This window comes from Triturus cristatus, chromosome 5_1 (assembly GCF_964204655.1).
Source record: "Triturus cristatus chromosome 5_1, aTriCri1.1, whole genome shotgun sequence".
NCBI lineage: Eukaryota > Metazoa > Chordata > Amphibia > Caudata > Salamandridae > Triturus > Triturus cristatus.
The window spans coordinates 714,928,888-715,073,066 of record NC_140587.1 but is presented as its reverse complement, the minus strand read 5'-3'; positions in this window follow the sequence as shown (position 1 = coordinate 715,073,066).

The window sequence follows — 144,179 nt, the reverse complement described above, 5'->3', positions numbered from 1 at the left end:
GACTGGAACGTACTGGGGTGTAGGTACACGGGGGTATGACACGTACTGGGGTGGGGGTGGGGCTCGAACGTACTGGGGTGTACATTGACGGTGGTACGACACGTACAGGGGTGGGGGGGTGTACATTGACGGTGTTACGACACGTACTGGGGTGGGGGTACGACTGGAACGTACTGGGGTGTAGGTACACGGGGGGTACGACACGTACTGGGGTGGGGGTATGACTGGAACGTACTGGGGTGTAGGTACACGGGGTGTATGACACGTACTGGGGTGGGGGTGGGGCTCGAACGTACTGGGGTGTAGGTTCACGGTGGTACGACACGTACTGGGGTGGGGGTACGACTTGAACGTACTGGGGTGTACCTAGACGGGTGGGGGTATACATACACGGGGGGTACGTGTCGGACGTACGGGGGCTGGGCGGAGTGTTGGGCGCGTATGCGGGCACATGTCTCCATGGTTGCTATAGGAGTTCGGTGCGGACGGTGTTTTTTCCATACGGTTGTACGCTCGGACGCACGGGTTGGATCGTGATTCCTCGGTCGGACTTGGCTTTTCACGTTTGTAAGGTAAATCGTCCGAGGACATGTCGGACACATTTTCCGACCCGAGGACGTGTGGGGAATGATTCCCAGTGCGGTTCGTATGGACTTTTTACCATGCGAATCGTGATTGCCAGTTCGTACGGCACTTGTACGATTCGTACGGTAATAAGACCCGATACGAGTCGCACGGGGGAATTTTTTACCGGATCGTGATCGGCACCTGAACTTAATAAATGTACTATTCCCACTCCAGTCTATATTTAATTAAGATAACTGCTGGACACTGAACTTAATTATTTACTATTCTCACTCCAACCTATATTAAATTAGGGTAGGTGCTGGACACTGAACTAAATTAATTTACTATTCCCACTCCAGTCTATATTAAATTAAGATAAGTGCTGGACACTGAACTTAATAAATTTACTATTCTCACTCCAACCTATATTTAATTATAGTATGTGCTGGACACTGAACTGAATTAATTTACTATTCCCACTCCAGTCTATATTTAATTAAGATAAGTGCTGGACACTGAACTTAATTAATTAACTATTCTCACTCCAACCTATATTAAATTACAGTAGGTGCTGGACAATGAACTTAATTAATTTACTATTCCCACTCCAGTCTATATTTAATTAAGATAAGTGCTGGACACTGAACTTAATTAATTTACTATTCTCACTCAAATCTATATTTACTTATGGTAGGTGCAAAACACTAAACTCCATTAATTTAGTATTCCCACTCATAAATATATTTAATTACACTAGATCATGTATACTGATCTTAATTAATTTTATATTCCCACTCCAATATGTATTTAATTACAGTAATTGCAATACCAATATATAAATATAAATATATAAAAAAATATATGTTTTAATCATTTTTAAAAATTTTACATAAAACAATACCCACACTTATCCTCTACAAATCCAACTCCCCAATCTAAAATGTATCCCAAAATATTATATTATAATATATTTTTTTTAATATAAATTACTAAATATTAGTAATTTAAAATAAATTTTTAAAACACTCCCCACCCTTATCCCCTATAAGCCAACATCCCAATCCCCAAATAAATTTTTAATTGTACAATCAAAATCAAAATTTATACATACTTTTTATACAATATTACCAACATTTTACACATTTTTATCAAACTCCACACCCTTATCCCCATAACACAACATCCCACTCCTAAATTTAAATATAACATTCGAAAATTTATTCTAATTTTCTAAATTTTGTATACAAATTATTCCTACATAAATCAAAATTTTTTAAACACTCCCCACCCTCATCCCCTATAACCCAACATCCCACTCCTAAATGATAATATAAAAAATATATTTTTATTCCAAATTTCAAATTAAATTTATTAAATATTCCAAATTAAAATCTTTTTTTTACAACACTTCCCACCCTTATCCCCTGTAACTCAACATCCCACTCCGAAAATTTTAAATTAAATTCTAAATTACATTTAAAATTATAAAAATTTTTTAAAAAACATTCAAAAATATATAAACATTTGTAAAACACTTCCCACCCTTATCCCCTATAACCCAACATCCCACTTCTAAAATGAATTTTAAATTTCTAAATTAAATTTTAAATTTCTACATTAATTTTTTTAAACATTCTAAAATATATAAACATTTTTAAAACACTTCCCACCCTTATCCCCTATAACTCAACATCCCGCTCCTACAATTATTTGTAAAATTCTACATTATATTTAAATTTTCTAAATAATTTGTTTTTTTAAATTCAAAAATATATTAACATTTTTAAAACACTTCCCACCCTTATCCCCTATAACCCAACATCCCGCTCCTAAAATTATTTGTAAAATTCGAAATTTAATTTAACATTTTTAAATAATTTTTTTTAAAAATTCAAAAATATATAAACATTTTTAAAACACTTCCCACCCTTATCCCCTATAAACCAACATCCCGCTCCTAAAATTAATTTTAAAATTCTAAATTTAATTTAAAACTTCTAAATAATTTTTTTTTTAAATTCTAAAATATATAAACATTTTTAAAACACTTCCCACCCGTATCCCCTATAACCCAACATCCCGCTCCTAAAAATAATTTTAAAATTCTAAATTTATTTTAAAATTTCTAAATAAATTTTTGTAAAAATTCAAAAAATATATAAACATTTTTAAAACACTTCCCACCCTTATCCCCTGTAACCCAACATCCCGCTCCTAAAATTAAATATACATTTCAAATTTGAAATAAAATTTACTAATTACATTTTACAATATATTAAAAAAAAAAATAACTTTTTTAAAACACTCCCCACCCTTATCCCCTATAACCCAACATCCCGCCCCTAAAACAATATAAATATTTCTCATATCATATACATTTTAACTATTTATACAAACAACTTCAAAATATTTACTAAACATACAATAACGATATTTTAACATGTCGATATTATTACTAACGATATTACTTACATCGACATATAATTTAAAAAAAAAACGATATTTTTTACATCGATATTATCTATTTCGATATTTTGTACCTTCGATATTTTTGACTCGATATTTATGTCCCTCGATATTAAAAAGTCGATATATAGACTGCTCACCGCGCTCTCTACCATATTGGGGCCGGGCATGGCGGAACCCCCGGAGGTTCTGGAACTCACTTATGTAATAAAGACCGCGGCGTCTGCCAAGCTGGTCACGACGCTCAAAAAGCTGGGGGACCAGTGTATGCCACACCGGTGCGAAGCGGTGAGAACTGCATGGCAGACGGACCTGGACATGGAGATCACAGACGATATGTGGAAGTACTGCTGCGCCAGCACTAAGGTGCCAATTCCGATCCGGTAAAAAAATTCCCCGTCCGACTCGTATCCGGATTTTTTTCCGTCCGAATCGTCAAAGTAGCGTACAAACTGCCAAGTACGATTCGAACGGAAAAAAGTCCATACGAATCGCATTGGGAAGATTTCCCCACACGTCCTCGGGTCGGGAAAAGTCACCGACACGTCCCCGGTCGAAAAACCCACCGTGCGGAAAAATAAAGTCCGACAGCGCAAGTACGATCCCTCCCGTCCTCCCCATTTCACAACCGTACGCAAAAAACACCGTCCGAACCGAACTCCCATAGCAACCATGGAGACATGTGCCCGCATACGCGCCGAACACCCCACCACCCCCCCGCCCGCGTATGTACGCACCGAACCCCCCCCAGCCGTGTATGTACGCACCGAACCCCCACCCGTGTATGTACGCACCGAACCCCCACCCCAGCAGTGTATGTACGCCCCGAACCCCCACCCGTGTATGTACGCACCGAATCCCCACCCGTGTATGTACGCACCAAACCCCCACCCGTGTATGTACGCATCGAACCCCCACCCCAGCATTGTATGTACGCCCCGAACCCCCACCCGTGTATGTACGCACCAAACCCCCACCCGTGTATGTACGCATCGAACCCCCACCCCAGCAGTGTATGTACGCCCCGAACCCCCACCCGTGTATGTACGCACCAAACCCCCACCCGTGTATGTACGCACCGAACCCCCACCCCAGCAGTGTATGTACGCCCCGAACCCCCACCCGTGTATGTACGCACCGAATCCCCACCCCAGCAGTGCATGTACGCCCCGAACCCCCACCCGTGTATGTACGCACCGAACCCCCACCCCAGCAGTGTATGTACGGACCGAATCCCCACCCGTGTATGTACGCACCAAACCCCCACCCGTGTATGTACGCATCGAACCCCCACCCCAGCAGTGTGTGTACGCCCCGAACCCCCACCCGTGTATGTACGCACCAAACCCCCACCCGTGTATGTACGCATCGAACCCCCACCCCAGCAGTGTATGTACGCCCCGAACCCCCACCCGTGTATGTACACCAAACCCCCACCCCAGCACTGTATGTACGCACCAAACCACCACCCGTGTATGTACGCACCGAACCCCCACCCCAGCAGTGTATGTACGCACAGAACACCCCCCCCAGCCGTGTATGTACGCATCAAACCACCACCCGTGTATGTACGGCCGTACCCACACCCCACCAGGGAATGTACGGACCGTACTGACGCCAAAAACACACGTACTGAACCAGGACAAACCATATTTACACAAGGAGAGTCAATTAGAGTTTCCCCACACCACCAAACATGCCCAACAACCCCACAAACATCACATACACTGACCTGCAACTGCCAAACTGCCAAACAGAGGCCCAAAACTCAATCACTCCTCATAACACACCCACACAAATTTCAAACACAGCCACACCCACAAATGGACCAATAAAAATGGACCACACACACAAACCATGAGCCTTTGCAACAGACCCACTGCTGCCAGAGCCCACAGACGACCCACACCACCATACTTGAACCTCACACTTGCATACCTTCACACAACCACCTACACAAACACCCCCTCATCACATTCACACACACACCTCCACTACCACACCCACACACCCACAGCCATCCACACCCACACCCCCACAACCATCCACACCCACACCCCACGCCATGTCCACCACCAAGAATCCAAAGTTCACAAAGGAGGAGCTGGAGATCCTTGTCGACGAAATCCTCAGAGTCGAGCCACAGCTCTTTGGGACATTGGTCAGACAGACCAGCATATCCGAAAAAACGGCCATGTGGCAGAGGATTGTCGATTCTGTGAATGCTGTTGGGACCACCAGAAGGACCAGGCACGAGTGCCAATCCAGGTGGTACGATCTGCGGAGGACGGTCAAGAGGAAGATGACTGACAATCACAACCAGGGGAACATCACTGGAGGAGGGCCGCCCCCCAGACCGGTACAATACCATCCCTGGGAGGAGAAGGTGATGTCCACGCTGGCGGTGGAGGGACTACACGGACTGCCAGGACTCCCAGACCCTGGTGAGTACACAAACAACTCACCTCACATGGGGGGGATGCCATACACAATCAATCATGCATGCCACCCCCCCCAAGCCACCACCGGACACAACAACACTCCACAAACACACACATGCCACTAGCGCCTCCATGCCCCATGCATCAATCAGGGCCATGCCAAGTCACAGGCCACACAAAACACCAACACAACACAGGATGTGGTCGATGCTGGGAGTGGGGGCATCAAAACTAACATTGAGCAACTCACAAGCACACAACAATGCCCTCAGCCCATATGGCCCAGGGCACAGCCATACAAACTGTGTGTACCCACACAGTACTGTCTTGCCTGCAAATGGTGGCTGCCATGCAGGATGACATGGGTCTGAAGGCACAATTTGCACATAACAGCAGACAATGAAGATGCATCGCTCTGATAGAGTCTCAGCACACACCGCCACAGCAGCAGCCTACACTCAGACACACTGCCCAATGGGTGCCCGGAGAACAGGAACTAACTCACATGAACAAGCCAATGGCCATTCAAAGACCGGCTAACTGTGTGTGCCCAGGAAGCTGGCCTGAGGTGACAGAGGGTGACAAATAGAGGGAGGGAGAGGGGGAATGAGAGGGAAGGAGACAGAGGGGGACACAGGGAGACAGACAGAGGGAGGGAGTAGGGTGACAGAGGGAGACCGACAGAGGGAGGAGGGTGACAGAGGGAGGGAGGAAGGGAGACACAGGGAGACTAAATCACCCTTGGGTGGTGTGGCCATGTCCACTCGTCAGCCGGTGGACTGTGTGCATGCAGACAAGGTCTGGCAGTGCCTCAAACTCCCCCTACCGTAGATGAAGACCGGTCCATGTGTCAATCTGTGCACGAGTCCATCCGTGCTGCAGGCACAGACCTAACCACACACCCAGTATACCCACCCACTGTGTCGGTAAGAACCCTGTCACAAATGCTTCAGTCACCTACCTGCAACATAAAATTGCCTTGGCAAAACACCATTTGGCCACGTACAGTGCAACACGTAAGGCGCCTCTGCATGGCTCGCTATGCCCGCACACCACACTGCTGACTGTGTACCCAAATAGATGCATCAACTAAGATTGTGTCACACATGCGTAAAGCCCTGACAGCTGTGGCCAAGGGACATACCCATGCACAAGTGCACTGTGAGAGGAATGCAAGACAGATCCAACTACCCAGAGGAAGAGTGCCAAATCAGAAATGCATGAAACATGGATGCCACATGTAACACTGTTAACATTGTCTCTCTCACACACAGGTCAACGTCGACGAACACCCCCCAACACTGGGGGGGAAGTCTCACAGGACCAGGCTCCACGGGATGAGGACCCCACCGCCAGCGATGACTCTCACCACTCCGTGGATGACCCAGACCAACCTGGCCCCTCTGGTGTCCAACCACCTGCAGCACCTGCGTCAGGTACAACTGTGCCAACCACCACCCCCATTCCTGCCACATCCCAGGAGACGTCCAGGAGCCCTGCCCGCACACGACCACCCAGCCAGTCTGCCCAGGAGGGACACGGTCCTCCGGGCACCCAGGAGGAGGCAGGCGGCAACGCAGATGCCATCCCTCAGGGGTCCCGGAGACCCGATGCGCCCACAACGGCAGGCCAGGTGCACGTGGGCAGGGGTGGCGGGAGTGGAGGACGGCGGAGGCGCGAACCTGACCAGGCAGCTCAGGACCCGGTAGTGTCCCAGGTCAGCAACATCCTGGATACATACCGGCGTGACACCAGGGGCATGGACCAGATTGCGTCCACCCTCAATGACATCAAGGGGACCCTCCAGGAGATGAAGACCCTGCAGGCCCAGCAACATGCCTGTCAACTGCAACACCAAGGAAGGATGGAGGATAGACAGGCTGAGCTCGTGGCGGTGCAAACCCAAATGACCGGTGTACTCCGTCGGATTGCCGACAACATGGGCAACCCTCCCTGTGGCACCAGGCGAAGGCCATTACCAGACACAGGGAGGGATCAGGAGGAGGAGGATTCATCCGACGGAGCATCACAGACATCGTCACGGCCTGCTTCCGAGGGTCCCCGCAGGAAGGTGGGTCGTCCACGAAAAAGACTGTGAGAGTCAGCAGAACATCACCATCTCCCAGGTCACCTGGCCTGGCACCTGGCCCTCTGGCCCAATAGCAGCACATGACATTCTCTGCCACATGGACTTGCTGGTCACTGTCTGACCTATGTTGACGAAGACTGTGGCATGGACTCTGACATTTTGCTACGGCAAGGATACCAACTCCCCCAGTGAACTTTGGATTCTACACTCCCGCTGTGCACCTCTTGTCATCCCCACAAACCCGTACCCCACCACAAATAAATTAATCACACTTACAAGATGATGCCGTGATTCTGCATTATTACAATACATGTGTGTGTCGTAAAGTCAAAGCATGCCTGATCTCAGAATTAACTCCAACCATCCAAACCGTGGGGTCGCAGTCTTGCCCAGGACACACATGGGTCCCAATGTATCATCTGATACAGACATGGAGTACCATACTCACCTGTGCTGGGCCCAACCAGCTGAGTGGTTCCCGCACAACTGTGGCTACAGACACATTCAGGGGAGCAACAGTCATGCGCAGAGGTCAGGGATCATGTGGAGTGACCTGGCTTGCCGCTCCCAGGTATGTCTAGACATGTGTCCCTACCATGTCCTGCATGCTTGCGTCAGGCGGATGTTGAGAATGGTGGCTAGGCCAAGGTTGGATGCATGGAGATGCCAGAATGGAGTTTTGGATCACAGTGCCACATGGTTGTGTTGGGGTTGTGGGCTGCATCATGAGTGTGGGCGTGGATCGAGAAGGTCATCCTGCAGCTGGCTGTGAATCATTCCCCCCATCCCATTTGGACGTTGATGTGGCCTGTTGCCCGATGCAGTAGCAGAGCTGTGCAGATGCACTCCGGATATGGACAAGTATCATGGGAGTCGTAAGGCACATGTCCGTAGACTGCAGGGTAGGATTCGACACGGATGTTGTAGTTGCCCTGGGGGATGGTCTCTCTTGCCTTGAGGTGGATGGAACTGTGCATCTTGTGCATAATACAGTTCCCACTCCCTGACAAACCGCTAGCATCTTGTCACTCTACACATAGACACATATGCACCACCTCTGAAAACTATGCCAGACATGCCGCACGCACAGTGGCAACAGGCCACCATTGACAGGGAAGAGGCACCTTGGAGACAGAGGGACAAATTTATTAGTCATGTGTGTTGGAATGACAATGATACTCTGTCAACACATACACAGGTCATGTGTATGAACATGTGGGAGCAACACTGGCACCCCCCATTGCAACACAGATGCTGGTATTCCATTGAACTGGCACACAAGTGACGGATAACAGCTAAACACCCCCTGCTGCCACGGAGAGGCTGCTATACACCATTGAGGCCCTGATGGGGCAATCACACACCATGTCAACCCGGTGCAACCTGTATGTTTCCGAGGTCAGTGTTACACACATTGATGGCCTCATCACAATCCCCAATCCCCTGACACATGACAGTCACCAAGTCTGACCATGGCTCCAGGTGAAGCCTGCCCCATGTCATGTTCCCCATGTAGGATCCACATGTATGCAAATTGACCACACATGAACCGGAGAAGTGCACACAGACTACAAACAATTCACACACCCAAAACGCCGTGAGGCATCCCTTACCCTAAGGAGATTTCCAAACTTGCCCGTGCATGTGACGCAGAATCAGCACATGTTGCTGTGTTCATGAGGAGTAGCAGGAGCACAACAATGCCACCAGCAGACAGCATGCCCATGGACCTGTGGAAGAGAGACACACAAGGAGTCAGCCCAAAGGAGCACATCCGCAAGCATGTACTCAACACGTATCATGTTGTCAACATGACAGGTGACAATGATGACCCTCGGACAACATCCTTCCATTGCGCCATCACTCGAGTGACACTTCAATACACACCACTGACTCACTTGGCAGACATGCAGATGGACACACACATTGCAACACATGCCACACACGGCCCAATGCGTGCACACTCAGACACTGGAACTCACCACTAAGCAAAGAAGTTGCGTATGAGCCGACTCCGCATGTCCTCCACAGCCTCCTCCTCCTCCACATCACTTGCCCCGTCACCAAGGCCTTCATCCTCCACGGGTGGATGGTCCTGGTCATCTTGATCCAGTATGAGTGGAACAGCTTCCTCCACTGCCATGTTGTGCAGCATGCAGCAGACGATGATGATCTTGCACACCTTCACCGGGGCATATGGGAGTGCTCCGCCGGTCTTGTGGAGGCACCGGAATCGGCTCTTCAGAAGTCCAAACGTCCTCTCAATGACTCTCCTGGTCCGCCCATGGGCGTTGTTGTAGCGGTGCTCGGCAGCCGTGCTGGGGTTGCGGACAGGCGTCATCAGCCATGGCATGTTGGGATAGCCAGCGTCCCCTACAAGGAAACATCATGGACAGAAGTGTGTCAGCACAGGCAGTGAGATTGGAAGATGACGCCAAACACTGAACTGCCAGAGTCTACCCACCAACAATACATGCTCGCTCGTTCCGCAGCTGCAGCATCATTTCAGGCAGCCTGCTACGCCTCATGATGAAGGCATCGTGTGCTGATCCTGGAAAGCGAACACAGACATGTGAAATCACCATGTTGGACAGACACACCACAAGGGCATTAATGGAGTGATAATGTTTGCGATTCCTATACACCACCTCCTGTGCCTGTGGTGGTACCAACGCAACATGTGTCCCATCTATGGACCCAATGACATGGGGCATCCCTCCCAGGGCATAGAACTCACGCTTGACATCTGTCAACTGCTCACGAATTGGGAATTTAATGTACTCATCCAGGTGAACCAACATGGCCTCTAAGAAATCATGCAGAACACGGCTGAACATCGTCTGGGACATGCCCCCGACATCAGCAATGGTATGTTGGAACGTACCCGTGGCAAGGAAATGTAGGGCTGCCATCACCTTCAACTTGGGTGTCAGTGCACTGGGATACCTGTGGCGCGGGAGGAGTTGTGCTTCCAGCCGGCCAGTCAACTCATCAATCAACCGTTGGCTGAATCTGTAGCGGCGTATACAGTCCCGTTCATGCAGGGCAGCCATGTCTGGCATACGTCGAGGGAGAGGCGGAGCCCTGCAGTGAAATGGAAGGAACACCGAAGAGTGAGCACTCTACAACGACATTGTCAATGCACTGAGCACATGTTACACAGCCAATACACATATGCCACATTCTGAGTCAGGTCTGTGCCACATTTCCTGGACACGTACGCCAGTCAGGTGACACTCCTACCAAGGGACAGCCACTAACGGAGTGGGGCAAGCTCACGATGACATGGCATGAGACTAGCTGTGGGCCAGTGTAAGTGAACATGCACACGCATCACAGGATTCACAGACATCCACACATGTGCAGAAGTAGTATGCGTATGGTACAGACAGGTTGGTGGATGCGATATGCACTGGTCACATGTCATAGGAATAGGACAGGCCACACACATTGCCTTGGAGGAGTACATGTCGAGACAGAACATACATAGAGAGCATGTGGATATGTACTTGTGTTGATACTCCGTGTAGTTGCATACATACACACCTCATGGCAGATCACATATGTGGGCTGGTGTGCGGAACAGTGTGCCATGGCCATCTACACACAGACACATGTTGGCAGCAGCAACTGCTGATGCATTGGACCACACACCTACAGCAAAATCATGGAAACACATGCCACACACATGACATGGTTGCAGCGTGCAACGCAGCCATACACATGTCATGTGTAATATTCCGTGTACCTGGCATCAGGGGACAGGTGCGGGTGTCCGTGACTGGGACATGCAAGTGACTCATGGCTCCACTAGTGTGTACGACATGCACACATGTCAAAGGAGTGCAGGGGATGTGTGGTACAATGCGCACCATCACACACGACATGTGTACACAGCTCATCGTACATGTGCTTTGCCCACACCTCAGGGGTAAAGTGCCACATCACATCCTGACACACCTGTGTCACACACATGTGGTATTGCACAGACAATGCATTGGTGTCCACCCTTGGCAAAATCTGACCGCTCCATTCCTGTCTGTGTGCCGCCTGTCACCACTGACAGGTGTGAAACGCACCGTACATACGCTCTGAGTGCGTGTATAGGGTCCCTGGGCCAATATGGCCGCTGGCGTATGCGTACGCCACAGTAGTACGAACTGTACACGCGCTTGTACGGTCCGGATCACAATATGGGCGCTGGCGTATGCGTACGCAACAGTAGTCCGGACCGTACAAGCGCTTGTACAGTCCGTACTACTGTGGCGTACGCATACGCCCGCACCCATATTGTGATCCGGACCGTACAAGCGCTTGTACAGTCCGTACTACTGTGGCGTACGCATACGCCCGCACCCATATTGTGATCCGGACCGTACAAGCGCGTGTACAGTCCGTACTACTGTGGCGTACGCATACGCCAGCGCCCATATTGTGATCCGGACCGTACAAGCGCGTGTACGGTCCGTATCACTGCTTGTGGGGTGCCCTAGGGCGTGGAACGCACCGTACCTGTGTGTAAATGTATGAAAACACATAGGGGACACATGAGGGACAAGTATAAGGGCCTAAATGCATGATGGTTGCCATGGAGACTGAGTTAGATTTTTGAATTTGAGCACCAGGTGCCCAGCAGAAGTCAGTTTGAAAGAATCTACATTGTTGCAATGTGGATGTTGACTTGACATCATCATCAAAACTGAAACCATGCAAAGCCACACACTGGGGTAGGTTTGAAGGGATTGGATGAAACGTAGGATGCAAATGTGACTGACCAATCAATCTGTACTCCTATACATGAACAGGCCAGCCAGGCATATATAAGGCAGCCAGGTCCCATGAGAGAGCACTTGCCTGCACATCCATTCATCCATGACCACTGCTGCTGATAGTGATTCCTCTGGCACCATGTCCAGGACTGTGGAGAGGTCACAGCCATTCACCCAGGAGGAGAACGTTGCCCTGATAGATGTGATCCTCCCACAGTTCCAGAGCCTGTATGGTCGACCAGGGGTTCAGGTGAGTGCAGACTCCACTAGCTTAGACTGTGCCCCTTTTGTGTGCCAGTGACTTCTGGCATTGTGTCCATGTGTGACAGACATGCACTGTTGTTTGGAGTGGGTCCCAGGGTGTGGAAGGCCTCATGTCACCCATGCAGAGCATGCTGTGTTTCCTGTGTGCACTCCTCACTTGCATAGTGCCTACTGTGACAATGAATGCAAGGTGCATGCCACATTCTGCCTGCATACTCCTCCTGGGGATGTTGTTTCCACAGTCCTGATGTGATCCTGTGTTCCCCCCAGTGTGACAGGTGTCAGTACCCATGGATGTGTGTTTGTTCAGTGTACCTGTGCTGTGAGTGTCCAAAGGCCGTGTTCGTCCCCTGCACATTGGTGTGTGTGTAAGTCCCCTGTCATGTGGGTGAGTGCATATGGGGAGTGTTGCACACAAGCAGCATGAGGGATGGATATAGCCTGGCCATCCGATGTGAGCAGGGAGCAGTGCTGTGTGCATGCCGTGCTGAGCCAGCCCCACACCTGTGACACCCCCGTCTACTGGCACATGGGCAGAGTGAGGTGTGTACCCGCAGTTGGCAATGCCATGGGATTGTCCTGTACCTGTGTGTGTCTGTGTACTCTGCTGAGGTAGCATCAGTGTGCTGGGGCAGGTGACTGCTGTGAGGTGCTGTACATAATCCTGGTGTAGCCTGTGAGGCACAGTGTGATCCCTGGTCAGTGAGTGTGTGGTACCCCTCATGCCACCCGTGTACTTTCAATGGCACGTAGTGCATTTGGCCTTCCACCGTGGATAATGTCCCTATGACAAAGGTGCAATTAGTTGCATGCATACCATGGCCTGTTCATAAAGAGGATTGTTCTATATGTGTGTCTCTGTGTCTTTGCTCATGTGGATTAATGTATTCTCACTTTTGCATCCTCACAGGTAGGCGCCATTGCCAAGGGGGAGATCTGGAGGGAAGCCGTCAGTGCCGTGAGGGGTACAGAGGGTCGGAGGCGGAGACTGTCTCAGGTGAGGAAACGCTGGCAGGACATCCGGTGCTGGACGAGGAGGATTGCATGGGTCCTGCTGGGGGACTCACCTGTGAGCCGTAAGAACCGTGGGCGCCGTCGTCTGACCCACATCCAGAAGCGTGTGCTGGCGGTGGTCTTCCCCGATATGGACAGGCGCCTACAGGAGAAGCAGCAGCAGGAAGGGGGTAGGTACATGTGTGTCAGTTGTGTGTCCCCAGCCAATGTAAGTGTGCAGTTGCATGGATACACTGCCAGGGTTTGATTGTGCAGTGCGTCAACTTCTCCCCAAAGTAGCACAGTGCTGTTCTCACTCCCTCCCTTCCCCTCCTTGCCATGTGTTCCCTGGTCTGTCTGTAGCCACTCTTGCACAAGGTTATTTAGGCAGGCAGTTCATGCAGGTGCCCAATGCTAGCAGCATCATGTGTGGGGGTGATGTGCCACAGGTATGGGGACCTTGCGTGTGCCCTGGCCAATTTCAGTCATTGTGGTGTCCATGTCACTTGGCACTGATTGTGAATCACGACATAGGGGTGTGTCTCCAAAATGTACAGCCTTCCAGCATGCATGTCCAATTGTGTGCCCTCTGACATGATGTGCCTGAGTGGGAGGCCTGCTAAGTGCAGGGACGGTTGCTTAATTTGCAGTCATGTCCATCCTGGACCATGGAGTGCAGGTGCTGTGCACATTTGTCCCCAGAGGCTGGCTCCTCTGTAAAATGTTAGGTGCAGTGATTTGCTGTTGTGTCATGCTCTCCATTGTGTCTCAGTGGCATGGTGGGTCGACAAACTGTGTGTTCCATGGCCTACATGTGTACATTGTTTTGTAGGTGTTACTCCTGTTGCTTTTCAGGCTATGCAATGTGACCTATGTATATTTGACTCATGTGACATATGTGTACAGGTGTCTGATTATCTCCTGTCTCTTCACCTTGCCCACAGCATCGCCGGGGGACACGGAAGGAGACACTAGCACGGACCGGGAGGAGGGATTGAGCACCAGTGCCAGCAGTGCTGTCCTGTCTGGCACATGGAGTGGCACGGAGGCCGAAGGGAGTGAGGCAGAGGACCTGTCGACTGCCAACACAGACTATGACGCAGACAGGTCCGAGGCTGAGCTCCAAGAGGTGGCGGAGTCTGCCCCCCCAGCTGATGGCAGCCCTCCACATCCCCCCGCCACCTCAGTTTCCATCACCGGCCTCCCACCTGCTCGTGGCCCTTCCCTCCGTGCTCGGTCCCCACATGTCTCCTTCCTGCCAGGCACCGCACCCCCTGCCCCTGTCACCACTGCTGCGGTGAGTGCGGAGTCTGTGGACATCCTGAGGTAGTTGCAGGTTGGTCAGACTGCGATGCTAAATGTCCTCCATGCCCACACCCAGGTGCTGACCCAGATGGAGGCATACATGGAGGGCATGTCGGCTGCGCAGTCTGACCAACGGCAGTTGCTGAGGTCCATAGACTCCACACTGACTGCAGCACTGGATCTCCTGCAGCGCTGCCTACCCCCCCTACCCCTGCACCATCCACAATTCCCACTCCCGTGCCTGTCCCACGCACATCCAGACGTCAGCGTGCACGCACCCCAACAGACACAGGCACCACACCACCAGGGAAGTCGAAGCGCACACCTCCTGTCACGCACACACAGGGTGAGGAAGGCACACCCACTGGGTCGGGGGGGAAACGTAGAACACGCAGCCACAGTGGGAGTCCGCAGTCCACACAACCCACTCCCTCCAAATCCACTCCCCTTAGCTCTCCTGGCCAACAGTCGGTGACAGCATCATCCACTGCAAGTGTGCCCCCCAGCCCCAGGATGACACCACCCCGCAAGCGGTGGAGGCGGGACCCGGCCAGGGGAGTTGAGTCCCCCACCCTGTCCACACCCTCCCCCAGTGGCGCTGCGACCCATCCCTCTGCCCCCCCCCCCCTTGGGGCCTGTGGTTCGATTGGGTGCGGGGGAGTCGCTGGGGGAACTTGCCGACGTGTGCAGCGCCATTCTGTCCTCCACCTTTGGCGCTGGCACCCCCCCTGTGGCAGAATCATCCCTCCCTGCACCCACAACACCTACCCTTGGCCCTCCTGTCCCTGCGGTGCCTGTTTCCACCCTCCCCCCTGATGCCCCCTCTTCTGTGGATGAAATGGACATGTGAACTGTGCAGGCAAGCTAGGGGACACACGTCCCGATGTGTACCCCCCCCCCGGACTTTGCTGCTGGCCTGGCCCATGGCCCTTGTACATAGTGGACATTTTCTCAGAGATATTTTCCTGCTGAATAAAGCATTTTCTTTTGGTTTTGCACACTGATGCTTTCCTGGACTTGCTGTTGGTGCTGGTGCTCCCTGAGTTGGGGTGGTGATAATGTGTTAGGGGTCTGTGAAATGTTGGAGTGTGCTGCTCATGGGGTGTACCCTGCCATCTGCGTGCCATCACAAAGGTCTCTGCCAATGGTATTTGGTCATGTTTGCTCTCACTGTATGGTGACATTGTCCCAAGGTGTGTTCCATCCTCTGTGGAGCAGGCCATTTTCCCTGCAGGGTGTCTCCCAAATGCTGTGCTGTGCTGTGTCTACATTTCCTGGATGTGTGAGGGTTGCCTTTCAATATAGCCATGCTGGCTCAGCGATGGCTCCACCTGCATCTGGGGTATCACCCTTGTTGGTCACTGAACTTGTTGATGGGGTATATTGTCCTATGTCTGGGCACTGCTGGGAGGACTCTGCACCCACCCCTCCTGTGTCTGGGCACTGCTGGGAGGACTCTGCACACACCCCTCCTGCGTCTGGCCACTGCTGGGAGGACTCTACACACACCCCTCCTGTCTCTGGGCACTGCTGGGAGGACTCTGCACCCACCCCTCCTATGTCTGGGCACTGCTGGGGGTGTTTGGCACACACCATTCTTATTGCAGGTTAGGTGCGTACATACACGGGTGGGGGTTCGGTGCGTACATACACGGGTGGTGGTTCGGTGCGTACATACACGGGTGGGGGTTCGGGGCGTACATACACTGCTGGGGTGGGGGTTCGGGGCGTACATACACGGGTGGGGGTTCGGGGCATACATACACTGCTGGGGTGGGGGTTCGGTGCGTACATACACGGGTTGGGGGTCGGGGCGTACATACACTGCTGGGGTGGGGGTTCGGTGCGTACATACACGGGTTGGGGGTCGGGGCATACATACACTGCTGGGGTGGGGGTTCGGGGCGTACATACACGGGTGGGGGTTCGGGGCGTACATACACTGCTGGGGTGGGGGTTCGGGGCGTACATACACGGGTGGTGGTTCGGTGCGTACATACACGGGTGGGGGTTCGGTGCGTACATACACGGGTGGGGGTTCGGGGCGTACATACACTGCTGGGGTGGGGGTTCGGGGCGTACATACACGGGTGGGGGTTCGGGGCGTACATACACGGGTGGGGGTTCGGGGCGTACATACACGGGTGGGGGTTCGGGGCGTACATACACTGCTGGGGTGGGGATTCGGGGCGTACATACACGGGTGGGGGTTCGGGGCGTACATACACTGCTGGGGTGGGGGTTCGGGGCGTACATACACGGGTGGGGGTTCGGGGCGTACATACACTGCTGGGGTGGGGGTTCGGGGCGTACATACACGGGTGGGGGTTCGGGGCGTACATACACTGCTGGGGTGGGGGTTTGGTGCGTACATACACGGGTTGGGGGTCGGGGCGTACATACACTGCTGGGGTGGGGGTTCGGTGCGTACATACACGGGTTGGGGGTCGGGGCGCACATACACTGCTGGGGTGGGGGTTCGGGGCGTACATACACGGGTGGGGGTTCGGGGCGTACATACACTGCTGGGGTGGGGGTTCGGGGCGTACATACACGGGTGGTGGTTCGGTGCGTACATACACGGGTGGGGGTTCGGTGCGTACATACACGGGTGGGGGTTCGGTGCGTACATACACGGGTGGGGGTTCGGGGCGTACATACACTGCTGGGGTGGGGGTTCGGGGCGTACATACACGGGTGGGGGTTCGGGGCGTACATACACTGCTGGGGTGGGGGTTCGGGGCGTACATACACGGGTGGGGGTTCGGGGCGTACATACACGGGTGGGGGTTCGGTGCGTACATACACGGGTGGGGGTTCGGGGCGTACATACACTGCTGGGGTGGGGGTTCGGTGCGTACATACACGGGTGGGGGTTCGGGGCGTACATACACTGCTGGGGTGGGGGTTCGGTGCGTACATACACGGGTGGGGGTACGGGCCGTACTTCCACGGGTGGGGGTACGGTCCGTACATACCCCTACCCACGCTCTGCGTGCCTGGGTACGGGCCGTACCCATGCCTTTGGTGGGTGGGTACGGTGCGTCCCCCCATTGTTGCGGTGCCGTGGGGTCCGCACCGTACACAGGCCTTGGGGGCGTGGCTACGGGTCGTACCACGCGTACCCCTACATGACCCCAGCAATGCTGGTACGAGCCGTACCAAGGCCTTTCTGACGTGGGTACGGGCCGTACCGCCATTGTTGGAGTGACGTAGGGGGACGCGTGGTACGTTCCGTACCCACGCTCTTGCGGCCTGGGTAGGGTACGTACCGGTTCGCGTGACCATCCACTTCCGTTGTGGCGGACGCTTGCGTTGCTGGCCTCGCCCCCACCCCCTGGAAGTGACCAGGCCCTGATGGTCAGGTATGTCCAGGCCATGTGTGATTTGGTACCATGTGTTGGTGTTGTGTGTCCTGCCCCTGCCCCCCCCTTTGCCCCTGGTTGTTGTGCTGACCTTCTGCGGCGTCTGCGTCGGTTCCTGTACGCCAGGTGGACTGCTAGGAGGGCAGGGATGGCACGTAGGTTCGGGTCCATGTCTGTTCGTCGCGTCCAGCTGCTCCTTGCGTGTGTCGTCCTGATTTCCCGGCAGTTTTTGGCAGCCGGTAAATATTTTCCGTGCGGGATGACGTCGGTTCGATTCGTACTTCCTGGTTCGTGAAACGTAGGCTGGATGCGTACCGACGTCAGGTCGGCGCCTTTCAGGATCGGAATTGTGTTTAGTTTCTGTTCGGTCGGTGTTTTGTTCGATTCGTACGGAAATGGTGTTTCCGTGCGAATCGTACTTGCATTTTCGGATGGATTTAGCACCGGGTACGAGTCGGACGGAGATAGGGCTCCGTCCGACGGTTCGTACCCGGTTTTTACCGGATCGGAATTGGCACCTTGATGTCCGGAAATGAACAGGGGTTATATCAACTATGATTGACAGTGGAAACTTTCTCAGTCTTTTAGGTTGCCCATAGACAGTTAAATGTAATTCTATCGGGTCAAAACAACTCGACTTTTTATACAACAGGGAGAATGATAGAATTTAATTTAACTATCTATGCACAACCTAAAGGACTGAGACAGGCGCCCTTGTCAATCATCAGTTGCTACAACCCCCGTTCATCGCGGGAAGTTAAGAGTCCCAAAAAAAGTGAAAACTGAAACATTTGACTCTTTTATCTGTGCTCATGAAACGTTTAAGACTGGTTTAGATGTTAACACTATTTTTGGGAAAGTGTTGTGATATGTGTTGTTTATTTTAATGTAAATAAGGGAAACACTTAATTTTGAATATTTGTAGACATTGTAAAAAATATTTTGTATTCAGTTTTAATTTGATCAAGGGCCCGATGGTTCATGAAACCTTTGGTATATGTTATCCAATGTGTATGATATAAGGAATGTTTATAACATAATTGATAGAGTTTGATAAATACAATCCTTAATGAATAAAATTGTTGTTAATAATTCCAGCCAAAGCAAAAAAAGTTGTTCTCATTATAGATGTGGTCTAGCTTTACGTTGAGTTATAGACCCAACCCCTGCAGTTTGAAAGGCGTTTTTAGAAATTTGACATTTTCTTGTCCTTACTATTTGTTGCCTGCACCATGTTCCTGGGTCACATAACTAGGCGTAGCTGGCACTTGGTCTTTGTCTATTGCTCCCAGACAGTGAGACAAAGGGAGGCTAGGTGTCGGCAGAGTGGGCCACTCTGAGTTAACAGGGGGAAGAGCTGTCACCTACCACATTTGCACATCACAAAGGCTGTGCCTGAGCACTCTCACAAAGAGTTTGTCACTAGGCTTTTGTGACCCCACACACACTGGATCCAGGACAGGCAGTGAGGGGATGTCTAAAACCTCAGTGGGGTTGAAACCTCTAGAAGATTCCTCCACTTCAAAGTGGGCACCAGGTATAAATATTAGACCATTAGTCCCAACTCTTCAGTACACTTCTGTACTTGTGGGCTCAGCAAGGAAGAAGGACTGCCTTGCTACTGAAAGAATTGCCACTCTGCTGGACTGCTGTTCTGAAGGACTGCTGACCTGCTGTATTGCCCTGTTTCCCTGTGGCACTCTTGATTGGGTGCGAAGGACTAGACATGTATTTCTAAACCCAGGAACCCAGGGTGACTCCAAGGGCTAATTGTCGGGCCTCCTGATTAGAAGCATCAGGGACATAACAGGCTTCCAACAACCTTGAATACAACACCTGGACCCTGCCATCTGTGAGTCCTACACTGCCAAGTGGGCCACCTCATTCCTGGACCCTTGGAAGTGGGCTTAAAGGTGCTATGCCCACCCATTTGTGGATCCAGCACCTCTGTGTGCGGCGCAACCCCAAGCTAAACCGCCACATTGCCTCTGCTGCGTGGACTTTTGTGGTGCAAGGACTTTGCATCACAACCTGCAGCCCCATTGGGACTGCCGATGTTCAATACATCCCGAACACAGGCCCTCACATTGCAAGCCTCGCATCGACGGCAGACCCCGCAGCGCCTTTAGAACCAGCCGTGCACAATTCATCCTCGATGCAGGATTTGGAGCTGCAAGTCCTCACGTTGACAGTCTCTTCGACAATGATGTTAGACTTTGCATTGCAGCCTCGCAGCTCTTCAGAACTGACACTGCCTGATGCACCTCCGGCCAGGGCCTTGCATCTCCTCGACTGTCCTGCATATTCTTGACATGGTACTCCGCAACTCTTCACAACCAGGATACAAGAGACTCTTGTTTAGCATGCCTAAATTGACGCCTGAAGCCGGCCCACTTTCCATTGTAGTCTGCTTCAACTTGTGACTTTGTCCCGGTCTAGCGCTACCAGATATCCACAGTTGACACTTTATGCGTTTTGGCACTATTTTTACTTAAAACTTGCATATCTCTGATTCAACTGATTTTATTTTTGTTCTTTTGGTCTCAAATAATCTTTTAACTTTTATTATATATTTCTAAATTGGTGTGAGATTTTTCAGGCCTAGTGTTTTCACTTTATTACTGTTTGAAGTGCTGCATAAATACTTTACACGCCGCCTCTAAGTTAGACTTTGACTGCTTTTTGGGTCAAGTTAACAGAGGGTTAAGCATAGGTTAATTTGGGAGTTAGTTGTGTTTTACCCAGACAGAGCTTGTGGTTGCACCTTAAGCAGGGTTTCACCCCCATCAACCAGTAACCCAATTTCTGACAAGAGAGATTTAATAGAATTAGAGACTCCCTTATCCAAAGACTCCACTTCCTGAAGAGAAAATTCAGCTGTTGTGAAGAATTCCATTGTTGGGCAAGATCAAGCAAGAAACTCTCTTGTTGATGGCAGAAGTATCTGCTTTTCTCTTTCTTATATTTATTTTGGCATTTATAGGAATAAAGTACAAAACTGCCAAATGCAATGACACAAAGAATGCTACAACTCTATGGATCAAAACTTTTACCAATTAAATGCACTTCAACTGAGTAATTAATAGTGTTAATAAGAATCAACAATACAAAGGCAAGATAAGTGGTATGGGTCACAGTACCTTGTACATCACAAAGGACACAAAAGAAAGAGACTTTGACTAGCCCCTATCTCCAGGCTTCAATGGGTGTGGATGACCTGCCCTGTCCCAGAGCAAGGCCGCAGTGTGCTCTGCGTGGATTCCAGATGACTTTTGCCAATGGAGGCCCTTCTTCTGGATGGATATAGGGAAAGCGACCAGGCTCTATTGCCACTTGTAGCCTGGAAACTTCTGGGGCTTTGAGTGTGGAAACACTGGTGCCTCAGCCCACACTGCACAGGGGCCTGAACTTTCTAGGTGACAACAGAAGTACGCAGGAGACAAGCTGGGGATGCTTGCTGGTCCCATGGCCATCAGAACTGGGGTGGGGGTCTGCAGAATAGAAATGAAGGGTGCAAGTGTTTCACAATTCGCAGATGGGTTTTGCAGATGGTGACCCATTACCTATCCAGATACGTCGTGGCGAACAGCCCCTGTCGGCATACATAGCCTGAAGACTTCTGGGATATTTAGTCCAGAAGTATTGGTGTCTCTCTACCCATACAATACAGCACCCACGCTCTCCGGATGGTGCCAATAGAGCTACACAAGAGGGTAGCTCGAGGAGAGGATGCTCCCTCAACCTGTGGGTTTTAGAGCTAATGGGTGGGCTGGTGGGTCATAGCCCTTGCATGGTATGCCAAACAAAACAGACTCTAAACAGGGGTATGTGGGCAGAGATTCATCACACAAGAAGTTTTGAAGTGAATGTTTCTCTGCTACTTCCCCCCACAAATGGTAAAAAAAGGTATACGTTTTACAGGGCAATTCAAATAATCTATATATGCAATGGTCAATGGATTTTAAACATGCATATAACGGACCTGATACTCAAAGGACCTTAGAAATCTGCAACCTTAGGTCTCTGCTGTCACATGCATCCACTTTTGGATTTCACAAATGTTTTCCAAGTTATGCCTGGCAACTTGTGACTACTGCAGGAATCCAGATGCATCTCTCAAAAACGTTTTTGAATTTCAAATTATTTTTTTTGAAAGACTACGTCAGCATCGTAAATGCAAATGCACGTGTTGCCGTTCTTTCCACGAGCAAAAATACTTTTTCCTGTGGGGAAACCTCTTACCTTATTTCCCATCAATTTTGCAATATTGAGGGTGTTTACTTCCCACACTGAAAAAGGATTTTATTCCTGCCCTTGATAGACGTATCTCTATTAACTTTTCTATATGCCATATTTCTGCATATCCACAAATGTAGGTGTTCAACAACTTGCAAGGAATTTTCATCCTGTATCTACTACTTCCCATCTATCTCATGTCTCTGCTCATATATTTACTCACACACAAAAGCTTTGTGAGAGTGAATCATTTTCCCAAGTACAAAGCTACATTTTGGCAATAACAAAAGAAAGTTGCTATACAAGCGTAAAACGCCTATATGCCTGTGTAAGTGGTGGTTGCCAGCATACCAGGGGCATTGTTTAACCAACGATATCCACTACTATTTCTATGCTCACCACCACTGTGCCAGGCATAGCAAACATGATGAAAAGAATACCTGCAAATAATAGTGATTACCATGATGCCCAGTGAGACACACAGTTTCCAAGATACCCAATCTATGCCATGGCCATCATTATACCAAGTGTGGCAGCATTATGCCTGCGACAGCTTTCAAACTATCAAGGGTGTGCTACAATATGCATGGGATAGATAATATGACAATAACACCATTATGATGGGGTGACCACTATTGATCAGTGTGCCAAGGGTGGCCACCATTATACCAATATTGCATTGCTGACATAAGGCCATGGTTTGGAACAATAATGCCCTCGATTATGCAAAAGTGGGCCTCTCTAAAGCAAAGATGACCACAATATTCTAAGAGTGCTCCCAATATTCCAGTGCTACCATGATGCAAGGTTTGGTTATCATTGTGCAAGAGATAGCCAGAACACACCAGGGTCACCATTATGCCACTGAGAGGCATGTGAGCATACCCCAATCACCCACTGACAGACATAAATACTCCAACACATACAGACAACACTCACACAATTCAGGAAGGCAGTAAAAGGTGATACTTCCCCACATTCTCAGTTGATGACGAAGGGCTCCACCAGTCAGTCAAAAGGAAAGGAGGGCAAGGACACCACATAATATTTACCCTCGAACTGGAACCACATCCCCATCCAGGATGGTCAGTACAAGCAGAGGTGTAGTTATCTCTCACTTAGAACTGATCAACTCTTCTGACACACCTAACTACATGTTCACAGTGACATAGCATTAACAGCCCTGCCAACTTGCTATAGGTTTGTCTGTAGTCAGTGAACCTCAATGTTACCATCCCTATGACAAGATTGGACAGGGTGAAGGCAAAGGCAGGGCAGAGACTGTGATCCCTCCTATTACCTCATAAAGGACTGTACAGTCATCCACATGAACTGGCTGGGAAATTCTCAGCCCTAACCATGCACCGCTTCAGTGAGATTATTGTTTCTACATTTGTAGCAAGGCCCATATAAATACAGCGCAGAGATTCGGACAAGCTGCTTGTATGCATGGCTGTAGTGTTTAGTAGAAGGAACAAATGATGGAAGGAATGTTGAACAATGCAAACATTCACCCCCAGTCACAAAGATCTGAGTTTAATCCATCGTTCTTTTGCTCACCATGCCATCCCAGATTGGAACCAGCCATATGCAAATCAGTCTTGACCCTGCTTCTCATGGGAACAGTCCAGCCCCAACTGTCAGTCCAGGTCGTCCCTGGACCAGAAGCAAGCATCCTGAGATCGGTTGCTGGACATCACCCCTCATCAACCAGGCAAATTTGAATCCAGTGGTGCAGTGAGTCTGGGTATACCCTGACAACCTAGGGCGCCAAAAGCAAAAGGAACAAATGATGGACGGAATGATGAACAATGCAAAGTAGTGTTTATTAAACCAATACTCTGTGATAAAGGAATTCCCGCTAGGTCAAGGACAGTTAAATCAATACAGGTGTTCTCTAAAAGAAAAAGTGAAATCTGAAGTGATAGGCCACATCCCAATTAACCAATAAAAACAGCCCAATGCATGGTTTTACCTAGTAGTGCTTTATCAGTGAGGTACGGCTTGAGTCCCTATGACATGTGGGTGAAGGCTGATTTGCATATTGTTTGTTACTGTCTGTAAAAGTGAACACAAGTCTGGCTTGGTTGCCTCTTGAGTAATTACCAGTGTTCTAGTTTAAACAAAGCATGCCTTCAATCACCTTTTGTTTTTAACCGGGACGCACAATTAAGTACATTTTTATTAAGCATTCAAAATGTTCTTCATTTTAAAATGCTCAGGACTCTTCAGTTGTTTACTTAGATGGAAAAATAACACCTCAAACTAAATGCTGTTTACTATCTCAGCCATTTTAGATGTTGCTTTAACTGATGTAAATCTCCTAATACTGAACAGATCTTCAGCCTTGCTCAAAATAAATCTTATTTCTGTAACGCGAGCATATGGCCAGTGTAGGACTTGGCCCTTTTTGGCTAAAGTCCCTAAACTTTTTGCTTTCCCCCTAGACCTTTTTTCTGACATGGTGTTGCCTACTTAGATGCTTTGGACACTTTGCCACTGCTAAAAAGTGTCAAAGTGTAACTGTTCCCTGTATAAAGTAATGGTAATTGGTTGTCCATGATTGGTATGTTTGCCTTACTAAGTGAAGTCCCTAGTAAAGTGCACTATGTGTGCCAGGGCTGGTAATGCAACTGCTACTAGTGGGCCTACAGCACTATTTGTGCCACCCACACAAGTAGCCTTAAAAAGGGAACTCAGGCCTGCCATTGCAGGGCCTGCGCTTAGTTTGTTAAACTTCCATGTTGTTCTGTCAAGTACATTTACTTGCCAGACCTTACCCTTCCCTTTCTGTGTACATCAGACACCCCTATGGTAGGTCGAGGGTACCCCCTGGAGAGGGTGCAGTGCATGTGAAAGGTAGGACATATACTAAGGTGTGTGTCATGTCCTGACAGTGAAATAATCTCCATTTCGTTTTTCACTGTTAAGAGGCCGGCCATCTTGTCCATATGATAGAATGGGAAGGCTGTGTAATATGTTTTCCAGCCTATCTTCCCAAAGGCTTAAGATGGAAAGGTGAAGTTTAGTATGCCTGGTCTCACAATGTAATAACACATCTTTTTATGAAGGTGGTTTTTGCATTGTGTGTCCGGAAGCCACTGTTTTAGAAGTGGCTGTGTTTTTGTGCTCTAACATTTCTGGGTGTCTCTGCCTAGCTGTGGATTGACTGTCTGGATTTGAAAGCGATAGGATCTGGGGAATGTCTTGACCCAGGGGAGGAGGTGAGACAGCAACAGGCTGACCTGCATCTGGAGAGTAGGGGGAGGAGAAGCCCTTAGAGGTGAAGAGGCCTGGGTTGCTGCTATAAAACAATTGGCACATCTCCTGCTGAGTGATTGAGAATCCAGACCCCCATTAATCAAAGGAAGAAAGGTGTCACTGGCAGGGAGGCACCCAGAACTGTTTTGAATAGGGGTCAGTGCCCCCTAAAACACAAAGACTTCAAAGCCATTGAGGGGTATAACTATGACAGCTGAAGCCCCTGTACTTTGGAGAATGGCTTGATCAAGTGTGAACAAGACTGGAGCTACTTCGTAGTCAAGAGGACCTTTGCCAAGGAAGAAACAACTGAATAGACTGAAGGAGAGGACTGACCCTTGCTGTGTGATCTGGGGCTGGCCTGCAGTTTGCTATTTCAACCAAGAAAAGACTAAAGGGACTTTGCTGTGTGCTGTGTCCCCCTGCTTGAAGGACTTTGCTGTGTGCTGTGTCCTGAAGTAACTTATCCCCAAGGGCCTGAGGTGAGCTGGCTCCCTGTTTGGAAACACAGGAACACAAAAGTTTCTAGGAGAGTCTCAGCTGCGCTGTGTGAGCGTGCTTGTTGCAGTCTGAGACTCTCGTAAGAACTGCCCTGTGATCATGGGCGCCTGGTGTCCAAGTGAGTCTCAGTGACGCTGTGTGGTTGTGCTTTGTACAGCCTGAGACCTTCTGGAGGATCGGCCTGTAATCGGGGGCACCTGGAATCCAAGCATGGATCAGCGATGCTGCGTGCGTGTGCTTTGTGCAACCTGAACCCCGTTGTGAGGATTGTCCAGTGATCGTGTGCACCGGAATCCAAGTGAATCTCATCGACACTGCGAGCGTGTGCGTTGTGCACTGTGAGACCTTAGTGAGGATTTGCCTTGTTATGGTGTGCACCGGCATCCAAGTGAGTCTCATCACCGCTGTGTGTGGGTGCATTGTGCACCGAGAGACTTTCGTGAGGATTTGCCGTGTGGTCATGTGCACCAGAGGAAAGTGAGTCTCATCGACGCTTTGCATGTGATCTTCGTGCAGCCTGGGACCTGTGTGTGGAGTGCCCAGTAATCGTGCACCCGGAGTGAAGGAAGACTTACCGACGCTGTTTGCGTGTGCTTTGTGGCAGCCTGAGATCTTCGTAAGTGAAGCGGCCCGGACCGGCAGTCCCGGAGGAGCTGAATAGCCAGCCTGAGCCGACGTTGCCATTTCACCAAGCTGCATTGGAGGCCCAGCTGCTGGACGAGGAGAGGAGAGGAGAATGGGTTTGCGCCCCCCAGGTAACATGTGTTGACTCCAGGGGCGGGGTGCAGGCTCGGTGGGAGACGGTCTCGGCCTCTCTCTCGTGTTGGCAGCGCGAGCCTCTGCTTCGGCTCATATCGCTGCCCGTATTTCCAAGGGAGTGGCGGTACAGGGGCCGGAGTGCGAAGCTGCACGTTGGAATTACATTGTACTGTGTTGTGGGCAACTGTGAGTGACTGACAGAAAGTCAGGAGAGGCGGAAAGACTGCCTGAGGCCCGGTGATCGGGGCCTGAGTGTATTGCGTAGTATACCATTTCTGCAGAACTGAGTACCTGACTGACGTATTACACCTTGCATCATTTCTGTATAACGAACTAACTGATTGTTGTATGACGCATTGCCTTGTTTCTGCATAACAAACTACCTGATTAGTGTATTGCACATTGCATTGTTCCTGCATAACGAATGACCTGATTAGTGTATACACATTGCCTTATTTTCGCAGAACGACATATCTGGGGGTTGTATTGCGCATTGCATTATTTAACCTTGCAAAGTGCCTGATTGTTGCATTACGCATTGCATTCTTTTCATTGCAGAGTATCTGGTTCCTACGTTACACATAACAGTATTTTTACATTACAAAAGTGCCTGATTCTAGCATTACGAACTGTATGATATGATATTAGGAGTACAGGAGAATGTTTAGAAGTGCTCATTGATATTGCCATAACTTACAGGGGCTGGCTGGCCTAACAACCGGCCAGGAGAAATATTACACAACCTCATATGTTGGCTTTATATTGTGTGGTCTTATCGTATATCTTTTTACATAAAGTTTATACTTGTTTTTTAAAACTCGTATGGAGTCTATTTGTGGTGTCATCATTGGGTTATTGTGAGCGTGGTTGCAAATACTTTACACATTTGTCTTGAAGATAAGCCTGGCTGCTCGTGCCAAGCTACCGAGGGGGTGAGCGGGGCTATCTAAGAAGGTGACCTTCTTTTCCCTGACGTTGGAACGCGGGTCCCTGCTTGGCCTAGGGTACCTACCTCAGCCAACCAGGGATCAGCAAAACAGCAGTTCAGTAGAGAGGCAGTCCTTTCAACAGCACAGCAGTACTTCTTTCTGGCAGAGTCTTCACAGGTCCAGAAGTGTACTGAAGTGGTGGTGTCAGAGGGACAGTATTTATACACATTTAAGCCTTTGAGACTTTAAAGACAGGCCTTTGAATTGCACAGAGGTCCTTCCCTTCCTGCCCTGGCTCTAGACTCACTTCAGGGGGGTATGCAGCCCTTTTTGTGTGGACAGGACACAGCCTATTCAGGTGTAAGTGTGGCTGGGTCTGACTCCTCCCTACCATCCTGCCAGGATGGCCCATCACGTCACACCCAAGCTCTCATTGTATGGGTCTATCTAGAAGGAATACACACTGTTCAGCTGTAACCCACCCTAGACCTGTGATCAGAGACAGGCAGCAGGCACAAACAATGGCTAAAGTAAAAAAATGGCAACTTTCTAAAAGTGGCATTTTTAGAATTGTAAATCAAAATTCAACTTCATCATAAATTAGGATTTTAAAATAGGAGTCCAGAAACACTAAACGTGACCCAGTCATATCTTCTCATTTGGAAATCACATTTATAAAATGTATTAAGGTAATCCCAATGTTATCCTATGGGAGATAAAGGCCTTGCAATAATGAAAAATGACTTGGGGAGTTTTTCACTACCAGGGTATGCAAAACTTAAAAGTACATGTCCTGCCATTTAAATACAGTGCACCTTGCCCTCTGAATTGTCCAACCCCTAACTTAGGTGTGACTTATTTGTATCAAAAGGGAATGTTTGGGCCTATCAAAATGTTTATTTTTCTCAACAATCACAAGTAAATTCTCTTGGAGACCTAAAATCATACACCTCATTTATACAGAAGATTCTTCAATTGTCACACATTCGCATACCCAGTCTTGAAAGAGCTAGAGGGACTACGTTCTATTATCAAATTTAATGTCAATAAAATTCATCCAGAGAGCACACATCAATCTAACAGCATACAAAACAGTTTTATCATAAGTACACAAATAAAAGGAGAGACAACATGTATGACAAACACATTAGTCATAAAGATGTGTTAATTTGTTGGAATACATAGAGATAACACGTTGTGAAAAACTTCTTCAACGTGCAAAAACCACGTTCCTCAAATTTAACAACACTAAAAAAAGGTTTCTTTTGCCAGATTGACATGGCAGTGTAAACTGCACACACAGGCTCTGCAGTGGCAGGCCTGAGACAAGGTTAAAGGGCTACTTAAGTAAGTAGCACAATCAGTACTTCAGTCCCACTAGTAGTATTTAATTTACAGGTCCTGGATTCACTTTACTAGGGATTTAAAAGTAAATGCAATATGCCAATTGGGGATGAACCGATGTTGCCATGTTTAGGGGACAGAGCATAAGCGCTTTAGCACTGGTTAGTAGTAGTAAAGTGCAAAGAGTCCTAATACCAGTTACAATGAGGTCAGAAAAGTGGAGGAGGTAGGCAAAAAGTTAGGAGGCAGGCCACCCTAAGGCTGTCAGGTCTAATAATTTAGATCGGGGAATGTCACTAGTCCCTTTCACATGTACCACTCACAGCGTTTCAGTGGCCTTGTGGAACCTGCAACATGTATTTGTAACCACACAATCGGTGACTCTGTGGTCCACTCTAAGATCCTTCCTTTTGATGATATTCTATTAAGGGGAAGAATTAAAAATCTGAACATATTTACCCACACTCAACTTTATAGCAAGTCAGCTGGCTACGGGGGTTTCACCCACTGAAGTCAGCACTACTATGCCAATTTCTACCATTCTCTTTTTTTCACACTGAAGAACATTTCCTCTGTGTTCTGACCATCATGTGAGGTCTTGTTTTACTTGTTTTTTAGGGTGAGCCTACAGTGCTCATGCGTTCTCTATAAGACCTGCAGTAATCAATAAAAGGACTGTATTCCCGCCTCCTACTTACCATTGGTGCACTCCAGCAGTGCTCTTCTTTACTGCCTCCTGTCTCGTTCCGAGTACAAAACAATATCCACAAGGAACTCACTCATAATCATAATACACAGTTTGTGACTAAATATGTCACTCTAATTTAATCACAGCCTAATATGGCTTTTCTTTTTTAGAAAGCCTATCAAATCAATTTTACATCCACTTTCATAATAAGCCCACACCAAGACCTATTTCTTTATTTGTAAAACCTAACCTCAGCCGAGGTAGGTGTTATTTTATTCAAAAGTTCATTAGTTTCATAAAGATTATATCAAGAATACATTTCTAAAGTTGAACATATATACACAATTCAATGTTTACAGTGATGTGTGACCCCAAGTGAAAGAACCATAACCTATTACATTACATGTGTATAAACAAAGAAAAAGGAAGGGAATTAAAAGGTTATTGGTAATTTATATAAGGACAGATTTTGTAATTTGCAAATGATTCAACCCGAAACTGTCTCTATTATATGTGTTGTCGACGGCGTTTCGACCCACTCTAGATACCGGGTCTCTTCAGGACTGTATTTCTGGGGACAAAATGTGTACACTCGTGTCCAATGGATCCAGTATGCAGCGGTAAAGGAAGAATACTCTCAACTTCAATTCACTGTCTCACTTAGTGACGGCCAAGACACAGGTCATAATATTCCAGTGTGTTTCCATCGAGAATATAACCTATCAATCGGTAATTTTTAGTTTCTTTAATTTCGCATAAAGAGAATGTCGCCGGTGTGATGGACTACTCCCGTAGCGACTAAGGCGTCTATCAATTAATGAAGACGACAGCCAGAAAAAACGATGTAGCCATGCGGGACGTCACTAAGTGAGACAGTGAATTGAAGTTGAGAGTATTCTTCCTTTACCGCTGCATACTGCATCCATTGGACACGAGTGTACACATTTTGTCCCCAGAAATACAGTCCTGAAGAGACCCGGTATCTAGAGTGGGTCGAAACGCCGTCGACAACACATATAATAGAGACAGTTTTGGGTTGAATCATTTGCAAATTACAAAATCTGTCCTTATATAAATTACCAATAACCTTTTAATTCCCTTCCTTTTTCTTTGTTTATACACATGTAATGTAATAGGTTATGGTTCTTTCACTTGGGGTCACACATCACTGTAAATATTGAATTGTGTATATATGTTCAACTTTAGAAATGTATTTTTGATATAATCTTTATGAAACTAATGAACTTTTGAATAAAATAACACCTACCTCGGCTGAGGTTAGGTTTTACAAATAAAGAAATAGGCCTTGGTGTGGGCTTATTATGAAAGTGGATGTAAAATTGATTTGATAGGCTTTCTAAAAAAGAAAAGCCATATTAGGCTGTGATTAAATTAGAGTGACATATTTAGTCACAAACTGTGTATTATGATTATGAGTGAGTTCCTTGTGGATATTGTTTTGTACTCAGTACCTACCCGGTTCACAAGGACATAAGGGTTGCTCTTGTTGTTTTTGAATCCTGTCTAGTTCCTGCAGCCGATACCTCACTTCCTTTCAAGGCTGAGGAGCACAGGTAAAGTACAGTGTACATATACTTGTTTAATTCATGTTCCTTCCGGCACACTTTTTTTTTTTTGCTTTCTCTCACTTCATATGTCAGCAGGGCACCCATTTCTCCGACGCTACTTCCTATGTTTTGAAGAGCATGGTGCTAACAATGCTTGTTTGTTGTTGCGCCGCGCTTAACGCTATTCCGTGTTTAGCTGATGCCATTTTTTTTTCTAAAGCGCCCCGCTTAAAACAATTCTGTGTTTAGCTGACAGCATTTTTTATTTTTTTTTCTGCTGTTAATCGTAGCGCTACAAAGCGAGTGACAGCAGCAAATCGCCAGAGAGGATCGGCGTTGCATGAGAGTATGCCACAGTGCAGCAGCCCTGTCCCTGGGGCCGCCGCCTGCGATGGTATCTGTAGTGCTATGGGTTGTGTTGGTGCTTCCGGCGGCCTCGACTCTGCTCCTGGCCACATCCAGGGGTTGAGCTGGAGAGTCCAGCAACAAACACATGTTTTACTATTTACTATACCTTAGACTGTCGCTCTGCATGGTTATAGGAAACCCCAGTGCTGAAATTGTACATTGAACTGCAGTAGTCATATCGAGGCTAACAAGATAGTTCAGAGCAATTGAGATGAGAGGACAGCTGTTCACGTCTTCAGTATAAAAACATGATTACAAAAGCAACTGTGCTGAGGCGCATAGAAACAATTCTTTATCTGGCAAGGCGCGGTACAGATCATACTAACTTTCACCTTCGACCAAAACAATTTAAAATAGACAGACATAGCCTGGCCCAACTTGGTAACACGTAGATTGGGCGTTCAGTGAAGCCTAGGCTTTCAGCCTAAATGTTTTAAATACAATAGAAAAAGAAAAACATATGATAGTAGTCTGTGCTTTTCCCTCCCGCTTTCACATTCCTGCTTATTCAGATACAACGCTGCCATGGATGACATTTGCATGAGTCATGCTATGTAAATCATTTCTGGGTACTCTCACCTGTCTCAGCACTCGGGAGCTTTATGCAGACTAACACGAGTATTTGAAATGGAAAGATTGTCTTTTACATAAAATAACGCAATGCTTTCTGCTGGTTTTCCTCAGAGTTGTTTCTGGGCTCCAGCGATCTGCTGTTCTAGGCAAGGGCGGGGAGGGTGCTCCTTGCAGAAAACAGCAACAGGTGTGTCAACAGCAAACAACATCAGGGAGCCAGTGCCTGATGCCATGGAAACGGCTGTTTATTTGTGGTGTTAGTTCAATGCATCGGACAACCACAATCTGCGGGAGGATGTGGAATCCATTGTTTTCCCTGAATTTTAATTTGACAGGGATTTCAAAGGCTATGATCTTAATTAAATCTCAAATAACGTATCTAAAGGCGTAAAGCATTTCAAAATCTCACTGAGCTGTTAAATCCGCATATTGGTTTGTTTTGGATGTAAAAATCCTTTCGTGCTCCCTCTTTAGAAGTCTGTGACCTGCTCTCCCCTTCCTTCTCTTTCTCACACACTCTTTCCTCTCCTCTGCCTGGATTTCATTCACCACTTTGTGCACAAACCCCCTATCCATCTCTATCTTACTTTCTGACTATTCTATGCAGCTCTCACCCCCAAATATTCAACATGCCACATAATTCCACCACACACAATTCCACAACTAACAATTCCAATACAAACCACATAATTCCACTCCACGCCACATACATCCACTCCACGCCCAAAAAACCCACAAAGCTAAAAGGCATTATCATTTACAAAGTCAATAGCTCTAACTCTCCCAAATGCTAGACCTACTGCATTGCAAATGCTTATCACTGTTGTGTCAGCACTGAGCCCTCGTTATAATTGGCCAGATTGTGATATGTATTGCAATTAGGAGTTTGACGGGTAACACAGAACTCCCACAGTTTTCCCGCAGTTAATTTGAGCAAATCAAACCTTCAGAAATTGATCAAGTGAGAAATGCCAGCTAATTATTTGCACAAGCGAAATTTGATGCATTAGGCCAGGGGTACTCATAGTTCCTTGGCGGCCCGCGGACCTTGCCGACATCATATGCCTTTGGGGGCCGGGCGGTTCTTTTAAATAACATTCACTTGTTAATGAGGCTTTGTTGTATTTCACCTCTTCTTAGCGCCCCTGCATCTCCACTCTGATTGAGTGGAGATGCAGGGGCGCTGAGAAGAGGTGAAATACAACAAAGCCTCATTAACAAGTGAATGGTCTTTAAAAGACCCGTGAAGTACTTGGGCGCGGCGGCTGTGTGTGAGAAAGTAAGCCTCGCATCTCTTGCTTAGAGAGGTTCGTGCACCGGCTGCGTAGGTGCCTGCTGACAGAAGAGTCTGCAGCCTCTGCCTACGACACAAGACTGTGTGAGGTTCACTAATAGTGCTACAAAAAGGGCAGGGACGCACTCAGCCAACAACGGGTGATGCCGGGTGAATGAGTGACTTTGAGTGCTTTATGCAACATCCGTCAGAGGCTTCTAAGCACTGCGTCACGCCGGGATTCTGACGTTGAAATGGAAGGGTGGTTTGAAAAGGCAACGGAGTGTGGAGGGGCCTGGGGGGGTTGAAAACACAACGGAGAGCGGGAGGGGGTGGGTCAAAACACACCAGAAGGGCGGGGCTGAAGAAGCCGTACTGTCGACCCTACATCTGTGAAAACACTGCAGACGTTCTGTTTCTGATAGAAAATCAGAGAGCAGGAGAGATTGCTCAGTGACTGCAGTTAGGTAACCCAGGATTATTTCGTAACGTGTTTACAACAGAGGCAGGTCTCATCTTTCTTGATGGAATGTTATAATTTTTTACTTTGGCAACTTGGAAAGACTAATCATATGCAGGAGAACGCATTCCTGTTTCCACTTGATATGCACGTTACATAAACAGAGGGAGGGAGACGGAGGGAGAGGGAGGTAGGGAGACAGAGAGAGAGGGAGACACAGAGTGAGTGAGACAGAGTGAGTGAGACAGAGTGGGAGGGAGACAGAGAGAAAGGGAGACAAACAGAGTGATGGAGACAGAGGGAGAGAGAGAGATAGAGAGAGGGAGGGAGACGGAGAGAGAGAGGGAGAGTGATAGAGAGAAGGAGAGAGAGAGAGGGAGGGAGACAGAGGGAGGGAGGGAGACAGAGGGAGGGAGGGAGACAGAGAGAGGGAGGGAGACAGAGCGATAGATAGATAGATAGATAGATAGATAGATAGATAGATAGATAGATAGATAGATAGATAGATAGATAGATAGATAGATAGATAGATAGATAGATAGATAGATAGATAGATAGATAGATAGATAGATAGATAGATAGATAGATAGATAGATAGATAGATAGATAGATAGATAGATAGATAGATATGTGTGAATGCCTGGTCTGGTGGCTCAGTGGACGAAGGCGTCCACTGCAGGGGCCAGTGTTCAACCTCATGGTCATAGTTTTTTTTTGGTCTAGCCCCGCCCCCTCCCCCACTGGCCCCGCCCCCACCGGTGCGGCCCTCAGCCAGAAACCACACTGTAAATTTGGCCCCCGAGAGAAAGTTTGTGAGTACCCCTGCATTAGGCACTAAAGATCTGCACGTTGTCCCCCCTTTTCAAGGACAAACTCCTATTCGGGAGCTATTTATCAATATATTCGTATCCAGCAGAGTTGGATTTTGTTGGGTCTGAAACATATATGCCCAAACATTAGGCCACTCACAATGAGTTCCTAAGTGATTAAGCTGGCAAGACAATTGTTTTGTATCTCAGTGAGGCAGAGCCCACCATCATCAATTCCACATTATTTTAAGAGAAGGAAATTAAGGTGGTTCAAAAATGGTTTACTGCCATTCTGCTTCAGTCTGTAATACTCCATTCATAGCACCTCTTTCTGCTCTAAATGTAACATATTCAGAACAACATACACCAAATGTAACAGTTTACAGCCTGGACCTCAAAGTGCTAATCATAACAGATGTTCTGTGGTTGCACTGAGTGAGACATAGACAAGATGAGTCAACTCATTAGGTTTCAAACCCGTGGCTGTCTGGTTCCTACAAGTGGATGCCTAATTAGCCCCAATGGCTTTTCCCCACAAATATATGATTAATCTTCAAATGATGCCACAAATCTTTGTGATTTTGCTCTCTCATAATTTAGCCAGTTTTCCCAGGCCACCTGTTTGCGTTATTTGTTCTCTGTCATACCTGTGCATGCCTTCACTGACATAGGTGGGGTGTGGTTCGCTATGCATTTGGAATTCTTACATTTCAAGAACCTGTCACAATGAAGACACTGCATTGATATTTTTCAACATGGCCATCCAAAGATTAATGTTTAAAAAAAAAAAAAGATGAATGTTTAAAAATAAGCATTCTGGTGCCGACATTTAATTAGAATCCCGATGCCTCTGATTACACTCTCTGAGAAAACATATCACTCATTGCTTATGAGATAAAAATGGGCTTACATTTTCTTATAATTATGAAATCTGTCCTTTCAGTAATTAAGGCGTTACTTAATCACGTTGTTAATCAGACTAATAAGGTGCATTTGTGATATCTGGATATGCTCAGATCTTGTATAAATAATATTCCCTATAATAACCTTAAATTGCATACATAATGAAACTAGTCACTGAATTGTCTGACGGCCAGTCTGTGCAGGGTTGGATTGGCCTATAAGGTAAATTAGGCAGTTAGTGCCTGAGTGACTGGTCTGACAGGTTTTAGCCCGTTGTGGGACATTTTAATAGTCTGCTGGGGCAATTCTTACTGTTGATTTCCCTGGTATTAAAACAAAGACTGCCTGAAGTAAGCCCAAATCCATGCGGTCTTCAAAACATTGCAAAACACTTGTAGAGCGAGTCTTTACGACTTTAAAACTGCCCCAATTTGCAAGAAGAGGTTCCTGCCACAAATTGTATATTCATATTGACACTCCACATTGTGACAATTACAGACAGCATTTTAGTCATTAATATACATGGAGGACTCTGTTTTTCTGAGATTATATGTGTTTTTAAGTGATTTTCAAGTCAGTGTATGTTTGACTGCAGATTAAAAAAAACTGTTCCCTCTTCCTTTGGAAATTAAAGGTCTTGGAAATCCAAAACAACACTTTGTGTAAAATGTTCCTTTTGCTCTGTCTTTTGGGATGGCTCATGTCACATACTGTTCAATGGAAGAGAGTACAGAGTCATCACTTTCTGTTCCAAATTTCAGTGCATCTTTCATCCATAACAGCATGTGAATATGAGGAACACCTCTTGCTGGCACTCTTTATGTCAAAAGAAATCAGTAACTTCACCAAGAGGAGGATTTGTTTTGTTGCAGATAAAAGATAGCGTTGCTTGAAGTATGTGGTTAAAATATCTACAATCATTAGCAGGATCCAAAGAGCAAGGTTTTCCTGCTGCCTTCAAATTGATACCCTTAATGTTAGGGTTTGCTTCCCTCAAAAACTCATGCAAGTCATCCCACACGTACTCTGCAGAACTGAGTGTCATAAACCAAGTTGGTGCACCTAAGTTTCACAACATACATTTTAGTTCACCATGACGTTGATACCAATACTCGTTGGTCCCACGTAGGCATGCCATCAACTTAATCAACTTTTATTCCAACTTTTCATGCTTACAATGAACTTTGTCAACAAATTGTTTTGCAGAGAGATTGTGTAGATTAACTCCTGTCTTCGGTATGTGGTTTACAGCATATAATAGTCCATCCAAGTCGCTCTCAAATAAAATATGGAATACATTGCCAAAATCTAGGGTCCTCTGAATATAATCTGGTTGACCTGTACTCAACTGCTGGTATTTGTATGGGGTGGTCATCATAGTAGTCACCTACTCCAGTTAGAAATAGCTGTGGAAAACAGTGAGCTTTTAAACGTTTCTCCCACACACTTATTGGAACTCCTTTTGCTTGTTTTATTAGAAATAGAGCAATAACATCACCAATAACTTACTTTAAATGCAGTGAATGGATACTACAGTGTTCATATATTTCTTCTGATTTGGTTCTACCCACTTTTTCAATCTGTCCACTTGAAGGTAAGATTTCATCCTCTATACAATTTCCGTCTCCAACAACATCGACACTTTTATGATAAATATTATTGTGTTTCAGGAATAATGTAGCTTTTTAAACTTTATTAACATACACTAGCTCTTGTCAGATTCTTTTTGTTTTTGGTAGGGACACCATTTACAAGAATGATAAGTGGTTCATTAATATCTCTCTCTACACAAACAGTTTCAGTATTCTGTTTAAAATCTGAAGGTAAGTAGATAACACTTCATATAAGGTCTTTCTGTAGCTTTGTTGTGGTAGTTTCCCAGTTTTTGGTTCCAAACAAACTATTGCTTTAAAAGGGTGTATAGATTGTATGAGAATTAATTTGTAAGTATTTAATTCTTAATTAAGTTGAGTTCTTTAAATCTGGCCTTTTGCATTGTACCTTGGTTCTATCTGGTTGAATGGGAGTGCATTCTTTTGCAGTGTTGGATCTGAGACTGTGGAGCTCCCTTCCAAAATACCTCAGGTACTATACCTCTCTGCTTGCTTTCCACAAAGGCTTGAAGACATGGCTATACTAAGTTGATTATCTGTTTTTTTCTCCTGTTTAGCACCAGAAAATTCGTTTTGGGTATCTGCACACTTTATAAGACTATAAAAAAGATAGATACGTTCTTCTGGAATTTAAAGAAATTCTAACTTTTTTATTGCACTGACAGGCATTTTGTTATCCATTGAATTATCATAGCAATACTTACTATATAATTTGCTATGTCGACAAATCAAAGCGTTCCTTTAAAAATAAATATACAGCAAATTCATGTCACTTATCTCTATTCTCTTGTTCTCTGTCTGAGTGGGTGTGTGAGTGGGTGCAAGAGTGTCTGAGTTGGTCTGTGTGTGGGTAGATATGTGAGTGTCTGTGTAGTTCTGTGAGTAGGTGTGTTAGTGTTTGAGGGCATCTGATGTTGGGAGTTAGATTGCCTGAGTGGGTTTAAGATTGCCTGAGTGGGTGTGAAAGTTTCTGAAGAGGTCTGTGAGTGGTTGTGTGAGTATATATATATATATATATTTATATTTGTTCTCTGTAATTTGGCTATTTACACTGGCGTGCTTCCTGAACGTGGGTGGTGCTGGTCCAGAGACGTTTTGCCACGTCTCTAAATATCCAATTATAGGTACATTCTTTGTTAGGAATGAACATCCGGCACTCCAAGGTAAATTTTGATACTCGGTCTCCTTTATTATCAGACGAAGTTTAGCATCTAACAAAGAATTTACCTATTATTGGATATATTTATATATATATATATATATATATATATATATATATATATATATATATATATATATATATATATATATATAGATAGATAGATAGATAGATAGATAGATAGATAGATAGATAGATAGATAGATAGATAGATAGATAGATAGATAGATAGATAGATAGATAGATAGATAGATAGATATTTGTATTTGTGGCAAGAACCATGAATCAGTGTCTGAGTAGATGTGTGAGTGGGTGTGCGAGTGTCTGAATGGGGCTGTGAGTGGGTGTATGAGTGTCTGAGTGGGTCTGTGAGTGTGTGCGATAGTGTCTGAGTAGGTGTGTGTGTCTCTAAGTAGGTTTGTGAGTGAGTGTGAAAGTGTCCGTTAAGGTCTGTGAGTGGGTGTATAAGTAGTTATTTGTTTAACTCACTGCGAGAATCGCAGATCCATTGTGGATGGATACAAAGGCCATGCTGAGCTTCGTGGTGGACCCCAGTACTTGCACATTGCAAAAAAATCATTTGTAAACAATTTCTTGCCCACCAGAACTAGTTTTGACACCTATATACCACAAACATGGGGACAGGGAACTTATACCCTGAGCCCGTCATATAAATTGCAGCCTACATTACAGCCCCAGGGACCATTTCCTAATATATAAAATGGCGGCTGCAAGATTTCACTCTTGTTGCGGGCAGGCAATCAGGACCTTGCTGGTGGAGAGTGACTTTGCCAATTCCCCTGCTGGGGGTCAGCGGAGGGTTCACATCCCTAGATATACAATACTGTTTTTCCTTTAATGCATCAAAAACTACTGAACAGATTTACACCAAATTGCAACAAGCATTGGCATAGCCAATAGGTCTCGACTTTGGGACCTTATAAGTGTTTAGTTATCCAGCACAATATCCTTGGTGCAACAACATCAAGTGTTGCATGGCTAAACACTTATAAGGTCCCAAAGGCGAGACCTATTGGCTATGCCAATGCTTGTTTAATCTTACACCAGAGCTGGGCAATCAAAATGCATTGAGCTGGTGTTTGATTGACCAGCTAAGCTATGGACACAGACTGCAAATCAAAACATCAAGAAGTGGAGATTGGAGCTGCAGACAGGACAGCCAACAGAAAGGTTCATAGGTCAGATGTAAGTGGCCTACAATGGCCCATGCTGTCTCAGAGACACTGGATCTCTATAACCTTTGGTGGAGTAGACTTCTCATCCACCCATCTAATACTGTATGGCAACTGTCAGCACTCACATGTCCATGAGCTTCAGTATCAGTGTCTCCGTGTAGGAGTAGAGGAATTGAAATGTTTTTCTTAGCACACATTCAATCCAAAATTACATAGAAATATGTGCTTTACTTTTCAAAGGCTTGAATAATGTAGAAAATGACATACGAATGCCTGGTCCAGATAAGGAGACCTATGAAATGTGAAAAATAGCATTCGTAATATCGGTTACACGAAGTGGAGCCTGAATAATGTGAAAACTATCATGGAGATTTGAGCTTTACATTTAGGACACATAGGAAAAATTGAAACATGAATGGGAATATGCCATTTGGTAATAGAATCCTATGAAATATGAAAAATAGCATGGTAGCTTTAATTACTATGGGCCTTGAAAATCTTGAAAATCATTAGGGCAATTCATGTTATATATGCTTGAGAAATATAGAACTGGTATGGCCATGGATACTAAGACAAAGCAGAAACTGACATAGCAATACCTATTGTACATTCTGCTACAAAGCAGTAGTGGCCGGTGAGCAGATTGAGTGGGGGGGGGGGGGTCAGAGGAGGATGAACAACTATCAAATTAATGAAAAAATAACCACTTACCTGCCTCGCCACATTGCGCCCCTCTCTTCTACAGGCAGAGGCTCCCAGAGTGCACTGCGGCCTATCCTGATGCTGCTTTCATGCTGCTGAAAGCTGCACCAGGATTGGCCTGAGTGCTGATGATTTGCGCTCCCAGTTAGACTGGGAACCTGTGCCTGCTCTCTCCAACCCAGCAACGCAGCTTGGGTTGGAGTGAGCCTAGGTGCACATTACGGTTTGGCCGGCCTGAGATTGCTGGCCATACCGTCATGCGCACTGAATAGCAGTGCAAAACACTCCTCCGCCAGCCTGTCATCACCCTGGCTCCACCCCAAGCCTCAGCTCCGAGAGAAAAAAAAAACAATAATAAACAAGGGTTCATTATTTTATTTTTTGGGCTGCTGGCAGGTGGGGTGATGTTCTTCCGCCATAGCAAAGGAGCAGCTACTGCCGCAAAGTAGGAAATGGCATCACAGTTGTATCTCTAACTTAGTTGTAGTATCTGCGACCTAAATCTGCCTTTTCATTAACTTGGAACTCATAAATAACCAACATCAGGCCCAACACCCTAAGCAATGGTTGCGTTATTACGGGCACCTTGTGGGAAAGTGAGCAGCCCCAAGGCACAACTTATGAATATGTTCTTTAGAAGCAGCAGCATTGACATATTGAGCACCCCATCGTATTTCAACAGTCGCACAGTTACTATGGACAGCTTCATGCATAGTAGAGGTGTACCACCAGAACACCGAGATGTCTAGAAATAGTTGAAAGTCAGCAATCACCCCAGACAAGATGCCACATATTGAAATACACTACAAGCAAGCTGACACATTGTGTATCAATACTAATAGCAACACACTGAAACATTTAAGGAGTCCCCAGGTGTAAATAGCAGCCTCATGGACTCCTTTAGCAACACATCTATATTGGAAGTATTCTGGCCTATGATAGTAACAGTTCTTATCATATTTTATTTTTCTGGCACAGAAATGTTGATGGTTTATTAACTGGCCCAAGAACCATGATGTGTATGCCGTTATTATGTTCGGTTGTGTTTTATTTCCAAAGCCCATTTATGACAAAGCTTCTCAACAATTAATTTTATCCAGAAAAACTGCACAAATATATGTTGATAGCCTACTGCCTACAAAAGGCAAATGTTCAAGATCTTTTGAAAATGAAGGCCATTTGTCTCACTATGCAGCATTAAAATATCGAGTATTTCAAAGTATGGCTGCAAAAACTTGAAAAAATGCAAAACAACAACATTTCTCGTACAAAAACACAATTCTTAAGTCTTTTGAATATGATGTGATGCTTCAAATCAAATTATTTCATTAATTACAGAAAGAGTAACTTTCCCAGACCCACATTTAGGCTTTTTTTTTGCATTCTACCCATTTTTTACATGTTAATGTGAGCCTCACTGTTGGCCAGCAAGGTAAATACTGTTACCACAGGATAGTCAAAATTGGACCGCGGTATTGACCAAAAGGTGTGCAATTGTGACCGAAGAAAAGGTGGATTGGGTGTCAAGGTTTTAAGTTGGAAAATTAGTAGAAAGAAACATTAGGTACACAAATGTTGACACAGAGTGGACGAGCAATAGTAATATCAATATGTTTACTGCTTTTGCAGGAAACATTTGGGTCCAATTTCAATGAGCCAAATATTGAAACCCTTCAGGAGTGATTATCGTTTGGCCACTAACATTTCTGCTTCTTGGGGTTTAATTACAAGAAAATAACCAATATCCACCATTGAAAAATTGAAAGCCAAGTTGTAGGGTTTATAGATCTCTCAGCTCATCGTTCATGATTATACTGGAATACTTACTAGTCATTTTAAACAGAATCTTGGTGTCAAGTACATACATATGGAATGGCACACCTACTGGGCACTGCCAATTGTCTGAAGTTTGCATATTACTATTAAAAAGAAGCGAGAGAGAATACATTCTTTAGGGACACCACTCTTCAGCTCCTGAGGCTCAGAACAAAATGGAGGAAGAGTACCTACTGGATCCACATAGATAGAAATCAGCAGAATCAATATTTTGTCATGTCCCTAAACCACACTTTTTCCAGATTCTAGAAGAGTTTTCTGCACTCTGTGGCGTCACAGGTAGCATAGGGATGAAGCTAGCTAAGCTCTCTGATACACCACCCTCGACTTCAAACCTGATGGTATCCAAAATAGAGATGACTGCTAATTTAGTTCTTTTACACAGCCAAATCCAGGTTAAAGTGTGTCCAGCCTGGTATTACTCTCCATAAAATATTAGCTATGGGCCATCATATACTTTTGTAGCAATGTGGCCATGTAGCACCATAATGAGATGGTATGATGGGGTTAGAATAGTTTGGGTTCCGATTGGCCATTTTTCAGGCAAACGTGAGCTGTTGTACAATATAGCTATATCTTTTAATAATAAAGGACATAACACTTTCAAAATGTTGGTAGGCAGTAGGGGTAAAGTGGAGGTCCAAATGGGCACCTGAAAACTACCAATTCATTAATTCTGACACAGAGTGGAGATAATTCATCAAAGGAGAGTGTCAGTGATACCTCTTAAGAAAGACAGTTATCTAGAGGAGGAGGTACACTCTGACGGATGTATGTCGTTACAACGCACACTTTTACAACGCATGCACTTACAACGCATTTTTTACAACGCAACATCCATTACAACGCATTCCATTACATAGCATGACACTACAACGCATTTTTAAAAACTACCTTTACAACGCATTCCATTACATCGCGTACTACCTTTACAACGCATACCATTACAACGCATAATATTAAATTGCATTTAAGGTAAGTATTAGATAGTATAGGGGTAAAAATTACTTTTCTAACTCCAGGGGGTGCAACAGTAAGGTAAGTGTTAGATAGTATAGGGGTAAAAATTACTATTCTAACTCCAGGGGGTGCAACAGTAGGGAAAGTGTTGGATAGTATAGGGGTAAAAATTACTATTCTAACTCCAGGGGGTGCAACAGTAGGGAAAGTGTTGGATAGTATAGGGGTAAAAATTACTATTCTAACTCCAGGGGGTGCAACAGTAGGGTAAGTGTTGGATAGTATAGGGGTAAAAATTACTATTCTAACTCCAGGGGGTGCAACAGTAGGGTAAGTGTTGGATAGTATAGGGGTAAATATTACTATTCTAACTCCAGGGGGTGCAACAGTAGGGAAAGTGTTGGATAGTATAGGGGTAAAAATTACTATTCTAACTCCAGGGGGTGCAACAGTAGGGTAAGTGTTGGATAGTATAGGGGTAAAAATTACTATTCTAACTCCAGGGGGTGCAACAGTAGGGTAAGTGTTGGATAGTATAGGGGTAAAAATTACTATTCTAACTCCAGGGGGTGCAACAGTAGGGTAAGTGTTGGATAGTATAGGGGTAAAAATTACTATTCTAACTCCAGGGGGTGCAACAGTAGGGTAAGTGTTGGATAGTATAGGGGTAAAAATTACTATTCTAACTCCAGGGGGTGCAACAGTAGGGTAAGTGTTGGATAGTATAGGGGTAAAAATTACTATTCTAACTCCAGGGGGTGCAACAGTAGGGTAAGTGTTGGATAGTGTAGTGTAATATTATGTGTTGTAATGGTATGCGTTGTAAAGGTAGTATGCGATGTAATGGAATGCGTTGTAAAGGTAGTTTTTAAAAATGCATTGTAGTGTCATGCTATGTAATGGAATGCGTTGTAATGGATGTTGCGTTGTAAAAAATGCGCTGTAAGTGTAGTGCGTTGTAAAAGTTGCGTTGTAAATGTTGTTGCCCACTCTGACACGATTTGCTGATGTTTTTTCTCAACATTTGTTTCAAAGAAGTCAGAAAGCTCTCTCCAGAGTTCCTCCGAGGGAGCGATATAAGATGTGGTGCCCAGAGGATAATACAAATCTGAAATAAATGGAGCCATTTCCTATGAAGTGTTGAACACTTTAGCTATTAATTACAAAAAAGTACACATATTTGGTATTGATAGAAAGCAGATCATTAGTTGAAGTAGAGGGTAGTCCACAACATGTAATAAAGTAAATATTATTGTTTTAATCATCATATTGGGGGACGCAACTTCGGCAATTAACAGGTGTCCATCGACTAAAGCTTGGAGACCAGATGGGGTGCCAGTTGATCTTTTTAAAGACAACCTGTCTTTCTGGACCACTATTTTGGTGAATGTGCTTAGGAACATGATAAGTGGTACTCCACTTATCTCCTGGTCTAGGGCTACCATCGTTGTGATACATAAGAAAGGAGACAAAAGTGACCCTCCATTGTTATCGCCCCATATGGTTGATCGATGCTACAGTCAAGATCTTGAGCAGAGTCCTCATAGACCAACTGGAAGACTGGGCAAACGATAATAGCATTTTAACACCTGCCCAGTATGTTATGTTATGTTATGTTATGTTATGTTATGTTATGTTATGTTATAAATACTTCTATAGCGCTCGAATCACCCGGGGGCATCTCGGCGCTTAACTAGAAATATTCCTGAAACTGAAAAAGGACAAGATATATTAAAATAAAAAGGCTTTTAGCTGTTTCCTTAATGTGCTATAAGTATCAATTTTGCGGAGGGGGTCTGGTAACTCATTCCAGTATCTTGGTGCTAAATATGAAAAGGATTTACCTCCAGAACGACACAGCCTTATACGCGGCACCTGTAGGAGACCCCGCGCACCGGACCTAAGGTTTCTTTTAGGAACGTGCTTAGTAAGTTTCTTTTGGAGGTATTTGGGGCCTCTACCATTAAGTGCTGTGTAAGTGAGACAACAGATCTTAAAAAACGCTCTCTTTCTCACTGATAGCAATGGAGTTCTCGCAGTAAGGGCGCCGATGCGGAGCCCACTGGATGATTCAGTACCATCCTAGCTGCAGTATTTTGGATCACTTGCAATTTGCTCAGCAAGGACTCTCCTACCCCTGCCGACAAGGCATTTCCATAGTCCAGGCGACTGATGACCATAGCCTGGACCAAGGTTTTGCGATGGATTGTAGGCATGAAGGGGAGGATTTTATGCAGCAAACGCAGGCTATAGTAGCATGAGCTGGTCGTTGCGGCTACATGGTCTCTCATGGATAGAGACTGATCTAGTTTTAGCCCTAAATTTTTAACACATTGAGTAGGAACAGGGGCAACTCCCAATTGGGCAGGCCACCAGTCATCAGACCAGCTGGCTGTGGCTTTGCCTATTAGCATTAACTTGATTTTGCCGGGATTCAGCTGGAGACAGTTCTGCGCCATCCAACTGGAGATTTCGAGCATTCCTCTGGCAAACCGTGCTTTCTCTGCTACTATGTCAGTGCCAACCGAGAAAATAAGCTGAGTATCATCAGCATAGGAGATGATCTCAAAGCCCAGTTGTTCCGCTATCCCTGCTAATGGGGCCATATAAATATTAAATAGGGTCGGGCTTAGGCAAGAGCCCTGAGATACGCCTTTATCTAAGCTGGTTGGATCTGACAAATGTGGAACGAGCATGATTGTTTGTGTTCTCCCGGACATAAGATTACGCAACCATTTTAAGGCTGTTCCCTGTTTCATGTGAGATGGTATCAAATGCTGCGAAGAGATCTAGTAGTATCAGTATTGCCGAACACCCTTTATCTATTTGTAGCCTGAGCGAGTCCGTGACTGCTAAAATAGCAGTCTCGGTACTAAAACCCTGTCGGAATCCCGATTGTGATGGATCCAGAATTTTGTTTAGCTCTAGATATCGGCTTAGTTGTTTATTGATCATGCCTACCAACACCTTTCCCAATAAAGGTAAAAGGGAGATCGGACTGTAATTTCCAAATTCTCGTGGGTCTGCCGTTGGTTTCTTCAAGATAGGACGCACGAATGCTTCCTTCCATGTTCTTGGAATATTTCCTGATTGTATAGACGAATTATTCAGTTGGAGAATAAATGGCGCACAACTGGTGGCTAAAAGAGCCATCGTCTTAGGTGGACAAAGATCAGTTGGTGAGCCCGATTTAGCTAAGGCAAGGGCTTTAGAGACTTCCTCAAGAGTGATTGGGGCGAAACAGTCCAGGGTACTTCCTGTCCTTTTTCCCAAATCCCTGTATCTAGGGGTATAAAGAACTTGCGCAGTTTTAGATGGGTAGTTCGCATATATTCTAATGATCTTATCTTGAAAATAACTGGCTAGCTGATTACAAAAATCTTGCGATTTCAGGGGGGATTGCCTGCAAGCATGAGGAGATACAAAAGCTTTTACTATGCTGAAAACTGCTTTAGGGGCATTAGCAGCACCTTCAATTTGGTTAAAAATAAATTGCCGTTTTGCCAATTTTAAATTGAGATGATAGGTGGTCAGGGATTGTTTATACTGCATTCTATTTTGCGTTGCTTTACTGGCACGCCAGACTCTCTCCAACCTTTTGCATTTGGACTTTTCCATCCTAAGCTTGCTGGTGCACCAGGGGACTGACGGGCGGTTTTGCAACTGAACCATGTTTTTTTTTAGGAATGACTACATCCAAGGCAGTGATGAACGCCTTGTTGAAACCCTCCAGCGTTAACTTATTTCCCATCTCCAATTTCCCTTTCTCTGATTGAAAAGCCTCCTCAAAGAGTTCGACTGAAAGATTGCACCAAGCCCTAAGTATAGTTTGTTTCTTGACCGAGCTTGGGGTTGGAGTCTTAGGGCAGGACAGCTTGATGGCAAAAATGACCATGGCATGGTCTGACCATGTAAGAGGCTCTGGGGGGCTACAGGTCAGATGATCGATGTTAGAAAAGATACGATCTAACATGTGCCTGGCGATATGGGTAGAACCAGTCACTCTTTGGGTCAGGCCAAGCATATCAAGAGTGGACATATCGGCTTCGAACAGGGACTAGGAACATCAGGCCAATGCTTGAATCTGCAGTTGTTGGTTGATAAGTATGTGATCGTCAAGGAGGGTTGTTTCTTCTTGGCGTTCACGTATTTGAGTGCAACAAACGATAATGTTGTGAGGGGTAAGCTATGGGCTATGCTGCTAAAGGGGGATGCTAACCAAAAAGTTGTACACCTTCTTTCACAATTGCACGCTGATGTAGAAGGTAGGATTAGGCACGGGCCTAATGGGGAATGTACCCGATACATCAAGATCAGAGATGGTGTGAGACAAGGTTGTGTCCCGGCACCCTTTTATTTTAGCTTCTACATTAATGCCCTGGAGGATTGCCTGACTGAAGCTGCAGCTGACCCACCGAGGATAAGGACACAACACGTGCCCATCCTCATGTGCGCGGATGACTGCATGCTCATGTTTGGAACCAGAAGGGGCCTTCAGAAACTCCTTGATAGCTTTGTGCATTCTATTTCCGACCTAGGCCTCTCCACGAATAAAGCCAAATCCTATGCCATGGTTTGTGGCCGTCCAAGAATCAGGCTAGCTCCTTTCAGTATATGGGTGGCATTAGGGCAACCTAAAGAAAATTCTCGCTCTATTGAGATAATCCTCAGTGCATCAGTGCTAGACGTAGCAGCAAAGCATTTTCTAAGCCACTTCTTTTTATAGACACCCTTCTATCTGCTAGTTGTTCCACTCCCATTGTTTTGCTCTTCTTAAAGAGGCTCTGTGAGGCAACTTTCGGGTGGTATGGCCTGGGAATCTGGTACTGTTGTGGATGGTCACCATTTTGCTTGGTGTTGATGGTCTGCTGCTTTAGGGTGTGCTTCCTTCTTTCTGGTCTTGTCAGTAGCCCATGACAGGCGAACGGATTTGCCTTCTGGCATACCCTTATTTTATTGTAGGTGCTACTGGTGTGATGCAAATGTTATTTTGGGGTTGCAGATGTGGGAATGGTTTTGGCTGTACTGGCGCATTCGATTTAGTTTGATATTGTGGGAGTGTGGGATAGTTGTAGATGCAGTGCACCTTTTGTGGGGTCTTCTCTTCAGATGGGTATACAACTTGTGGGTGAGTGTGAACCGAGCATTGTTCAAATGAGCCATGGGGTTATATGAGAATTGTATTCACATGTGTTTTTTTAAGTGTGCAGTGCAATTGATCAATACCTTTGCTCTTCTTGGATAGGTGTATTGTGTGGAGGTGTAGGTTGTAGTAGTTATTCCTTCCCTTGGCTTTGTACATCATCATTGCCGTGGTGCTGGTAGATGCTTTGCTTTGATGCTGCCTTGGAGGCCATGTGTGAAGTTGAAATAGTCATGCAAATAACTGTTGTTATTTGAAAACAGCATGGCACAATTCATAAGAGAGGGTGTAAGACTGTTGGTGTCCGATGGGAAAACCCTTCAACAACCTGCTGCGTGGATTTACATTTTTGGTTCGAAAAATAATGTGACAACGAACATGGTGAGGATGGGCAAGATAGCCTATGCTGCATAAGGGAGTGTAACGAAGATCGCCTCCAATCTCACTTAAATAACACATGCCTGCATTATGTTGTGATTTACTCACAACGAAGAGAGCATAACAAACTAACAGTAACGACAAAACACCTGCACACATTGTCACCACTTCACTAAAGGGGATTCAGCTCCTGTAGTGCTGCCTAAAACCTCACACATAAATGCAAATCAATAAATCAACAAATAATTAAATAAGTAAATGCGTGGGTAATTCACCTAATCTGAGAGGTAAACATGTAACAGAATGATTGTACAGAATTAAGGCAACCAAAAAACACAACATAATGATAATTATACGTACTGTCAAATAGAACCAACACCTACAGTGATTATAGCAAAAATACAAAATTAATTTTATTATACATTGGAAAATTGTTATAAAACATTATAGCATTCTTACATAAAATTGCGTGTCCATCATACACATTTCCAATCATACTTTCAAACGTACAAAGACATATAAATTTATTAACAATAGTACAATAATAACAATTGATATTCTAGAAAAGAGATTCAATAAAAAACACAGTGTGGCACAAATTTGGTTGACTGGGGTGTTCTCTACGCGCGTTTCGGCACACCAAAGTGCCTTCATTAGGAAAAGTTGGCCACTGGGGAAAGACAGGACAATGGAGTTTCTTTATTATCTTATTGGTAAAAAGCCTGAATCTTGTAGCAGAATGTCAAAAAGGATATGGGTTCAGAACAGAACTTGATAATAATCTAATATTCTCCCTGATTTTGATAGGAGAAATGGCAATAGCGTTTCCAAGTAGGATAATATGGAAATACTAAAAATATCTGTGGGTCTCTGATGTGAAAACCAACAGTATATAGAGGAGCGGGGTGTCGCAAATCTCAAGGAATCAAGGCTCTGGATCATCTGTGTGATCCTGAATCCGAAATGATATGTTGGACCCAGTTTTTAATTGTCAATTGATTTTTGATGAGGTCTGAGCCTTCGGGGCAATGGTTCTGGCTTCCGCACGTCCTTCTCGACGTGTAACAGAATGAAGCAGATTATCTTTTCAGTACAAATTAATGTTACTCAGATTTTCACCTCGGTTCAAAATTCCCAAAATGAAAACCTGATGAGATTATGCCAACAGCAGCACTGAGTTGATGTCACACATAAGTGCTTTGATGATAGCGGTGGCAGTGAAACATCTCTTATCTTGTCTCCGACTGACAACAAGGCAGGGTTGATTTTCGCTGTTAATCTGCAAGCCCGCTTCCAAGACAGCCGTTCTTTTCAAATTATCAGTCCTTGGGAGAAGGACCCGTTTGTGGCGGACTTTGAGTGACAACCAAAAAGTTAGGGCGAGTCTCTGAGCTAACGATTTCAGCACGATATTTTGTAACGGTTCAACAGCCCACCGTTTGCATTTTGTAAAGTGACTGTTTTGAATTTTCATTTCCGCACGCGCTCCCTAAAATGCAAACATATAATAAACTTCCTCGTTAAACCGCCACATATGTCACAGCTCTTCTAGTGCCAAAAATAATAATATTTTGTCACCTAACGTCCTCTGAAAGCTCATATTTTGTGTATATTAGTAATGGCTTCATGTATTTTCATACTTGCCACTTTGTAAAGTGGAGTTACGAGTCCCTCATGGCGAAACACTCTAAAACTCAATAAATATATAAGCAAATCCGTACGTGTGGTTCATTAAGTACTAACCGCCGCTAGGCTTTAGAGAGAAACATTTGTAGGCAATCACTACCTATAAGAGCTGTGCTGAGATAAATATATATGTTAACGACCTATAATGAAGCAGCTGTTGCATGCAGTTCAATGAGTTAAGGTTCATTTATTTTCACGAACAAAAGCTGGCACTAAGCATAATCTGTGGAAAAGGAAGTGAGATCTTGAGAGGTTATCAAACGGTTTGTGTAATCACATTGAACTGCGGTGCACACAAAATTAATTTTCGGCTATAAATTACAATATCTGGTTCTCAGAATTTCCAGATGTGTGTGCAGAGGAATTTAATTACCAAATGCTTATATGGTGGATTTTCCTACAGTTGCAAAATTTAAACAAGCGCGCGCGCCTCGCGCTAAAAGTGGGAGGGGGGAGTGCGACAGCACACAAAGCGTTTCCCTTGCGGGAGCGAACCAGGGGCACCATGTGTTTGTAAGTTAATTACAAACATATAGTGTCAAGCTCGGTCCCGCAAGGCAATCGCCACAAGTGCACGCGTTGCCATTGAAGGCAATGGAACGCGTGCACTTTTTCGGCTGAAAAGCCGAAGCGATTGCAAAAGGTCCTATGCAGCACATGCGTGCTGCGTAGGCGAGATCTAAAAAGGGCTCTTTCTGGACCAAGAGCTACCTCTCTGCCAAAGTTGGTGTAATTCTGTCCAGCGGTTCGGGCTGTAGTCGTGTTCAAAATCCCTATTGGAAATTGCATGAGGAAAAAGTATTGTGGGACTGCCTCTCTTTTTCTCAGCCCTCCAAAACTTTCAACACAGCAGCTGCACTGCGCATCATACTCATTTTGAAAATGTTGTGAAGGCTTGACAAACATCACCAAAGTTATTGGAAATACAAGAAATGCTTTCTACTGGTGATCAGTCTTCATGAAAGAGCACATCTACTTATCATGGATTATTTAATGACATATAAAGATTTACAGTGCCATGTAGATTGTATTTTTAAATTCCATCAAAGAGTTCCGGTGGATGCCATTGATCCAATGCTGGGCGAATCTCTTACCATTGATTTTCTGATGTTTCTTGTCTTTGTTGACTGAGAGGCGGAGGGAGTTAGCATTTGTCAAACACATCTAATTAACAGTGTAACCCATTTGGCTACACAATAAGAACCAAGAATCAGTAAATAAAGTCAAGAAGTTTTTTTTTACAAGTTAGCAGCTGGGCTAATATTAATAAACCTCGATATCATGCCGCAAAGGTACAGAAAAACAACAGGATAGTTAAACCTCCTAAAGAAGTTCAGGCGCCTTAGCATGAGGCAAACAAGAAGTTCTGTCACAGCAATACAGAAAATTAACAGTAATATGTGGTGCTCAAACATGAGTGTTGTCTAAAACCATCTGATTTAGATTCTAAACTAATATGGGTGATCAAGTCTAAAAGGCTCTCAAAAGGTTCGGGGAAGTCAGAAAAAGAGAAAAATAAGAGAAGTGCAAGAAGGTGCCAGCATTTGAGAAGCTCAATCAGGAGTCTTCAGGAGTCTTCTAGGGATACGGAAGAGAGTCAAAAGGGGAAAGCATAGAGGTCTATACCGCTCAAAGTCTAAAGAAAAAGTGGCCAACATCAACCTGTGAGAACACTAGTTCATACCATACAAATCTTCTAGGTAATACCCTTGTTCACAACATCAGAGCCTCTATTGTCCTCTCCATTCTCACATGGTGAACTGCAACATTATCAGATTAAACAAGACCAGTCCAGCAAATGGTATCAACCTTGAGAACCTGCAACTCCTCCTTACATTAATTATTAGTAACTGTCAATTAACTCTCTGGCTCTCCATGTTCTTTGTCAAGATCCTCTTCTCACACTCTTTATCACTAGGACAGTGTTACATCTATTCTCAAATTAACCAACCATGTGAATGTACCTGCAAGGAAAAAACATGTAAGCAGAAATGGAAAAGCAGTATGATTCAATGGTGCATGTTTAATAGTTGCTCATATGTGCACATACAGCAATAAATGACACACCAGTACATAAATTCAGCATTAGATTCAGGTTGCACTTTAAGTAAATGCAAAGTAAATTTAAATACATGAATATAAGTGTGACCTAGAACAACATTATAAGCTAAAGTATTAAGACTTTAGTGCACTGGTTTACATCTATCTTTCTTGTTTGTAAAGTAAATACATTTTAACAGTGTGAGGACGATTTTAACCAATCTCTAAAGACTGCATTTCATTTTAATAAGGTTAAGACACACAGGGCCTAATTACAATGTGGGTTTGGAAAGCCTCTAACCACTGGCTGGAGGCTTTCTGACTGACATTGTAGGGTTAGACTCCGACCGCCGTATTATAATGAGGGCGGTCGGAGTTTCGACAGGCTCAAGGAGCCTGTCAGCCAGTCAGAAAGGCCTCATAATCTCTTTTGGGCGGCATTCCCACCGTAACGATCATGCTGACACTTTTGGACAGCAGTTCCATGTCGGCCTTTCTGTCATGGAATTGCTGTTGGGAAGTGTCTAAGGGGGCCCCCAGGGTCCCTTTATCCCTTGGCACTCCACATTTAGCCATGCGCGGGCACCATACATCACTGCACCGTGAGGTGCCTGTCACACGGTGCAGGGATGTTTCAAAGCTTTAATTTTTCAATGGGAGCGTGTACTGCGGCTGGTTTTGGCCCGCTGCACAAACACCCATTGAAAAATGGAAGTTTGTGACCGCACCATGTGCGGTCCCATCTTAATTGCAGTGTCGGAACCACCGACCCGAGGTCAGTCTGTTTCCCATCCGCAGGATGTCGGTCGGATGCAACTCCGACCAACATGGTAATCAGGGCCATTATGTGCATGAAGTTCTAGTTGTACTGAATTTAAGCACAACACTTTACATAATTAACGGTAGGACACACAAAGTATGCAGTGCTAAGTGCACATATATACTGTGTATTTGTGACGTGTAAGGGTAGAGCCAACATTACGCTGCTCCACTATAAATAACAACCACCTTAATCAAAACTTTACAAATATCACCTCCCCAATAATTCTTTTGCATGGTATCTATAAGAGATAATAAAATGAGCGTTAAAACCAACATACATAAAGTCAAATAAACCATCAACAAGCAATAACAAAATCAAAAAAAGACCAAGGGCCCCATTCCGATCTCGTTCTGAAAGCATAACGACTGAATCGGTTCCAGAATGCTTTCCGTCTGACTCGGAGAGGGGTAGTCCGACCAACTTAATACGATGCATCTGTATACATCCGGATGCGATTCGGTCGTACTCCCATTGACTTCAATGGTAGCCTGTGTTCCGAACGTGAACACAGACTCCCATTGAAGAAAGAGGTGGCTGGGGGAAAAACGTGCACCCTGTGGCAGGTACCCCGTGGTGCTTGCTGCACTGTGCATGGTTGTGAAGAGGGGACCCATTAGTACCACCATGGGCCCAATTTGGAGGGCCTGCTACGGCACCCCAAAAACCAATTCCAGCAGACCAAATCAGAAAGGCTGTCTGAATCGGTCATACTACTCTCTCTCTCGGAAACCGAGTCCATAGAGCTGTACGAATCGGCTCTGGAAAGGCTCGACCTGTCTGAATGCCTTTCGGAACCAATTCAGTCGGCCCTAACGGTTTCCAGGCATCGTACTTGGTCGTTCAGGAAGTGTGTCCAAATTGGTCGGAAACAAGAGCTCCGGATCGGTTTTGGTAAACCGGAATCTGATTCGAAGCCCTTCCGAACGACATCAGAATTTAAGCCCAAATGTAAAAGATGTCGGTTTTGGCAAATAATACATAACCAATCATAAATTAAAATCATAGGCATCCACACAACCTCATGCGGTATTAATTCATATTACTAGATATCTCATCAATTTTGCATCATCACATCCATCAAGCCCACCAACCCTTGAGACAACCATATCTACAAAACTAGCAGTTGCTCATTAACTTATACCTCTTAGTTCATGCAAATACAAATAATTCACCAATTGGTGATGCTTTCCTCTGTAAATTATGGACATGTAATTGGTGCCTTTGTCCTCAATGGGGATTGTCCTTCGAGAAAAAATGCTAATTTAGGTTTTATGATGTTTAATATGCAGATCAATAGTTTTGAATATTATTTGAGTTTTATATATATATGTATATATATGTATATATATTCACTGAAAAAACCATAGGTTTTAGGGAAAGTTATAGTTAGTTGGACATTGCACTCGTACAAAACCCGTGAAATTCCCCCGTTATAGTTAGTTTGAGATGTCATCAGTGATGTCATCAGTGATGTCACTGACCATGTCATGAGTGATGTAATATGTGACGTCATCAGCAGTGCATTGCGGGGGCGTGAGTTATAGTTAGCTGAACTAACTATAACGGGGGAATTTCACGGGTTTTGTACGAGTGCAATGTTCAACTAACTATAACTTTCCTTAAACCTATGATTTTTTCAGTGAATTTTTAAGGTTTTTTAAATGCTAATTTCTAACTATAACGTGCCTGAAACCTATGGTTTTTTCAGTGAATTTCAAAGGTTTTTCAAATGCTAGTTTCTAACTATGCCTACAGAGGTAGGACATGTGAAGAAAGAAGAAAAAACGCACAGAAAGAAGTAAAAATAATGCAGAAAGAAGCAACAGAAGTGCACAAAGATGAAGAAAAGTGCAGGAAGAAGCAAGACATGTGCAGAAAGAACCAACAGAGGAGCAGAAAGAGGCCTTGTACCAAAATCATCCTGTGCCCACAACTTTTTCAGATGAGTGCTGGTGGTAACTGACTCTGACTAACCAGGCCTAGAGCCAGTGCTATGCTAAAAGACACTTAGAATACAGTGAAAACACCTACATACACTAGGGAACACTATGAGTTGGGGTACCCCTGTGATTAGCATGACCTCCTCTGTAAGTCCCTAGTACATAATAGGGCAGGGGGATTAAAACTACCTCTTAAAATGCGCTACGGGGCACGTTTGCACAGTGGTGAAGGGAGTGGGGGCCTGGGGTGACATGTGTGCAAACACGCCCTGTGGCCGTTTTAAGTTGGGAGATTAACTCCCCTTCAATCCTGACGGTCCCTGGGATCCAACTAGCCAACCAGATACCTCCAGTAAGCGCCACAGAGCTGCGTTGCAGAGAGGTGTAAAAAGGGGCATGGCCTGGACCACCTCTCTGCAATGCAGCGCAGTGGCACTTACTGGAAGCACCTTGTGGGCTAGTTGGTCCCCAGGGGCCCTCAGGATTGAAGGGGAATTAATTCCCCAACTGAAAACGCGCCACAGAGCGTGTTTGCACACATCACCTCAGGCCCCGCCCCCTCCCTTCACCACTGTGCAAACACCCCCGTGGCACGTTTTAAGTTGGGGGATTAAGTCCCCTTGAATCCTGAGGGTCCCTGGGGTCCAACTAGCCCACCAGGTATCTCCAGTAAGCCCCACAGAGCTGCGTTGCAGAGAGGTGTAAATAGGGGCATGGCCTGGACCACCTCTCTGCAACGCAGGCCTCTGGCACTTACTGGAGGTACCTGGTGGGATAGTTGGCCCCCAGGGGCCCTCAGGATTGAAAGGGAATTCATTCCCCAACTTAAAACGTGCCATTATTTGCTCCTGGAGGGGGGCCGCGTGGCCCGGGTGTCCATTTAAAACTTAGTGCCCCGGGGAGGTTGCTGTCCCTGGGGCGTGTGGAGGAGCCCCCCCACAAAGGTCTTTTTATTTTAAAAACAAAAGCCCCGGGGGTGGCGGTTCCTGGGGCAGCGGGGGGCTGTGCCCCCGCTAATTAATAAATGTAAACCCTGGGGGGTGGCCATCCCCGGGGCTTGGGGGGCCTCCAAGGCCCCCCACAGATTTCATAACATGCCCCGGGAGTGGCCGCCCCCGGGGCTGTGGGGGGGCCATGTGCCCCCCTGCAAATATTCATGCTTTGCCCAGGGGGGTGGCGGTCCCCGGGGCAGTGTGGGGGGGATAGGGCCCCTCCCACACATTTTTTCGCATGCCCCCGGGACCTGGTCCACCCGGGGGGCTTTAATTAAACAAAGAGCGGGATACCACGCTTCATTTTTTTTAATTTTTGGCCGAAATTCGTGCTTTTTAAATGCTTTTTTGGGCCCTGGGGGTCCTTGTGGGACCACCTGAGCAGGCCTAGGGGGTCAGGGTGTTTCTACCCTGCCCCCTTTTCTTGTTTTGCACCTTTGTTTTTCTCTTTTCTTGTGCCTCGGTTCTAACTATAAATACCTACTGGCAACTGCCAGTAGGTTATATATATACACAATGTATTATTATTGCATTGTTGTATAAATGTTTGTAGTTTATGTAAGTAATTGTTTTTGCTTATATTGTTATGTATCCAGTTATATACTTTATTGGGGTGAATTATAATTATTTTGGTGATTTAATATCATTTTTTTATCCAAACGTGTATAAATAGTTTATTGTAAATATTTGTTTAACGCAAAAAGTAGTTTTAGTATGTTTATTAAAGATTATGTTATTATTTTGGTGACATTATTGTAGTCGATAATGTATGAGATTTGACATATCATGTGTTGATTTAAAGGTTTCTCTTCTGATATTTGTGTTTTCGATATAAGTAAAAATCCATATATTTAACAAAGATATTTGTGTTCTCGATATTTGTGATTTTATTAGGTAAGTAAACGAAAGCTTTGTTAATGGTATTTATTCCTACATTTTTGTGTTTCTATATCGTATGCATCAACATTATATCAGTGATCCCAACTCTGATGATGAAGGTTAAAATATCATCCGCTCTTAAACAACATCAGAAGAAATTGCGTGACATGGGGGACAAGCTATGTGGATTCAGTTTCAGATGTCAGGAGGCATCACAAAATCTAGTGCATCTACAAGTGGAAGGCCATTCAAATGATGGCTAATTTAAATTGTTAGAGAAGTAATTACAGAAGGTCATGATTATAGAAGAGCTTTACTTAAGTTAAGATTTGTTGCAAAGGTGCTCGTCTTTGTGCAGCTTTGCTACAAAGATGAGTACTTTCTAAAGGGCTAGGTTGACAGACAGTTCCAGAAACCTAGGATGCTGACACTGGTGAATAAGAGGCATAGGCCCTAATTAAGATATCAGGCGGACCGGCTTCCGCGGTCCTCTCGGAGGCAGTCGGACAGCAGAAGGTCTTGTCGGAAGCAGTCGCTCTGACCACTGGATTATGATACATTCGAAAACATGGCTTTCCGAGCACTGCAGTTCTCCCGACTCCAACAGGACTTTCCGACCGTGCAGGTCCAATGGAGCTGATTGGAGCACAGTCCTTCCTAGGAACCACCCGCCCATTTACTATGTATATTTCTGATGTGACCCCTGTGGCGATCCAACCATTTCATTAGTGCCGGTAGAATGAGAGGCATATAAGGGTGAAACTCATCTCCACACAGTTTCTCACTTCCTGTGCAGGCATGGGGCCCATCGTGCACGTCATACAGCTATTCTACCAATTTGATTATTTGCAAAATCAAAACCATTGCAAACGTCACTACCTGTAAGTGACACACCTACCCATAGACATTGAAGTGACAACAAAGCGATGGTCCACCAATGAAAAACTGCTCTGTAGCATGTTGAGCATGAGGAGGGAGGAAATCACAGCATCTGGTGACCAGAGTTTGAAATAAAATGCATGAATAGGCCCAACATAAAGATAGGACTAGAAATGCACATATACACATAAATATGAATATACATGTATTGTAAGATCACCACTGTTATACGTGCCACATGGTATAGCAACATAACATAAATACACACATAAAGGGATGTGCTACTGATGCCAATACAGTGGCTCACAATATCATCTCTGACCCCAATACCCTCCTCGCCACTGCTAGGAGCAAAGACTGAGGGTCCAGCTGAGCTTCTGCTCGCCACCATGAAAGAGGTTGTTGCAGCGCAGTGTCAGGGTGAAAAGGTATACCACATGAGAGGGCAGGGAGGTGCATTGGAGGAGCGAGCACTGACTGATGTATAGCAGGCCATGAAGTTGTTTCATGAGTGATATGGCGTAGGAAAACTATTTTGTACTATTTTGCACCTAAGCTCCATTGAGTGCAGCACCATCAGGAGCATACATAAACTGAGTTTGCAGCAGCATCACCTACCACTTCCCCAGAAGTAATAGCTGAGATATCTGTAACACTACAATCACATTCTCCTAATGTCAGAAATGAATCTTCTACAAATACCTATGTGATGAAGCTATATTTGTGTCACCAAAGTGAATAATAAATAACACCCATTGCATATACCAAAAACATTTGCTTCTTAGGTAAAATGTAATGTGTGCAATCACCTATCTAGATTTGTTCAATGCCAGAAGGAATGGCATACCATATGTGTGCTACTAAATTCAAATCATATTTATGTGGCATATATGTCTGTAAAAGGTGGCCACATGGACATGATACACATCCCTATAAGACCCCACCCTAATTCCCTGTTATCTGAAGCCACTTAACTTCCTATTGTGACCAGCTAGATAAACTAGTTACAAAGCCAAACATCAATAGACTGATACACTCTACCACCACTCAGAAGTCAAAGAGCGTGTGCATGTGCAAGTGTTTGCAGATGACACATCCTAGTTGAACATGCACACACACTCCACATCACTTGACTCCTAAACACTCCTTGACAACCATGGCCCAAGCCTTACAACAATCATGGCCTTGTGATGGCACATACATCCCCATGAAGGCTGGTGACCATGGAAATGTACAGGGCATATTATCCCTAGGTGAAAAATCTATTGTGGGGACATATTTGCAACAAGACAGAATATAAATCTACATCACAGCGGCATGATGTCCCCTATGTCCATGTTACTGACAATGTACAGGAACAGACTGACATACTCTACCTGTGTGTTAAGTCTAGAAGCTGCTGTTCATACCTGTGCAATGAAGTGTCGTTGAAGCCATTCTCACCATTATTGAAATAGCTATCAACTCCTGTGCCACACAAACTTGTACTATAATCTAGGTCCTCTTGCAACTAACACATACATCTGTATGGTATTTGTAATTAAGTAAACACAGCTTAACTTACAAAGCACTGTAATGCACCCACATGAAAAAGGGAAGTAGAGTGAAAGGGATTCCAACTATCCAAGTTCAAAAACATCAGAAGGCCACAGTGTTTAGACTCCTTGCATATAATGTTTCCCAAAAATAGATGGAGTCCTGGAAGGCTACAGGGCCAGGACACAGTCTGATTTGCACCTACCACCTAGCCTCCATGTGGACAGGACATGTAGAATTAGTCTAATCTGGGAATAATGGGTTTTTAGCACAAAGTGACATCCACATGTGTCAAATGTGTCATTGGAAGTTCATAGCAATAGACACAGAAGAGCCAGTATTTGGCTCATATCTAGTAATAGAAATTTTGCATTGGGTACATGTGTTTTCAAAGTACCTATCATGTATGACAGCACAACCCCCACCCAGATGTGCTGAGAAAAATGCCTACTTTGCACCCATCCAGTACATATGCAGCATACATCTCATGGAGTTCTGACACACTTGGACACTGGCCAAAGAAAGCTGCAAAACCCATGAATGCATAGAACATCCAATGCAATGTCTGGCCATTTACCCCACACCCCTACATATACATCCTGTGGATATTGAACCTTGACCACTGTAGGTACATAATTCCACACAAGGTCACAATAGACTTACCTACTTAGGATCCAGGCCCGGCACCAAAAGGCCAAAACTAGGTTGGTCCTTCGAAGGGCTGGGCTCAGGATTGGGAGGGTTCACTGGGTCAGTGGCAGGATTCATTTGGGGGGCTGGGTTTCATCATGTTTAGACTTTTGTACCCATGAAGGGTTGTGAAGGAAATAGGGAGGGGGGACTTTAATTTGCCTACTTTGCTTCCCCTTAGAAGAACTAGGATGGGATGGGGAAGATAATGTTTGGGTTTCAGGAGAGGTTGGGGCATTGTCAGTATAGTTACCCACCCTCTTTTGCCTTACGTGGGATGTAGGATCGGTTTTAATTAATAGTGGGTTGGATTTTTGGGGGGGTTGATGTAGAAGGGTATGGTAGGGGTGGCAGGGTCTTCTTCTTAGGTTTGGAGTGTTGGATAAGTTTGGGAAGCGAAGAGTCAAGGGCAATCAAGCAGAGTTTTTGGGCAGATTGCAGATGAAGTAAGACAAGGTGTGGGGTTGTGAAGATAGAGGGATGTGATGTATGGGATATGTTTGTGTCTGCTAGCGTAGTGTCTGTAGTGGCTGTGTCTGCTGCTGTGGGGGTTCTGTAGTGGCTGTGTCTGCTACTGTGGTGCTAGCCTGTTTGTCTGAATTGGTGGTATGTGGTGCAGTTGGCGTGGAGTCTGCCTGTGTGTCAATGGATGTGGTAGCGAGGGTGTCTCTTGACTGATGAGTGGGTGTCTGTCTCTCTTTTGCCTTATGTTTGTGTGTTTGTGTGCTGTGTGTGGATGTTGAGGTGGATGTGTGGTCATGTTTGCTTTTGATTTGGGTCGGTATGGGAATAGGGATTGTGTATGGGAAACACGGAGGAAGGTGGGTGGAAAGTTGAAATTTGGTGAAGGCTGCCATGAGTGTGGATGCTAGAGCCTAAAACGATCTCTGTATGGAAGACTTGTCAGAGTGAATACCATTCAGGTACGACACCATCTGTCCACCAAGTTCTGTCATTTTCTTTTGTTATTATGGAGAGAGACAGTTCGGCGGTTACACTCAAGTTTTGGAGGTTGCAACTTATTAGGGTTGTGGACAAAGTGTTCCCCTGTACGTGTTGCCAGGAGTACTGCTACGATTCTTTTCACTGCACTTTCACGTATCTGTTGACACGAGGACAGATGAGGACGGTTTAGTTATTTATGAGGTTGCAGTTCGTGCGTTGGGAGGTGCTTAAATGACGGTCCTGCAACAATTTTCTATTACTCTGCCATTTTGTTACAAAGATGTGGAGTATAAAGTGTTTTTAGAAATCCACAGAGAGAAAACAGTGACCTATTGCATTGGCCAAACTATTGCCTATGTATACAACTCTGAAACACAGCGGATTTTCACTTACGGTGCTGGATGCTTGGATTTTTCTCACATTTTGGGAACTTTAAGCAGAGCTGTTTACATGGTATCCGGATTGGGGTTCTTGTTTTCGTATTATAGCGCAAGAACGGACTGTGCCTCTTTAAACTTGCTTTTTACGAATCCTACATTTATGCCTTGAAAAAGTCTAAGCAAAGACGAAACACGTGTCGGCTAATCGTGTGCTGGGTATTTAAATTTTGACACAACATGAATAAAGAATGCTAAACAGCACGAATAATGAACTTTCTGGATCTCTGTTTTCTGATTAATATTGTTGTATCTTTCTTGTTCTCAGTATAGTAGTACATACCTAAGCATCTTACAGATTAGACCATTACTATGTTTGGAGTAACATTTGATCTAATGGTGTGCTGAAAGAGCTTCAGTTTTTTGTTTAGTTCTGTCATATGGCCATGTCTGAACTGGGGTGGTGGAGTGAGCTAAAGAATGACGATGGATTAAACCCAGATCAGTTGACTGGGGGTGAGTGCTTGCAATGTTCAACACTCCGTCCATCATCCCCTTTGGTTTTGCTTTGTTCGCCCTAAGTTGGCACGGTATGCCCAGACGTGGGTCCCTTGCTCACTTTGCCGGCATATGGCCATGTCTGACCTGGGGTGGCGGAGTGAGCTAAAGAATGATGATGGATTAAACCCAGATCAGTTGACTGGGGGTGAGTGCTTGCAATGTTCAACACTCCGTCCATCATCCCCTTTGGTTTTGCTTTGTTTGCCCTAAGTTGGCAGGGTATGCCCAGACGTGGGTCCCTTGCTCACTTTGCCACTGGATTCAAGCTAGCCTGGCTGATGACGGCTGATTAGCCACAAGACCGGTTCCAGGATGCTTGTTTCCGGTCCAGGGAAGACATGGCTTGGCAGTTCGGACTGGACTGTTCCCATGAGGCACAGGGTCAGATTGATTTGCATATGGCCATTTCTGAACTGGGGTGGTGGAGTGAGCTAAAGAATGATGATGGATTAAACCCAGATCAGTTGACTGGGGGTGAGTGCTTGCAATGTTCAACACTCCGTCCATCATCCCCTTTGGTTTTGCTTTGTTCGCCCTAAGTTGGCACGGTATGCCCAGATGTGGGTCCCTTGCTCACTTTGCCACTGGATTCAAGCTAGCCTGGCTGATGACGGCTGATTAGCCACAAAACCGGTTCCAGGATGCTTGTTTCCGGTCCAGGGAAGACATGGCTTGGCAGTTCGGACTGGACTGTTCCCATGAGGCACAGGGTCAGATTGATTTGCATATGGCCATTTCTGAACTGGGGTGGTGGAGTGAGCTAAAGAATGATGATGGATTAAACCCAGATCAGTTGACTGGGGGTGAGTGATTGCAATGTTCAACACTCCGTCCATCATCCCCTTTGGTTATATCCCCTTTGGCTTTGCTATGACACCATCTGTGCCTGCTAATTGATATGCACCAGGAGTGCATTCAGCACTGATGTCTGACCCACAGAGATCTGCCTCAGTAGATCAATGGCCTCCACACTCAGGGCAGCAGGGGAGACAGAGGCAGGGGGTGAGATGTCTGGTGCTTAGGAGACTCCTCCCCTTTTAGGGAAGTGGCCACAGACAGCTAACTGAGAAGCAGCAGTGAGGGTGGAGATGGTAGGGGGTGGTGGACTGAGATGGAGTAGACACATGTCCAGCGAGATCCATCACCACCTGGAAGGGCTCACTGGAGCTTAATTCTGAGGATGATGACATTGCTGTTGCATCTGTCTGCTCCTCCGTGGCACTCTCATCACCCTCTGTGCCACTGGGTCCCTCTTGGTCACTGCCAGCTCATGAATCACTGTGGCCAGCTGCTTCCCCAACAGTCATGGAACTGTCTCATTCGCTGCCCTGGTGTAATGCTGAAGAACATATTACAAAAACATTTACTTCATTTGTCTACATATACTGGCCACATAGGTCTAAACACAACTCTTACCACAATTGCATATTTCACAATATGTACTTGGAATACTGCATTACTTCATATATAGCCATTAGCAGATGCATGAAAGCTACATGACCTGTGCACACAGCCACATAATGGTGTCATAACCACAGTCTGCAACAACTTCATGTGTGACCATGTTCCAACTTTAACCCCATGTATGAACAAACAGATATATTGACTCTTATTGCCTATGCCCTTGTAGTATATCATACTTACCTCATGTTAGCAAAGAGAGATTACGCATGGAAAGCAAACATGACTACCCCCGCAAGGCTCAACAATCAGCAGAGGTGTCCCTAATCCAGACCACGTTAAACAGCAGACCACCTGCTACAGGGAATCTATTTAAAAAATGTTACTATCAAGATGAAGGGGGCATGAAATAGCCCATTCCACGCAGTTCAAATGACAATTGCACATCTATCCATTGACAGAAGATGCAGTTGTAAGTGCCACATGCGTACCTCATATAGAAGTCAGTCAGCATTGGTGCATACACACAGTCAGCATTGGTGCATGTGAGCACAGCTTATTACTCAGCCAATGACATTGATTGCACATTAGTGAAAGGACATGTAGCTTACAATACCTCCAGGTCCGGAAGAATCATTTATTGTTTCCATAGCAGAAGGGAAAATCCTCTTTCAAACTGATGGCAACACTAATCACAAGCCAGTGAATACTGCTGATGTACACATCTCACCCCAACATGTCAGCCTAACCCTTCCTGATAAATTTCATTATGCACATATTGACCCTTCATAGATGCACATCATTTCTTCACATGACTGTACCTTCTCTTCTCAAAGGTATGCTGAGGCACAACTCCACATAGGTCAGTTATTTTTCAAACTATTTTTCAAACTATGCATGTTTTTGCCTTTGGAAATATGTGACTCTCACATCCATCAATTTGCACCTCTGTTACTAGGTGACACCTACTCTGTAAGTCTATCACAGACATATGTTATCATCTACACATTGGCCAAAACATGCAATTAGCTTTATATCAGATTGGATGCATTCAGTCCTTTACTTTATGATATACTACACATACGTTCACGCCTGCCAGGTTCTATATTGGACAACAGATAACACAGGGCACATTTCACTGTGTTGTGAAAGAGCTAACATCAGTGGTGTTAGCGCTTTCACAACACAGAGCATTACCCACTTACCAAGACCTGAGATTGCACATTGGCTACCTGAATGTATTGTATGGCATGTCACACTCAAGTGGCCCTGCATCACTTGACACAGGAGTGGGGGTGCTAAAATAGGATAACAATTGGTTCTTTTTGGGATCACTGTTGTGTGTGACCACAAGACATAATGTATGTTTTCTGAGACAATGTGTTGCCATGTGGGCATTCTACCATGGACATTACCATGCACCTACCACTATTATTGCATATGCTAAATTTTACAAATAACATCAGTCCCGAGTCTCCTGAAATCTAAAAGTGGGAAGAACTGTCTAAATAAAATATATACATGGTATTGCACAATGTGCACTAAAACCCATACTCATCCCCTCCTTGCTGCTGTCTGGCTCTCAACTTCCATCGAGGTTGGGATAGGCCACCACCAGTATGTGGGTCATTAGGGGTGTCAGTATGCGGTATGCGCACCTTCTGCCTGGAGGCGACAGGCCCAGCTGGACTGCTGTGATTTTTCGGCTGCACCCTCTCAAGTTCTGCCACTTTTTGCGACAGTGGACACTGCGCTGACGTGTGACCCCCAGAGACCACACCTTCCGGGAGATGGTCCTCCATAGGAACACCTACTGATGGGCATTGACCTGTAACGATGCAATGGAATGAGACACTTAGTAGACATGCAAGATGTACATCTACTGCTAGGTTGTCACATAGGTCCTATAGAGCGAGCTTAAGCACTAGTTAGCAGACTTCATCTGTTTGCACTGCACATGGTGACCAAAAAAATGAAACAAAAATGTATATCATGTCCAGTTCCCTTTGACACCATCCTCCATCCTGACCTTGCCCTAAATGAGTATGCCTCCTCTCTTACTTCACTTTGGATGGGACCAGACCACAGGTGGTAAGAAAGGTTTTCACAGGTAACCCACACACCATTGTATCCTCCTGACAGTAACAGTAGCAGTTCTGCCCTAGACATACACCTGACTAGTAAGGACAATTTACCTGATTCACACTGTATAAAACAACACTGATATTTTGTGATTAGCTTCAGTAAAAAATAAATTGGAGAAAATGTAAGGTAGAATATGTGTGTAACTTGATAATCACTCTCTGAAGAACAATGGATATGTGTCCAACACATTAGGACAACAAATTGCATTTGATTGTGTTAGCCTTTGGAAACTTAGATTTCCTGCAATACATTGTATGCCATATGTGCCAGTGTGAAGGGGACGACATCAACATACCATTGTACAACAAGCATTGCCACTGTACAACACTGCATGTGATGAGCTTATGAACTACACTCCAAATGTCTCTTACTATCAGCAGGTCACATGTTTGACTCCACAAGTGTGCGCCTACAATGTAGGCTTCACTCATGACATTCTGACTACCAACCGGTATGGTAAAGGGTTTTATTTTTACAGGCGAACATACTGATCGACAAAATGTTCCGGACTCCTGGATCTATGTATCACTGCCTGTAGCTGTACATATATTGCTATACTAAGAGTATATTAGCTAATCTATAGTCCAGTTAGACATGGTAAGGCCACAACAGACGGACTACTCTGTACATCAGTACCATTGGCCACATAACTGTGCTTCAGCTGGGGTAATGGACCATACAGGGCTTAAATCCTTGTCTTGGTTTCGGCTCTGCATTCTCGGTCTACTGTTCAAACATAACCATCATATGGCCTTGCTTCACATAACAACCTATACATCTGGTGGCTATCCCCTATCTGACATGACTATTGTTGATCACTGTGATTTGCGATGTAAGGTGTTGTGATATGGCTGACGTAAGGTAATGTGGCCTTACATGTGTTGAGTTTCTGTTGTGACTATACACATCTCATACTATCTACACATGCAACTGACAGATTACAATCACCATTTGAGTTTGAAGAGCTATGACTCCACTAGCACATCTTTAGCAATAAAAACACTAGCACATTTAACATTTTGTGAAAGTGATGTCTACATGTTTAAAAAATACCCACACAACTTATAGTGAGGTATGAACATGACAAGTATGATGTCAAGTACATAACAGTATTGTCACACATACACCAGTACATATGTCCCTAACATTTCCCAACTCACAATCATGTAATTGTAATCAGAAGCCTGTTTAGTTCTCATTGCCACAATCTGCCCTATGTGAATAGAAACCTAACATGTAGGTATGTACTTACTGCCCGAATAGTACTCACCTGCTTCTCTGGTGTGCCATACAGCTGCATATACAGGGTCTCCAGCTCCTCATGTGCGAACGTAGGGGTCCTGATCACTGTCCAGTAGGGTCATTGTAGCTCCCAGAGGATGAAAACAGCAGCAGAGAGATGGGGAGGTCTGAAAAACTGCAGTTTCTGAAGGCAAGGGAGTTGTATTGCAAATTGTGACGTATATGTAGACCGCATACGCGGTCTTCTGTGTAGGCAGTCAAAAGGATTGGTCCACGTCTATCGAATCTTCTGACTTCATCCAATGGCTGTGCAACACTCCTACCACCGCATGGTTCAAAATTGCCAGCGGTACGTGATGCAGCTTGTTCCATTTGGAATGAAAGTTTAGTGCATTAGTCTTCACTGTAGGGGGAAACATCCAACCAGCCGCGACTGTCACCATAACAAATAATAGCCTATGACTGTGTCTGCCTGGGGTCGGAACTGCCTACCGCAACTTTTAAAGTAGGCTGCCGTAGGTGCAAATACATTTGCTAATGTTGTGGGTTTGGCCTCCACCATCTCTGGATTCAAATCATATTCACAGACATGTGTGCATTTAAGGAGCATCTAAGTCAATCACCCACACTCCCTTCACCAGGTCACCTTGAGAGAAGCCTAAAACACTTGTTAGCGGGTAAAACAAGTATGAAAGCACTGTCAACAGTATTTTCTCACCTCTTTGTTTTAGGCAGCAAGCAGCCCATGTCCATTAAGAGGTGTGAATAAACCACAGAACATTGGGTAAAGCCACTGTCACCCAATGTTAAATCTGGGTGATGTTCAGGGGGGGGGGTGTGTGTGTTTGATGAGGTACAGAATGCAAACTTGCCAGAGGCTCAGAACCCTCAAATTTACCGCACCCTACTCACACAGTGTAATTCACTTGAACATTTTAAGTGATCAATGTGTTTCATACTTAAGTGTCCATGTGCAGACTAATGCAAATTTACAGTGTATACTAGAAGTGTATGTTAATGTACGTGCAATGCAGACTTCACAACATGACAATATCCATCATGTCACAGTTGTAGGAATGATGTGCTGAGTGCAATTACAGACATATGTGGACTACTGAATGGTATTCTTAACATGATTCTACTGTGATTACAAATTACCTTTGTCAGCCTGTAAACCTCTGCAAGTCCTGCGTTGTTTGCTTGAATCATTTGGACTGTCTAGTGCTTGAATTGGCCTCTCCCAAATCTGTCACTGGCAAATATCAGTCTACTGTCCCTTTATTCCTGGCTTTTATACAAATTGCCTCATATCTGGAAATGGTATGTATGCTGTTGTATGTATTGTATACATGTTTTCAAATGCTGGTTTGCACTGACATATACTGGTATGTGTGGACACATGGCCTTTTGTGTTTGTTTAAGTACATGTTACTGGGGACTATGTGACGTAACACCTGATGTGCATATACTCCACACATAGGTACTGTGGTGGAGCAGGAAGGCAGCCTCCCATCTACAGGCCCTTACCAGACCTTCAAACTGTGGAAGAGAGAGACGTGATCCACAAATATTGTCTTAATAAGCAGACCATCAATGATTTGTTCCAGCAGTTGAAACTTTCATTACGTCCTCATCGAAACTATCCAACATCTCTGACAGCAATATTTAAGGTATTGGCAGTACCACATTACTGGCCACAGGTTCCTTCCAGTACACTGTAGCAACATCTGGCAGAATGTCCCAGCCTATGTTCAGCAACGTACTTTGTGATGTACTGCAGGCATTAATGAAACACATGGACAGCTACATTCAGTTTCCCAAGCATGAAGAATTGGCAAGTGTAAAACTGATTTTTATGATTTTGGTTGAATCCCACATGTGATTGCAGCTAATGATGGGATACATGTTGTCGTATTGCCACCACTGGCCAATGAACAGGTGTTCAGGAACAGGAAGCACTTCCGCCCTATCAATGTAGAGGTGGTTTGTTTGGCAGATTTATACATCTCATATGTCTGTGCCAGGTTCCCAGGTTCAGCCCATGACTCCTACGTACTATGGAACAGCATCAGACCCCATTCAATGGCACACTTTCTTCCAGAGAGTACCTGGCTTGTTGGTAAGCATTAATTATCAGAATGTTTTATGTGTGTGTTTTTGTGTGTAGATTCAGTATTAGTTTGCCTGAGCACTGCAATCCTGTCAGTCTTCCATGTAGGAGACTCAGGATATACCAACCAGCCAAGGTTATTGACACCATTGAGGAATCCTGCTACCCCAGGAGAGGTCCGCTTCAATGAGGCCCATTAAATGAAAAGGCGGCAGTTGAGCGGGCTTTGGCCTACTGAATGACAGATTTCGCAGTCTGGAGGAGCCCTACAATATTCACCGGGGAAGGTGTGTCAGATCATCGTCGCCTGCTGCATGTTCCACAACCTGCCAACGTTGGAAAAACATTCCTCTCATTACAAAAGATGGAGACCAGCAGGAGCCACCGCCTGATAATCCTGGAATGGCTAATGATGACAGTGGTGATGAGGAAGGATGTGACATGTGACAACAGCTCATTAACAACTTCTTATCATGACAGTGTGCAGTGAGATGTATTTCCAATGTTACAGTGATTGTTGTTGTGTATCTGAGAGGACTATGTTTATGCACACATTTTAGTTCTGGACACATGTGCTAAAGTCTGTGCAAGGCTAATTTTGTAAATTGTTAATGTCACATATACACTGTATTCTTATATCTTTGCAAGTGTGACAATTTCCAATGTTCTGTGTGAAGCTAAAGTTAATAGATACTTGTGAGACATATATTTTCCTATCTGATCTATTTTTATATCAATCCTTTTAGTGAACTTTGTCATGTCTTCAACAGTTGGACATTTCAGAGTTGTGCCATCAGCAGGGATATGGTGATGTGTCTAAGTCAGAACTGGACATGGATTGTTCCTGGGAATGTCTGTCACATACTTTAAGCAAACAGAACTGTTAGGAAGCCTACTTGCACAGTGAAGGGATGGAAGTTGCTACAACTCCAATGGACTTCTTACCTATCTTGTGGTGTTTGTTTTGCAATATGTGTGGCATCATGTGCTCCGACACAATGTAGTTGTGGGGACAGACCATGCTAGTTTTCTTTCACATTACCTATTTCCTCTATGTGTGAGAGCTGAATGCAGCACTAGATGAATCTCATCATTGTAGGACACAGTGCTAGTGCAACAGCACTGACATGATTGTAACATCCCAACAGATCCTGCAAGACTTATTTGGAAGGGACCTGTGCTTACAGATCTGACGTGGGCCCACATGTGCCCTCCCACCACCCCTACCCCCATGGGCTTGCACTGTTTGTGCATGAACACTTGCACCTGCTCCTCCATCCTCACTTAGTGGGTTTTGGTTCCTGAATTCTGGAGTACACTGTGGTGCACTGGAAATGATGTGGCTCGTGCTTGATTGTGTGGCTGTTGGGGAAGGGATCCCCTGTGAGCTGGAATCTGTGGTGGGAGATGTTGCAGTGGACCCAGCTGGACTCACTGGTGCCATCTGCTCAGCCAAACCTGATGGGCCAGGTTCCTCCTCCACGTCCAAGTTTGCAGGAGAGTCATCATCACCAGAGATCTCATTCCGGGTTGGAGTCTGAGGCTGGGTGGTTTCCTCATTCTGCCTTGATGTATTACCAGATTGCCCTGTTGATACAGAGTTCACACAGTTAATTACCAGGGGTTATGGTACAGTAAACTGGCCAGGAGCATGTGCACCGGGCCCTTTTATTGTTGGGGCCACGTCACGCGTGACACCCGTGATGGATGGGTGGAAGTGCAAGTGTGCCCAGCCCTCAAGGGAGTGGCTGGGAAACTCTTATCCTGCCAAACACTAGAACGTGTCCTGCAGGACAGTACACAATGTACCTCAACAGCAGCACATTGAGTGATTGGCTGGAACATAAAACAGACTTTGATGGGGAAAATGGCACCTATCACCATTATGTTAGCATTAATTTGATGACCACATTGTGACTTTTTCCTGCTCCAGTTCTGTGCTGATATGGTTATTTTCACAATATGGAATGTTACTTAGCTAATCCCAGTGACTTCAGCCAGACACTATGTAGACAACATTTGAGGATTAGTACATTCAATTTCCAAATTATACCCAGGACATACTTACACATTAATATTTAGTTGTTGTTATTCCTGTGTGCTGTTCAGTGTCAATGTATCACAAAGCACATTAAAATAACTTTACCCACAAGCATTTTTGAGACTTGATGAACACATTTGGCAGTAATGTGCTCATTATTTCCTGCTCAGGAGTTTATTCAGCCAGGAGTAAATTCAGCCGAAGTAGGTAGACATGTGTCAGAGCATAGCATTGTGTATACACGACTCAGTACATTTTACCTTACACTCCATAGTGAGATGGAAGACAAATGATTATTGAGGTACATCACAGGTGCCTGTTTTTGAGAGCTCGGGTTAGACGGCCTGATGGTTGTTGTGGTTGGTGCAATAAGTGCTCCTCCACCCACCCCAGCTGGAGCAATAGCTTCCTGCCAGTGAGGGGAAATTCAGTGGAGAGATGACACGGATGCCTGTAGTCTGGAGTACAAGGCCTGATGGTTATTGTGGTCAGTGCAAAGAGTCAGTGCAAAGAGTCCTCTTCCCACTGGACCAATAGCTCCCTGCCAGTGAGGGGAAGTTCAGTTGAGAGATTGATGACAAGTGGGTATGAAGACTCAGCACAGGTGCCTGTTGTCATTAGATGGAGTTTGAGTGGTTGATGGTAGGTGTACTCCTTTCCATTTGGCATATCTGATTACTGATTAAGTGAATAGCATTACATACCTGGTAACTACTTACTCTATTTATGAGCTTTATTTTATGATTTATTTTTAAATATAATTGTTGCTGGGATCAAGGCTTCATGGGTATGCACTTACAGCCTACATGTACACATGTGAAATTGTCATTGATTTTGATATTTGTCATCTTATGTGCAGGTATACAGATTGTCAGCATTACTTGCACATAATCTATACTTTGGCTACATCTATTATTACAAAATAGATTTACAATACTTTGGCTATTACTGTAATGTGTGTTAGAGTAACATGGATAGCCTAATGCAAATGTTGAGGTGTAACTTACCAGACTTCACTCCCTCAGGTATTCCAAGCAAGCTCTCCGGCAGTAAGATGGCATGCACCTTCTCCTCCCAGGCTGTGAGTTGTATTAGTGGCCCTGGAGGGCATGTCAGTCTTCTGTGCGACCAGGTGGTTCCTGTTGGCAAAGGTCTTGACCCTCTTCTTGACGTTGTGCCTCATCTTTCTGATATCATCCTTTGTGCTACAGTGTTAACTTTGTTGACTATCCTGTCCCACAAATTCTTCTCGGTGCCAGAAGTTTGTTGGACTTGGGTCCCAGATAACTGTGGCTCAACTCTGATTATTTCATTCACAAGCACTGACAACTAAGTGACAGAGAAACGTGGTTGTTTCTTTTTTGACATTGTGTGTGATTTAGTGAGTGTGAGTGTGAAATGAAAGGGGTATAAAAAAAAGTAATTACAAAATATATGTGCAGTGAATGGTGTGTGAAACTGTGTGATTGTGTGTAAGGGCTGGCTGCTGTGACACTGAAGAATGTGATACGGTCTGTCCTGCTCTGCTGAAGTGTGATAGCAAAGGAGCCTGGTATGGTACGGGGTGTTTTTATAGCTGGATTGGTAGCTGTGTCTACTCTTTCAATTGACATCAGCTGTGTAGTTTTGTCAATGTCTACTATGATTGGTGTTGTGATCCTTTGCATACGTTTCTCAGAGGCACACTGGCAATGTGGCCTACAAACCGTCATGGAACCGCCAAGGTGTCGGACGCATCATAATCTGCTCGGCGGTACTAAAGATGAATTAGCAGAATTTCCGACCGACAGAGTCCATGCGGAGTTGACTCCGACCGCTATGACTCCGACCGCTACGGTTGGAGAATACTTGTATACGGCGGGGGAGACACCGCGGACTCAGTAGTCAGAATCTCATCGCGGCCAAGTCAGGCAGACGGTCATTCTGACTGACATCATAATCAGCCCCTAAGTGGAAACAAGAGAACACTGGTATGAAAATCGAAAGATACGGTGGATTCCCCGTAGGATTCTGTCTGCCTCATCTAATTTCTATGGCCACTATGATGTTTCCCGGGCCATGATGCCTTTGAACAAACTGACAGCTCAGCTATATCACCCTACCACATTTTCCATGTTCTAAAACATGTTAAGCCTATTTCTTATTTCCAGTCTTATTTCCAGTTGACAGATGATGAGAGGAAAGGGCGAGGAGCTAGAGGGTTGAGGGGAGTAAAGCATCTGTACTTCTATTCGCTTCAAATTACGCAGCTCTCATTCCTTAGAGTTAACATCATGGTTATGATCAGTGCTTTGTGCTGCTTTCTAGTTACCATTTTAGGGAAGTTTGCAATATTTTAACAGTTCATTCGATGATTGTGGCACCGGTTCTTGTTTCCTTCCCATCCTATTTAACCAATGATTGACAGCATGTTAATCACTCACTTTGATTATTTGCCTTGTGAAAATAATTAACAATAATAAAGAATACATGCAAATTCAGGTTAATGGTATTATTTTGCTATTTTTGTCAGATTTTTCTATTGCTATCGATTTAATTCTGCAGTAATTATATTTTTGGTAGTTCCAATGTACACTTGGTCACTTTGCCACTGGATTCAAGCAAGCCTGGCTGAAGATGGCTGAAATGCCAGAAACCAGTCCTAGGAAGCTTGTTTCCGGTCCAGGGAAGACATGGCTTGGCAGTTCGGGCTGGACTGTTCCCATGAGGCACAGGGTCAGACTGATTTGCATATGGCCAGGTCTGAACTGGGGTGGTAGAGTGGGCTAAAAAACGGTGATGGATCAAACCCAGATCTGTTGACTGGTGTGAGTGTTTGATTGGTTCTGATGCTCCGTCCATCACCACCCCCTTTTGTACCGCTTTGTTCGCCATAAGTTGGCAGGGTATGCTCAGACGTGAGTCCCTTGCTCACTTTGCCACTGGATTCAAGCAAGCCTGGCTGAAGACGGCTGAAATGCCAGAAACCGGTCCTAGGAAGCTTGTTTCCGGTCCAGGGAAGGCATGGCTTGGCAGTTCGGGCTGGACTGTTCCCATGAGGCACAGGGTCAGACTGATTTGCATATGGCCATGTCTGAACTGGGGTGGTAGAGTGGGCTAAAGAACGGTGAGGGATCAAACCCAGATCTGTTGACTGGGTGTGAGTGTTTGATTGGTTCTGATGCTCCGTCCATTACCACCCCCTTTTGTACGGCTTTTGAACAGGTGCCAGAGGCTTGCCATGATACCAAATAATATATGCAGGGGTTGTAGCAAACGTGAAGTTAATGAGCAGCATACATTTGTGAAGGAATATATATTTCATAACTAGGCATTTGTAACCTAAGGATTAGATCACTCCTGGGAGAGTTAATTAATTGACATGAAAATAATTAATCTAGTAGTTTGACATGCAGCAATAAAAAAAAGTGTGATGCACAAAAAGACATGCATTTGAAATGTGCCCATTTACAGTAGGCAGTCATAGTTACCCGAGTAGGCCATAGAAAAGCTATGAAGCAATTTTCCTTTAACTAGAAGAAGAATCTAATATCGCTGAAATGTGCACAACCTGAATTAGAAACTTGACCTCAAATTGACACGTTTAGAAATGCTGTCATAACTGCAGAATAATCCAGTTAAAAAAAATGCATTATTTTACAAGCAACACTTTATTAATTAAATGTCATGAACTTCCTATTTTCTCATGTTTCATATAATATTTAAATAGAATGATTTGTGCATTTAAAACAATGATGCTTGATTAATAGTAAAAAGAACAGATCACCTAACAGTGATTTTGCCTTTTAGTTAATTGTTCATTGTTTTTGCAGTGAAACAAACTTATATGTGAAAGGTCCATCTGTGTTTTAAGGCCTATTGAACTGGGTTTAATGTTTCCAGAATCTATGCAAAGACTGGCTGTAACTAGCCTCATGGTAAAGAGTACAAGCAGCATGTATTTCCATGGGAACAGAGTAGATGAAACTGCTTACCTGAGACAACTGTCACCTTATTGGCTCATGGAGAGAAGAAGCCTGATATAAAGTTTTTGACATGTTTCCTCTACTTTTATTTTAGGTTGTGATCCTAGTTGGGTGTGCCACTCTTGCTGGGCTCTGAAATGGATTGCCCCAGACCCTTAACAGTTGTGGCTACAGCTGTATCTGTTTCTCTTTGCCTGTTTTTTTTTTTTAGTATTTGCTTTTCAACAGCTTGCTAATGCACTTGTATGTGATCTGTTTGGATTTATTAAGACTCGGCTGTGACTTATTAACTATTCTTTATGGGAAGTTCTGCTATTCTAATTTGGCTTAAAAGCTTTATGCTTCTTGAATCTCACTCTTTTCCTCGAAATTAGATCTTTTCAAGGGTTCTTGAACTTTAAAACTCTGAATCTGTTCTTTAGAATTGGGAAACTATTCCTTCTTGGAGTGCACTTACTGAATTATACTTTTGATGATTGTTCTTAATATTGTTTTAATAAGATTTCTGTAAAATTATTTGATTTATGGACTAACTGAAATAAATGCAAACAATAAAGAGAAGAACGTTACTAATCTATTAATAAAAAATTAAGGTATTGGAAAATCCATCCTAACTCTCATTATTGACTGAACTTAAAACTGCTGATATTATTTAAGTTTGCAATGTGAAATTATGCTCCTTGACTTCTAATACAACATCCCAAGAATCATCAAGAGGAAGAAGAAGGATTTAGTGTGGAATAATGGTAATATTATAATTAGAAGAGAACATAGAGATTTAAAACATTGTAGGACCCAGTCCATGCTTACACATATAACCCGAGAAATCATACACATTTGCAGCAAACACTAAGAACCTGTACTCACACTTACCTAAATTTCCAATGGTATAAGGTGACAGACAGTACATGTTTTTGTCCAAGTAAAAACAGCCAGATCTCTTGATCTAGAGATTTAGTAAGGCACAGTAGATTATGTTACAGCCAGGTAAGATAATGCATGTTAGAATATGTTGAGTATGTTTCTAGAGTACTGTACAATCATGTTGTTACTTGTTATTAGCAGCCCTATGGCACAGAAAATTATATGAAAAAACACATAGTTAGAGAGATGGGATAGAGCAGGAAACAAAGATGCAATGCTTTCATTTGAAGGTTCTGCCTGTCAACGGTCATTATTTACTGTTATACTGGTTCTAGTATGACAGCATCTCCCTGCACTTACTTGTTCTCATGGTGGCGGGCGTGGGGTGCTCTGTAGTTGGTACTGGTGCAGGAGGATCAGGCAAAATTCTGCATGTGCACAGTCTCTCTGATCTCTCTTCCCCTGCAGTGCCAAGCCGTGTTCAAGCTGCTTGTTACTTTGGAAATGCAGTTACCATCTTTGTTTTTCTTCAAGTAAGTATTTGGCTCTTAAGGATGGTGGTGGTCTCACAGGAGCAGGGTGGGGCATGCTGAGATGTACCCTACAATTTAGCTTCACTGCTGTTTTGGCACCATAATAGGAAGTGAAATTGACCAATCCAATGTGGCATTACTCCCTCTGATTTCAGGTTCCTGTTCCTGTTTCCTGTTTTTTCCCTATAAAAAGATGATGAAATTAGATCTAATCTCAGTTGCACTGCAATCGGAGTGCTTCGAAGATTCATTGCCAATTGGAACTATTTGATTCGGAAACCTTGCTGCTTCTGAAGATAATTTGGTTAGTTAGCCTTGCTAATTGATTCTTCCTTGGGGCCTTACCTCTCTGATCATCTGACTTTGTTTCATAATGTCATCAGCTGGGGATAATTTTGGGCCATTTAGCTTCTTTCTACTTCCAGGCAGCTCATCTCTACAGACACCTATTTCTTACATAGAATCAGTATTGTGTAGAAGTATAGTGGCTACTGGGAGGTGTAGTTCCTACATAGGAGAACTCAGAACTCAACAGCTCAAGAGCTCACAACATTCAACACCAGCTTCATGGATCAAAAATAAGGGGTGGGGGTAACTCACGTAATTCCTTGTAGAGTAATCATACGGAATTACCAAAAATTACACTTGAATTACGGAGAAGAGTAATTCTGCAGTTTGTGCTATTTCACAAATGTCCCCTAAGAAATAGCACTAAATGCACCGGAATACAAATAGAGAGTAACGCGCCCTCGCTCTTGGGGTAGGATTTTTCCATAACTTACTATGTGCATTTAGCGTTATTTTCTTATCTCAAAATGCACCCTTGCATCTAAAATGTTCTAGTCCGAATGCAAATATGGAAACAGTCGTGCAACAGCAAGTGCAGGAGTTGCTTCAATGAAGGTATGAGAATGCCCTTTTACAGCAAGCTCTGACAAACTGAGCTCAGGACCTTTCTACTGTCAGTGCTAGCACTGCCAAGTTCTCTGGAGACCCAAGTAATTAGAAGGAGATTTTGATGGTTTCACAGTATACTCTGCATTTCATCCTAGTAAATTTTTCAATGATCATGCCAAATTTGCATTTCTGTTTGGTTCTCTGACTGGAGGAGTCCTAGCTCGAGCAACATCACTGGTGTCTGTTGATGACCCTAGTCTGAACGACTACACCAATTTTTCAGGGAGCGTTTTATTGGCCAGACCGGGAATTTTCAGCCTAATAAACACTCTGTGATATTACACAATACATATGGGTGTCCTCTCTTTACTTGGTTTCGAGGATTCGCTGCAAAAACCATTTGGGCTGAAAGGGCCCACTTGACATTCTTGATGAGTTAATGCATTCTAGTCGATGTACTACTCTTCAACAACTCATTCAGATGTACTTATTAATCGAGCATCGCCTACAAGAAGACCGGAAAAGAAGTGAGAAAACTAGAGGACAATCTGTTAACTCTGGCTTTTGTTTTTAATTTTCTAGCAGAGCAGATCTAATTCCTGCGACTTAAACAACATCACAAGAAGGGCTAGTGCAAACTAGTACTACATGAGGGCCATTACCTGACACTGAGAATGATTGGCATAAAAAGGCAGGCCTGTGACTATATTGTGCTGATCTTCCACAATTGGTCAGAAATTGTCCTTTCAGACTAGCAAGATCTTCAAGAAATGCCAGAATCCCTCTGTGATGGATAGCATGACAGATCCAGATCAATTCCCTTAGGCTATTTCTTCGAACACCACAATAGCTGACCATAGGTAAAAATGTTTACCTGTTCAGTTATACTCAAAACAAGGGGCTAATCTTACAATCTCTGCATTATTAGATCGTGGCACCTCAGGAATGTATATGGACCAAGTACTGGCTCTGAAACAACCAATATTTGCCTTAAAGAACAAAGGGTCCCATTACGATGGCGGGCGGACAACCGTAACGGAAAAGGGACCGACCGCCAGAGGTGCGGCGGTCCAGCCAGGCCAATTAGGATGCTCCCCCACACTGGCGGGCTCATCCTTGACTTTAACATTGCGCCGGGTGGTGCTGTTAGCATCACTCGCCGCAATGTTAAAATCCATGTTGTGGTACCCCCCAGTGCAGCCATGCACCCCCCCCCCCAACGCCCCAGGGGCCTGCAATGGACCCCCAAAGTAATTTCCAACATGCCTTTCCATGGCGGAGTCTCTGCCATGGAAAGGCATCCCCACCGCAGGCATCATAATATGGATGGCGGTGCCTGCAAGCCACCGCCACCATATTATGGCCTTGTTCTGCCTGGCCGGCAATCGCAACGATTGCCGACTGGCGGAAAAGTGGCGGACGGTCTTTCCGTCCGCCGCGGTACCCCTCGCCATACTAATATGGCAGGGGGGTAAAACAGGAACAGATGGCGGGCAGATCACCCACCCGCCATACTAACAGGCCCCAAAGTTCCAGAAAACATAGAAAGAGTTGATGGATCTCCATTTTCATCTTGTGACAGAATGGCATCGCCATTAATAATGTTAATGGGATCACATAAGGAGATTTTGTACTTTGACCTAATATCTTTCCCTAACCATGTGGTTATTGTTGGACTTCCTTGGATACAAATGTCACAATTCATGCATCCATTGACATTCACACACTGTATTTGTTTCTGAGATTTTTTAAATTAATTATGTGTTTTCAAACTTTTTCCACCAATTCATAGTGGTTTGTGTGGATGAAATCCTGATATAGTCCAAGAACATTTTGGAACATAGAAGTCATGTCTCGTTGGTTCTCACTAGACTGAGCCAACACCAGCTATCAATCAAGTCAGAAAAGTATGAGTTTGAAAAGGAGGATATTAGATATCTGGGCTAAAAGATATCTTCTAAACGTTTAGCCATGGATTCCAAAAACATGTCTGGTATTCACCAACCTCTGTCAAGCAGACCCAATGTGTCCTGGGGCAGGCAGTATTTTTAGCTTCTGTCTGTAGATGGATCTTCCCATAAGACCTGCCTCATTTCCAAACCTCAAAGAATTAACGTTTGTCAAAGAATTTCTGTTGGACCGCAAGAAGCAGAAACGGCCTTCTAGGACCTTACAAGAGCCGCAGAAGCAGAAACAGCCTTCTAGGACCTTACCAATACTTTCCCTCAAACAGAAAGTCTCTGACAATCTGTATTTCTTTGAAGTTCGAAAATAAGGCAGGTCTTATGGGAAGATCCCAAACAGCTACTTTTGACAAGGCAATGTGGGAACTGTTGTTGCAACTCCACTCTAATGATAGTTTGGAAAATCTCATCCTTTTGGTCCCATGTGTTAAATCTTTGTGAACAAAATATTCTATACTGGAGAAAGAGTGATTGGCAATGGAATATGCATGCCAAAAGTGGATACATCTGTTACCAGGGGCTTGTGAGGCCTTTGAGATCTGAACTGCTCATCACAATTTCCAATTTCTATAGTGTATGCAATGGAGGAAGAGTTAACCAGATTAATGGGCTTATTTTCTTGCTTAGTCGACAAACCACTGACTACTTTCCCCAGTCACATTTTAAATGGGGGAGAGTATGAGACAATGGTCCCATTATAAATGAATATACCTGGAATTGAGGTCTGTTGACCCATGCAGTTTTCCATCCCAGCATCAGTATTTTACACCTATTGATTCAATGTGATTCCTGCCTCACTAATATTTGTGAGTCTGGCAGATTTTAACTTTTTGCAAAATCACCCTTGGTGGTAAAAGTTATTTCAGCATTCTGTGCACTATAAAGGTAGTGCCTGGCCTCAGTGCATTGCAAAAACTGTGCTGGATTGTGTTATATGTTCTTTCGAGCATCAGGTAAATAATATTTACTAACATTATAATATTTAAAAATTGTGCTGTTGCCTCAATAAAGATATCCAAGTGCTAGTAAGAGATGGTTGCCAACCAGAGTGGCAAAATGAATAATTGGGGGAACTAAGACTGAAAAGCCATGCTAAAAAGATGAGTTTTTAATACTTTTCAGAAGGCTAGGGGTAAGATGTACTAAATACTGTTCGCAAAATCCTAGTCACAATTTTGACCAGTATTTTTGCAACCAGTGTCTTAAATTGTGAAGGGAACTATGTACTAGTTTGTCGTTTTGCAAAATACTGAATCATAGCGGTGAGAAATTAGATTGACTTCATGAATATTAATGAGATAGGTCACAAATTCGGACCTACTGTGATCTGCTTCTATCACAGGGATGGTGGACTACTGTGGCTGGAGATTGTTTTTGAGCAATGCAATCTTTTTTTAATGTATCCCATTTTCCTTAAAATTATACAGGAGGCAGTTCAAAAATAAACAAAAAGTTTTACAAACATTTTTTAAGACAAGGCAGTCCACGGGTCCACTGCCTACTCTTAAAAAATGTTTTTGTCAACATTCACGAAGAGGAACTGGTTCCTTAGACACCCTTTCCCGTTTGTAAATGGGTTACCACTACTTTTGTGTAGTCATTAAAATATTAGTCTCACACACCCACAAATTTAGTTTATTCAGGGTTTAACCCCTTAAAACATACATATACAAAGATATTCATCAGCAATATGCAACAATTTCATAATTAATATTACAGAGTGTAAAATACATTTAAAATATGTTATTTAATTACTTTTTTTAAACTATGAATTTTGACCTTCATTAGTGTTTAGGCAAATATCTATAAAAGATTAAATACATAAAAACACTATGATAAAATTAACCCCAACACCACCCTCCCCCCCCAGACCTATGCACAACCTTTAACACAACCTGCCCACAAAAATCCACATTAACACCCTATTAGGCATCAAGGCAATTTCTCACATAAAATCATATTTACCCCTTCTGTGACTCCTTCCAAAAGGTCCAACAAAGCAGTTAACCTACGATATCAAGTATCAGAGCTCTCAACATTACTAACCCAGACTCATTTTTTAAAATTTTGCTAGCACAGTCAACATCTAAAAACTCCATGTTCTCAAGTAGTGTGAGTGCCTTGTTCTGATAATATATTTTATATTTGTTTTAAAAAAGCTGTTTTAAAATCTCACTTCGGATTCTATAACAATGACATAGCATTCAGCACTACATAAATATATGGGAATGACCTTTGGCTATCCCAGGACTTCAGCATGTAGTTTGCTGAGAGTTTCCTTGATACATAACCTAAATCTGCCATCCTTGATTCTCTCCTACAGGCCTCTTTTAACTCTCTGTTCGAAAGGTAGGAAGCCTCCATGTCTTTAAATGGCCCCACCTTCAGTGTCGTAGGGATTTCCACAAATGTATTCCTGACCTTCACCGCCCATCTTAGATCTCTCATTGCAATTTTACTGGCACAGTGGGCTAAAACCTTTTGGACTGCTGAGGACCAAAGTTTGTCCTAGAAACGCAAGGATGCTTTGTAGGCTAGAAAATTCTAAACCTGCAGGTCCCCTTCCAGTCTTATCGCTGAGAACATTGTGCTTTTTGGTAGCCCTAGCAGTTTTTGCAAGCATTTACCCTCACACTTCTCCCAGCTTGACTCTGTACTTCGGGTCAGAAGCTCAGCCCCATATAAGCATTTTGCAGCCACCATCGTATTATAAGCATATAGAATCGAGGTCCTCCAAATGTGTTTTTAATTTTTACTAATCCTCCTATAATATAGGCTTCACGGGCCTCCACAATTTCTTTATGTAAGGCCCAATTTATGTTTTTTCCTAAACATCATTCCTAGATATTTATATGAGGTTACCACCTCCACGATCTTGCTGCCCAATAACCACTGATACGGTTTTTAGTTTTTCCCAAAGGAAACTATTTTTGTTTTCTCCAAATTAATCATTAGTTCATTGGCCACACAACAGATATTAACGACTTGATTTAGATTTTGGTGGAGGGTTACTCCATCACAATGGTGAGAGATACCCCGTCTGCTGAAATATATTCCATAGGATGTTATGGGATTTATATTTTGGTTGTGACAGAGTAACCTGTCTGCCGAAACATAAATCGGGCACTAATCTTTCTCTGCGTCACATCTGAGCTGACCAGGTAATCCTAATAGGGGAGGCACGATATATGCCTACTACCCCTTTTCGACAAAAATTATTTGGTATTGACAAGGGCTCAGGGAAGGTCTGCAAGGAATTGTGAAAATAATGTGGAGGCCAGAGCACAAACCTGCCTTAACCCGTTACCTAATCGTATTCTTTTAAACAGCGCCCCACTTAAGCCTAACTCCACTTAAGCCCAATTCTGTGAGTGCAAATCCTGGAGTATTGCAAGTAAACTACTGGGGACTTCCAGTTGAAGTAGTTCACCCCAATCAATCAATCAACCAATCAATCAATCAATCAATCAATCAATCAATCAATCAGTTACTTCTAAAGCACACTACTTACCCGTGAGGGTCTCAAGGCGCTGAGGGGAGGGGGTGCTGCTACGGCTCGAAGAGCCAGGTCTTGAGGAGTCCTCTGAAGGTGAGCAGGTCTTGGGTCTGCCGAAGATGGGTCGGGAGGGTGTTCCAGGTCTTGGCGGTGAGGAAGGAGAAGGATCTGCCACCGGAGGTCGTTCGTTGGATGCGGAGGACGGCGGCGAGGGCGAGGCTGGTGGAGCAGAGCTGGCGGGTGGGGGTGTAGAAGCTGAGTCTGCTGTTCAGGTAGGCTGGTCCGGTGTTGTGGAGTGCTCTGTGTGCGTGGGTGAGGAGCTTGAAGGTGATCCTCTTGTTGATGGGGAGCCAGTGCAGGTCTCTTAGGTGGGGGGTGATGTGGCTGCGGCGGGGGATGTTGAGGATCATGTGGGCAGAGGCGTTTTGGATGCGTTGCAGTCATTGTAGGTGTTTGGCCGGGATTCCTGCGTAGAGTGCGTTGCCCTAATCCAGCCTGCTGCTGACGAGGGCTTGGGTCACCGTTCTTCTGGTTTTGGTCGGGATCCACTTGTAGATTCTGCGGAGCATGCGGAGGGTGTTGTAGCAGGAGGAGGAGATGGCGTTGACCTGCTTCGACATGGAGAGGGAGGAGTCGAGGATGAATCCTAGGTTGCATGCGTGGTCCGTGGGCATCGGTGCTGTTCCCAGTGTGGTCTGCCACCAGGAGTCGTCTCAGGCAGAGGGGGTGGGGCCGAGGACCTCCGTCTTGTCAGAGTTCAGTTTCAGACGGCTGCTCCTTCATCCACTCGGTGACAGCCTTCATTCCCTCGTGGAGGTTGGTTTTGGCGGTGTGTGGGTCCTTGGTGAGGGAGCGGATGAGCTGGGTATCGTCGGTGTAGGAGATGATGTTCAGGTCATGCTGGTGGGCCACTTGTGCGAGGGGGGCCATGTAGACGTTGAACAGGATCGGGCTGAGAATGAGCCCTGGGGTACGCCGTAGATGATGTCGGTTGCTTCGGATCGGAAGGGTGGAAGGTGGACTCTCTGGGTTCTGCCGGAGAGGAAGGACGTGGTCCAGTCCAGGGCCTTCTCCTGGATTCCGGCTTCTTGGAGGCATGTCCTTAGTGTGCGGTGGCAGACTGTGTCAAAGGCGGCTGACAGGTCCAGGAGGATGAGGGCTGACGTTTCGCCGTTATCTAGTTGGCGCCTGATGTTGTCTGTGGCGGCGATGAGGGCTGTCTCGGTTCTGTGGTTTCGTCTGAATCCGCATTGGGACGGGTCTAAGATGTTGTTGTCCTCGAGGTGGCGGGCCAGTTGCATGTTGGCGATTTTCTCGATGACCTTTGCTGGGAAAGGGAGCAGGGAGATGGGCCGTAGGTTCTTGAGGTCCTTGGGTCCGCCTTGGGCTTCTTGAGGAGGGCGTTGATTTCGGCACGCTTCCAGCTCTCAGGGAATGTCGTTGTCTCAAAGGAGATGTTGATGACCTTCCGTAGTTGGGGTGCATTGGATGCATCTGCTTTGTTGAATACGTGGTGTGGGCAGGGGTCTGATGGTGATCCTGAGTGGATGGAGTTCATGACTTTGCGTGTCTCGTCGTCGTAGGACCAAGAGGTCAGGCGGTTGGTGCAGGGGGTGTTCGCAGGGATGGGGTCTGCCGTAGTCTGGGCTGTCGAGGTGTTGAAGCTGTCGTGGATGTCGGCTATCTTGCGATGGAAGAAGGTGGCCAGTGAGTCGCACAGGTCTTGCGAGGGCGGGATGTCGTTGGTGTTGGCGCTGGGGTTGGAGAGTTCCTTCACTATGCTGAATAGCTCTTTGTTGTCGTGTGCGTTGTTGTCCAGGCTGGATTTGAAGGAAGATATCTTGGCTGTTCTGATGAGTTGGTGTTGCCTGCGGGTGGCGTCCTTGTGGGCTGCGTGGCTGTCCGGTGTACGACCGTGGAGCCATTTCTTCTCCAGTTTCTGGCATGTACGTTTGGAGGTCTGGAGTGCTTCGGTGATCCAGGTGGCTTTCTTGCTGGTGTGGCTGTTAGAGGGTTTCTTGAGCGGGGCGAGGATGTTGGCGCAGTCGTCGATCCATTGTCTGAGGTTGCGGGTGGCGGCGTCTGGGTCGGTGGGTGGGTTCTGGGTGAGGGTGGAGGCAGTTGGTCTTCGGAGACTTTACTCCAGCAGCGGCGAGGCAGTTGTTGGGTGCGGTGGTGCGTGGTTGGTTAATTGAAGGTGAAATGGATGCAGCGGTGGTCGGTCCAGTGGAGTTCGGTGGTGTGGTTGAAGGCGGCGTGGGTGCTTGTGGAGAAGAGGGGGTCAAGTGTGTGGCTGGCGGCGTGGGTGGGTTTGGTGACGAGTTGTCGGAGGCCGAGGTTGGCGAGGTTGTCGATCAGGGTGGCGGAGTTGGCGTCGTTGTTGTTCTCGAGGTGGAAGTTCAGGTCCCTAAGGAGGATGTAGTCCATGGAGGCGAGTGCGTGGGTGCTGGCGAGGTCAGCGATGGAGTCGCTGACCAGAGCCCGGGGTCCGGGGGGTCTGTAGATGAGTGTTCCTCTGAGGCTGGTGTTGGGGTCGGTGTGGATCCGGAAGCGCAGGTGTTCGGCGGTGTTGAGGGTGTCGTCTGCATGGGTGTAGACCTGGAGGGTGGACTTGTGGATGATGGCTAAGCCTCCTCCAATTCCGTTGGCGCGATCCCTGCGTGTGATCTCGTAGCCGTCCGGGATGGCTATGGCGATGTCGGGTGCGGAGGAGTCGTTCCACCAGGTCTCGGTCAGGAAGGCAACGTCTGGGGTGGAGGTGTCGAGCAGGTCCCAGAGCTCGACGGCGTGTTTGCGTGCGGAGCGGGTGTTGAGGAGTATGCAGCGAAGGTGGTTGGGTCCGGTCCTTGGAGGTTTGGTGGTTCTGTTGCAGTTGAAGTTGCAGGTGTGGCAGGAGAAGGGTCCGTGGGTGCGTTTCGGGGCGGCCTGGAAGCAGCGGTGGTCTCGGTCGGTGTTGAGAGCGTGGAGGGTGTTGGCATCGTATCGGAATCTGGCGTTGTGGCGATTGCGAGGTCCAGGGGTTCTGGCGCTGGGCGCGGTCCAGGCACGGACGGGCGCAGACAGGCTTGCCTCTGGCGCGCCAGTGGCGCGGCCGCCATTTAAGGCGGGGAGGGAGGGAGGATCAGCTGGGAGGCAGGAGCGGGCGGCGAGGGGGCGGGCCCACAGGGGAGCAGCGGCGGGAATCGGGTGAGGGTACAGAAGAGAAGGGGGGAGGTGGGGGAAAACGGGAAAGGTGCAAGGCAAAGAACTTTATAAAAAATAAAAATACAATTAAGCACACATCAGTGGGAGACAAAGGCAACAATGGAAACGGTATAGAGAACCAGGCAGCAAAATAACAGTACTGAAAAACAGTCAGTCAAACATCACACCCAGGGGCACAGCAGGGTAGAACTCGCGTCAGCAGCGGCAAGCGGGACAACCGGTGGAGCTGTGCGGCAGGAGGTGAGCGACCTGGCCTGCTTGCAGGGTCAGGGGTCGCACCCCACAGAATACTACAATCCACAAAATCAAAAGTGGAGCTAAAGCAGACAAAGCAACAAAAAAGATTCCTTGTAGTCTCCATTGCCTTCTGTCCAAGAGACCACAGGTTAAAGCTCTGGTCAACCAAAGAGTGCCTCTGCTCAAAGGCCCCCTTGTTCTACTGATACAATATCGTTGCACTTAACCCGATTCTTAAAGGACAATTACCTAGGAGTACAATTTAGATGCAATGTCAAGCAGATTTATCAAGCAAAAGTTACTTGGAACATCCGTCTTCTTTTTTTGTATATAGGTTTAATTATTGCAGGCTTCCAACTTGGTGGGAAAATACTCTTCCTTGTTATAAGTACAAAGGTTTTGGGAAAAAAACTTGGGGTTAGATTTTATAACAATAACGGACAGATTATCCAGCCCATCTGCCTTAGTTAGATTAAGGGAAGATAGGAATTTTGCTAAGGACTGCTCGGAGAATAGTTCCAATAACTCCTCCCCCAGATTAGGCCACCTTCCTCTCTCAGCAACCTCTCTGGCCTTATAGACATTGCTTAGATTTACTACCCAAGCAATTTCTGGGACATTACACCTTAGGGGTACATTTGACTTGTTGCAACCTGTTATATCAAATTTCTAAAAGTCTATAGACACGATACCTGGCTTATCCTCCTCCACTCTGGAATCTCTTTCTAAAGATCCAAATAGCATATAAGAATTTTGCTATGCTGTGGACCATAACTTTGCTGGTGTAGGATCTAATATTCTAAATCAAAAGAGCGACCCTTATGTCCCTGTGAACCGGGTAAGTACAATGTACTACAAAACAACGTTCACAAGGAACTAATTTGAAAATAATCATCTGTTACATACAACCTCAATGATTGCTTTTGAATTAATCTCACACAAATAAGTCAAGAAAAAAGAGTAAAAATTAAACAAAACCAAATCAATGATAAACACAGTAAGTCTACATACGACCCTTTTGGATTATTGAAATCTACCAAGCCTCAGCCGTGGTCTTTATTTAATATTCACTTTTTTATATCACATATAAAAACATTTTATATATACACAATACCTCTCTTTCTTACATTCACAGTGAATAGTGAGCCCCAGTGAAAAGAACCATAACCTTTTATAATGTGACAAAACAAGAATGTGGAAGGTTATTGGAAAAATTATAAGGACAGTTTATACAATAATTCAGTCAAGGCTGTCTCTTATTTTGTTGTCGACAGCGTTTCGACCCACTTTTAAATACCGGGTCTCATCAGGACTGTAATTCTGGGGACAGTGTAACACATACAGTCGTCCGTATAGGATCCAGTATGCTTAAAGATGTGACGGATGAAAAATTACATCCAAACTTGGGCTTTTTATTCCTCCAAGGGTAGGGGTCAATTAGTAAACCCGATATTTAAGGAGATTCAGACTGCTGTTTCAACACTTATATTTTAATTTCAGAAGAGAGGAACAAGTCTCCTTCTATCAGTAATGGTACTGCTGTATACTCAAGCAGCGGCGCTCACCCGTTCATGGCCCCTAGGTCAATACGTGTTCCTTCGTGCGATGTCCGTAGCGGAATCCATCTCGCTAGCCAAAATAATCCAAAAGGGTCGTGTGTAGACTTACTGTGTTTATCATTGATTTGGTTTTGTTTAATTTTTACTCTTTTTTCTTGACTTATTTGTGTGAGATTAATTCAAAAGCAATCATTGAGGTTGTATGTAACAGATGATTATTTTCAAATTAGTTCCTTGTGAACGTTGTTTTGTAGTACGGTGTAGGATCTAAGACTTCCCAGTGCTGCCACATATTGTCTCACCCCAAATGACCGGCAATCTGGCAGTATCCATTTTTGTTGGGGGGGAATAAACTGTACAGAAAAACGGTAAGGGCCTGATTACGTCTTTGGGAGTACAGCACCAGTTCTGCCCTGCCGCCAAACTGCCAAAGCCATGGCCAAGGTTATGAGTGTAACTCGTGTCTGGCGGGCTTTTTTTTTGACATTCCCACGTTTCCCATGTTTCCTCTCCGCCACAGTTTTCATGGCGATGGAACCACCATGAAAACCATAGCATGGAGGAAACTTATAATATGCTTGTCAGGACTGCAGCTGTCTCACCAAGCATATTACTGCCTCCTGACTGTCACAACAATGCCAGGGAATGGAGGTTCCCTGGCAGCTGTGATGGGGCAATGGTAGTCCATTCACCCTTATTTTAATAGGGAGGTCAGGAGATTGCCACCACCAAGCTTCAATGAGTCTGGCAGTCTGTCTACTGTCAGACTTGTAATTAAACCCTCAGTGAGTTACAGATTCCTGCTCTCCTTGGCAGACTAGACATACATCAACTGTCACACAAAAGCTAGTTGTAGAGAGTATCCAATATCTCAATTTAATATACAATTGCCTCGCAGCTAAATGGATGATGTAGTCCAAAAAGGGTTCAAGTTGATATCTCAGTTTGAAATCTAAAAAAGCCATGAGAGTCCTTGATGTATTAATTTCCAAAGGCAAATTGACAATATTTATCTGTTATCAGTCATTTTAAAACATCCCCCAATTGTTTGATAATTCACTCAACCCCAAGGAAAATAGCGTTAAGCCAAACGATCTTATGAAGGCTGTCCAAGGCTATAGCCTTTTCTAAGGCTTGTCTGTACTCTAGTGCTCCAGAGTCTCCTCTAATATACCAACACTCTCAGGTCAGGCTTTAGGGTGATTGGTTTTACTCCCATATCTACATGCCAGGGTTCTGTCAGGGTGCTTTGTGGCATACCCACTAAAGCTCCCATGAATGTATTTTCTACTAATGATAGCTGATTCATTTTCTTACTTTCCCTGCTCTGAACTGTAGAGAGCGCCTCCAAGGGTTTGAATATTTTGAATTTGTAGGGCTGGTCAAAGAGACCTGGCAGTAGTAGATCTAAAGAATCTAAGTATCCTGCGGAGCTCTTCTGCAATTTGCAATGTGTTGATTTCCTTAGACAATCCAGATTAGGGGTAATTTTATTCCCCAAGTAGTTGAAGTCTCTTACTATTTCAAGTCTGAAGTTTCCCAGCATAACCCCCGCCAGACCAGAATACAGTTGCAAAACATTAATACATCCCATTCCAAATCACTATGTAGAAGGGAAACCCTAACCATGCCTCTACCACATACCTATTCGGTATGTAGCCACATACTCAAATTGTGATTCGGTAACATGATACTGAATCGCAATTTGGGTTTGGTACATACCAAAAGACTATTTTGCAGTCCCATTTGGCAATTTGTCCCCTTTGCAACCTTAAAGAGCCTTTAGTAGGCATGGGTCTAAATGATTATTGAACATGCAAAGCTGAAGGTAGGTCATTCTAAGCTTTAACCACTGCAAAAGAAAATGAACAACTACATAAGCGAGTATGACATGCTTTAGGAATTGAGCCAAACAGATGATGGTTGAAGAGACCAAGACACATTACAGTGGCAAACCTTCCGTTGACGGTATAAACGACCTGTGTGATGTAAAGTACGATGGGCAAGAAAGATAGCTTTAAATTTGATATGGGAAAAGAACTGGGAGCGAATGCAAAGAGGCAAAGAGAAAATAAGATGAGACCACAGAGGGAGTTAAAAAATTGCCAGCACCACAGACTTTTGAATGTGAGAAAATTAGGTGAGTGAGGAGGCTGTCTTTAAGACAAAATACAGTGAATTACAGTAATCCAGGCATGACAAGGTGACCCCCTGGATAACTGTCTGTCAAGCGGAAAAGACAGAAAATAAATAACTTTAATCAATAAACAAATATGACAGAAATAGGCTTGAGAAAGTTGATATGTGGGGAGGGAGTGATGTCTAAGAGAAGGTCCAGATTTCTAACAGAGGGACCTGAATGTGGAGCAGAGGAAGGTCTGCAGGCCACCATTTTGATGTCCAGATCTGTAGAGAAGTTTGCATGATCATGAGCTTTGTTTTGTCAGTATTTATTTCCAGAGACTTGAGACACATCCATTCGGCCACAGCAGTGAGGCAAGAAACAAAAATTGCTTGAGTCACTGCTGAGTCAAAACGAACCAGGATCTGTGTGCCATCAGCATAAGTCTTTATTGTAAGGACAAATTAAACTATGAGCTTTTCCAGTGGAGCAGCACAGATCTCACATATGGGAATTCTGAATTCAAGCTGTACTTCAAGTGTTTACCCAAGCATTGCCATGCTTGAGCAGAATCGGTATATTAACATGAGACACAGTGAAGATATTTTTGTTGGGAGGATGTAATCCTCTAGTCGAAAGTAAACAATTTATCAATCATATTCACATACATGGCTAAAAATAGCTGCAGCGTATTTTATGCACTGCTACGCCACATTTGTTAATGTTGCATCCAGACCTGGGCCTGTATTACAGAACTTTTCCAGGGACGCAATGGGCATTTGTGCCTGCTTTGTGCACTTTGGTAATACACAAGAGGCTGTAGACACTTGTGCGGACTCTTCTGTAATAAAGTATACATATTGGTATACATATTGTGCCAGCGCTATATCAAGAGGGTGTTCCCTCATTTGCATGGGTGCCAGGCCCCATACAAATGAGGGAATCTCTTTACCTCTAAGCCCGCTCCGTATTATGGACATTGGCGCAGAGTTAAAGAAGTTGTCAGGAGGCACACTGATAGTGCACCACAAAAAGTGGTGCAATGTCAGTGCGCCCCCTGATGACACCCCTCTGGAGGAGGTCAAGGATGTCCTATGGACCTCCAATACATCCCCTTGCAGGCAGCTACTGTCAATCACTGCACCCGCATGCAAGGGGATCTCTTGCACCTCTTTAAATTGCATGTGGGGCTACCTGCTCTGTAAAACACAGAGTGACTTTAAAGCTCCCTCTCCGTATTTCACTTGACTGCGCTGCCCCGAGGGCAGCGAAAGTTCACTGCTGCCATAAGGGCACCGCCTTCAATCTAATAGGGTACATTTTCCTTGTTTCCGCATGGTGCACCTGTTTGAAGGTGCGGTGTAGCGCAAACAGGGAAATTGTGCCCTATACGTAATAGGGCCCCAGGTGTTCGATTAAGCATTGTCTGCATCATAAATGTCAGCCTTTTGTCGCTGTCAGTTGTCTCACGATTTTGATGGGCTCGAGAGACTTGCATAGCCCTATGCAAGGAAATTCTTCTATCTCTGTTAGTATCCGTTCTTGTTCAATGATTTGTCAGGGCATCTCAAATTTAAATAGATTAAACTCTTACAGAGCTTACATTCAGGAAAATATCTCTTTACATTTCAAATAAGTTGTATTTTTTTTTATAAAATAAGAGCAACATAAAAAAAAATACAGATGACAGAATAGCAATCAAATGTCCCTCTCTAAAGACCCTCCCTCTCCTTGCCTTAGTGGTAGTATGGCATGGTCACAAATAGGTGTCCAATTCACAAAAAGGTGTCCAATTCATGAATACGTGCATAGTAGTTTTTCCTGCTGGATTTCGTTCATATCTCCACTATCTCTTTTTCCTCGCTTACAAAAAGTTTTAACTAAAAGACCCCGGGACAACTTCTCACCCGTAATTTATTACCATCGACATCATTTTTAAACTTTTAAAATGCTACTTTTAATTGCTCACATAAATCGTTTAATCGTTATGTTCCTCTTATTGTATTTGATATCTTTTTCTTACTTCTTTGAAGTTTGAATCCTGTTGCAGTAGCCTAATGAAATTCAATTACGCTTTTCTCTAAATGAGAGTACTTGTCCACATCTTCCTCTCCCAATCCATCACTTAATTATCTTGCCTCTACTATTGCTTCTACCACAGGCTAACAATAGCGTTTGAGCTTATCCACACTTTGTAGCCCAGTTTTCTCTTTAAGTCTTCTGCTCATCTTGGTAGCTTGACTGTGTCAGCGCTGGAACACCTCTGTCGAAGCAGCTGTCGGCTTTATAGACAGCTTATTATTATTATTTTTTAGGTAATTCCCAAACTGTGGATCAGGAGCCACAGATGGGTCAATTTGTGGTGGGCCATAAAGGGTCAACCAATAAATAAAGCTGTCTTTAAATTCAGTATTTATCTTGTCACATTTGCTGCACAGCAAAGTAAGAGGTCAAATGCCATTCTATGTCTTCTGACAAATTGCGCTTAATCTTTTAACATGGGGGTTGGAATTCACAAACTCCTCTCACTTTACACTCAGAGAAGGAAAGGTCAAATGACTTTTGTGACAATCTTGCTGTCCTACAGGGAGTGGGAAAGGAAACTCTGGGGGGTGTCATTTTTTTAATAGCACAAGAAAATGTAAATACCTGTAAATGAACTGTACACATTCAACAGTTTAGTAAAACTAAAATGAAGTACTTTTTTGTTATTCTGACGGCTTATGGAAACAAAAATGTTAAAAGGATCAAAACAAATCACGACACTCGGTGATGCACACATGATAAATATTCACTGAAATCAATTTCCACATATTATTATTTATGTGCATGTCACAAAGTTACAAGACTAGGCGGGAAGACGGAAGAGAGAGAAGGAGACAAAGACGTACTTCCCCCTCATATCTCTCCTGTTCTCTATTCACAGACCACCACACATACCGCTTACCTCAGCGAAGACGGGTATTCTGAGACAAAAATGACTGTCTAGAAACCAAGCCCACTCCCGTCATAAAGTCACGAGAGCCAATGACAGCAGGCTCTCTGAGGCTTAGAAAAGCAAATTTCTGGAAGAGAATTCTATCACAGGACCGGAGGCTTCTGATTATGCTTCTCTTTCTTTTATTTGCTACTCTCAGCAGCCAATGAAAACTTTTTGTATGCAAATAAAACTACATTTCCCATGATGCTAAGTTATACATCACATCCTGCATGACCCTATAAGAGCCACCATATCCTGTTTTTGAGCCTCTTTCTTTGCTGCTCACGCAGAAGTTAAGTCGATTACACGATTATTACAACTTTAATTGCAATTGTTTGTACCGCTGCAGTTTGTTAATGTTTATGCATAATTGAGTGATCGCGCGTCGTGTGCTATGTTTCTTTGAAGGCCCGCGCGGGCTGTGTGATTTTCAATCTCCCTCTGGGAGCTTTGCAGGCTTTGTTTGCGGGCTTTATTGATTTCAGGCTCCCGCGCTGCTCTCGGCAGCGTTTGAAGGCTTTTATTGCCGCAGGTGGCTTCCCTAATTTGCCAGGCGGTATTTAATTGAGAGCTTCACTCGCTGTGACGTGCATAGCCCAATTGGGCTACTTTTTAGTAGGTTTTGGGCTACACACATCGCGTACGCCCCCCATTCACTCCGGGGCTCATTAGTCTCGAGAAACTTCATTTGCACAGACGCCTGACTTGGCTGTAAGAGTCGTCTGGCCCTAGAGTGAGCACAGACTCCATAAAACACTGGAGTTTGCTCTCTCTATGCCCTGTGGACTGCAATAACTTTTATACAGCACTTGCTGAGGAGCTAGGTACCTGGTTTCTGTTGTGTGCATTAGGTTGGCTCCCCCTTTTACTCCTCACAGGTTATATCTACCAACAGTACATCATGGATGACTGGGTCAGGTATGAGGAGGATGGTCTATATCAGGAAGAAGTGCTAGCAACTTCTCTGGAGGACAATATTGTTGAGGCTCCGGACGCCTCCATCCACGAGTCTGTCGACCAGGCCATTGAAAAGGCAGTACCTGGTACTTTGCAGTAAGCATTGGCCGCTGCGTTGAAACCCATTACTAAACAGTTGGAGAAGTTTGCCAAGTGGCATGGGTGTACTGCCAACCCTCAGAAGGATGAAGCACCTGCTGAGCCTAAAGCGAAGTCACGGCCCCATTCTGGTGCACTAGCAACACTACCTAAGTCTTCTACCCCACCCAGCATGGGAGATAAGGCTAAGCGTCAGGAGCGTAGAGACACTGACACTGATATGGATACTACAGGGACAGACACCCCCGAGGAGGAGGCGCCTCCCTAGAAACGGTCACGGAAAACAAAAAGTGTAGAGCAAGACCTTAAACAACCCCTTTACTTTTAATCCGGCTGACATTGTACATTCTAGATCGTCGGATTGGGCTCCAGCCCCAGAAGTGGCAGCATATCTCCACAACAACCTGCGCAAGAGCTTCGATAAAGACCTGCGTATCAGGATGCGTTCCAAGTGACCTAGGCCTGATATTCCGGATAAGGTGGCGGAGACGCCAGACATAGACGTCAGCCTCCTTACCTTTCTAAAGAAATTCGCTAAAGACCCGAAGAAGGGAATCATTCGTGCCTGGTGCGGCTGCCAGGACAAACTCCTGGGTGTGGCGGGGCCACTAGCCAAAATCTTAGAAATGGCCCTGGAGGCGAAAGAGTCTGGTGCTCCCGTAGATCCCGACGTCTTGGCTGGGTGGACCCAAAGGGCTATCTGCTTGTTGGGAAACGCCAATTGTGCTATTTGAGAGTTGTAAGTCGCTCCTCATGAGGATGGATCCTAACTTGACGGAGCTGGCTGCGGAGAACCGGGTCCTCTGGCAGAGAGTAACCTCTTCGGTGACCACTTTGTGAAAGATGTTTCCAAATATGTAGGCACATTCACGTCCCTTGACAAGGCCCAATCGGGCATCAAACGATTTTTCCAGGCTGGCCATTTTAATTGGGCCAGGCGAGGCAGAGGACGCTCGCCAGGCCCCCAGTACTATCAAGGTCCTCAATAAGGAGACTACGGCCGTGGTCGTGGTTGAGGTGAGTGGGACTCCACTCGCAGGGGAACTTTCTATCCCACCAGACAGCGCTTCAACAGAAGGCGCTTCAACAGAGGCGGACATCGAGCGGGCTTCCAAGCTCCAGAGTCTGCAGGTAAGAGCTCCCGACAATTTTCTGTTACTCAGTTTTTCTATCACAATTGGGCTCTGATATCTCAAGATGCTGGGTTCTACAGACAATTCAGGGGTTTCACCTAGATTTTTATCAGACTCCCTTTCAAGACATTCCACCCCGGGAACTCTCTTTTCCCAACTAGAGTGCGATTTTATAGATGCAGAACTTCGACGCCTTGCTGCAGAAACAGGCGATTGCATATTGTGACGATGGTCCTCGCGGTTTTTGCAGCAATATCTTCTTGGTTCCGAAGAAAGGCAGAGGTCACAGGTTGGTACTGAATATAAAGGAGTTCTACCACTTCGTGACTTACAGCCATTTCAAGATGGAGGGCATCCATCTCTTGGCGGATTTGCTGAAAAAAGGTGATTGGATGGTCCAGTTGTATCTGAAAGACGCCTACCTGTCAATCTCTATATTTCCTCTTCACCGCCGTTTTCTGCAGTTTTAGTGGCGGAACCGGTGGTTCAAATATTTGGTCCTTCCTTTCGGACTTTCCTTGGCGCTGTGGTGCTTCACCAAGGTGATGAAACCGGTGATAGCCCACTTACGGGAACAGGGCGTCTGCATGATAGTGTATCTGGATGATATACTCATCATGGCACAAACACCTATTTTAGCTGCTCAGCATTTGTGCATGACCATGTCTATTCCTCAAAACTTGTGTTTCATCATCAACGAACCCAAATCGTCTCTCTGTCCTTCCCAGACTATTGACATTCTGGGGTTCGTCATAAATTCACAGACGGCCCAGTTGAGCCTCCCCCGTTCCAAATTGAACCATATCAAGAAGGAACTTTCCACCCTGTTGTCCAAACAGACGGTCTCATTGCGGGTGATTGCCAGAATCGTGGGTCTTCTGGCATCCTCGATACAACCGATATTTCTGGGCCCTCTTCACTACAGGGCCCTTCAGAAATTGAAGATTCAACACCTTCAAAAGGATCTGTCCTACACAAACCAGGTTCTACTTTCCAACGAGGTGTGAGAGGAGATACAGTGGTGGCTGGGCACGTGGATGCGTGGAACGGCAGAGCCATCTTCGGCTCTCAACCAGAAGTTGCCATAGAGTCGGACGCCAGCCGGTGGGCCTGGGGTGTGCGCTGCGCAGATATCTCCACCGGAGGTCATGGTCTCTGCGCGAGCTGCATATCAATTGCCTAAAACTGTTAGCATGGTCGTTCGCGATCCGGACACTCTCTCCCAAACAGGTCTGCTGCATCCTTCTGCGGATGGACAATGTCTCAGCAGTGAGGTATATCAACAAGTTGGGAGGCACGAGGTCATCATTACTGGTGGAGATAGCGAAGGACTTCTGGCATTACTGCCTGAGTCGCCAGATTTTGGATGTAGCAGAATACCTTCTGGGACAATTCAACATAGTAGCGGATTGGAACTCTTGCTATGTCAAAGATTACAGAGATTGGCAACTCCAGCCCCAGATCTTCAGTTTGTTGCAAGCTGTGTGGGGCACATGTGAGATAGACCTCTTTGCGTCCAGATTGAATCGTCAACTGCAGACATTTTTCAGCTGGAGGCTGGATCCGTTAGCAAAAGCGACTGATGCATTTTCTCATCACTGGTCCAAAGCCCTGAACTACGCCTTTCCCCCTTCATCTTGATTCCCAGGGTGACTACACACGTTACCTGGGTGGAGGTAATTCTGATAACCCCACTGTGGAAGTCGCAGCCCTGGTTCTCAATACTATTGGAGATGAGCGGCAACTTCCCCAGGAGGATTCCGTGGTCATCGACGATGCTCCAGGGCGCTCATGGAGAGGTGCATTCGATGGTAGTGTCGGGATAGTTGTACCTGATGGAGTGAAGGCTTTCAGGCAACAATGGGAAATGCCAGGATTTTCGGACAAGGCTGCGGCCTTCATTATCTAGGCCTGGGCTCCTTCCACCAGGAAGCGATATTCTTCGGCCTGGAAGGGCTGGGTTCATTGGTGCATGGAACAACATGAGGATCCCGTGGGGGTCGAGCTATCCCATGTTGTGAACTTCTTATCGGAGAAAGCGTCCGAGGGTTTGGTGTATTGTTCAGTTAATAACTTTAGGTCCACCATTTCCACTGGTCATTCCCAAATAGATGGCAAACCTGTGGGCATGCATCCAGTCATTTGTAAACTGTTAAAAGGTTTCCGCGTTGCGAATCCTCCCAAGCCAAAATATTCTTCATTGTGGGATGTTTCCTTAGTTCTTTCCTTATTTGACAGATGGCCAGATAATAACTTGTTAACTAGGAAAGAACTATCGTCCAAGCTTGCTATGTTGCTATGCCAATCTGCCTGCCGACGTTCATCCGACGTCAAAGCTCTGGATCTTACAGGTAGAGTATTTACTCTGGAAGAAGTTTCTTTTAACATTACTGCCAGAACTAAAACATTCTCAAGAAGTGTTGATTATCATGCTTCTCCCTCTAATACAAAGTTATGTGTGGTTCAATGCCTTAAGGCCAATGAAGATTGTACTAAGTCTATACGACCGGATGGTTCAGCTCAGTTGTTGATTGCGTTACAAAAACCACATAAACCTGTGTCTGCAGCTACCATAGCCAGATGGTTAAAATCAGTCATGCAAGAAGCTGCTATTGATACCCAGATGTTTGGGGCACATTCTGTTCCTGGTGCCATGGCATCAAAGACCTTCATGTTGGGTTCTACCAGCCAAGATATTATGCGATCTGTTGACTGGTCTTTTGAGTCTACATTTAAACAATTATATTATAAACGGGTGGGTGATATAGCTTCAGTTGTGTTTGATAAGCGTTAAACTAGCACAATCAGAAGCCTCTGGCCCTGTAATAGAATAAAAAATTAGCTAGCATTTGCGCCAAGAATTTTCAATTCTATTAAGGACACGGAGGCGAGGATTATCCCACCCGGTTATATTACAATGTTTCTCACCCGTATCTTTTATATTCTGTTGTAGCAGAATTTACGGGTTTCTATGTTTCATTCCTTTCAGGTTCCGAAAAGAAGATGGGCAAGAAGTTCTTCTGGTTAAGAAGACGTTTACTTTCCAGTTTGGTTCTGGTTCTTCCACATTGGAGGATGGTTGTTTGGACTAGAGTTAATGTTATGGACTAAATTGTTCGAGCAAAGAAAGAGACTCAGCAACAGGATATGGTGGCTCTTATAGGGTCATGCAGGATGTGATGTGTAACTAAGCATAATGGGACATGTAGTTTTATTTGCATACAAAAACGTTTTCATTGGCTGCTGTGAGTAGCAAATAAAAGAAAGAGAAGCATAATCCTCGCCTCCGTGTCCTTAATAGAATTGAAAATTCTTGACGCGAATGCTAGCTAATCTTTTATCCCTGAGGCATCGCGAGTAGGGAGGAATCCTCGAGACAGGAAGAAATACAAGGGAAACCTGATGGAGAAAGGTTTTTGAACCAGGAATCCAGGACTGAAGATACCTCGCTCTCAAAATCAGAGGTCCACGCAATGGACCGGGTTCTCAAGAGGAGGAAGAAGCCGGAGAGTGGATTCCCAGAGAGGAGGAAGGATCCGAGAGTGAACTACAACCTGAGCTGCCCTGCCACACCCCCGGAGGAGCGTGGCTCTCCCAGGTACATGGCCGCTTGAGGGGCTTCCTGGGTAGGAAATGTTTAAATCATAAAGTCGAATGTATACACAAGGTGGCAGAAGACGAAGTCCAGTTAACTACCAGATTGCAGACCCCTCAGGGAAGACAAACCGGGTATCCTAATATCGTCCTCCAGAAATATCATCTGGGAGAGGACCCGGATGTGTTTCTGCTAAATTTCGAGCGGGCAGCTAAAGCTTGTGGATGGCCTGGGACAAAGTGGCCATTTTTCTGGGCTCCCTTTTAAACTGGTGAGGTCCAGGTTGTGTACCAGGTGGCTAACACCTCTGGTAATACCCCCTTAAAGGAGATCTGAGAAATTGTACTGGATCACCTTGTTATGGATCCAGAAGCTTACAGGGTTAAGTTTAGGAATGAGTGGGACTCTCCTGGGGATAATAAAACAACCCTGTTTTTTATGCTAAAAGCTGCAGCTGACAAATGGCTCAGGTCATTGGAGAATTGCAAAGATGAGACAATGGCCCTCATATACCTGGAACAGTACCTAGAAGCCCTGCAATATCCCACACAACATTGGCATACAGCACGCACACTTTACAGTAGAACAGGCTGTCGACATGGCAACTACCTTTGCATGGGCTCAACCCAGATCTTATCCCTGGGAGACTAAAAAGTCATCTTGCTCCATGTCAGGACCTATGAGGGTCGAAAAGAGAAACCCCAAACCACCCCCAGAACCACCAAAAATCAGTACAGCCCAAACAGAACCCCCACCATCTAAAGGACCACAATAATTTGACTGTGGGGAGTGGGGACATATAGCCAGATTCTGTCCACACAAGAACACCACCAAAGGACCAATGGACATCAGCTATTTGCCTGCATTCATTCTATATACAGAGGCACTAGGTTCTTGTTTTTATGTAAGTCTCTTTGTGAATGGAAAAGACCATTCCACCTTATTAGAGTATGGCAGTCGCCCATCAGTCATACAGGCAGCATTGATATAAGAGTTACCAATCAGTAACAGAGATCTGATGGTAAAGAGTCAGAATATTGAGTAGGAAATATTGACTTGCACTAATATCGAGTGCAAAATATTGTGATACATAAATATCTACTGCACGAATATCGTGGTCAAGACTATCGAGTTTCAGGTAAGAAATATCTTTTTCTAAAATATTAAAGTCATTAATATCGTTTGAAAAAAGTACAGATGTAAAAAATATTGTTTTTTTAGTAAGCATAATGTATTTTAGTATGTATTTTAAATGTATGTGCTCTAAGTATTGCATTTGTTTTTTAATATATGTGTTACATTTTCAGAAGTTATTCATTTTATTTTAATTAAATTTTGCGTTTTAGCTCCATAGCGGGTTGTGGGTTTATAGGGGAAGTAATGTAATTATAATTAATGTATTCATATTTTTTATTAATTAATATTTATTTATGTTATGTTAATTGTGGGAATTAATTTATTATGAATTATTTAGTAATTGGTTGTTAATTGTTATTAATTAATTGGTAATTATTTTAATTGTGTCATTTTTTTGGCAGCGGGTTTTGGGTTGATAGGGAAGAAGGGTGTGAAGTAATTTAATTATAATTAATGTAATAATATTTTTTAATAATTAATACTTATGTATTTTATAGTTTATATTGTTAATTGTGGGAATTAATTTATTATTAATTGGTTGTAAATTATTAATTATTAATTGGTAATTATCCTATTTGTGATATTTTTTTAGGAGCCGGTTGTGGGTTGATAGGGGAGTAGGGTGGGAATCAATTTAATTTTAATACATTTATTAATATTTTTTATATAATATTTAATTCATTTCATTTTATAGTGTTAATTTGGTAAATTAATTTATTAATATTTATTTATATTTCGATTGGTAATTGTTCTTAACTAATTAATTGTTAATTAATTATGTTAATTGTGTAATGTTTTACTAAACTGGTGGTGGAATTTATAGGGGAATATGGTGGGAGGTAATTTATTTATAATTAATTAAATAATTGTTAATTAATGCTAATTAGTTAATTAAAATTTAAATATGCCCATTGTGTAATAATGTTGATGTGCGAGTTGTGGGGTTTACAGTGGTAAATGGTGTGAAGTAATTTTTTTTAAATCAATTAATGATTTGTTGTTAGTTGATATTAATCTATTAATGTAAAATTAGTTATGAAAATTGTGTAAATATTTTTATGTGCGTCTTTTGGTGTTTATTGGGGTAGAGGGTGGAAAGTAATTTAGTTTTATTAAATTAATGAATTATTACTTGATCATTAATATTCATGTATTAATTGATAAATATTGTTGGGCGACATAGGTTCCATAGCTGTAACGATTGGTTTGTACTATAATTTTGTACATTTATAAATGTGTTTTATAATTATTAATATTTGTTTAATTGATAATTAATTGTGTTATCCAACACTTTCCCTACTGTTGCACTCACTGGAGTGGGAATAGTATTTTTTTTCCCTTCGCTATCCAACACTTTCACTACTTTTGCACTCACTGGAGAGGGAATATTGATTTTTACCCCTATGCTATCCAACAGTTTCCCTACTGTTGCACTCACCGGAGTGGGAATAGTAATGTTTACCCCTATGCAATCCAACACTTTCCCTACTGTTGCACTCGCTGGAGTGAGAATAGGAAATTATTCCCCTCCGCTATTCAACACTTTCCCTACTGTTGCACTCGCTGGAGTGGGAATAGTATTTTTTTACCCTCCGCTATCCAACACTTTCCCTACTGTTGCACGAATTGGATTGGGAATAGTAAATTATTCCCCTCCGCTATCCAACACTTTCCCTACTGTCGCACTCATTGGAGTGGGAACAGTAAATTATTCCCCTCTGCTATCCAACACTTTCCCTACTGTTGCAATTGCTGGAGTGGGAATAGCAAATTATCCCCCTCCGCTATCCAACACTTTCCCTACTGCTGTACTCACTGGAGTGGGAATAGTAATTTTTTACCCTCCGCTATCCATCACTTTCCCTACTGTTGCACTGTCTGGAGTGGGAATAGTAATTTTTACCCCTCCTCTATCCAATACTTTCCCTACTGTTGCACTCACTGAAGTAGGAATAGTAATTTTTACCCCTCCGCTATCCAACACTTTCCCTACTGTTGCACTGACTGGAGTGGGAATAGTAATTTTTACCCCTCCGCTATCCATCACTTTCCCTACTCTTGCACTCTCTGGAGTGGGAATAGTAAATGATACCCTTTGCTATCCAACACTTTCCCGACTGTTGCACTCACTGGAGTGGGAATAGTATTTTTTGCCCTTCGCTATCCAACACTTTCCCTACTGTTGCACTCACTGGAGAGGGAATATTGATTTTTACCCCTACGCTATCCAACAGTTTCCCTACTGTTGCACTCACTGGAGTGGGAATAGTAATGTTACCCTTTGCTATCCAACACTTTCCCTACTGTTGCACTCACTGGAGTGGGAATAGGATTTTTTTCCCTTCGCTATCCAACACTTTCCCTACTGTTGCACTCACTGGAGAGGGAATATTGGTTTTACCCCTACGCTATCCAACAGTTTCCCTACTGTTTCACTCACTAGAGTGGGAATAGTAATGTTTACCCCTATGCTATCCAACACTTTCCCTACTGTTGCAGTCGCTGGAGTGGGAATAGTAAATTATTCCCCTCCGCTATTTAACACTTTCCCTACTTTTGCACTCGCTGGAGAGGGAATAGTCATTTTTTACCCTCCGCTATCCAACACTTTCCCTACTGTTGCACTCATTGGAGTGGGAATAATAAATGATTCCCCTCCGCTATCCATCACTTTCCCTACTGTTGCACTCTCTGGAGTGGGAATAGTACATTTTGCCCTTTGCTATCCAACACTTTCCCTACTGTTGCACTCACTGGAGTGGGAATAGTATTTTTTTACCCTTCACTAGCCAACACTTTCCCTACTTTTGCACTCACTAGAGAGGGAATATTGATTTTTACCCCTATGCTATCCAACAGTTTCCCTACTGTTGCACTCACTGGAGTGGGAATAGTAATGTTTACCCCTATGCTATCCAACACTTTCCCTACTGTTGCACTCGCTGGAGGGAGAATAGTAAATTATTCCCCTCCGCTATTCAACACTTTCCCTACTGTTGCACTCACTGGAGTGGGAATAGTAATTTTTTACCCTCCAAAATCCAACACTTTCCCTACTGTTGCACTCATTGGATTGGGAATAGTAAATTATTCCCCTCCGCTATCCAACACTTTCCCTACTGTCGCACTCATTGGAGTGGGAACAGTAAATTATTCCCCTCCGCTATCCAACACTTTCCCTACTGTTGCAATTGCTGGAGTGGGAATAGCAAATTATCCCCCTCTGCTATCCAGCACTTTCCCTACTGCTGTACTCACTGGAGTGGGAATAGTAATGTTTTACCCTCCGCTATCCAACACTTTCCCTACTGTTGCACTAAATGTAGTGTAAAATGTAGGTTTAAAAAATATTACATATTTTAATATTTAAAATGTATGTTTTTTTTATGTTAGAGGTGTATGCATATATATATATTTATCTTTGTTTTTTAATATATTTCTAACATTTTGGTGCCGATTCCGATCCTGTAAAACCCGGGTACGAATGGTCGTACGGAGCGTATTCTCCGTACGACTCGTACCCGGGAAATGCTCCTTACAAACCAGCAAGTACAATTCGTACAGAAATACCATTTCCGTACAATTCGTAAAAAACTACGTGTGATGAAAAAATACCCACAATTCCGATCCGGGACATCGCGTACGTGACGTCCGGACGGAGTCAGGCAGCGTTCTACGGACCAGCAAGTACGATTCGTGCCTACGTCACTCCGCACGGATCATTTTTTACGGCAGCCAAAACCTCCCGGGAAATTGAGGACGATGCGAAGAAGGAGCAGCGGTAAGTGACGGACAGCCATGGACCCCATCCTATGTGTCATCCCGGCCCTCCTAGCCTACGACCTGGTGCACCCAAACCACCGCGCACGCCGCAGAAGGTCAGCACAACACCCAGGGGCAAAGGGGGGCGAGGGGCAGGAAACATAACCTATACCTAATTTTAAAAATACCATATACTGTCCATACATTACCTCCAGGGTCTGGTCACTTCTGGGGGCGTGTCCACCAATTCCCACGTATGTGAACCCGTCACCACTACATTGGTGGTACGGGCCGTACCCACGCCCTCAAAGCGTGTGTACGGCCCGTACCACCATTGTAGTGGTGATGTAGGGGTACGCGTGGTATGGGCCGTACCCACGCTCTGAGGGCGTGGGTACGGCGCATACACCTACATCACCACTACAATGGTGGTACGGGCCGTACCCATGCCCTCAAAGCGTGGGTACAGCCCGTACCACCATTGTAGTGGTGATGTAGGGGTACGTGTGGTACGGGCCGTACACACGCTCTGAGGGCGTGGGTACGGCGCGTACACCTACATCACCACTACAATGGTGGTACGGACCGCATCACCCGTACCTCTAGGGCACCAGTACATTAGTGATACAAGGCATACACAAGCCACAAATGTTGGCTTAGGGCCTGGTGCAGCATACAACCAGTATATTGGGGTGTGTTCATGGCCAGGACAGCAGTGTACAGCACCAAGGGTGCGGGTGGGTGGGTGGGTGTCTGCCTAGGAGTCCCAGCAGTGGACAGAGACATGTGAGGGGTGGGTGCATATCACTCCCAGCAGTGGACAGAGACATGTGAGTGGTGGGTGCCTATCACTCCCAGCAGTGGACAGAGACATGTGAGGGGTGGGTGCCTATCACTCCCAGCAGTGGACAGAGACATGTGAGGGGTGGGTGCAGAGGAATACCAGCAGTGGACAGAGACATGTGAGGGGTGGGTACCTATCACTCCCAGCAGTGGACAGAGACATGTGAGGGGTGGGTGCATATCACTCCCAGCAGTGGACAGAGACATGTGAGGGGTGGGTGCAGAGGAATACCAGCAGTGGACAGAGACATGTGAGGGGTGGGTGCAGAGGAATACCAGCAGTGGACAGAGACATGTGAGGGGTGGGTGCAGAGGAATACCAGCAGTGGACAGAGACATGTGAGGGGTGGGTGCCTATCACTCCCAGCAGTGGACAGAGACATGTGAGGGGTGGGTGCCCATCACTCCCAGCAGTGGACAGAGACATGTGAGGGGTGGGTGCAGAGGAATACCAGCAGTGGACAGAGACATGGGGGTGTGTACATCATGATCAGATGACCACAACTCCATGGGTGTATGTACGCATCCCTAATATTCGACTATGTTGATAGTGCCATAACAACACATCACTGACAGCAGTGTCCCACTCCCATGAGGATGGATGTCTTTCCCCCACTGCATGAGACAACACATATGGGTGTGAGGACAAATGACACATGCATACCCACCCCTGGCAGATGGAGCACAATACATAAACAGAGATCATGCCACAAGACTGTATACTCATGTCAATGCCCACTAAACTAAGAGAGCCAAAGGGAACACACACTGTCACGCACATCCCAGGACTGATAGGAATGTACAGGTGCTGGGACAGCCACTAAGATGTTGCCTCTCATGGAAGGAATAGGGTGGAGTTCCCACAGATACAATGCCCACAATTGTCAGTCAGGTGCCCAAATACCCTGCAGAACAAGTACCAATTGTGTGCTAGGCTGGGATAACACACATGCATAGTGCGGAAAATGGTGAATGTCGCCATTAAGGCATTACAACATACTCAATACACAAGTACAGTGACTAGCAAGGATGGCACAGACGATGCAGCCGGAGACATTGCTGAGCAGGCATGGCCATAGTTGAAGGGCCTGTCACCAACAAAGGAAATGTAGACAAAGGTCAGCACAACAAATGTGCAACTCCCTGCAGGGAAGATGTCAGGTGCCACAGAGGAAGGGACACTCCTTGGGACAATATCTCCAAACACAAATAGCACACACGACCAAAGATACTTTGCAGAGACCTTGTGATTGCACGCAGATACCATGGTCCACCCCATGAGCATCAGACTACAACATTTTCCTGAAACATAACACATTACCACAACCCCAACTCCTGGACCATCAGCACCCACATCAATACCTGAAAAGCAATAGTGTTCAAAGTGAAAAGAAAATGCTTTATTCAGCATTAAATGAAAAGTTATAAAAGTACACTATTTACAAAGGCACATGGCTAGTCCAGATCAGAAGTCCTTGGGGGGGACACATGGCCACGCGTCTCCCCTAGCTTGCCTGCACATTAGAACCCTCAGGTTCGCCGACTGCGGGGGGGGGGCATCATGCGGGGAAGGACCAGGCACCGCAGGGACAGGAGGTGTAAGGGTAGGTGTGGTGGGTGCAGGGACGGACGCCTCCACCACAGGGGGTGGGGCAGCGCCAAAGGTGGAGGTCAGCTCGGCGCTGCACACTGCTGCCAGGTCGTCCAGCGTATCCCCTGCACCCGAAGAAAACACAGGCTTAAAGGAGGGGGGGTCGGAGTGATGGGGTGCAGCGCTACTGGGGGAGGGGGTGGAGAGGGGGGAGACTCAACTCCCCTACCCGTGGAGTGCCGTTCCCGTTTGCGGGCTGGAGAGCCAGAGGGGCTGTGGCCCAGCACAGCCAAGTAGGCCTCCTTGTCAGATTGTGTGGTAGGGGAGCCGAGGGGAGTGCCATTGGAGGGACTGGGTAGTGCGGCATGCGGACTCAGACTGTGGCTGCGTGTATGCCTGTGTGCCCCAGACCCAGTGGGTGTGCCTTCATCCCCCTGAGTGTGCGTGCCAGGAGGAGTGCGCTTGCCCTTACGTTTTGGTGTGCTGGCTGTGTCTGGTGGGGTGCGTGCTTGGGACAGGCATGGGAGTGGGAAGTGTGGATGGTGCAGGGGTAGGGGGGGGACGAAGCGCTGCAGGAGACTCACTGCTGCCGTCAGTGAAGAGTCCATGGACCTCAGCAACATCCGTTGGTCAGACATCACTGATGACATGCCCTCCATGTACGACACCATCTGTGTCATCATTCTGGTGTGGCCATGGAGGACATTCAGCATCGATGTCTGGCCAACCTGCAACTGCCGCAGAATGTCCACAGACTCTTCAGTGAGGGCAGCAGGGGGGACAGGGGCAGGGGGTGCGGTGCCTGGCACGAAGAAGACACGGTGTTGCCTAGCACGGACAGAAGGGACCGGAGCAACTGGGAGGGCGGTGATGGGAATGGAGTGGGCGGTGACAGATGTAGTGCTGCTGCCAGGTGTTGTAGCAGCCTCCGCCCCCTCGAGGAGTTCAGTCTCGGACCCGTCAGCATTGCAGTCAGTGTTGCCACTAGACAGGTCCTCCGCCTGACTCCCCTCGCCCTCCGTGCCACTTGCTACCGCAGACTCGCCAGCAGTGGTGGCAGCAGTGCTGGATCCCTCCTCCACGTCCGTGCAGGTGTCTCCCTCGGTGTCCTCCGATGATGCTGTGGGCAAGCTGCAGATACAGAAAATAATCAGTCACCTGTATACATCTGACACATGAGTCCAAACAAAAAATGTCACAGTGCATATCAGGAAATGCATCATGAGTAACTTCTAGAATAGTCCTCACATATGTAACCCTGCACTCCCCAGTTGGTTGACCCACCATGCCACTTGGAAACAATGGAGATTATGACACAACAGCAAATAACTTGATATCGAATTATACTGAGAAGCTAGTGTCTGGGAACAGTTGAGCACTGCAAGACTATGAAGGCATGCCACCTCTTGTTCACTGTGAACGAAACAGTATTGGTGCACCCAAGGCCAAATAACAGACCTCAATGCTGAAGGTGTCCCCACACTCTGAGACCTGTGAGTACTTTGGGAACCCAAACTAAAAACATTGCGATCCCTTGGGACTCACAACACTTTACACAATGTACATGTTTAGAATGTGTGAATGTGGCAGTTTGTGAACAGAACACACATCTGCCTGTATAACAGAAGTCACACAATGAGGTGCACACAAAACTACATTTACACAGTCATTGTATGAGCTGCCAGCCGAATTCAAATAAGCCACTGTAAAGAAGAAATGGGGTATCAGTAAGTACATATACATGGCACCACGGTGGTCTGGATGACTTGACACTCGTAAGTTGGTATCAGCAACAACCAAGGACTTACCCAAATGCAAACACACTGTGTGAACATGGATATGTATAATCAGAAAACAAGTGGTAATCGAACTGTGCCTTTCTTTAAAATGTGCCAGCGTGTCCACGGAAAGTGTAAAGGAAAGTGTAAAGGTACTTTCTTTTGCACTTCCCTGGGAGACATCTGTCATGCAGGCACATTATTGTCCTTCACAACAAACTAGCAAAGTGAAGCACATGAAAAATTGAGACAAGTGTAGTGAGTGCCAAGGTACAATACTTCTTGACTAACAACTTGAATCATGCCACCTGTCACATGGCCATCCGTACCATGATGACACAGTTGGCAACACATCTGACCCACTGCCTGTCATGTGGAGTGGCACACATGTCCAAACACAGGACAATGCATTAGCTAATGGGCCTGCAATTGTGTCGGGATAAAGGAGCACCAGCATTGAGGAGACACCCTCATGGCAAGCAAGAATGTCCACACAGATGTCAGCACACACAGACCAAACTACGTAGCATCTCGACCACACACTGGTGGCAAAAATGGATGAGCATGAGCCATGTATATTACATTTTGACACATGCTGCAAAGCACAAACATTCAACCCTGCACAACATGACTGGGTCACTGCATGTTGAGTGTCTGTCCAGACAATTATCACACACAGGTCAGACCTGGCAAGGAGACATAAGGTTTGGACATGTAGGCCTTGCCCGCACAAACCCCCCATACCTGAGACAATTTTATTGAGACAGATCAAGAAGTTACACCTCTTAATCTGGGTTTACTAAAATGTGCATCAAGAATTCCAAAATGTACTCCACATCACCTCGTGAGGCTGCCAACACATATTTGTGACAAACAACCATCAACAGATAGTTGTACATAGATACACAGGCACTGCCCAGTGTGAGGATGCACAAGCCAAATGAGGTCTGCCTGTACAATGGGCACATGTAGCACACTTTAGATAAATACAAATGAGGCCAGGGAACAATGCCACAGAGGCCAACCTATACTGAACACACAGAGAATGGGCACAGTGTTGGATGGCACACATGATTCCGAGGCAAGGGTGTCCTAGGGGACTGTAGTGGGCACACTGCTACATGGTCCTGGAATGATCTGACTGTAACATGAGCTACCGTCCCGGCACTATGCATATCTCCCACTCATGCACATCATGTATGAGGCCACAACATCGGTCATGCATGCTGCAAGTCTGTTCATTTGAAAACTCACACTCCTATGTTGAGACTCAGCATCAGTGCCAACTAATATGGACCCCCAAATGACTGAACAGGACAGGGCACAGGCAAGGTAACAACACATGTCTCAGACCCCCCCCCCCAATGATGCAGAAAGCAATGTGCACTTGGATTAACTGGCAGCCTAGATGACCATGTGCAATAGTGATTACACACAGACCAGGGAACACATGTCAAGGAGGGGAAGGGAGGAAGAACAGCACCGTTAGACTTTCGGGAACAGGATATGCACTGCACAAATTAACCCTCGCAGTGTATCCAGGCGACTGAGCACTTCCAAAAGCTGGTGACACACAACAAACACACATGTACCTATCCCCTTCCTGCTGCTGCAACTCCTGTAACCGCCTATCCAAGTCAGGGAAGACCACCGCCAGGACACGCTTCATCTGGTGGGTCAGGCGTCGGCGCCCGCCGTGCTTGCGTGGAGGTGAGTCCTTCAGCTGGCACCAGGCGATCCTCCGGGTCCATCACCGGATGTCCTGCCAGCGTTTCCTCACTTGGGCTAGGCACCGACTGCGACCCTCCACCGATCTCACGGCCCTGACGGCCCGCTTCCATATCTGCCCCTTGGCGTAGGCAGTTACCTGTGAGGAGGATAAAGTGAGACAACATCACTACACCTGCTCGATGTCACAGAGACACACATTTGAACATCTTTGATATGTTGAACAGGGCATAGTATGCTGGCAACAAATAGCTCCTTTGTCATAGGGACATTAGCCTCTGTGGAAGCCCCAATGCACTACATGGCATTGAAAGTACACAGGTGGCATGAGGAGTGCAACACACTCCCTGATCATGGCACACACTGTGCATCACATGCAACACCAGGCTGATGGACAGCACCTCCAAGCAGTCACATGCCCCAGGTCACTGACGCAACCTCAGCAGAGTACACAGACATACACAGGCACAGATCAATCACCTGCCATTGGCAACAGCGGATACAAGCCTCACTCTGCACATGTGCCACTTGCCTGTGGGGTGTCACAGGTGTGGTGATAGCTCAGCAAGTCAGATACTCCGCACGGATTACTTCTCACATCAGATGGGTGGAGCTGTTGCCTCCTCCATGCAGCTGTGGTGCAACACTCCACATAGACAATCACCCACATGACAAGGAACATTCACACACATCAATGTCCAGGGGGCGTAGACATCATTTGGACACTCTCACCACTCTCACCACAGCTCCACTCAACTCACACACATCTGTGGGTACAGTCACTTGTCACACCGGGGGGGGCACTGAATCACCTCTGGACTATAGAACAAAAATGGCCCATAGGATTGGGCAGGTGAATGTGCCATGCACTATGCAGTGGATGTCACAGTAAGCACAATGCAAGTGAGGAGTGCACACAGGAACTACATCATGCTCTGCATGGGAGACATAAGCCATTCCCCCCCCCTGGGGCCCACTCTAAACAACATTGCATGTCTGTCACACCTGGACACAATGCCAGAAGTGACAGTCACAAAAAAGGTGCACAGTCAAAGCTAGTGGAGTCAGCACTCACCTGCTCCCCTGGTCTCCCATACAGGCTGGTGTACTGTGGGAGGATGACATCCAGCAATGCCTCATTCTCCTCCTGGGTGAATGGCTGGGCCCTCTCCACAGACCTTGACATGGTGCCAGAGGAAGCACAGGCAGCAGCAGTGGTGTCGAGTGAAAGGTAGTGCAGGCAAGTGCCCTCTCATGGGTTCTGGCTGACTTATACCTGCCTTGCTGGGCTGTTTCATTTACAGGAGTACAGAGTGATTGGTCAGTCTCTTTTGCATCCTACGTTTCCTCCAATCCCTTTAAACATACACCAGTGAGTGCCTTTGCATGGTTCAAAATTTGAGCATAATGTGAAGTCAACAACCACTTTGCAACATTGTATTTAGTTGCCAACTGCCTTTTACAGGCCACCTGATGGAAAAATTTGAACTTGAAAATCGGTATCCATGACAACCAGCATGCATTTAGGCCCTAATACTTGTCCCTCATGTGTCTCTATGTAATTTAGCAATCCACACACAGGTACGGTGCGTTTCACACGTACCCCTACGGCACCAGTTGCACAGTGCGTTTCACACGTATGTGTACGACCAGAGTGTACACGTACGTGTACTACGGTCGTACAGGTATGTGTATGACCAGTGTGTACACGTACGTGTACGACCAGTGTGTACACGTATGTATACTACGGTCGTACAGGTACGGGTACGCCCAGTGTGTACATGTACGTGTACAACCAGTGTGTACACGTACGTGTACTACGGCAGTGTACACACTGGTCGTACATGTACGTGTACACACTAGGGGTGGGTGGAATTTGCGAAATCCACTTTCGCAAATTATCGCGAAAATTGTAAAAATTATCGCAAACACGCGGAAATATCGCGAAGATGCAGAAGTTTTTTTCCTGCATGTTCGCGAGATTTTCTGCATGGTGGCGGCTCGCCAACTTACCCATGTGGTTGCTCGCGGGTGCGGCCATCTTGTTTTCAGTTGTCTCGCGGTGCATGATCGCGAGAAGAAAGACGTGATCGCGCGACGCATGACGTCACTGCGGGCGCGAACTGTCGCGAGACAGCGCAAATGGCTAAAAACAATACATCTCATGGAGAACGCGACCGGATCAAGAAAACTTGTCGGCGAACGCAGGGATTCAGGTAAGGCGATCGCGCGCGCGCGAGAATATATTATTTTACAGTGCGAGCAAGAAACAAATTATCGCCAAGCTGCGGAATGCGGAAATTTTGACATTTTCGCGCTTTCCGCGGAATGCGAAAATGTCAAATTATCGCAATTTCCGCAAACGGAACAAAATTTTAGCCCAGGCCTAGTACACACTGGTAGTACATGTACATGTGTTCGGTCCGTACACACACCCGTACTCCGGCGGGAACACCAATGTAATGATACGGACCGGTCACACGCCCTCAGAGTGTGTGTACGGGGCGTTTCACAGCTTACACTGGTGATAGGAGGCGCACACGAAAGGAATGGAGGTGTCAGATTCGTGCACGGCTGTACATCAAGTCATTGTCATTGCAGTCCTTCATGTGCAGGGCCTAGGTGTGTCAGGCAGTGATATGGCACATGTCTCCTCATGTTTTAGCACAATAGATGTGTGATGACCTGTGTACACATGTCATGTGTGATGGGGCAGTATGTGGCACACTTCCCCTTCCCACTTTGCACATGTGTGCATGTAGCACAAACGTGTCAAGCACTGCATCACTGGTATGGCACAGTCACCAACACCCGCAACTGTCCCCTGATGACAGGGACACTAACACCTGACATCTACGTACCAGTGTGCCCTGATGTGACTATGTCCTGTGTGTGTCATGTGTTCCCATGAGCTTGCTGTTGGTGTTCCGTCAACTGCATCTGCTGTTGCTGCATCCAACATGTGTCTGTGTGTAGATGGGCATGGCACACATATACGCACACCATGCCACATGTGGATTCACACGTTACGTGTGTCTGGATGCTTCGAAGATGATTTTTCGACATGAGGACATATCAGCGCCGTATCCATGTCTGTATTTTCGTTTTTCACGTGTACCCCTTCATCGCTATGTGTGTGATCTGTACATTTTCAATGACATGTGACCTGTGCGTCTAGCTTGCCGCCAGCAGTCTGTATGAGATGACATCCTTCAAATGCAGATATGTGGATGTATGTCACTCCTGTGATGTCTCTGGCTGTTCACTTACACTGGCCCAGAGCTAGTTTCGGGGCATGTCATGTAGAACTTGACTATCAACGGGTGTAGCTGGCTTGTTGTAGGAGTATCACCTGGCTGGCATACGTGTCCTGGATGTATTGCACAGACCAGACTCTGTATTTAGCAGAAGTGTAGTAGCAGTTGAGCATGTGCTCAGTTCATTGACATTGATGTTGTTATGTACTCATTTCGTTATTGCTTCCAATTTTCTGCAGGGCACCGCCTCTCCCCCGACCAATGCCAGACTTGGGTGCCATGAGGGAACGTGACTGCATGAGATGTTACCGCTTCTCGCAACAGTTGATTGAGAACTTGACTGTAAAGCTGGAACCACACCTCCAACCGAGACACAGGTATCCTACTGCGCTGACCCCCAAGATGAAGGTGATGGCAGCCCTACATTTTTTTGCCACCGGTACGTTTCAATTCACCATAGCGGATGTGGGTGGCATGTCACAGACCATGTTCAGCCGTGTCCTGCATGATGTATTAGAAGCCATGTTGGAGCACCTGGATGAATTCATCCATTTTCCAACTCATGAGCAGTTGACAGGTGTCAAGGGTGAGTTCTATGCCCTGGGAGGGATGCCCCATGTAATTGGGTCTATGGATGGGACACATGTGGCTTCGGTACCCCCACAGGCACAGGAGGTCGCCTATCGCAACCGTAAACATTACCACTCTATAAATGCCCTTGTGGTGTGTCTTACTAACATGCTGATTTCCCATGTCTGTGCACGTTTTCCAGGGTCAGCACACGATGCCTACTTCATGAGGCGTAGCAGGGTGCCAGAAATGATGCTGCGGCTGCACAACGAACGAGCATGTCTTGTTGGTGGGTATACTCTGTTTGTCCTTTGTTTAGCGCTATTTTTGTATCTTACGGCATCTTCTGACCCACTTCTTTACATGATGTTTCCATGTAGGGGACTCTGGCTATCCCAACATGCCATGGCTGATGACGCCTCTCCGCAACCCCAGAACAGCTGCAGATCACCGTTGCAACAACGCACATGGGCAGACCAGGCGAATGATCGAGAGGACGTTTGGCCTCCTGAAGAGCAGATTCCGGTGCCTTCACAAGACAGGCGGGTCCCTCCCATATGCACCGGTGAAGGCCTGCAAGATCTTCCTCGTGTGCTGCATGCTGCACAACATGGCAGTGGAGAAGGCTGTGCCACTCATCCTGGATCCGGATGAGCAGGAACATCCACCCATGGAGGATGAAGGGCTTGGTCACGAGGCAAGTGAAGATGAGGAGGAGGACGACATCCGGAGTCAGCTCATACGCAACTTCTTCTCATAATGGTGAGTCCATGGGTCTGAGTGTGCACACCTGAAGCCTTGTGTGGCATGTGTTGCAATGTGTGTGTCCAGCTGACTGTATGCTAAGTGACTTAGAGGTGTGTTCAGATGTGTCACTCGAGTGATGATGTCCTTCCACACATTTTAGCTTAGACACTCAATTTTAATATAGCATGGTGACACACTTATTCCTGTAGACTAAATGACCATGCATGCGGATGACAATCTTTTCCCTGACTTCTTGTGTGTCTGTCATCCCCAGGTAGTTTCGCATGCTGTCTGCTCGTGTCATCGCTGGCCTCCCGCTATTCCTCATGAGTATTGCAACGTGTGCTGAATCAGCGTCCCATGCACGGACATGGTGAAAAGTCTTTTTGGTTAAGGATTGCTGCACGGCATTTTGGTGTTGGTAGGTGTTTGGAATGTGTGGGCACTGCTCCTGTGCATGTTGTGTTACTATACATACATGTCGACTCACCATGGGGCACATGACATGTTGCATGACTCCCATGTATTGATAGTCACCCTTCGTAACAGTCATCTGTAATGGGACTGTGAATTCTGATGAAGGCATCAATGTGTGTACAACTTCCCTCTGAAACATACGGGATGCTACGGGTGGACATAGTGTGGGACATCCCCGTGAGAGGATCAATGGGGAATTGCAGCACCTCCGTGTGCAGCAGGGGGTGTTTGGCTCACCCCCTTCACTTGTGTGCCAGTTCAATGGATTTACAGCATCTGTGTTGTGAAGGGGGTGTCCAGTGTAGGTCCCACATGTTCAGCCAAATTACCTGTGAGTCTGTTCATATTGATGCATTTCCCTAGGTGGGAACCTGAGTAATAAAGGTGTTCCTCACCCTCCAAGGTGCCTCATCTCTGTCAATGCAGGCCTCTTGCCACTTTGCATGCGGCATCTCTGGCATAGTTGTCAAAGATTGTGCATATGAGTCTATGTGTGGTTTAGCAACATGCATGCATTTCTTCAGGGATTAGAATCTCTATTGTACATGATGTCCATGGTTGTGTATGTATTTGGGCATGTTGGTGACCACAACGGGCCGTCAACACCTGCTGAGGGTGTGTATCCTGTGCGCAGCTCGGCCTTCAGTTTCATGATCCGGTGTCAGTCATCTTTGGTGATTGTGCATCCATTGTCTCTGGGTGTGCCATGGGACACCGGACACTCCTTCCTTTACATACGCCTGTTGCAGTCCTTTCTGACCTCCTTGTCTTTGTGTGCAACTTGTGGCATAGTTTCCAGGACATGCCGCCTGCTGCTGCGGCCCCTGCAGCAAGGGCACACAAAGTTTACAGATTCGGCAACACACACACCTCAAAGATGCTCCTCCCTTCCTCTCTCCACCCATTCATTTGGCTGGCATCAGCTTGTCTGTGCCACTGTTGCGCCCACGCGGTGCCAAAGGCTGGACCGTCAGGGCATGCAATGTGCACATTGCACGACCCTCATGTTCTTACATGACCCACATCACACTACAGTCTGATGTTGCAGCCACCCTCCAAGCATTGTCCATCCAAAGAGCTACCCCTGCTCTCAGGCATACCCTAGGCGCACACACAACACCTTTGCATGATGAGTGTGCAACTCCAACTGCCTACACAGCGCTGCCCCGCCTTCCAGGCCCTGTCACACCAACCAGGTCATGTCCCTCCTACTCCCTACTGGCTCCGTACACCAGCAAGGCCATGGGAGTGGGACTCAAGCCTTCAGCATGTAGTATAGTGGCATCATCTGGCACATGGCCCAGGTATCATCTCTCAGCGTGTCAATCTTCAATGTGTCCAGGTACCCCTCTCCGGCATCACATGCACACAGCACCTCATCATCAGCTCGTATGCCATTGACAGCCAGGTGCTCCTCACCCTCACCAAAGACGCAGCCATTGCCAGTTCCAACATTCAAGAAGGCATGAGATCCATTGATGAATGGCTGAACATCAGCCACCGGAGGCTGGACTTGTACAGGACTGAGGTAATCATCTGAGGATTGTCCCCTTACAGCTGGGTCAACTGCTTGTGTCCCACCCGCAAGAGCCCTGCACATGCACCCAGTGCCCACGCACGCAAGATGGTGTGCATCATGGATTCATCACTCACATTTGCCAAGCTAATCACCAGCATCTGTACCTCAGGGTGCAACACCCTCTGCATGATGCACATGATCCACAGATAGATCCACTCCAAGGAAAGACAGACCATCCCCCAGGCCCACGACACCAGCCGTGTCAACTACTGCCCCGCCCTCTACGGAGCAAGTACATCCTAACTCCCGGGAAACTTGTCCACATCCAGGCTGCATGTGCACACCTCAGCTTCAACATCCCGCGCCCCAGCCACATCAACGTCCACCAGAGATAGTTGCAATGGATCACTGTGTGCTGCAGGATGACCTTCAGACTCCTCACCCACACTCAGGAGGCAGGACACAACCCCAGTCCCCAGTCCCCAAACCAACCTTGGCCGTCTGTCATCCGAGACCCCGTTGTGCCAACTCCGTGCATCCAACCTTGCCCTGGCCACCATTCTTCACATCCACCGTACTCCAGCATGCAGGACATAGTTCTCCCACCTGGCAAGACATACCTGCTACTCCCTCCCCGGCAACATCCACATGAGCCATGACCTCTACGCCTTCAGGATACTCTTCCCAATTGGTCTGTCTGCACAGTAATGCATGCCCCCCCTCAGCAGCTTGAGGCCATCACGGGTGAGTATTGTGCTCCATGTCTCTATAGTATGATACATTGTGACCCATGTGTATCCTGTCCCAGACTCAGATTCCAGGGTATGGATGGCTGGAGTTAGTTCAACACTCATGCATAGTTTGACATTTCCCCACACGTAGGTTGTGTACTCATGCAAAATGAATGCAACATGTAATTGTAGAAATGAAGATTTATTCTCGGTGGGGGCCTGTTTAGTGTGGACAAATAGGTGCTATACAGTGTGCATGGAATCCAAAGTTCACAGGGGGAGATGGGATCCTTGTCATTTGGAGTCATCAGAGTCCAGACCACAGTGTTAGTCATCATTGGTCAGACTGTGACCAGCAAGTCCATGTGGCAGAGAATGTCACTGGATGAGGTGCTGCTGTTGCGCATGAGGGCCAGGTGCCAGCCCGGGTGACCTGGGAGATGTGGATGGTCCGCTGCCTCTCACGGTCTTTTCCGTGGACGACCCACCTTCCTTGCGGGACCCTCAGATGCAGGCCTTGACGATGCTTGCGACACTCCGTCGGACGAATCCTCCTCCTCCTCCCTCCCTGTGGCTGGTGCTGGTCTTCACCTGGTCGCACAGGGAGGGTTGCCCATGTTGTCGGCGATCCGACGGAGTGAGCGGCTTATGTCCGTTTGCACCGCCAGGAGCTCAGCCAGTTTTGCCTCCATCCGTCCTTGGTGTTGTTGCTCGGCCTGCTGGTTCTTAATCTAGTTGAGGGTCCCCACTACCTGGCTGATGCCCCTGGTGTCACGCCGGTATGTCTCCAAGATGTGGCGTATGTGTGACATACCGGTTCCCTCAGCTGGCTGGTCAGGTTCGCGCCTCCGCCTGCCTCCGCCTGCCTCCACTCCCACCACCCCTGCCCACACGAGCCTAGCCTGCCATTGTGAGCACATCGGGTCTACGGGACCCCTGAGGGATGGCATTTGCAGGGTTGTCTGCCTCCTCCTGGGTGGCCGGAGAACCTTGTCCCTTCAGGTCAGACTGGCTCAGTTGTTCTGTGCGGGCAGGGCTCCTGGGTGTCTCCTGGGATGTGGCAAGAATGGGGGTGGTGGTTGGCACAGATGTACCTGACGCAGGTGCTGCAGGGGCTTGGGCACCAGAGGGTCCAGGTTGGTTGGGGTCATCCACAGAGTGCTGAGAGTCGTCGCTGCCGGTGGGATCATCTTCCTGCCGAGCCTGGGCCTGTGATTGTTCCCCCCCAGTGTTGGGGGAAGATCCATGACGTTGCCCTGTGTGTGAGAGAGAGACAATGCTAATGCTGTTTCATGCGACATCCCTGTTTCATACATGTTCTGGTTGCCACAGTTCCTCCAGGTAGTTGTATGTGCCTAGCATTCACATCAATGTTCACTTGTGGATGGGTATGTTGCAGGGGACTGATTGAAATGTTATCCAGGGTCTTTGACATGTCGCATTTGGCCTTGGATGCTTTTTTGGCTGTGGCTTGAACTTGTTGTGTCACATGTCCATTGTGAGAGTGTGTGACTCCATTGGCTGCCCGGGGGTGTGTGCTTGTGTAAGGGGTGAGTGATCATCCCTCAGCCCGACGCTGTTCAACATCCACATGGCCCCCTCACACAAGTGGCCCGCCAACACAACCTCAAAAACATCTCCTATGCTGATGACACCCAGCTCATCCTCTCCCTCACCAAGGACCCTCACACCGCCAAGACAAACATCCACGAGGGTCTGAGGGCCATCGCCGACTGGATGCGGAGCGGCCATCTGAAACTGAACTCAGACAAGATGGAGGTCCTCATCCTGGGACCCACACCCTCAGCCTGGGACGACTCCTGGTGGCCGATCGCTCTGGGGACATCACCGACACCCACCAAACACGCACGCAACCTAGGATTGATCCTCGCATCCTCCCTCTCCATGTCCAAGCAGGTCAACGGCGTCTCCTCCTCCTGCTATGACACCCTACACATGCTCCGCCAGATCTACTGGTGGATCCCGACTTAAACAAGTAGAACAGTGACACAGGCTCTCGTCAGCAGCTGACTGGACTACGCCACTGCACTCCACGCAGGACTCCCATCCACACACCAACGGCGGCTACAACGCTTCGGAAACGCCTCGGCACAACTGATCGTCAACACCCACCTGCCACAGCCACATCACCCCCCTCCTGAGAGACCTGCACTGGCTCCACATCGACAAGAGGATCACCTGTAAGCTCCTCAGCCACGCACACAAGGCACTCCACACCGCCGGGCAAGCCTACCTGCACATCAGACTCAGCTTCTACACCCCCACCCGCCAGCTCCGCTCCGGCATCCTCGCCCTCGCAGCTGTCCCCCGCATCCAACGTACGCCCGCCTGCAGCAGATCCTTCTCCTACCTCGCCGCTAAGACCTGGAAGAGCATCCCAACCCACCTACGACTGACCCAAGACCTACTTGCCTTCAGGAGACTCCTCAAGACCTGTCTCTTCGAGCAGTGGTGGAACCCCCCCCCCTCTGCGCCTTGAGACCCTGACAGGTAAGTAGCGCGCCTTACAAGTACCCTGATCGATTGTTGATTGATTGACGGTGCCTGCTGGTGGGTGTGGTGTGATTTGGCAGAGGGTCTCCCAGGTGATGTATCTGTCCTACCATGGCGCATGCTGCCATGTCAGTGAGTGTGTATTCCTGTCCTTGATTTCTGAGCTTGTTGTGTTTGTGTTAGAGTTTGCAGTTGTCACAGGAGGGCCTTATGCTGCCTACAGCAGGGCCAAGTGTCAGCTACCTTGTCAGTACTTTGCCAGTCCCTGTGCATTGCGCATGGTGGATGGGTATGTACCTGGGCCATATGGGCTGAGGGCAATGGTGTCTGTTTCTGAGTTGTACAATATGTTTAGTGATCCCCACCCTCCCAGCATCCCGGACATCCTGTCTTGGGTTTGTGGTTTGTGTAGGCTGGGACATGGCATGGCCTTGCTTTGTGAATGGGGCATACTCATGTTGTTGGCATGAGCGTTGTTTAGAGTGTGGTTGTGTCAGGTGAGGGCTTGGGGGTAGGTGAGTGCATTTGTTGTAGTTGGGGTGTGGATGCCATTCCCCCGATGTTACGTGAGTTGTTTGTGTACTCACCAGGCTCTCAGACTCCTTCGACTCCGTGTACTCCCACCGGCGGAAGCAGGGCCATCACCTTCTCCTCCCAGGGATGGTAATGTACCGGTCTGCGGGGCAGCCCACCTCCTGTGATGTTACTCTGGGCGTATTCCTTGTTCATTTTGCGCTTGACTGCCCTGCGCAGATCGTACCACCTGGCTTGGCATTCATTCCTGGTCCCTCTGATGGGCGCAACAGAATTCACCCGATCGACGATCCTCTGCCACAGGCTAGTTTTTTGGGATATGCTGGTCTGTCTGACCAATGTTCCAAAGAGCTGTGGCTCGACTCTGATGATTTTGTTCACAAGGATGTCTAGCTCCTCCCTTCTGAACTTTGGATTCTTGTCTGTGGGCATGGTGTGGGGTGTGGGTGTGAATGGTTGTGGGTGTGCGGGTGTGAATGTGTAGGTGTGTGTGTATGTGTAGAGGGGGTCTGTGTGAAGGAGGTTGTGTGAAGGTATGTAAGTTAAGGTGTATGGGTGCAGTTGTTTGTGTGTGATGTCTGTCAGCAGTGGGTCTGTTGCAAAGGCTCATGGTTTGTGATTGTGGGCCCTTTTTATTGGACCATTTGTAGGTGTGGCTGGGTTTGAACTTTTGGTGGGTGTGTTATAAGAGGTGGTTGTGAGTTTGGGCCTCTGTTTGACTGTTTGGGTGTGCCAGGTCAGTCTTTTAGTTGTTGTTTGTCCTGTAGACGTGTTTTGTGGTGTTGTGCGAGTCGAATTGCCCTCCTTGGGCTGTTTTACAGTGTCCTGGTTCAGTACGAGTCGTTTTCGCGTATGTAAGGTGCGTCCATAGCTATGTTGTTTTACAGTGATCACATATGCAATGGTGTTGTACGATTCGTACATACGCGATGCTGGGGTACGGTGTTGGGGTATGGTGTGTCCAAGTATGGGGCTGGTGTGGGGGGTACGGGGCGTACATACACGGGTGCTGGGGTGGGGGGTACGGCGCTTACATACGTGTGTGCTGGGGTACGGTGCGTACATGCGCGGGTGCTGGGGTACGCGCGTACATGCGCGGGTGCTGGGGTGGGGGGGTATGGTGCGTACATACGCAGGTGCTGGGGTACGGCGCGTACATGCGCGGGTGCTGGGGTGGGGGGTACCGCGCGTACATACGCGGGTGCTGGGGTACGGCGCATACAGGCGCAGGTGCTGGGGTGGGGGGTACAGCGCGTACATACGCGGGTGCTGGGGTACGGCGCGTACATGGGCGGGTGGGGTGGGGGGGCCGTACGACTCGTACCCCGGGCCCAAGTGTACCCGGGGTAGGGGTCGTACAAAGTTCGCTCCGTACGGGACGTTTTCCATACGCTTGTGTATTCGGTACGTTGGTACGGATCGGACTTGTGCGCTCGGACTTCAGTTTTACGACTCGTACGTAAATCTGTCCGGGGACGTCTCGTAGACTTTTCCCGAAGCAATTCGTATGTATTTTTACGGTACGAATCGTACTTCGCAGTTTGTAAGGGACTTGTACGACTCGTACGTAAACAAATACGGATACAAGTCGTAGAGGAAATAATTTTACCCGATCGGAATCGGCACCTTTATAATTAATGAAAATTATTATTTATTAAATATTTTTAAGTAAATATATATATTACATTTTATATATGTATGTTTAATTTATTTTTAAATTACATTTATTACTTATAATTGTTAAAATTTACAAATAAATCTAAAAAAAAAATCAGTAAAATGTATTATTTAATTTTTTTTACATTATTTATAATACATATTAAAAACCAATATTTTGTACTTCGATATTTTTAACAACTACATATTATTTCCGATATTATTGACCTTACCATTTCGAAGATAGGAGGTCGATATTTTTGACAACGATATTTATGTTCCGCTATTTCTGTAGGTCGATATTAGTGTTGTCGATATTCTGTCAGTGATCCAGACCATATACCTATACATTCTGTCCAGGGTGATGTAAAAACCTATCGGATAGCCATAATCACCATTAAAACCATAGGTGGGACCACTATGAAGGTAAAAGTTGGAGTAATGAGCAACCTTCCTGAGGAAATCATGTTAAGAATAGACAATCCTGAGTTTCTTAGCCTCCTCCGGGGTAAAATAAAAGATCAAAGGGTAAGTATTTACCAGCACCAAATCTCCTCACACAGGACCCTTGGGCTTGTGATAGAAGCTTTCGATTTGCCCAAACCCATGATCCTGCGCTCTGGGGAGCATGGCAACAGGCCAGGACCCCAAACCTCTCCATCCTGTTACCCACACTTTCAGATCAAGAATGATCTTTTGTACTGAATAGGAAGACAGGATGAACCATCTGAGGCTTCCGTGAACAGGTACTGTTTTTTGGCCACACTCAGTTGCTTGAAGGACATAGTGGAACCATGAAAACCACTCAAATTTTCTAAAACAGTTCTACTGGCCCGGTGTCCTCTCTGACATAACCAAGTACTCTCAGGAATATGAGGTGTGCCAAAGGAAAACTCCCTACAAACCCATTTCTGTTCCATTACAACCGTTTCTGATCATAGGAAAATGCTTTGGAAGAGTGGGTATGGATCTAACAGACCCCCTCCCTAGGTCCAAAAAAGGGAATCTGTACGCATTGGTTATCGTTGATTATGCAACGAGGTATCTGGAGGCTTTTCCCTTACACACCCCTACGACCGCTAAAATAAGCACTAAACTAATAAAACTTTTCTCCAGGGTGGGTTTTCCCCTAGAAATTCTAACAGATCCGGGTACCCCCTTTGTTTCCCGCATTATGGAGCTGAAATGTCAAACCCTGAACATCTCCCATATAAGGACCTACGTATACCACCCCCAAACAGATGGCCTGAGGGAGTGGTATAACACCACACTCAAATTGACTCTTAAGAAGATGTTAGCAACTAAAGGGAGGGAATAGGATTTACTCCGGCCCCTTTTCCTCTTTGTCATCAGTAGTCAGATACAGAGAAGTCACGGTTGTTCCCCCTTAGAACTTCTCTATGGGAGGCAACCCCGAATTCTACTGGAGATGACAAGAGAGTCATGGGAACAGGAGAAACCAGAAGAAACCCCAAACTACAACTACACCCAGGGATTAAAAACACGCCTCTGAAAACTACAGGAATTGTCCTGTGCCAACCTAGAGAAAGCTCAGATACGGCATCAGACGTTCTATAACAGGGGAAACAAATGGCGACATCTAAAAGTCCATGATTGGGTATTAGTCCTCCTAGCACCAGCCATACCCAAAACAAGATCAGAATGGAAAGGACCCTATGAGATAATAGAAAAGATTGGTTTCACAACCTATAGGCTAAAGATCTGACCCCAAAAAAACAGACATACCATATAAATCTCCTTAAAAAGAGGTTAGGACACCTTCCTAAAAAATACCAATCTGCTCATCCCGGGAAACCACCCACATCTATCCTCTCTTAACCAACTGGTTATAAATGTGACATTAACCAAAGTGCAGATATCCTCCCTTCAGGAAATCCTATCTCCTTTTTCCTCCATCTTTTCGAACCTCCTGGGCAGGACAACCCTGGTATAACATTCCATAATCACTACTCCAGAGAAGGTGGTAAAACAGTGTCCTTGTCGAATTCCAGCCGCCCGACAAAACTCTATCCGTACTGAAATAGAGAAAAGGCTGGAAATCGGGGTTATGAAACTATCACACAGCGATTGCTCTTGCCCGGTCATACTAGTACCGAAACCGGATGACTCGATTCGTTTTTGTATCAATTTTAGAGCCGTCAATGCCATCTCGAAATTTGATTATTATACTCTCCCTAGAATCGAGGAACTGATCAAAAAACTGGGAGAGGCCCAATACATCTCCACTCTCAGTCTTACAAAAGGCTATTGGCAGATACCCTTGAGAGCTGAGGACCAGGAAAACACCTCCTTTATCACCCCTACAGGCCTGTATGAATTCACTGTACTGTCTTTTGGCTTACATGGTGCCCCAGCCACCTTCTTAAGGCTTATAAATAGAGTACTCCATAAACACCAATCCTACTCATCAGCCTACTTGGATGATATTGTGATATTTAGCCCGAGCTGGGAACAACACTTTTTACACTGTCAGAAAGTGTTGCAGGCACTAAAGACAGCAGGACTCCACATCAATGCAAAGAAATCCAAAGTGGGGTTCAATATAATCAGGTACTTAGGATATCTCTTGGGAAATGGAATCATTGAACCGCAACAAGAAAAGTCAAAGCGATTCTGAACACACCATTCCCCGCCAAAAAAAGAGAAGTTTGATCCTTCCTAGGTCAACTTGGGTATTACAGAAGTTTCACACCCTGTTATTCTGAACTTGCATCTCCCTTAACCGACCTCTTAAAAAAAGAGGTAAAAACATAGGACTTGATACATCCCTCACATTCTGCATGAAAGGCTTTTCAAGAGCTCAAACGAGCCATAACCTCCAGCCCCGTTTTGATATTCCCCAATTTCAATGAACCCTTCATCCTGCAAACAGATGCTTCTGAAACAGGACTAGGGGTCGTTCTCTCCCAAAAATCTGAAGGATGGTACCGGGCTCCCTGTTCTCTTTATCAGTTGTAAATTATATCCACAAGAACTGAAATATCCAATTATTGAGAAAGAATGTCTCGCCATCAAATGGGCTGTAGATAATCTACGCTACTACCAGGAATCCCCCTTTACTCTGTATACAGATCATGTAATGGATGAGTCGCAATCCCCGTGTTTTGTGTAGGTTTTCATCTCTACAACCTTTTGTGTGTGAGGTCAAACATCATAAGGGCATTGATAACAGGAATGCAGACTTTCTCTCTCATATTCCTCATTTCTCCGATCGGGAAATGTCTGGTGAAGGGGTGTGTCACGAAGTTACAAGACTTCGCGGGCAGGCAGAAGAGAGGGAAGGAGAGAAAGATGTACTTCCCCCTCAGATCTATCCTCTTCTCTATTAACAGACCACCACACACACCTCTTACCTCAGCGAAGACAGGCATTCAGTGGAGGACGTCTTCTTTAACAAAAAGGACTTACTGGAAACCAAGCCCACTCCTGTCATAGAGTCACGAGAGCCAATGATAGCCGGCTCTCTGAACACCAAGGCTTGGAAAAGCGGTTCCTGGAAAGAATCTCGACAGCATCCGAGTAGCAAGGAATCCTCGAGACAGGAAGACATACAAGGTAAACCGGACAGAGAAAGGTTTTTCAACCAGGAATCCAGGACTGAAGATACCTCACTCTCAAAATCAGAGGCCCAAGCGACAGAGCTGGTTCCGGAGAGGAGGAAGGAGCCGTAGAGTAGACTCCCAGAGGGGAGGACGTAGCAGGAGAGTGGCCTATAACCCGAGCTGACCCGCCACGCCCCTGGAGGAGCCTGCATACAGTTTTTTTTCTTTTGTGTGTGGTGTGTGTGCTTGTATCACGCCGTAACACTGGTGATGGATTACTCTGGGTGATGGGTATTCCTCCCCACTCCCTCATAAAAAGCAGTATTAGTGGAAAGGAAAGACCAATTTACTTACCTGAAATATTGCCTTCTCTCAGAGGGATGAGTACGGGTGGGGCCAGCAAAGCAGGAAGCTACCCAGAAGACCCTAGAAGACACGAAGAGAAAAGAAGACTGTTGAAACAAATAATTCCCTTTTTTCTGAGAACCAAAATTAAAACAAACATAGTAAAGAATATATATATGAAGGCCATATAATGGCGTAACATCTTTTGATTATTTTCGTCCAAAGTGCCAAAGTGCAATATAGTTTTATCAGTAAAACTGTATGTCTAGGACAAATTTAGTGGCCATGTCAATGAAAAATTTACTATCTGTAAATGAAAGTACTTTAGGACGCGATGCTCTCATAACATTAAAAAATCACCAGCCTCATGTCCATTCAAGCTAGGTGGGGCGCAAAACTTTGCTCGAAAATTTTGGTCGTGGTTCTAAAAGGTTTAGAAAGTACTAGTCTAATAAAATTCAAACCATCTTTCCTTGTGACAGAAGTAAAATCAGGATTGAAGTTGTGGAAAAGGCAGTGGTGCAAGAAGATGGTGGAAGCTTTTCTCTCTGCTCCCACCAGACAAGGGGCAGTGCCATAAGCAGAACTGCACAGTGAGAATAGTTCACACTCCAAGAGGCTGGCTTCTGTGTTTCTGTTTGTTTTCTCCTCCCTCCCTTACCCTCCCCCCCATAGGAGTACAGATTAATGGCAAGGTGAGGGCAGAAGCTCCTGGGTATGGGCTGTGAGTTAAAGGCTGAAGTCAACTTGAACACAGGCAGAGCCAAAGCAAAGGCACAGGGTAGGGTGGCAGAGCCCTAGGGTCCCATCCATAGATGCACTTACAGGAGATCTTGTAAGAGAGTAGGAATTGGCTTGTAGAACAATTTTATGAAAGGAGAATGTCTCCAGTATTCAACCACATTTGAAAAATATGATACTTTTCACAAACTTTAGCGGTAGCTTGAGATGTAGAGCCTAGATGTTGGTAATCTATGAAAGTGGACAGTTTTTTATATTCGCAAGACTCTATCATTCATTATGATAATATAAAAAGTCGATACACAAGCAGTTAGCAGGTGAGAACACTGAAAGGGCCATTGGTCAAAGAGCTACACCCATCTAATGCACAGTTGCGTGTGGGTGAAGTTCTTGATTATATATCCAATCTGGGCATACGCCCTAAACCTAGTTGCTTAGAAATCTGATTCTATGGTGGATGCTTTAATTTAAAAAAGGGTTTTCCTCAGTAGTTCATTAATGAAGTCCAATTTATTAATTATATATAAGCAAATTTCATGAGTCTTAAATATTGACTGCATGAAATAGTTTGACATCTGACTGATTGTTCATATAGCAAGAACTAATTCCAGATGCCAAAGTTAATGTTCTTTTTCATTTATTAATCCTAATTATCAGCCAAGACATGTTTCACTCTATCCAGTGGAGCACAGGCCTAGGACATTATCAAAGTTTGATATAATTGACAAGAAGTGAACAATAGAAAAAGGTCTGTCCGAGTCCGTCCTAGACATATGTTTGTAAGTATGGGCACAATTTGAAACTGCGTGTTGATTCTATAAACCATAGACCAAGTTATCTGGTCGAAGCACAACTTTTCATTTTGAGAAATCCAGTATCCCACTTCTAAAAAGATACAGAGTCAGACCATATCGGACACAGACTAGCAACACTGCATGGCGAATGTGCCAGACCTGACAACAGGACAGACGGATACCGACACTAAGGGGTTATTAGAATGTCGGGCGGATCGCCACCGCCAGCATGGCGGTGGCGATCCGCCCGACATTCTCCTCCGCCCACATGCCATTTCCCCCCGCCATGGGCACACCCTAATTGCCCATGCAGGACCGCCGCATCCTTAGTGGGCGGTCCCATTTTCCGGGGCAAAGACGGGCAGAAATAGACCTCAAAGTGTATATTTTAATGCCTGTCTCTTTAAAATATAAAGAAAGAAATTGACACAGACTCATCTATGGTGCTGCATGCTACAGCAAAATATTGACAGGACCACAAAAAATATGGGCAATTCACTGGTGAGCATAGACACCACCACAATAAGTAATCAGGTGGGTGCACTTTAGCTATGGAATAGGGAACTCAATATCTATATTTTCCTTAATACTCAGATATGCTTGTAATAAATATTATAGTGAAAATCTGGGCTTGATCCCCAACACACTGGAATATCCTTGGAAGGGTTAGTCATGTCATTGGAACCACCCATACCCTATTTGTGGTCGTGTTCAAGTTGAAAACTGTGGAATCTTTAGACATGGGGCTGTATCACAAAACGTTTTGGACTGGCATAATTCCATGTCCTTGAGGGTAAGTAAGGCAGTGCTTGGTGCAACCAACTTTTACCACGAAACTGTGAAAACGGAAATCTGGATGTGGTAATGTGTGTGCATAATATTTTGTTGTGGTGATGATGTATACTATTGTTTTTTGTACTGCTATATTTTTGCAATGCCAGGGTATTCTTCCACTACACTAAGGAGTTCCAGCTGTGTGCGGGTTGGGCACCAAGGAACCTGGCCAGCACCAATGAGAATTGTATAAGTACCTTGTACTGGAATATTGCAGGCCTGGAAAAAAGAGGGTCAGATGGGGAGTGTCTAAGCTTTGTTAGAGGTTAAAGAATTTGTTATTTTCAGGACACATGAGCCATGGCAGAGTATGTCGTGGATGGTTATGTTGAATTTCGTGAACGTGGTAAGCATTCAAAAAAGGGTGGGCCAATGGGGGGGATGTCGGTTTGAGTTTCAAGTAAATTTAAATTGTAAATCACAGCAAGTTAATGCAGGCCATACAAATGCCAATATTGTACATGTGAGGCTTTCGAATGCTAACAAGGAGGTTGACAGTGTTGACATTCTTAATGAGTATACCCCCCGGGGGAGGTCCTCAGAAGTCCAACGAGTCTGACAGAGTTTAGAGAATTATTTGTACCACATTAGAGAGAATGATCTGAGCAAAGGTAGCCACATGTTAAATATTCAGTGGGGATTTTTATACTAACAGCGAGGTCTTTGTAGAAGATTTGTGCTGGGGCATACCAAAACCTGCCATGAACTGGAAAGATAAGCAGGAAGCTACAGCATGTATAGCTTTCCTAACAAACTATGGGCTGCAGCCCTTGAATGATCACACCCTCTCAGATTCCCTAGCAAAAACTAATTTAGTTGTGGTGCCTCATACAATTAATCCTGGTATGATGCAGAATGGTGTAACTTGAAGTGAAAGGGTCCATCAGCACTACAAACCCGTCATGTTAGTCAACCAAATGAGGTGTTCTTCCAACCCTGCAGGAAAGACTATAAGAACCTAAAAGTCAGAAGTTTAGATTGTGGGCTGAGTTAAAAATGCAGTGAGTAGGAAGGACTCCAAAGGATTTTGGAGAGTGGTCACTTATATAAATAAGGAGGTGGCAAACAAACCAGAATGCCATATAGGAGTAGAAAAATGGCTAACTCATTTCAGGAAGCTGTGTGGAGCAGACATTCTGGGCAGGGGTAGTGAATTTATAAGGGGTGAGAGCATCTGTAAGGAAAGTTCCTCATTGAATAGTCTGGCACCAGACATGGAAAGAGCTCTTCAAGATATGAAAATGAATAAGGCTGCCAGCTTCACTGTAGTTCCGATAAACCTTTATCAGATGAATTTATTTCAACTTCTGGTCTGAAGTCCTTGCAAGCGTCTTTAATGTTGTTGTAGCAAGTGGTAATATACCCTCTTCATAGCACTCGCCGATTATTGTAGCACTATTTAAGGTAAGGTAGTCATGGTAATCCATCAAACCACCGGACAACATCATTATGGGATAGGGATGGGAAGATCTTTGGGAAAGGTTTGCTCAACATACTGCAGAAATTAGAGAATTCAAAAAAATATTTTGACCTAAGGTCACAAGTTGGGACAGTGGATCATGCTGTATGCTTGCACATGATTTGCAAGAAGTACAGAGTAGTAAAGAAGTCTCCATTGTATCTTACTTTTGTTGACCTTAAGCCAGCATTCGACCTTGTCAATTGTGAAAACTCTCTCTCTCTCTTCAAGCATTAGGCGTCAATAATGCAATTTTGCCGGCAATAATAGGCCTCTGTACTAGCAAAACAGCTAAAGTTTGTTATGGGACCCACAGTGAATGCAGTGATCCATTCCTGATAAGGGAATCTGGCAGGGCTGTGTATTAGCCCCAATCCTTTTCAGCCTGTTTATAAATGATGTAGCAGAATAACTGCTTGAGGCTGTTCTTGATTTGATATACCAATTATTGTTAGTAATAAGGCCCCATTTCTCCTCTTTGAGGATGAGAAATTACTGGGTTGGTTTGTAGAATGCTGTAGAGTGAAGGACGTATCTTTTAACATGAAGAAAACAAAGGTTACTTTAATGAAACCCTCAGCTCCCATGAGGAGAAAAAACCCAAGGTCTGTGGTGAGGAGATGGAGTGTGTTTCCCATTTTGAGTATCTGGATATACATTTTGGTAGACAACTCAAGTGGAAAGAATAAATATACAATGCAAGCACCACCTTATTGCAAACCTCTAGGACCAGGCTTAGATTTTTTTTAAAAGCAGGTTGCCAGTCTATAAGTATAATACTACAGATCTACAAACATAACCTAGCATCTGCTGTCTTTTATGGAGCCAAACGCCAACCGGAAAAGGTGCTAGGTTTGCTCCTGTCACTTTCTCTCTAAATGCCATTTGGAATATAATTCGAAGTGGGGGAAGATTTTTATTTTGGCACTTCTTTGAAAGAAGGTTTACAATCTGAAACTAGAGAATGCTGATTTCATGTGGATGGGTGATGCTGGAATGGAAGAGACATGTGTAAATAACTGTAAACCAAGATGGTTTAAGTAAGACAAGCCAATAATTGGCCTGATGACCAGTGTGAGAATGTATGTGGGAATCTGTTTGGGTGTAGATTTACCTGAGCAGGTGCTGAGAAGAGAAAGTAGGGGTGATGTAAGAGAAATAAACCAGAGTGTGGGTGACAACATTCTAAAGGGGAGAAAGGAATAATCTATGTGTTGCCAGATTTGTCTCATGTTGAGAAAAGAAAATTAAAAAGGGGGTATCGGGCTATTGGTGTGGTCCTATGAGATCAGCTAGGAATTAAATGTCAGTGGGTTGGAGGTGAGGGGTGAAAGAAGTGAAAAACATCCGTGTATTGTCAGTGAATAGATGATATTTTAGCCAGAGTAAATAAGGAGAAGATAGCCGCTATAGCAGTGGTGTCATTTGTGAAGATTAATGTACCCAGCACAGGCATGTTAGGGACACTCAAAGGGAGAAGGTGGTTAGAAATTTGGAGGAACACCAGCTTACTGTGCAAGATCAATCTGTGAAGTAGGAAGTTCATCCATAGGGACGAGTGCCAGAGATGCCTAACATATACATGGCTGTGAGCGAGATGTGTGGCCATCCAAACTGAAGGTAGCAGTCACAGGTCAGATAGTTGAGAATGGAGAAATGTTGGTTCCGATGACCTGCGGTGAGGAAGCTATAGACAAGAGTCATAGCACTGTCTATCAAACACGTCAAAGGAGACCTAACCTGAGGTACTGAAAATGCTTTGTGTGCATCTACTGCCTTTAGATTTTTTGAACACCAGTCTTCTTAGTCTTATAAAGGGAAGTATTTGGAGAGGATGTTTGGGTGGGAAAAGTACTTTCTTAAGCAGTGGATAATATATATTGTTTAAAAAAAGGGTAAATTGGTCCTTGTTAGTAGTGATTACCAAGTAAGTGAGAGAAGGTTGAATACCTGGAACCTAATCTATTTTTTTAACCTGGGCGATAATGATGTTAGATGAATTGCAATGTGGGTATGCTGAGTGGAAGGCTGGGTTAGGACATTTACCATGGGCAAAGGTGAGAATATGCACATGTAAAAAACAAAGATGCCATTGAAAAGCGAAGCTTAGCGGAGGATGGTGGCAGGGACAATGGACAGATGACTCAGGTCGGTCACTGATAAACATTTATTAATATAGATTTGGACTCTTTGTGGACCAGTTTAAGAAGCTCTCGGCTAGAGATCTATTAAGCTAATCAAGTGTGGCTTGGACCATGGGAGTAAAAGGTTGTGGCGAGGGATCAACGAATCAGGAAGTGGTGAGAGGTTAGGGTTTAAAGCTGGAAGAATAGTGTTAAAACACAGTGAGGAGCACGGTCAAATAACGGAATGGGTAGACATGGAGTGGGTGGTGTTGAGGTAGTTGTGGACAGCTACAGAGCGACTCTTGGGAGTGGTTGCTGGTCTGTAGCTAGAAAACAAAGGCATCAGGATGCGCCCAGGCCATGGAAGCAAGTTGATGGTCATTAGAGAAAGCTTGAGGAGTGATACCGGAGAATAATTCATTTCTGAGTTGGGGTATTGCACAGTGATGGTGATAGTTTTTGAATGAAATCTGAGTGGAAGAGTCCCTTTTCATAGCTTTACAATACTGCAGACCAATCCTTTCTGCAGATGGAACAAATACTCGGTCCTGCTGATTTTAATGAATTTATGATGTCTATGATGGGTGGATTTTTTACCATCAAAATCCCTTCAGTAATGAGAAAAATCCCTCCTGCAATTAATGAGTGCATTTTGCAGATGACTTTCCCTTTTTTTCTAAAAAAATGAGTACTGGACTAAAAATCCCTACACATACCCTAATTGGTGAAGTTCTATAGAGGGAATCAACAGTTTACCTTGGGAGTGTGGGGTATTCCAATTGTTTTTAGAGCGGTCTCTGTCAGATGCTAAAAGCGTTCCCTTCCCCACCTTGACACCAGTCTGTGCAACAAGTAAGAAGATGTCATGATGATGTAGCATGCTTGAGGAAAATGGTCAGAAAAGCCAATTACTCGACAAGCAGGAAAGCACTTGTCCTTGGCAAGTCTAATGACTGGCACGTGAAGTGATTAGCCCCATTAAAATGTTGTTTTCTCCCAGCACATACAGTGACAGCGCCTGCTCATAATGAGTGAAACAGCTTTTGAGTCTCGTGTCTGTCTTCGTTGCTCGCATGTCTTTCACATTATGCCTGCATGAATAGATGCATAAGTACATTGATTAAGTGAACACCACGCACTTCCAGGAAGGCGCTCACTCTGCACACACATCACATGAAGTAATTAGAACCATCTTACACTGACATTAAATAATTTATGGGCTCAAATGAAACCAAATAATGTCACTATTTTTTACGTTGTCTATTTATTCAAAACACCGTTTAGTTCCATTCTTATTATCTTGCAAAAAAGGCATCAGAACGATTTGGGAAATGCATATTTTAGGTGAATTCTGTTCACGATGAACAGTTTCGTTAGTCGTTGCCTATTTCACAGATTCAAGTATTCAAATGGTTTTTATTCCTAATTATGTGCTAGGTAAATGCATGAAGTGTACTCTGAAAAAATAAATCGAAGCACATGTTGTCCATTAAGTATTTCAGATGCCACGAATATTAAGCCAGAAATGCATCAATTAAAAATATGTCATTTTAATATTTCGCCTTACATATATTTCTACCAGGTTATGAATAACGTTGGCGTAACCTGCTTATTATGTGAAATACATAAAATTATGGTATCACATCATGTTGCATAATTATGCACCGCTCAAAGTGAAAATTTGGCGTGAGGTGCAGGAATATTGCAAATGACCAGAACACAAGTGCCCGCTGATTGTGGCTCTGTTGTTTTTGCACTTTTTTTTTTAGCACGAAAGGCCAGTTTTCCATTCCATGTAACTTCACAAAGTTTTCCTCAAATTTCACCTAATTAGGCAAATTCAAATTCCACAAATTTCACATATCCCTATTATAAATGAGAAAAATAATCACGTTTGCTTTGACAAATGATTTTTTTGACGAATTCCTTCTAGCACATTAAGGTGCCAATTCCAATCCTGTAAAACCCGGGTACGAATGGTCGTACGGAGCATATTCTCCGTCCGACTCGTACCCGGGAAAACCACCTTACAAGCCCGCAATTACGATTCATACAGAAATACCGTTTCCGTAAGAGTCGTACAAAACACAGACCGGCAAAAAAATACCCACAATTCCGATCCGGGACATCGCGTACGTGACGTCCGGACAGAGTCAGGCAGCGTTTTACGGACCAGCAAGTACCAACCGTGCCCACGTCACTCCGCACCGCTCATTTTTTATGGCATCCAAAAACTCCCGGGAAATTGAGGACGACGCGAAGAAGGAGCACCGGTACACGACGGACAGCCATCGACCCCATCCTACGTGTCATCCCGGCCCTCCTAGCCTACGTCCTGGTGCACAGAAACCGACGCAGACACCTCAGAAGGTCAGAACAACACCCAGGGGCAAGCAGGGGGGGGGGGTGAGGGGCAGGAAACATAACTCCCACCCAATGTAAAACATATATATCCTGCACATAAATTACCTCCATGGTCTGGTCACTTCGGGGGGCGTGTCCACCAATCCCACGTACCGCCACAGCGGAAGTGGACGTGGACGCGCTTCACCACTACAATGGTGGTACGGCCCGTACCCACGCCCCCCAGAGCGTGGGTACGGTCCGTACCACCATTGTAGTGGTGACTTAGGGGTACGCGTGGTACGGACATACCCACGCTCTGAGGGCGTGTGCATGGCCCGTACCACTATTGTTGGGGTGACGTAGGGGTACGGCCCGTACCCACGCCCTCAGAGCGTGTGTACGGGCCGTACCGTACCACCATAGTTGTGGTGATGTAGGGGTACGTACCGTACCCACGCTCTGAGAGCGTGGGTACGGACCGCATCACGCGTACCCCTAGGGCACCAGTACATCAGTGATACAAGGCGTACACACGCCACGAATGTTGTTATAGGGCCTGGTGCAGCATCTAACCAGTATATTGGGGGGGGGGTGTATGCCCAGGAGAGCAGTGTACTGCACCAAGGGTGCAGGCAGGTGGGTGGGTGTCTGCCTAGGATTCACATCAGTGGACAGAGACATGTGAGGGGTGGGTGCAGAGGAATACCTGCACTGGACAGAGACATATGAGGGATGGGTGGCTATCGCTCCCAGCAGTGCCCAGACATATGAGGGGTGGGTGCCTATCACTCCCAGCAGTGGACAGAGACATGGGGGTGGGTGCAGAGGAATACCTGCAGTGGACAGAGACATATGAGGGGTGGGTGCATATCACTCCCAGCAGTGGACAGAGACATGGGGATGGGTGCAGAGGAATACCTGCAGTGGACAGAGACATATGAGGGGTGGGTGCGTATCACTCCCAGCAGTGCCCAGACATATGAGGGGTGGATGCCTATCACTCCCAACAGTGCCCAGACATATGAGGGGTGGGTGCCTATCACTCCCTGCAGTGGACAGAGACATGGGGGTGGGTGCAGAGGAATACCTGCAGTGGACAGAGACATATGAGGGGTGGGTGCCTATCACTCCCAGCAGTGCCCAGACATATGAAGGGTGGGTGCCTATCTCTCCCAGCAGTGCCCAGACATATGCGGGGTGGGTGCCTATCACTCCCAGCAGTGGACAGAGACATGGGAGTGGGTGCAGAGGAATACCTGTAGTGGACAGAGACATATGAGGGGTGGGTGCCTATCACTCCCAGCAGTGCCCAGACATATGAGGGGTGGGTGCCTATCACTCCCAGCAGTGCCCGAACATTTGAGGGGTGGGTGCCTATCACTCCCAGCAGTGCCCAGACATATGAGGGGTGGGTGCCTATCACTCCCAGCAGTGGACAGAGACATGGGGGTGGGTGCAGAGGAATACCTGCAGTGGACAGAGACATGGGGGTGGTTGCAGAGGAATACCTGCAGTGGACAGAGACATATGAGGGGTAGGTGCCTATCACTCCCAGCAGTGCCCAGACATATGAGGGGTGGGTGCCTATCACTCCCAGCAGTGCCCAGACATATGAGGGGTGGGTGCCTATCACTCCCAGCAGTGGACAGACATATGAGGGGTGGGTGCCTATCACTCCCAGCAGTGCCCAGACATATGAGGGGTGGGTGCCTATCATTCCCAGCAGTGGACAGAGACATGGGGGTGGGTGCAGAGGAATACCAGCAGTGGACAGAGACATGGGGGTGTGTACATCATCCTCAGATGGCCACAACTCCATGAGTGTATGAACGCATCCACAATGTGCGACTATGTTGAGAGTGCCATAACAACACATCACTGACAGCAGTGTCCCACTCCCATGAGGATGTATGTCCTTCCCCCACTGCATGACACACCACATGTGTGTGTGATGACAAATGACACATGCATGCCCACCCCTGGCGGATGCAGCACAATACACACACTGAGATCATGCCACAAGACTGTATAGTCATGTGAAAGCCTACTGAACTAAGAGAGCCAAAGGGAACACACACTGTCACGCACATTCCAGGACTGATAGGAATGTACAGGTGCTGTGACAGCCACCAAGTTGTTGTCTCCCATGGAAGGAATAGGGTGGAGTTCCCACAGATACAATGCCCACAATTGTGAGTCAGGTGCCCAAATACCCTGCAGAACAAGTAACATATGTGTGCTATGCTGGGAGTACACACATGCATAGTGCGTAAAAGGGACAATTTCTACATGAAGGCATGGCAACATACTCTATACACAAGTACAGTGACTACCAAGGCTGGCACAGACGATGCAGGCAGAGACATTGATGAGCAGGCATGGCCATAGTTGAAGGGATCCGTCACCCACAAAGGAAATGTAGACACAGGTCAGCACAACAATTGTGCAACTCCCTGCAGGGAAAGTTTGTCAGGTGCCACAGAGGAAGGAACACTCCTTGGGACAATGTCTCCAAACACAAAGAGCATACACGACCAAAGATTCTTTTCAGAGAACTTGTGATGGCACGCAGATACCAGGGTCCACCCCATGAGCAGCAGACTACAACATTTCCCAGACACCTAACACATGATCACCACCCCAACTCATGGAGCATCAGCACCAACATCAATACCTGAAAACCAATCGTGGTCAAAGGAAAAACAAAATGCTTTATTCAGCATTAAATCAAAAGGTATAAAAGGACAATATTTACAAAGGCCATAGGCCAGTCCAGATGCAAAGTCCTGGGGGGGGACACATGTCCACACGTCTCCCCGAGCTTGCCTGCACATACTAAACCTCTGGTTCAGCGACTGGTGTGGGGGCATCATGTGGGGAAGGACCAGGCACCGCAGGCATAGGAGGGGTTTGTAGGTGTAGGTGTAGGTGTTGTGGGTGCAGGGACGGACGACTCCACCACAGGGGGTGGGGCAGCGCCAAAGGTGGAGGTTAGCATGGCGCTGCACACGTCCGCAAGCTCAGCCAGCGTCTCCCCTGCACCCGAAGAAACCACAGGCCCCAAGGAGGGGGGGGGGGTTGGAGGGATGGGTTGCAGCGCTACTGGGGGAGGTGGTGGACAGAGGGGGGACTCAACTCCCCTACCCGTGGAGTGCCTTACCCGTTTGCGTGATGGTGAACCAGTGGGGCTGAGGCCCAGCACAGCCAAGTATGTCTCCTTCTCAGACTGTGGGGCAGGGGAGCCGAGGGGAGTGACATTGGAGGGACTGGGAAGTGAGGCATGCAGACTTGGACTGTGGCTGCGTGTCTGCCTGTGTGCCCTAGACCCAGTGGGTGTGCCTTCTTCCCCCTGAGTGTGCGTGACAGGAGGTGTGCACTTGCCCTTCCCTGTTGGTGTGCTGTCTGTGTCTGGTGGGGTGCGTGGCTGGGAATGTCTGTGTGTGCTTGGGACAGGCATGGGAGTGGGAAGTGTGGATGGTGCAGGGGTAGGGGGGGGACGAAGCACTGCAGGAGACTCACTGCTGCCGTCAGTGACGAGTCCATGGACCTCAGCAACATCCGTTGGTCAGACATCGCTGATGACATGCCCTCCATGTACGACACCATCTGTGTCAGCAGTCTGGTGTGGCCATGGAGGACAGTCAGGATCGATGTCTGCCCAACCTGCAACTGCCGCTGAATGTCCACAGACTCGGCATTTAGGGCAGCAGGGGAGACAGGGGCAGGGGGTGCGGTGCCTTGCACGAAGGAGACACATTGTTGCCCTACACGGACAGAAGGCACCCGAGCAAGTGGGAGGGCGGTGATGGGAATCGAGGGGGCGGTGACAGTTGTAGTGCTGCTGCCAGCTGTTGGAGCAGCCTCCGCCCCCTCAGGGAGCTCAGCCTCGGACCCGTCAGCGTCGTAGTTGGTGTTGGTACTAGACAGGTCCTCCGCCTGACTCCCCTCACCCTCCGTGCCACTTGATTCCAACGACTCCCCAGCAGTGGTGGCACTGGTGCTCGATCCCTTCTCCTGGTCCGTGCAGGTGTCTCCCTCGGTGTCCCCCGATGATGCTGTGTGCAAGGTGAAGAGACATGAAATAATCAGTCACCTGTGTACATCTGACACATGAAATCGGTCACAGTGCATATCAGGAAATGCATCATGAGTAACATCTAGAATTCTCCGCACATATGTAAGCCATGCACTCCCCCGTTGGTTCACCAACCATGCCCCCTGAAAAAATGAACATCAGGACACAACAGCAAATAACTCGATATCCAATTATACTGAGAAGCTAGTGTCTGTGAACAGTGGAGCACAGCCAGACTATGAAGGAATGCCACCTCTTGTTCACTGTGAAAGAAACAGTATTGGTGCACCCAAGGCCAAATAACACATGCCAATGCTGAAGGTGTCCCCACACTCAGAGACCTGTGACTCCTTTGTAAACCCTAAAGAAAAACATTGTGATCCCTGGGGAATCACAACACTTTACACAATCGACATGTTTGGAATGTGTGAAAGTGCCACTTTTGGAACAGAACACACATGTGCCTGGATAACAGAAGTCACACAAGGCGGTGCACAAAAAACTACTTTTACACAGTCATTGTATGAGCTGCCAGCCTAATGCAAACAAGCCACTGTTAAGAAGAAATGTGGTATCAGGAAGTACATATACATGGCACCACGGTGGTCTGGATGACTTGACACCCGTAAGTTGGTATCAGCAACAACCGAGGAATAACCCTAATGCAACCACACTGTGGGAGCATGTATATGTATAATCTCTACTCAATTTTATTACTGAACTGTGCCTTTGTTTTAAATGTGCCAGCGTGCCCCCTAAAAGTGTAAAGGTGGTTTCTTGTGCACCTACTTGGGAGACATCTGTCATGCAGGCACATTATTGTCCTTCACAACAAAAAATCAAAGTCAAGCATATAAACTATTGGGACATGTTGACAAGTGTAGTCATTGCCAAGGTACAAGACATCTTGACTAACAACTTGAATCATGCCACCTGTCACATGGCCATCCGTACCATGATGACACAGTTGGCAACACATTTGACCCACTACCTGTCATGTGGAGTGGCACACATGTCCAGACACAGGACAATGCATTAGCTAATGGCCCTGCAATTGTGTCGGAATAAGGAGCACCTGCACTGAGGAGACACCCTCATGGGAACCAAGAATGTCCACACAGATGTCAGCACACACAGACCAAACTACGTAGCATCTGGAGCACACACCGGTGCCAAAAATGGATGAGCAGGAAACATGTCATTTAACTTTTGCCACATGCTGCAATGCACACACATTACACCCTGCACAACATGCCTGGGTCACTGCACGTTGAGTGTCTGTCCAGACAATATTTACACAGGTGTCAGACCTGGCAAGGAGACATAAGGTTTGGACATGTAGGCCTTGCCTGCACAAACCCCCCCCCCCCTACCTGAGACAATGTGATTGAGACAGAGCAAGTAGTTACACCTCTTAATCTGAGATTAATAAAATGTGCATCCAGAACTCCTAAATGTACTCAACATCACCTCGTGAGGCTGACCACACATATTTGTGACAAACAACCATCAACAGATAGTTGTACATAGACACACAGGCACTGGCCAGTGTGAGGATGCACAAGCCTAATGGGGTCACCATGGACAGTGGACACATGTAGCACACTTTACGGAAATACAAATGAGGCCATGGAACAATGCCACAGAGGCCAACCTATGCTGAACACACAGTGAATGGGCACAGTGTTTGATGCCACACATGATTCCTAGGCAAAGGTGTCTCAGGGGACTGTAGTGGGCACACTGCTCCATGGTCCTGGAATGATCTGACTGTAACAGGAGCAACCGTCCTGGCACTATGCATATCTCGCACTCATGCACATCATGTCTGAGGCCACTACATCGGTCATGCATGCTGCAAGTCTGTTTATTTGAAACCTCACACTCCTATGTTGAGACTCAGGACAGTGCCAACAATGATGGACCCCTAAATGAGTCAACAGGACAGGGCACAGGCAAGGTACCAACACATGTCACAGGCCACCCACACCTGTGATGCTAAAAGCAGTGTGCACCTTGATTAACTTGCAGCCTAGATGACCATGTGCAATAGTGATTACACACAGACCAGGGAACACATGTCAAGGAGGGGAAGGGAGGAAGAACAGCACCGGTTGACTTGGGGAAACAGGATATGCACTGCACATATAAACCCTGGCAGTGTATCCAGGCGACTGAGCACTTCCAAAAGCTGGTGACACACAACAAACACACATGTACCTACCCCCTTCCTGCTGCTGTCTCTCCTGTAACCGCCTATCCATCTCAGGGAAGACCACCGCCAGGACACGCTTCATTTGGTGGGTCAGGCGCCGGCGCCCGCCGTGGGGGCGTGGTGGTGAGTCCTCCAGCAGGACCCGGGCGATCCTCCCGGTCCAGCAATGGATGTCCTGCCAGGGTTTCCTCACTTGGGGCAGGCGCCGACTGCGACCCTCCACCGTATTCACAGCCCTGACGGCCCTCTTCCAAATTCTCCCCTTCTCGTAGGGGGTTACCTGTGAGGATGACAAAGTGAGACTACATCACTACACCTGCTCCATGTCACAGAGACACACATTTTAACATCTTTGATTTGTTGAACAGGGCATAGTATGCTGCCAACTAATAGCACCTTTGTCATAGGGACATTCGCCTCTATGTAAGCGCCAATGCACTACATGGCATTGAAAGTACACAGGTGGCATGAGGGGTTCGACACACTCCCTGATGATGGCACACACTGTGCATCACAAGCAACACAAGGCTGATGGACAGAACCTCCAAGCAGTCACATGCCCCAGGCCACTGACGCAACCTCAGCAGAGTACACAGACACACACAGGCACAGATCATTCACCTGCCATTGGCAACAGCGGATACAAACCTCACCCTGAACATGTGCCACTTGCCTGGGGGGTGTCACAGGCGTGGGGCTAGCCCAGCAAGTCAGACACACAGCACGGCTTCCTTCTCACATCAGATGGGTAGAGCAGTTGCCTCCTCCATGCAGCTGTGGTGCAACACTCCACATAGACACTCACCCACATGACAAGGAACATTCACACACATCAATGTCCAGGGGGCGTACACATCATTTGGACACTCTCACCACAGCTCCACTCAACTCACACACATCTGTGGGTACAGTCACCTGTCACACCGGGGGGACCACTGATTCACATCAGGACTATAGAACAAGGATGCCCAAGAGGATTGTCCACGCTGAATGTGCCATGCACCATGCAGTGAATGTCACAGTAAGCACAATGCAAGTGAGGAGTGCACACATGAACCACATCATGCTCTGCATGAGAGACATAAGCCATTCCCCCCCCCGGGACCCACTCTAAACAACATTGCATGTCTGTCACACCTGGACACAATGCCAGAAGTGACAGTCACAAAAAAAGGGGCACAGTCAAAGGTAGTGGAGTCAGCACTTACCTGCTCCCCTGGTCTACCATACAGGCTGGGGTACTGTGGGAGGATGACGTCCAGCAACGCCTCATTCTCTTCCTGTGTGAATGGCTGGGCCCTCTCCACAGACCTTGACATGGTGCCAGAGGAAGACAAGACAGCAGCAGTAGTGTCGACTGACATGTAGTGCAGGCAAGTGCCCTCTCATGGGTTCTGCCTGACTTATATCTGCCTTGCTGGCCTATTTCATTTACAGGAGTACAGAGTGATTGGTCAGACTCATTTGCATCCTACGTTTCCTCCAATCCCTTTAAACATACACCAGTGACAGCATTAGCATCCTTCAAATTTGCAGCAGCATGTCAAGTCAACAATCACTTTGCAACAATGTATAATGTGGCCAACTGCTTTTTCCAGCCCACATGATGGAAAAATTTGATCTTGAAACTCGGTATCCATGACAACCAGCATGCATTTAGGCCCTAATACTTGTCCCTTATGTGTCCCCATTGTAATTTTCAAATCCCCACATAGGTACGGTGCGTTTCACACGTACCCCTAGGGCACCACTACTATAGTGATACGGCCCGAACACGCGCGTGTACGGGTCGTATCCCTATAGTAGTGTTGGCGTAGGTGTACGCCATAGTCATACGGCCCGTACACGCGTGTGTAGGGGTCGTATCCCTATAGTAGTGTTGCCGTAGGTGTATGCCATAGTCATAAGGCCCGTACACGCGTGTGTAGGGGTCGTATCCCTATAGTAGTGTTGCTGTAGGTGTACGCCATAGTCATACGGCCTGTACACATGTGTGTAGGGGTCGTATGACTATGGCGCACACCTACAGCAACACTACTATAGTGATACGACCTGTACACGCGTGTGTAGGGGTCGTATCCCTATAGTAGTGTTGCCGTAGGTGTACGCCATAGTCATACGGCCCGTACATGCATGTGTAGGGATCGTATGACTATGGCGTACACCTACGGCAACACTACTATAGTGATACGACCCGTACACGCGCGTGTACGGGTCGTATCCCTATAGTAGTGTTGCCGTGGGTGTACGACATAGTCATACGGCCCATACACGCATGTGTAGGGGTCGTATCCCTATAGTAGTGTTGCTGTAGGTGTACGCCATAGTCATACGGCCCGTACATGCATGTGTAGGGATCGTATGACTATGGCGTACACCTACGGCAACACTACTATAGTGATACGACCCGTACACGCGCGTGTACGGGTCGTATCCCTATAGTAGTGTTGCCGTGGGTGTACGCCATAGTCATATGGCCCGTACACACGCGTGTACGGGCCGTATCACTATGGCGAACACCTATGCCAACACTACTACGGGGATAGGACCAGTGTGTACACGTACGTGTACAACCAGTGTGTACACCTAGGTGTACACACTGGTCGTACACGTACGTGTACTACCGTAGTACATGTACGTGTACACACTGGTCATACACGTACGTGTGTACGGTCCGCACACACATGCGTATGTCCACCCAAACCAAATATAGTGATACAACCATACACACGCCCTCAGAGCGTGTGTACGTTGCGTTTCACAGCTTACACTGGTGATAGGAGGCGCACACGAAAGGAATGGAGGTGTCTGACTCGCACAAGGCTGTACATCAAGTCATTGTCAGTGCAGTCCTTCATGTGCAGGGCCTAGGTGTGTCAGGCAGTGATATGGCACATGTCTCCTCATGTTTTAGCACAATAGATGTGTGTTGACCTGTGTACACATGTCATGTGTGATGGGGCACTATGTTGCACACTTCCCCTTCACACTTTGCACATGTCTGCATGTAGTACAAACGTGTCAAGCACTGCATCACTGGTATGGCACAGTCCCCAACACCCGCAACTGTCCCCTGATGCCAGGTACACGGATAATTACACCTGACATCTAACTACCAGCGTGCCACGATGTGACTATGTCATGTGTGTGTCATGTGTTCCCATGAGCTTGCTGTTGGTGTTCCATCAACTGCATCTGCTGTTGCTGCATCCAACATGTGTCTGTGTGTAGATGGGCATGGCACACAATTACGCACACCATGCCACATGTGGAATCCCACGTAACGTGTGTCTGTATGCATCAGACATGGTATTTTGACTTGAGGACATATCTGCGTTGTCTCAATGTCTGTGTTATCAGTTTTGACATGTACCCCTTCATGGCAATGTGTGTGATCAGTACTTTTTAAATGACATGTGACGTGTGCGTCTAGCTTGCCAAAAGCTGTCTGAATGAGATAACATCCTTCGCATGCAGATATGTGGATGTATGTCACTCCTGTAATGTGTCTGGCTGTTCACTTACACTGGCCCACAGCTAGTTTCATGGCATATCATGTAGACCTTGACAATCAACGTTTGTAGCTGGCTCTTCGTAGGAGTATCACCTGGCTGGCATACGTGTCCTGGATGTATTGCACAGACCAGACTCTGTATTTTGCAGATGTGTATTAGCTGTTGAACATGTGCTCAGTTCATTGACATTGGTGTTGTGATGTACTCAATCTTCGTTATTACTTCCAAATTTCTGCAGGGCACCGCCTCTCCCCCGACCAATGCCAGACTTGGGTGCCATGAGGGAACGAGACTGCATAGGCCGTTACAGATTCACCCAACAGTTAATTGAGGACCTGACAAACAGGCTGGCAACACACCTCTAACCGCGACACAGTTATCCTACTGCGCTGACCCCCAAGATGAAGGTGATGGCAGCCCTACATTTTTTTGCCACCGGTACATTTCAATTCACCATAGCTGATGTGGGTGG